General features: G+C 41.5%; 6 protein-coding genes across 6 annotated transcripts; 1 reads left to right on the top strand and 5 right to left on the bottom strand.

The window, feature by feature from the left end:
• Window positions 1-1,155: 1,155 nt before the first annotated feature.
• On the bottom strand, window positions 1,156-2,831 carry LOC139448069 (extracellular tyrosine-protein kinase PKDCC-like). Its single transcript, XM_071229575.1, has one exon. It carries the CDS (start codon window positions 2,511-2,513, stop codon window positions 1,302-1,304), a length of 1,212 nt encoding a protein of 403 aa, XP_071085676.1. The 5' UTR covers window positions 2,514-2,831; the 3' UTR covers window positions 1,156-1,301.
• Window positions 2,832-5,764: 2,933 nt separating this feature from the next.
• LOC139448744 (uncharacterized) lies at window positions 5,765-7,699 on the top strand. Its single transcript, XM_071230283.1, has one exon. It carries the CDS (start codon window positions 5,765-5,767, stop codon window positions 7,697-7,699), a length of 1,935 nt encoding a protein of 644 aa, XP_071086384.1.
• Window positions 7,700-38,875: 31,176 nt separating this feature from the next.
• LOC139448603 (flavin reductase (NADPH)-like) lies at window positions 38,876-51,022 on the bottom strand. The gene is made up of 4 exons (XM_071230166.1): window positions 50,731-51,022; window positions 46,835-47,042; window positions 43,700-43,864; window positions 38,876-39,108 (listed from the first exon to the last, which is right to left on the bottom strand). Exons 1-4 carry the CDS (start codon window positions 50,965-50,967, stop codon window positions 38,969-38,971), a joined length of 750 nt encoding a protein of 249 aa, XP_071086267.1. The 5' UTR covers window positions 50,968-51,022; the 3' UTR covers window positions 38,876-38,968.
• A 4,106-nt stretch (window positions 51,023-55,128) lies between these two features.
• Window positions 55,129-60,271, bottom strand: LOC139447533 (flavin reductase (NADPH)-like). The gene is made up of 4 exons (XM_071228938.1): window positions 59,727-60,271; window positions 57,863-58,064; window positions 57,007-57,171; window positions 55,129-55,986 (listed from the first exon to the last, which is right to left on the bottom strand). The coding sequence occupies exons 1-4, from the start codon at window positions 59,859-59,861 to the stop codon at window positions 55,844-55,846; spliced, it is 645 nt and encodes a 214-aa protein (XP_071085039.1). The 5' UTR covers window positions 59,862-60,271; the 3' UTR covers window positions 55,129-55,843.
• Window positions 60,272-65,204: 4,933 nt separating this feature from the next.
• LOC139447954 (flavin reductase (NADPH)-like) lies at window positions 65,205-71,609 on the bottom strand. Its single transcript, XM_071229457.1, has 4 exons — window positions 71,421-71,609; window positions 69,963-70,164; window positions 67,184-67,345; window positions 65,205-65,749 (listed from the first exon to the last, which is right to left on the bottom strand). Exons 1-4 carry the CDS (start codon window positions 71,565-71,567, stop codon window positions 65,607-65,609), a joined length of 654 nt encoding a protein of 217 aa, XP_071085558.1. The 5' UTR covers window positions 71,568-71,609; the 3' UTR covers window positions 65,205-65,606.
• A 13,997-nt stretch (window positions 71,610-85,606) lies between these two features.
• LOC139448282 (cyclic AMP-inducible protein BP74-like) lies at window positions 85,607-142,076 on the bottom strand. The gene is made up of 3 exons (XM_071229823.1): window positions 141,961-142,076; window positions 106,396-106,478; window positions 85,607-88,222 (listed from the first exon to the last, which is right to left on the bottom strand). The coding sequence occupies exons 2-3, from the start codon at window positions 106,446-106,448 to the stop codon at window positions 86,236-86,238; spliced, it is 2,040 nt and encodes a 679-aa protein (XP_071085924.1). The 5' UTR covers window positions 106,449-106,478; window positions 141,961-142,076; the 3' UTR covers window positions 85,607-86,235.
• Between the last annotated feature and the right edge of the window lie 2,103 nt (window positions 142,077-144,179).

Below are 144,179 nucleotides of genomic sequence, written 5' to 3'. Positions count from 1 at the left end.
GAAGGCGTGGGTGTGGGTGTGGGTGTGGGTGTGGGTGTGGGTGTGGATGTTAGTGTAGGTGTAGGTGTGAATGCGGGTGTGTGTGGATGTGGGTTAGGGTGTAGGGGTATATGTGGGTGTGGGTGTTCATATGGATGTGGATCTAGGTGTTAATGTTGATATGGGTCTGGATGTTGATGTGGGTGTAGGTGGGGGTGTTGATGTTGATATCGGTGTGGATGTTGGTGTGGGTGTGGGTGTGGGTGTGGATGTTGGTGTGGGTGCGGGTGTGGGTGTGGGTGTGGGTGTGGGTGTGGGTGTGGATGTTGGTGTGGGTGTGGATGTTGGTGTGGGTGTGGGTGTGGGTGTGGGTGTGGGTGTTGATGTTGATATCGGTGTGGGTGTGGGTGTGGGTGTGGGTGTGGATGTGGGTGTGGGTGTGGATGTTGGTGTGGGTGTGGGTGTTGATGTTGATATCGGTGTGGGTGTGGGTGTGGGTGTGGGTGTGGGTGTGGATTGGGATGGGGATGTTGACGGGGTAGCATGTTGATGGGATGAAGACAGAATGGGGCTGTTGTCGGCGATGGGGATGGCTTGTTGTATATTATCATATGTGCAAAGAGATTCCCAATTAGACTTTTTACGTCATGATTTCAAAACTTGAAATTTGTTAAATAGCTGCACCTAAAGTCCATGTGTTCATAAACTCACGGCATCATTATTGTGCAATGTTCGTACTGCAGCGGTTGCTGTGTTGCTGTTGAGAGCTTACAACATGGATAAAACCCCGAAGCCATGTGCAGAGTTACTTCCGTTTTTCGAATAGGATACATTGAGTATGGGCCATGTTATAAAACATACAATTTTGTTCACTTTCGTTTCTTTTACCCCAGACATACATGAACACAATAATACAGCTAAGTTCATATCGAAGTAAGCACAACAGAAATAGAGACACTTCTGTTCATTTTCGTTTCAAGGACATAAATATTCAGAGGGGCAAATGAATAGATACAAACCTTTGTTCAAGATTGGAATGACATTAGGGAGAGTTGGAGACATGAAACGCATATGACATACAGACGAGAATGAACATACAAAATATAGAGTCTGTCAGTTCTTGATGTACAGACAGTTTAGATGCGTGTACCTTTAATTTGACAAACGATACACTCATGCTACTCTCTAACGCTCATTATGTAAATAAGGCTTGAAGTTTCGTAAACGTTAAACCATGACCATCGATCCCCTCTACGCCATACTGTACAGGGTTCTCTCTGGTACACACTATATAAATAACAACGAATAGCTAGTTGCTAATCTCACAAATAACTCTTGACATCATGCAATTTTCGCAAAGCAGCGAGAAGTTCACTAGCTGTAATTGCTAAAGAATCTAATTTAGCATTCAGTTGCCCAATTGGAGAAATAAGATTTTCAGGAAACGACACTGGAAAAAGAAGTCTTTTTAAAATCAATTTGTTCATGTTCTTTAAGTTCGTCTTTGCATTGAAGCCTAAACACTGGGCTTCTCGGCATTTTAGACTATAATCACACTCAGAACGGTCTGTCACGTGATCGGAATAGCCACATTGAGGTTCAAGGTTATTCACATCGTCAAGGTCAATCATTTTGATGCTTGAATTAACCAAGAGAAAATGTCCTTCCTTGAAGTCCGGCACCACTAAAGATCCGATAGGGGAGAATTCAAGATATTGGAGTAGCCGGGCCATGTCTGTAGCGTGTCTTAACCTATCTTGCCAAGGAAGAAGTTGTAGGCTGTCCACGACAAACCTGTGTCCAAATTCATAAATTCCGACGACCCCATGCTCCGATATATCCGTGGAATCACTCTCCTCACTCCGGACACAATATCCGAGTAATTTCACCATATTGTTGTGTTCAATCTGTTCCGATAACAGTATCTCCTTCATCAACTTCATCGTGGGATGAACGTAACACGTCGCTTTACGATGGGACGTGTCCTGGTGCTGACGTTTCAGTTCGTCAAGGCAGTTCCTTACGTCATGCAGATGACGGGTCACCATCTTCACCGCAACGTGGAGGCCTTTGTACACGCCGAGAAACGTTTGTTTCGATACACCGTGTCCAATTTTCTTTTTGATTTTCACCTCGTGCATGTTGGAACAGTTGAAAATATACCGTGGACGAATGATGTGGTACTTTCGCCAATCCATCGTATCTCGGTCACTGGAAGACATAATTCGTTGCATATGATGTCTATGGGATTTGTCCGCCTGGTAATCCAGAGCCTGGACATCGGACGGAACTTCAAAATCTAACGCATTCCCATCTTGGACATTTTTCAAATCTTCAAATGCATCATGGGAAGTCAACTTCCGCTTCCGGTCTCCAAAACCCGAGTAATCGTCCGTGAAGCTGTCGAGAGGGCATGTCTTTTCAACAGTTCGATACATCATGAAGGTACAGAACAATATGGGGAAAAGAAAAATACACGTCAGGATCCGACTCTTGCCTCGCATGGAGGCCAGTTTTGCCGCCCAGGTAATCATGGTTGGAGGAGGCTCGATGAATAATAGAAGCCGCTTTGATAATGTGGCAAGGAAAACAGGTTGCAGATGAACACGACTGAAAGCAATTGCCTGACTGGATAACTTTGCGGTTGATGTGATGGAGAAACACTGCAGCGGTGGTAGAAACAGGATGCTTTAACGTGTGAGCAGAATGGACCCGTATGTTAAGTCAGGTTGAAAGTTGTTTTCTTTGGGCAATATGTGTCCTTTAGAACTGAAGTCTTCTGTAGTATAACATCACTATGCAGATTCATGAACACCATTTAACATCATACGAATAAGCAATAGCCGTATGAACAATTACAATACATTCAGGAAGCACTGATCTAAGACAGCTTAGATGAGATATATGACACCATCCTCTTGGAAATTGATTCAGCGACAGCAGGACAGGTTTTGAAATTATATAAATGTATCTCCAATATCTTCACGTTGATGAAGGTGAACTGGTGGTGTACTATGTCTTGTTGTCTGAATTCAGCAGTTGGAAGGAAGCGTCTTCAAAACCAAACAAAACAGCACTCCAATATCATTCAGGGTTGTGGCCCGGTCCTGTGTTACGTATGTCGGGAATACTGTGTACGCCAGAAGTGAACACCAACTCACACAATCAATATTTCTTAAGAAAGAGAAAAATTAAGATGTACCAGCCTTGACGCTGTGGCAAACAAATTGGATGACAAGTCACTTTGTATTAGAGCACATTCAATTACTTTGACCACCGCTGTACAATGCTTTCTCACGTCGTTGTCTTACAGTAAAACACTCGGTCATAGTAGCATCTTCCAGTATCGTGGCAGGGCAGTTTCAGCACTGAAGATCTATAGACAAATGTCAGATGACAAGCCTTTAAACATAATCGTCTTTCATATCTAATGTATAATTTACCTGAATGTGAAGTATAGATTGCGGCAATCAATAAATTTCGTTTTAAAAGAAAATATATTCTTTTGTTCTGGAAATGGAAGAGACTGCCTATTGTCAACAGATGACACAGTTACATTTACTGTAAATAGTATATTTGCTATTTATTTACTAAATAACAGTATATAATTAAATACACAAGATCAATGAGGGAGTTTATTTACAAACCAGGTTCTGTCAACAAAACACTGGGATAGCATATATTTGCACTCAAAATAATTTTGCAAATTGAAGTTAAACTTTAAAGCGCAGTGTTTCGGCTCATGGTTTCATTGTTAAGATAAAAATAAAGAAAAACGACAACCTTCAAACGAGTTGGGAAACAAAAGAAATTAGAGCGTGCATTATTGCTTTACATGGCGTTGGAAGAATGACGTAGGCAATAAAACCAAATAATTGTAATGGGCTTCAAATTGATTTTGGCTGGACATTGGATTTTTTCCGACAATTTCCCTCGATTTTCTAACCTAGTCACGTGGTGTTATGAGCACACTGTCACGTGCTGCCAAAATGACATCTGTCATGTGTGGTCGTTTTCCCAGATCGGCGCTCGTCGATCCCCTGTTCAGTTGAGCCTGCACGGACTGTCGGCATTAGCGTTTGGTCCGGATAAATCAAATCCGAAAATAATTCGCCATTGATCGGTTCAGTGTTGTATAAGCCGGGCACTTGTGTCTCGGTCAATCTGTCTCTTCCGGGCAAGGTATCCGATATGCAGAGAAGTCGAGTGTTGTATTCCTGTGAAGATAAAACATCATTTTAAAATAAAATGTATCCCAGAAGATGATTCTGACGAAAATGATTCAACAGAAACAGTTGAGATAAGCGGCAGTAACATTATAGGAGTTTTACGATTCACCGAACGCTCGGTGCATCGCAGTACTTTTTGGCAACGGTGCCCAACGTCTTGGCATGTGATGTAGTATGAAGATATATGAAAAACACCATTCATTTGACGGTATGTAAAGAGGTCTCAAGCCATGTGTTCGAGGGTTAAATCAAATCTATTATATATTTTGCTCGGTCCTCTATTCTTTCAATGTGGGGGCGTTGGGGTAGCCTATTGGTTAAAGCGTTCGCTCGTCACGCTGAGGACCCGGGTTCGATTCCCTACATGGGCACAATGTATGAAGCCCATTTCTTGGTGTCCCGAACCGTGATATTGCTTGAATATTGCTAAAAGCGGCGTAAAACCACAATCACTCACTCACTTTCAATGTGACGATGGGTTACGTCTGTTATGATGACAGCTGTCTTCATGTACCGTGTGTCGTATATCGTGTTTCGTATCGTGTATCGTATCGTGCATCGTGTGGTATCGTCTTTCGTGATGTGAATCATGTTTCATTTCATGTATCGTATTTCGTGTCTTGTTTCGAATAGTTTATCGTGTTGTGTATCGTCTTTCGTGACGTATATCTTGTATCGTATTTCGTAGCTTGTTTCGTATAGTTTATCGTGTTGTGTTTCGTGACGTATATCGTGTATCATATTTCGCATCTTGTTTTGTATAGTTTATCGTGTTTCATATCGTGTTTCGTGACGTATATTGTGTATCGTATAGTTTATCGTGCTTTGTATCGTGTTTCGTGACGTATATCGTATCTTGATTCGTATAATGTATCTTGTTTTGAATCGTGTTTCGTGACTTACATCGTGTTTCATATCGTGTCACATTCGATACACGGTTGTTGTTTCGTGTATCAAATGCATCTTGTCCCAACAGAGCGAACCGTCACAGCCATTTTGTCTTCGCCATATGAGATTAGAATCAGGAAATATCTCGATGATTTATAAACAAAGATAGCTGCATGTGTGCTAAAGAGAAAACAAGCCATTCAGCCAATATACGAATATCACGTACCCTAATGACACAAAATGCAAAGTGCGATTTTCAAGACATGTCCATTTTCTTGACGATAAACATCATCATTGAGTTGTGATCACGTGGTTACAATCTTACTGAGGATGTGAGGTCAGGTGACTGCGAGAGACTATATTTAGCACCGTGTGCTGCAAATATACATCACAAGAACGAACTGAAGGAAAAACTCCCATGTCATCTGACTGTCGATTCTTAACCGGACTGTAACCACGTGACCAAAAATCAATGATGATGTTTTTTAGAAAATTGACATTCTTGAAAAGCGGACTAATTTTTTTGTCATGCTTATTGGGAGTAATATTCCTGTTAGGCGGAATGGTTTGTTTTCACTATGTAAGTATAAAACACATGCAGGTATCTTCGTTAATTAATCATCGTGATATTTCATGATTCTGTCACTATGTCTACTTCTTCTACCAACATGTCTACTACTTCTGTCACTATGTCTACCACTTCTACCAACACGTTTACTACTTCTACCAACACATCTACCACCTTTACCAACACGTCTCCTACTTCTCACAACACATCTACTTCTTCTGTCACTATGTCTACTATTTCTACCAACACGTCTTCTACTTCAACCAACACATCTACTTCTTCTGTCAATGTGGCTACTATTGCTACCAACACGTCTTCTACTTCTACCAACACGTCTTCTACTTCTACCAACACATCTACTACTTCTACCAACACGTCTTCTACTTCTACCAACACGTCTACTACTTCTACCAACACGTCTACTACTTCTACCAACACGTCTTCTACTTCTACCAACACGTCTACTACTTCTACCAAAACGTCTACTACTTCTACCAACACGTCTTCTACTTCTACCAACACATCTACTTCTTCTGTCACTATGTCTACTATTTCTACCAACACGTCTACTACTTCTACCAACACGTCTTCTACTTCTACCAACACGTCTTCTACTTCTACCAACACATCTACTACTTCTACCAACACGTCTTCTACTTCTACCAACACGTCTACTACTTCTACCAACACGTCTACTACTTCTACCAACACGTCTTCTACTTCTACCAACACGTCTACTACTTCTACCAACACGTCTACTACTTCTACCAACACGTCTTCTACTTCTACCAACACATCTACTTCTTCTGTCACTATGTCTACTATTTCTACCAACACGTCTACTACTTCTACCAACACATCTACTTCTTCTGTCACTGTGGCTACTATTTCTACCAACACGTCTTCTACTTCAACCAACACATCTACTTCTTCTGTCACTGTGGCTACTATTTCTACCAACACGTCTACTACTTCTACCAACACGTCTACTACTTCTACCAACACGTCTACTACTTCTACCAACACGTCTTCTACTTCTACCAACACATCTACTTCTTCTGTCACTATGTCTACTATTTCTACCAACACGTCTACTACTTCTACCAACACGTCTTCTACTTCTACCAACACGTCTTCTACTTCTACCAACACATCTACTACTTCTACCAACACGTCTTCTACTTCTACCAACACGTCTACTACTTCTACCAACACGTCTACTACTTCTACCAACACGTCTTCTACTTCTACCAACACGTCTACTACTTCTACCAACACGTCTACTACTTCTACCAACACGTCTTCTACTTCTACCAACACATCTACTTCTTCTGTCACTGTGGCTACTATTTCTACCAACACGTCTTCTACTTCAACCAACACATCTACTTCTTCTGTCACTGTGGCTACTATTTCTACCAACACGTCTTCTACTTCTACCAACACATCTACTTCTTCTGTCACTATGTCTACTATTTCTACCAACACGTCTTCTACTTCTACCAACACATCTACTACTTTTGTCACTATGTCTACCGCTTCTACCAACACGTCTATTTCTACCAACACGTCTTCTACTTCTACCAACACGTCTTCTACTTCTACCAACACGTCTTCTACTTCTACCAACACATCTACTTCTTCTGTCACTATGTCTACTACTTTTACAAACCCGTCTACTACTTCTACCAACACGTCTACTACTTCTTCAAACCCGTCTACTACTTCTACCAAATACGTCTACTACAGTACTACTGCCGCTATCTCTACCACTCCTGCCACAATAACTGTCACGTCTACCGCCACCCTTCTACCTTTACCGCCGCGTCAACTACTGTCACTACATCTGCTACTTCTGCCTCCACGCCCACCACCACTACACCTCCCATCTGGCCTACCTCTACCGCCATCCACACCCACTCCAACGCTACTTCAACCACTAACACGACCATCACACCACAAAAACCGCTTCATCATCACAATCGCAGACCGGTTACTTCTTGCCTACAATCAAGCCCAAGAAGTGCTCCCCTGACAACCAACAGTCACCTATTCAATGGTGTTCTCTTCCCCAAATCAATGATCCGCTGTTAAAAGGTAATGTGTTTATTTCAGCGTGTCACACTTATACTTTTAATTCCCCAGCAGCTGAAGCCAATTATCCTCACCGGATGTGACACATCTTACACCTCAGTCTTTAAATTGTAATTACTCATAGCTTCAATATTACAACACCGAGCAGCAGAAAATCCAATAGTTTACTGGATCAAAGTATTATTGCAAATAACTTTCTCCTTCAGTTTCATGTTCGATTGAGCAATAAGTACGTGTCGATGGCGCCTCATGGCATGTCCTGTCTCCACGTTACTCACCAGTGTGTTGTATATTAGATTTAGTTGTATTTCAGAACCCGTGGCCACTTGGTAATTTGTCTTTGCCAACGAGGGCTCCTAAATCAAATTTGTTTGAAAAACACGGTAGTAATTTCAGCTGTAGTTTCTCAATCTACGAGAGGCGCTATTCAAATGAACCGACTGCTTATGCATGTAGAACACGGTTATAATTGCATCGTTTCCTTTGAACTGAAACACAGCTGTCAATGTGATGAGTAGTTTCAAAAACCAGCATCTTTTGTTCCTGAGATGCTTATCCCTCTTATCTTCTTGTAAAACTTTTATCCAACTGCCTTATATTGTGTCTAATTAGGGTCGAGCATTGGCTATCGATTTATGCAGAATGTTAAGTGAACTCTTCAAGGCCCTGGTGTAGAGTAGCTGTAGCGTTGTGGAGGTTTCAGGGCTATTTTAAATGTCATATAGTGGCCAGAGTGAGTGAGTGAGTGAGACAGGATTTTAACGTAACATTTATTGTTCAGGAGAGTGATTGAGTATGGTTTTACGCCTCGTTTAGCAATATTCCAGCAATATCACGGCGGGAGGCACCAAAAATGGGCTTCATACATTGTACCCATGTTGGGAGTCGAACCCAGGTCTTCGGTGTGGCAGTGAACGCTTTCACCACTAGGCTACCCCTGCCCCATAGAGTGGCCAGGGGGAGATCTTTACCTGCTTCTTGAAATGTGAAACTTACATGAATGTATACCTTTTGAGTTTTGTCACGAAAACTGTGAATATAGAAAGTAAACATTTTTATGTGTTTGTGTCGATGAGTATTGAGCCAAAAGGTGTTCTTTCTTTAAGTGAGAGCTTCCGTGGTGTAGTGGTTAGAGCATTTGCCAAGAGAGGCGGGAAATGGCGGGTCGCGTCATACCAAAAGACGGCGGACCAGCATTTTAACCGGCTTAAGTCTGGACTAGTACAAGCAGCCAAAAATACACGTGAATGCACATAGCTGTAGACGTGCACTAATGTTAACCGCGACTTACAACACAAATTCACTTCACCTCTTTCTTTTTTTTGTCTAGTTTGTTTGTTGTTCAGTGCCACACTCAGCAATATTCCAGCTATGTGACGGCGGTCTGTAAATACGACAATCCAGTGATTGACATCATAAAGATCGACCCACGCAATTGGGATACGATGACATGCATCAACCAAGTCAGGGAGCCAGACCACCCGATCCCGTTAGTCGCCTCTTACGACAAGCATGGTCGCCTTTTACGTCTAGCATGGGTTGCTGAAGACCTATTCTACCCCGGATCTTCACGGATCACCTCTTTCTTTTAGATTTCGTTTGATGACAATCATATGATTGATCGATTGATTTAGTTTGATTTAACATAAGCTTAAGATTATGAGAATAGCAAATTTACCTTTGAAATTAATATCTGGAGGGATTGCGCCATATTTTAGCGTTAAGCTTTCCAGAAAACACACACAGTTAATCATTCAGAAAACATTGATAACTTAAAAGAAGACATGACACCACACGGGTATGTTATACCCATTGTTTTCCCTGTGACTGTTCAATACGTGCACGTGCTGAGGTTGGACGATTCGATTTAGATGAGAGGGGTGTAATCCTTGATTCCTGGTTTTACATATAGTGCAACGTGTTCATAGACCACGTGATGTAAGTAGGTTGGTGTCCCCTATGCGGTTGATATGGATTCAGCGCTTCCGACTCTAACGTTGTAATCCATATCACCCTTGGGAGTGTCGCTGATGCGCACACAATCAGATGTACCCCTGTACTCACTGACAACTTGCCAACAATCGGATAAATCTCTGACTTGGCGGACGAGCAAGGCTTCGTCGTCATATCGAATGGAAATCTGCATTGTAGGTCGGAAGCAAAGGTTGTGCCGATGTTTTTGTTGTAGTCGGAACGACCTATTCGTGAAGCCTTTTGCTTGAATTTGAATTAACATTTCGTACCAAAGGCTAATTCCCATGTAACCATGATATGTACAGGTCTAGAATTGCATCTGAAGATGCTTATTCCAAGAAGAACGTGCTCCTCATCTTTTTTTTGCGGTACATTTACTGTCCCCCGAATTTCTGGGAGTCGGGTAGCCTAGTGGTTAAAGCGTTGGCTCGTCACGCCGAAGACCCGGGTTCAATTCCCGACATGGGTACAATGTGTGAAGCCCACTTCTGGTGTCCCCCGCCGTGATATTCCTGGAATATTGCTAAAAGCGGCGTAAAACCATACTCACTCACTCGTATTTCTGGACATTAGTTTAAAGACAGTAAAGTTAAATATTGAAGATTAGAAGATGGCATGTAGAATGTTTGGAGACAGATACAAATGCTTGAATGAACACATCAGCGCTATTCTAACATTGACAATAACCCTTTGTTATCAGCGAAAGAAGCGTGTATGATCCGAAAGCTTTATTCGCCTAAATATTTACCGTTCATCGCATGAAAAGCAAGGGCAGCTAAGTATATTTCTAATAGAACCCATATGTTCCCATAAATCTACACGTGTCGTAGAAGGCGACACCCACTCACTTGCCGAAGACAACACCAATCCTTACATAAACAACAATGCAAATATTCATTATCAATGCAAGCGTAACGCATGCGCGTGTTCAAGGACTCAGTGAGTGAGTGAGTGATTATAGTTGAACGCCACGTTCAGCATCATACCAGCAACATCACGGCGGGGATCCCAAAAATGGACTTCACGCATTGTATCCATGTGGGTACTGGTTTTACAACCGTTGGTATGACTGCGGGATGCACTGAGCATGGACCCGATTCCTAACGGAGGACAACGTAAAGAAAAGTCGACCAATATCATCTATTTGGAGCGTGAAACTGGTCGAGGGATTTATTGTTTGTGACACACACACTCCTCTGTAAGAGCCTTTGTTCCACGTATCATCGACTACGAAAACGCAGGCAGCCAACATGCGATTCTTCAAATGCGACTGGTAGCTGTAAATTGACGATTTGGGTACCGTGAGGAATTGCCAGCACAGATAATCAATTTACACCATATATTGTACACCAGTCGCTCTGATCGCTGGAAGTATACTCGCGAATAGACGTCACGACAGACTGTCATGGGGATATATCAGATGCGAGCTCGGTGTGTGAAGCTAAATAAAAACATTGATATTACAATTGGAAAAGCAATACACATGTGCTATTGGTTTAAAAATATTAACTTAGGTTGCGCTTACCACTAGGCTATCCCATCGCCCCTTAGTTACATGAGTATTACACGAGTTTCAGTTTCAGTAAAGTAAGGTCCCGAGTGAAATTACATGGTAAATTACATGGTAAATTATATAATAGTAAATTAAATGGAAAATCACATGGTCAATTATATTGTAAATTACATGGTAAATTATATGGTAAATTGCATGGTAAGTTATATGGTAAATTACAAGGTAAATAACATGGTAAATTATATGGTACATTACATGGTAAATTACATGGTAAATTATACGGTAAATTGCATGGTAAATTACATGGTAAATTACATGTTAAATTATATGGTAAATTGCATGGTAAGTTATATGGTAAATTACAAGGTAAATTACATGGTAAATTATACGGTACATTACATGGTAAATTACATGGTAAATTATATGGTAAATCGGCTTTTTGTTCCACAATTTAAATTCGGAAGGAAGTTAAGAAACTTGATGATTACTTAATGTTGTGAATTCGGGATGGATAATGTGTTCTCGTATTAACAGTTATCCGGATTAGTAAGAGTGCATTGTACATTCGTTTTTCATTCCCCATGTCCTCGTGTCCACACAGGCAGTGAGTAGTGCCATGCATCTGATACTGTTTGATGTATGTTTGTATCAAGGAAGTTTGTTTTGGGTGGAATCAGGTTGTTTTGTTTGACATGCACAGCTGTTGCATGTTCTGGGTATATTTCACGACAACATGTGCTGCATAGTGTCTGCATGAAATACGTGGTTGATGGTGAGGTGAGGTGAAATGGGGTTTAACGTCGCGTCCATGATTATTGCACTTATAAAGCGACATGCATGCACGTGTACTAGTCCGGACTGATGCCGATTTATAGTGCTAGCTCACTGAGATACCATGCCGCAGTTTAACATGAATACCCCACTCAGACACAGTATACTGACTCCGAGCCGACCAGTCCTTGTTTAAGCCCCTTAATGCCGAGTGCCAGACAGGGTAACAACAAGTACCATCTTTTAACGTCTTTTGTTATGACGCGGCCGGGGATGCTTGTACTAGTCCGGACTGATGCTGATTCATAGTGTCAGCCCACGAGGATACCATGCCGAAGTTTACCGTGTCACTTGTTGAACGTTGTGTATAACACTATAACCTTTTAATGTGAAGTTTACAAGCTAAAGATATACCGCTTTTTCAATTGGACGAGAGGTCGGTCACATGATCACGAAACCGACGTTCACAAGTGTATGAAAGACACATTTTGAACACGTTTTTCACGGGATTGTATTTTTGAAATGACGTGAACACTTACGGACTACTTCCACATTCCTGTGGAAACCCCTGGGATTTCCCTAGAACGAGATTTGTGAAGATCCGGGGAAGAAAAGGTCTTCAGCAAACCATGCTTGCCGTAAAAGGCGACTATGCTTGTCGTAAAAGGCGACTAACGGGATCGGGTTGTCAGGGTCGCTGACTTGGTTGATGCATGTCATCGATTCAAAATACGTGGATCGATGCTCATGATGTCAATCACTGGATTGTCTGGTCCAGACTCGATTTATTACAGACCGCCGTCATACAGCTGGAATATTGCTGAGAGCGGCGTTGGTTGTGGCACGGACGTGTAGGTACTCCATTAAGGTTCGTACTCAATGAACTCACACAAAGTGAAAATCTTAATTAAATGGCACAGTATGCGGCCATGTTGACCCGTGTGATATACTTCTGAAAAACATTAAGTATTACCGTATTCGACGTAATAAGCGAATATAATTATTATAATTATTATATAAGTGCCCACGGCAATATTTACTAATATATTGACTAGCTAGTGAACAATCCCAATTAGCACCCCTTCCGACTGATCAATGTACACAAGACTTATTTATTCGTGTATAATACGCATTCGTGTGTTATATGCACCCTTAATTATGGGCAATTAATTTCTGGAAAAAAATATCTGTCGTGTTTAATACGCACAGACTTTTCTTTTGTATCATTTCAGGCTGTTAGCATAAACCACGAAATTTACGATCTTTCAACTCTTTTTTTTTCACCCAAATTATATTCTAATAAGGGCCCCTATTTCTAATTTTAGAGCGCCCTGGGCGCTTATTACGTCGAATACGGTATATCAAAGTAATTGAGATTCAATAAAATGCATCTATTGAAGTATAATGAATATAAGTATGATCACTCTCTCATGTACAGGGGCGTCACGCCGAAGACCCGATTCCTCACGTGGGTACAATGTGTGAAGCCCATTTCTGGTGTGCCCCGCCGTGCAATTGCTTGAATATTGCTAAAAACGGCGTAAAACCATACTTAATCCATACCTGCACTATTTAAATATTTATAAACACACCCAAACAAACACCTAAAAAAACAGACACACACACAAATACATATATGCGTATACACAATGCACATGCATACGGATGCATGCATTTACATGTACGCGCACAGACACAACCAACAACCTAAATACTTACATGCGTACACGCGTGAATCCTAAATGCACCTGCTTAAACCTGCACATCACACATCCTCGCCAAGATGCACGCATGCACATCATCCACCCACTCACGGTTCCACCCCAGCATTACACCCATCAACCCACCCGCCAGTATCCAATCCACAGACGCCCTCCCAAACAGATATACCTGCATAACACCCACCTACTCACCCTCCAATCACATCCCCCACCCAACCCATATTTCTATCCCACTACACCACAACACACCCTATCCATCAACATCACATCAACACTATAAAATCGGCATTATTCCGGACTAGTACAAACAGACAGACAGACAGACAGACACACACACACACACACACACATACACACACGTACACACACACACACACGTACACACGTACACACACACACACACACACGTACACACACACACACACACACACACACACACACACACACACACACACACACACACGTACACACACACACACACACACGCACACCCTTATTACATACATAGAAATTATTTGCGACCAATAATAGAAATTAGAAATTAGAACATCGAAATTATTGTACACACACACACACACACACACACACACACACACACACACTAATACATAGAAATTATTTGCGACCAAATGTACATTGTGAGATAGAAACTGTTCCCTAGCAACACAGCTACAAATGAGCATCATGTCTGTTATTTTAAAATTGACGTTTGCCATTAAAAGGTTTCTCTGCAGGATCAAAGGAAGCAAACAATCAGTGTCCTTCATAAAGGCTGCTGAAGAGTTCAGCCAGAGCACAAGTAAATGTTTCTTGGTGATCCCCATCCATTTGATAACCTCTCCTTAGGCTCAATGGGTTTCACCAGTGGAGACTTTGACCAAACCTTCTCATCCCCTAGCTAGGCCTATGTGCTCCTAAAAATAGAATTCTTGAGGTTCCTATATACTGAAATTTCTTTCATAGACTATATCGTATTAAAACATTTAATATGTAAAGGACACGTTTCTTAAAGAGCGTGCGGTGTGCTGGGAGCTGTGTGTTGTGTGTACAGTCAGGGATTCCAGACATACAGCCTGTCCTCCGTGGGAGCAGCCAAACAACATGTTGGGCCCAAAACACATTATCCCCGTAACATCCAGCATTTAGTTTAAATAGGTAAAACCTGAAAACGGATCATGTTTTCATCATTAACGGGAAACAAAATCTTCATCAATTAAATCCTAGACCCTGATACCCTTCCTCGCTGACCCTATCGTCTAAGTCGCCGCAATTCGCTGTGCAGAGTTGCCTCCCTTAGGAACGACAGAATCCTATTATTGTGGGTTCAAATCCCGGTTCGCAGCGAAAATGTTTCTAGGTTTGTCAGTACAAACCCCGTGCTCTTGGGTTTCAGGAAAGTGATAAATGTCTGACAAATGCATCACTCCGGGCTTTCCTCCCACCTTAAGCTGACACGCCGTGATATGACTGGAATACTGTTCAAAGCGGCGTTAAACCCAACACTCTCACTTACTCCCCGCCCACTTTAAGTGTTGTCTGTGCTCCAGCCCAGCGTCCGTATATCCCCCGCATTCTCCTTTATGAGGTAGGACGGACAATGGAACAGGTTATTAATGTTCTTGAACGGCGTTAAGTCGTTAATTGCTAGAGCGTTCTTAATTATAGAATGTCGAAGACGTCAATATCTGAGATATGGTTAATTAATCTGAATATTTAATGTTGAATGCTCTCAGAAGTTATTAAGTACTAGGAAGTATTGATATTAATTCTAAAATGAATCAGTTACTCTGATTGTCAATGTATATTAGTCTGAGACGTTTGTGAAGATTGTGAATGCCATGTACGTTAATGTCTAAGACGTTAGTGAAGATTGTGAATGCCATTTACGTTAATGTCTAAGACGGTAGTGAAGATTGTGAATGTCATGTACGTTAATGTCTAAGACGGGACAGAAGATTGTGAATGCCATGTACGTTTATGTCTAAGACGTTAGTGAAGATTGTGAATGCCATGTACGTTTATGTCTAAGACGGCAGTGAAGATTGTGAATACCATGTACGTTTATGTCTAAGACGGTAGTGAAGATTGTGAATGCCATGTACGTTAATGTTTAAGACGGTATTGAAGATTGTGAATGCCTTGCACGTTAATGTCTAAGACGTTAGTGAAGATTGTGAATGCCATGTACGTTAATGTCTAAGACGTTAGTGAAGATTGTGAATGCCATGTACGTTTACGTCCAAGACGGTAGTGAAGATTGTGAATGCCATGTACGTTAATGTCTAAGACGGGACTGAAGATTGTGAATGTCATGTACGTTAATGTCTAAGACGGTACTGAAGATTGTGAATGCCAAGTACGTTAATGTCTAAGACGGGACTGAAGATTGTGAATGCCATGTACGTTAATGTCTAAGACGGTACTGAAGATTGTGAATGCCATGTACGTTAATGTCTAAGACGGGACAGAAGATTGTGAATGCCATGTACGTGAACGTCTAAGACGGCAGTGAAGATTGTGAATGCCATGTACGTTAATGCATAAGACGGTGAGTGAGTATGGTTTTACGCCGATTTTAGCAATATTCCAGCAATATCACGGCGGTGGTCACCAGAAATGGGCCTCACACATTGTACCCAGGTCGGGAATCGAACCCGGGTCCTTGGCGTGACGAGCGAACGCTTTAACCACTAGGCTACCCGACCGCCCTCTAAGACGGTAGTGAAGATGGTGAATGACATGTACGCTAAAGTCTAAGACGTTTGTGAAGATTGTGAATATCATGTACGCAACACAATAACTCCTAAATATGTTAACAATGGATGCGAGAACGACAGATACAAAGAATATATTATCTGTGACACTGATGGCTGTATAATCTCAGCCTGACGGCCTGTTTCAGTGCTGGTGTGTTTCCTGATTCTGTAACGGCAGACCACATTGACATACTGTAATAGTGACGACACCGACCTTACTCACCATGATATTGGAACACTACCAGGATAGGAGAAACCATCGGGTCAGTTCCTTCACTTAAAACTTTAGAAACGGCTACAACAGCTGATATCTCTTGTCAGTGCTTCTTGTAAATCTCAACATACGTTTATAAAATTTTCTTGTTTGTTGTTGTTGAATGACGGTGGTCTGTAAATATTCAAGTCTGGACCAGACAATGGAGTGATTGGCATCATGAGCATCGATCTACGCAGTAAGGATACGATGACATGCATCACCCAAGTTAGCGAGCCTGACCACCCGATCCCGTTAGTCGCCTCTTACGACAAGCATAGTCGCCTTTCACGGCAAGCATGGGTTGCTGAAGACCAATTCTGACTCGGATCTTCACGGATAACGTTTTAAAGATACCTGACCTTATGCATGGACAGCTGTCCACTAAATTCAACAACATATTACTCCCTTTAAAAAGGATATATAGTGAAACTACTAAAATCTCTTACCTTTAAATCTAAAGCTGTAAGTCCGAGACCAGGATGACCAAAAGTAGGATCCGTAATCCGAGTCCGATTATGTGAATCCGTGTTTCGTAGATTGACTTTTAGAGAGACCCCCACCTCCGGCACTGTTTCCCGTCCGGCGTTGGTGCATTTACACACGGAAATGATGAAAGAAAGTTGGAGTCATCCCCAGTACTGCCTGGGCCTAATGAAATTTCCTATAACGATTTATTGATCAGCTTTGTCTTCTAAGTCAAGTATTAATCCCCCGACAAAGAAAAAGTCAAACGCAACATGCCCAACTCATTGAAGACTCTTAAGAAACAATTTCGGAGGGTCACACGTCGGTTGATAGTTATAAAGCTTGTTACAGAGTCATCTTGTTCACCTCGGAGCTACAATACCACCTTGTGTCAAATTCTTATGTAAATATCCTAAAGGGAAGAGTATTCATACTTTCAATAAGGACGCTTCCTGGTCGGGAGGAGACTTGAGAAGTGTGCTGTGTACATCTGCCGTTGGCAATCAAGATGGAACTCGCTGTGAAACACCGATCTATAGACTGAGGCTTTAGTAATGTATGACCGATTCCCACAACCGAGCAGGGAAACGCCTCGGGAGAACCCGCGCATGTACACTCTCGCGAGAAGTGTGAGAGAGGGTCACGTGACCAGTAATGCCCAAGTAACGAGGTACTCGCTCTCGTCTCAAACACGAACAGAACACGTCCCGGGGGAGCAGACTTAAATGGAGGCTGGCACTTGATCCTCACAATAATAATCATATCATTCAAGAAGGTGTTGGTCTCTCCAAAAGAAATTGCTTTCGCCTTTTTCAGACAAAGTAGAAAGATGGCGCCAGGGCGGGAGGCGCGGGTCGGGTCCCAGTGGCCGACTCGAGGGGCCGGTTCGAGGATGCAGTCGGGGTCATTTAATTCGAGTTGAGTCCCGTATCTGCCAGCAGTCGATGTTTGGCAGGGAGTCTATTGTGTTATCCACACAGTGCTGGTCGCTGTGAGCATCGGTTAGATATTAAGAGGGGATATCCTAGAAGGATGATTCCTTGACACTAACCAGGTTATAACAGGGGGGAAGGCTGTCAGGGCGTGGATATGAATATGCTAAGTTGTTTTTGTTTTTTTGGTTTGTTTGTTGTTTAACGCCGCACTCGGCAATATTCCAGCTGTATGACGGCGGTCTGTAAAAAATCGAGTCTGGACCAGACAATCCAGTGATTGATATCATGAGCATCAATCCACGCAATTGGGATCGATGACATGCATCAACCAAGTCAGCGAGCCTGACCAACCGATCCCGTTAGTCGCCTCTTACGACAAGCATGGTCACCTTTTACAATTGTTCATAGGTTGCTGAAGATCTATTCTATCCCGGATCTTTTTACGAATGGGGTAGACTGATTGGACATATGGCATTTAAAAATCCACCTACAAACAATATATAAATTAATAACATATTGATTTGTGTCGAACAAAGGCAGAGTCACATGCCCATATTTTGAACGCTTCGTAACGGAACGTACAAATTGTAAAGAGGTCAGTCCTCGGTTGCCAAGGGCTGAAAATGCACAACTGAGCAAAGGGAAGTAACTCGGGTAGAAAAAGCAAACCTGATTAGATACACCTTCCAACGAAAGAAAGAATAATGTTCTCATCGGTTAGTATCGATTTTGTGAAAGCCATCATTAGCTATACGTATACAGAATATCAAGCAGTAGCCAAGCAGTGAAGGGCAGTAGTATTTGATGTAATTGCAAATAGGGATACGTAGCAGACTCGTCAACACAGACTTGGCACTGAGCGGATTAACGGGGGTGACACAATGTCGCCTCGTTTTGCATAAATTGTGTCGAAAAACTCAGGTCTCAAGTTTTGGCGTGTGGTTATGTATTATTCTTTACATTAAGGCGCACGAGGTAAGCAATGTGATGGATGTGGAATAATTGAGTACTGCTATCATTGGTAGAGTTGTGGAGAGTTAGTCTGCATGAAATACAAACAAGGTTATGAACGGCCTGTCCTCATCTGGCCTACACCTCATATCGCCTACACTACTATCAAAACAATGTTTTGGATGAGTGCACATCACACTTGTACCCTTATCCCTTAAGTAAAATGAACTCTTCCAACAAGATAACAAAGAATGTAAATGACTTCACAACTCAAATGTTTTCACAACATCAAATATCATAAATACACATGTATTATCATAGCACTGTACATTTATATCCATCATCTTCATGTTTTACAACATTAGCACTACATCATTACTAGCAAAACTACTGTAATTTGATGACATGTCCAACTGCATCCAGAAACTGGATCACTGATCTTCTGCCAGTAGCAAGCTGCTGCTTCAGTCTCTCGATCAGATATATTAATGTAATGGTGAAATCATGAGATTCTGTTGATTCTCCATTTCGGAATGTACTTTTTTCTCCGACAAAAAACAGGTTATGGTTGATATACAATTCTCTATAAATTTGCATAACTACTTTATTTGCGTCAGGTTTACTTAATATACAATAATTAAAATATCAAAATGCACGCTAAGACTGGCCAGTGAAGGGGGGAGGGGGGGGAGGGGGATAGGGGGGGGAGGGGGGTGGAGGGGGATAGGGGGGGAGGGGGGTGGAGGGGGGGGTGGGGGGGTGGTGGTGGTGGAAATCGCTGTGCAGAGTTGCTTCAGCTGTGCACGGCAGAAACCTAAGATCGTGGGTTCGATTCCCGGTCCGCCATGATTATGTTTCTAGGTTTTTCAGCACGTCCGTTCTCGTGGCGTTTTCTTATGTAGTAAACGTCTAAGACCTGCATCACACAGGGCTTTCTTCCCACATTAAGCTGACACGCCGTGATTTAACTGAAATACTGTTCAAAGCGGCGTTAAACTCCCTCTTTTGTGAAAAAATAGGTATTTCTCTTTCAGGTCAGATGTAGCAGGATCTCATAAAATGGAATATACACACTTTAAAATGTTTTTTTTTCCGAATAGTTTAAACAAACATATATTAGCGCCTCCATATTGGCAAAATAATTGAATGCAGTATGTCATTTGTATAATAATATTACTCACTGTCTTATGTCGAAAAGCTGACTCGAAACCTGTTTAATACATCCATGTAACGTTTAGGGAAGTCTTTTGTTACTTAAATGAGATATAAATACACAAGTACACCCGAATAAATTAACAGAAACTCACAAACACGTGAGCTTACGTACACTAGTATACATTCACAAACACACGTGCACATACGGACACAAACACATTTTCACGGACAAACCTGCATATGTACACTAGCACACACACACACACATTCACACATACGTACACTAGCACACATTCACACACACACATTCACACATACGTACACTAGCACACATTCACACACACACGTGCATACGCACACACACACACATTCACACATACGTCCACTAGCACACATTCACACATACGTTCACTAGCACACATTCACACATACGTTCACTAGCACACATTCACACATACGTACACTAGCACACATTCACACATACGTACACTAGCACACATTCACACATACGTTCACTAGCACACATTCACACATACGTACACTAGCACTCATTCACACATACGTACACTAGCACACATTCACACATACACGTGCATACGCACACTAGCACTCATTCACACATACGTACACTAGCACACATTCACACACACGTGCACACGTACACTAGCACACATTCACACATAAGTGCATACGTACACTAGCACACATTAACACACACGTGCATACGTACACTAGCACACATTAACAAGCACATGTGCACGCGTGCATTTGCACAGATTCACAGGTGAGGTGTGTACTAGTCCGGACTAATGCCGGTTTTATAGTGCTAGCCCACCGAGATACCATAATTCCCCACTCAGACACAGTATACTGACTCCGAGACGACCAGTCCTTGTTTTATCCCCTTAATGCCGAGCGCCAGACATGGTAACAACAAGTACCATATCTTGACGTATTTTGGTATGACGCGGTCTTTGCGGACGCTCAACCACTAGACCGCGGAGGCGGTCACATATTCACAGAGACACGTGCACAAGTACACTTGGACACATTCACAGAAACACGTGCACAAGTACACTAGGACACATTCACAGAGACACGTGCATCAGTACACTAAGACACATTCGGAGAGACACGTGCATAAATACACTAGGACACATTCACAGAGACACGTGCATCAGGACACTGGGACACATTCAGAGACACGTGCATCAGTACACTAGGACACATTCACAGAAAAACGTGAATCAGTACACTAGGACACATTCACAGAGACACGTGCATCAGTACACTAGGGAACATTCACAGAGACACGTGCACAAGTACACTAGGACACATTCACAGAAAAACGTGAATCAGTACACTAGGACACATTCACAGAAACACGTGCATCAGGACACTAGGACACATTCACAGAAACACGTACATCGCATCAGTACACTTGGACACATTCACAGAAACACGTGCATCAGTACACTAGGACACATTCACAGAGACAAGTTCATCAGTACACTAGGACACATTCACAGAAACACGTGCATATGCGTGCATCAGTACACTAGGACACATTCATGGAGACACGTGCATCAGTACACTAAGACACATTCACAGAAACACGTGCATCAGTTCACTAGGACACATTCACAGAGGCACGTGCATCAGTACACTAGGGCACATTCACAGAGACACGTGCATAAATACACTAGGACACATTCACAGAGACACGTTCATCAGTACACTAGGACACATTCACAGAAACACGTGCATCAGTACACTAGGACACATTCACAGAGGCACGTGCATCAGTACACTAGGACACATTCACAGAGACACGTGCATAAATACACTTGGACACATTCACAGAGACACGTTCATCAGTACACTAGGACACATTCACAGAAACAAGTGTCACACATTCACAAACACACGTAGATACGTGCAGCTGCAGATACATACAGACACATGTGCATATGCACACCAGCACACATATGCGGCGAAACGTATTGTCACAAGCGTGTTAGACATAAACTTCAATCATAATGAAATTCAAGAATAACTTCATACTCGTTACATTCTTACGTCAATGACAACCAAAGTAATTAAATCCTTTTAGAATTAATATTAATGACCTTTATTGTACTCCCCCACTTCTATAACACACTGTATATTTAGATTCATTAGTTATATGTGACAAATTGACGTCTGCGACATTCTAAAATTAAGAACGTTCAAGACACTAACGACAAGAACGTCGTTCATGAACATTAATAACGAGTTGCATTGAGAATCAGAGTAACTGATTCATTTTAGAATTATTATCAATTCTTCGTAGTACTTAATAACCGCCTCCGTGTTCTAGTGGTAGAGCGTCCGCCCGGAGAGCGGAAGGTCCGGGGTTCGATCCCCGGCCGCGTCATACCAAAAGACGTTAAAAGATGGTACTTGTTGTTACCCTGTCTGGCCCTTGGCATTAAGGGGCTAAAACAAGGACTGATCGGCTCGGAGTCAGTATACTGTGTCTGAGCAGAGTATTCATGTTAAACTGCGGCATGGTATCTCAGTGAGCTAGCACTATAAATCGGCATCAGTCCGGACTAGTACAAGTAGCCACACAAACACACACGTACATGCACGTCGCTATATAAGTGCAATAATCTTGGACGCGACGTTAAACCCCATTTTTACCTCACCTCACCTAGTACTTAATAATATTTCAGAGCATTCAACATTAAATATTCAATAATCATATCTAAGAGATTGACGTCTTCGACATTTTATAATTAAGAACTCTCAATTCATGAACACTAATAACGTGTTATATTTTACGTTACGAGAATCCGGACGCTAATCCCCAGGCGGACTGCCTTCACTCCGAGGAGAACATAGGGCTGGAGCACAGACAGCATTTGAAGTGACGGGGAGTGAGTGAGTGAGTGAGTGAGTGAGTTGTGTTAAACGCCACTCTAAATAATATTCAACATGCATAACGGCATGCCAGCTGAATGTGGGAGGAAAGCCCGAATGGATGCAGGTCTTGAATATTTCCACTTTAAAGAAAACAAGGAGAAGGTGTATAGTGCTGACAAACCTACAAACTAAATCAGGGCGAATTTGGGATTCGAACTTACCCTAATATCTTTCAGGCACGCGCACGAGACGCAACTTCGCACAGCGAATTTGCTCTGCATAAGACTCCTCGGCCGCACTCTCTCACATTGGTAAGGGGACGTAAAACACTCACTCACTCACTGGCTTTTTCAAACTATGTAAAACATATCTAATATATTATTGAAATGCAAAAAAAGGAACTGACCTCAAACGACCATGTCGCACTTATCAGTCAGACACGGAGAAACTTACCTTATGTAATTGAATTGGAACACTGTTTAATTACCGGGCCAGAAATGCAGCATAATGTTCTTGCGCTTGAGATACTAATTATAGCAATTCCTGGGAGACAAGACCAAAGGCCTCATGTTCCATTGGAGTTAGAACTTGCAAGGAGTAACAGTCCCACGGGCTCTTTTACAAAACCCGTTTAAAACTCATCAATATATTATTGTGTTAGCCACAGACGGACACATTCAGCGCTCAAAACGCGAGGGAGTTGGCCGGGCGAGGATGAGGAGGGTTTAAACGCCACACGCCGTGTGGCGACGTTCACTAAGGATGAGCTTACTGAATTCACGAATACCTTCGGCGAACTCTTGTACTTGCATGAGGACCATCGGCTGACCGATGCAGTAATTGGTTGTACAGATTTTAAAAATAGTCCTTCGGTATTGCCAGTGGGTATTTCAGAATGGTTTGAGTACTACTAATATTTGAGAGAAAGGTGAGGTTTGGAACCGATTGACGAGTTTTCGGTTATTAGCTTGTCAGCTTAATGTGGAGGAGGGTTAAAAGTTTAAAAATTTACTGATTGAAAACGAGTGGTTAACTAAAGTAATTATAAAAGGCACACCGTCAATCGAAACGATCGCCGAATCAGTCGTGGAAGACGCAAGGACTCGATGTGAAAATCTGCGCCCGTTGGCGTGATCTTGGGTTCGAATTCGCCTGATAATGACTTGGGTCTGTCAGCGCCATGTTATTGCTCGTTGGTTTTGCCAACGTTGTACAAAGGCCGACGCTCTGCATGACTCTCCTCCCACATCAGGGGCGGTCGGGTAGCCTAGTGGTTAAAGCGTTCGCTCGTCACGCCGAAGACCCGGGATCGAATCCAGACATGGGTACAATGTGTGAAGCCCATTTTTGGTGTCCTCCGCCGTGATATTGCTGGAATATTGCTAAAAGCGGGGCAAAACCATACTCACTCACTCACTCACTCCTCCCACATCAAGCTGACACGCCGTGCTGGTACTGAAATCCTCACGAAGTCCAGACCACGAACTGTCATTTTAATGAGACCCGTGACGATTCGGGTTAGAATAGGTCTTCAGCAACCCATGCTTGTCGTATGAGGCGACTAACAGGATGGGGTGGTCAGGCTCGCTGAGATTAAATGATAAGTGAACAAAGTGCCCCAAACTGGTTTGTATCAGGTGGTGACCCGTGAAGATCCGGGGTAGAATAGGTCTTTAGCAGCCCACGCTTGCCGTAAAAGGCGACTGTGCTTGTCATAAGAGGCGACTAACGGGATCAGGGGCCACATGCACAAAGCGATCTTAGCGCTAAGGTGATCGTAACTCCCATACTTTAACATAGACTTACAAATGTCTTAGCGCTAAGATCGCTTTGTGCAAGTGGGCCCTGGTGGTTAGGCTCGGTGACTTGGTTGATGCATATCATCGTATCCCAATTGCGTGGATCGATGTTCATGATATTAATCACTGGATTGTCTGGACCAGACTCGATTATTTACAGACCCTCGTCATACAGCTGGAATATGCGGAGTTAAACAACAAACATTTTAATGAAAGCGAACCCAAATCAAATCGAATCATATTTATTTCGGTTTTTAGGCCATCGTGCGGACTAAAAACCGAAAAGTACAATACAGTATATCAGTATCGTGAATACAAGAGAATACCATGCATCAAAGATAAATACCTTGCATTATAGAGCAGTGATAGGTGATAATAATGATTGCCAATATTTTAAGGCTTTCTAAACATATCTGGAACACGTTTCTAATCGTGATTTACATTTACAGTTTAATAGCTTTGAATATTAACATTTGAACCATTTTCAAAGATAGGCAATTACACAACAGGTAATGAATTATACGCTTTACACTGAACCATGAAATGGAATTCATTCTCGATGTATCTGCTGTTGCAAGGTCGACAATTTGCCTCCCACTCCTCCCACATCAAGCTGACACGTTGCCCTGTTACGGAAATCATAAATTGTTGTCTTAATAGATGCGAATAGGTCTGGAGGGGAAAACATACCCACCCACGATAAGCCAGGATATAATAGTATTACCTACAAAACACTCTCGGTCCATGTAAAGCTTCGATTTGAAAGTGACGTCATCTTCTTCATCTTGCAATTAATCTTCATCTTACTTCACACATATAAAGTCTCGGACTCTTGGGCGAGATTTGAATTGATGGCTATTTTTAGCGTTGCGTCATTCGACTCAAACGAATATATGGTAGCAAATGAGTGAATGGAATTTATCAATCGTGTAAGGTAAGGTGAAATGAAACTTGTACCTGGCCGGACTATTGCCGATTTTTTGCGAACACCTGGGGTCATCAGGGATCTTCAGTGATCCCTGCAGATGTCACCGCTAGTTCGCATTTTACGTCCACTGGAATCTGTTTCGTTGGAAAACCGAGTCTGTTTATTCTCTTGCATTGAAGTGTTGCATTATAGTGTTGGTCCACTGAGACGCTAACACCAAAACAGTTCATTATATCCGTCAGTTCGGTATAAGCGTGTTCGTTATAAACGAAGTTTACGTAGAGGGGAATGTTCGAGTAACTCTCCATTCCTAAAATAATAATGGAACAGAGGCCCCGCAGGATATTACAAGGCTATTCCCCTACTTAAAACTCATCCCTACTTTTACACTTTGACAAAAATGTGGAAAAAATGTGTTGTGGAAACTATTTGAAAAACAAAAACCCAAACTCTCTCTTGTCTGTATTTATACTGCGTGAGTCGCCCTTGCGTGACGCACGAGGAATACGTTCTCTGCCGCTGTTGCACGTGCGCCGAGCTCCGTCGCGAGCTGACATTTACAATGCATGGTACACAGCTCTTCATAATTTCGTTGGGTCCTAACCAAGTATTTATCAATCGCTTGCACGTTGATAATACATACTGTCGGGAATAATAGGAAATATAGAGCCCCGAACAAGGATATATATTACCTGGTTTGGTTTAAGAAGGTGTATCTAAGTGCTATAAATATGAACATCGTTGTAGGTAACAAATTATATACATATTAATTTGAGCCTTAAAGCATTATGCAAAATTATGAAAAAAATTAATTTAACACCGTACATTCATATGCCGCCGTAGCTGAGGTTGACAATTACACATTCGAACTCCGCTGGCGACATATGTTTTCGGTTAAAAAAAGGAATTATTTACTTGTCAATAAATGTTGAAAAATAGTTACGTCTATTCCAAGGGGAAATTAAATGTTGGTTCAATATAATGTGTAGTTGACAAACAACTCTCCATTCCTGAAACATAACGGAGCGTTCAAACAATAGAATGACGTCACAGATGTGTTTTAATGTATATTCAATAGTACTGCATACCTTACCTTCAAAGGGAACCCCCCTAAGCTGATATTAACGAGAAGAAATTAACTTGGTAATTCTGGTAAACCTTTGGAGAGAGATGAGTATTTCTCTTTATAAAACTGTTTACTAATAGTTGCAGCTAGTTGTCTGTGCAATGTCTGCTTCAAAATGTCGACGTTTATCATCTCATACGATGACATTTACCTTATGTGTGGACTTGAAGTAATTATATTCTTACGCAGCTTGTAAGATAACGTTTGCCTTTCATCTTTTATTGTGGTTAAAAAACCCAATTCACCATAAACATGTAATAAAATATATATTAATAACTGTGGAGGACGGATAGGAATTAAAGAAACCGAGTGAGTGAGTGAGTGAGTGAGTGAGTGAGTGAGCGGGGCGGAGTGGAGTGGAGTGGAGTGGAGTGGAGTGGAGCGGAGTGGAGCGGATTGAGTGAGTGAGTGAGTGAGTGAGTGGAGTGGAGTGGAGTGGAGTGGAGTGGAGTGGAGTGGGTGGGTGGGTGGGTGAGTGAGTGAGTGAGTGAGAGGGGCGGAGTGGAGTGGAGTGAGTGAGTGAGTGAGTGAGTGAGTGACTGGGGCGGAGTGGTGTGGAGTGAGTGAGTGAGTGGGGCGGAGTGGAGTGGAGTGAGTGAGTGAGTGAGTGAGTGAGTGAGTGAGTGAGTGAGTGGGTGAGTGAGTGAGCGAGCGGCTTTAAGTTACAATAAGAAATGTCACAACACTGATTTATTGACCACAGTTACTTTAGCCATTAAACTCCCTTCTTGGAATTCATCATGAACTCATGATCAGCCCTTTCTTTTTGAACATTGAGGGACCATATCATATTCTGGGGTTTGTTTGGATTTTATCGAAAATATCTTGAAACAAAGAGAAATTGCCTGCCACAAAAATTACATTGTTGTTTTTTTCTTATTCAAGCTCGTAGTTTTAAATAAATATCTGTGTTTGTAGCTGAAATAATATAATCTCGATATAACACCCAAGTGTGTTTAGGTGTGATAGGTGTTTGGTTTGGTGTTAGGTTGGTAGTGTAGCGAGTGTGAGGTTGGTAGTGTAGCGAGTGTGAGGTTGGTGGTGTAGCGAGTGTGAGGTTGGTAGTGTTGCGAGTGTGAGGTTGGTAGTGTTGCGAGTGTGAGGTTGGTAGTGTAGCGAGTGTGAGGTTGGTAGTGTAGCGAGTGTGAGGTTGGTGGTGTAGCGAGTGTGAGGTTGGTAGTGTAGCGAGTGTGAGGTTGGTAGAGTAGCGAGTGTGAGGTTGGTAGTGTAGCGAGTGTGAGGTTGGTGGTGTAGCGAGTGTGAGGTTGGTAGTGCTGCGAGTGTGAGGTTGGTAGTGCTGCGAGTGTGAGGTTGGTAGTGTTGCGAGTGTGAGGTTGGTAGTGTAGCGAGTGTGAGGTTGGTGGTGTAGCGAGTGTGAGGTTGGTAGTGCTGCGAGTGTGAGGTTGGTAGTGCTGCGAGTGTGAGGTTGGTAGTGTTGCGAGTGTGAGGTTGGTAGTGTTGCGAGTGTGAGGTTGGTAGTGTAGCTAGTGTGAGGTTGGTAGTGCTGCTAGTGTGAGGTTGGTAGTGTAGCGAGTGTGAGGTTGGTAGTGTTGCGAGTGTGAGGTTGGTAGTGTTGCGAGTGTGAGGTTGGTAGTGTAGCTAGTGTGAGGTTGGTAGTGTTGCGAGTGTGAGGTTGGTAGTGTAGCTAGTGTGAGGTTGGTAGTGCTGCTAGTGTGAGGTTGGTAGTGCTGCGAGTGTGAGGTTGGTAGTGTTGCGAGTGTGAGGTTGGTAGTGTTGCGAGTGTGAGGTTGGTAGTGTAGCTAGTGTGAGGTTGGTAGTGCTGCTAGTGTGAGGTTGGTAGTGTAGCGAGTGTGAGGATGGGTGTGTGGTTGACGGTGTTGTTGGGAGTTTTGTTGGGTGTCTGTTTGGGTGTGTGGCGGGGTGTGTGAGTGATGGGGTTGGTGTGTGGTGGGGTGGTGGCGTATTTTGTTGGATGGGTGTGTGGGTGTGTGGTGGAGTGTGTGTGTGGTGGTGTGTGTGTGGTGGGGTGGTGGGGTATTTGTTGGATGGGTTTGTGGGTGTGTGGTGGAGTGTGTGTGTGGTGGGGTGTGTGTGGTGGGGTGGTGGGGTATTTTGTTGGGTGTGTGTGTGGTGGGGTGGTGGGGTATTTTGTTGGATGGGTGTGTGGGTGTGTGGTGGAGTGTGTGTGTGGTGGTGTGTGTGTGGTGGGGTGGTGGGGTATTTTGTTGGATGGGTGTGTGGGTGGGTGGTGGAGTGTGTGTGTGGTGGTGTGTGTGTGGTGGGGTGGTGGGGTATTTTGTTGGGTGGGTGTGTGGTGGAGTGTGTGTGGTGGTGTGTGTGTGGTGGGGTATTTTGTTGGGTGTGTGTGTGGTGGAGTGTGTGTGGTGGTGTGTGTGTGGTGGGGTGGTGGGGTATTTTGTTGGGTGGGTGTGTGGTGGAGTGTGTGTGGTGGTGTGTGTGTGGTGGGGTATTTTGTTGGGTGTGTGTGTGGTGGAGTGTGTGTGGTGGTGTGTGTGTGGTGGGGTGGTGGGGTATTTTGTTGGGTGTGTGCGTGGTGGAATGTGTAACTCTCTGTCTCCATTCACGTTCACTTTCGTCGACTACAAAATTTAATATTTATAATTTTTTTGATGTACGTTATTAGGGAGAGATTGGTATGTATGTTTTGAAAATTAGACTATGATTTGTATTTATACCGTAACCGCAGCCGGAAGCCAATTAGTGAGTGGGATTTGGGCCTGACGTTGTTTCTGGTACATAGCGGCATGTCTGCTTCTTGTTGGCGATCAACATAAAATAGCGTGACTTTCAAGAAAGCTACAAGCACAGATAGGGCGATGACAAACTCACGCACTCACGAATATCTCGTGAATACCCCTTTACGAAGGTAAAGTGGGCTGTGGTTGAGTGAATGAGTGAGTTGGTGGGTTTGGGTGAGTAAGTGAGTGGGTGGGTGGGTTTAAGGTGGGTGAATGAGAGAGTGGATAGGTGTGCGAGTGGGTTTGGGATGAGTGAGTGAGTGCGTGGGTGGATTGGTTTTGGGTGAGTGAGTGACTGGCTGGTGAGTTTGGGTGAGTGTGTGAGTGAGTGGATGGGTGTGTTTAGGAGTGAGTGGTTGGGTGAATTGGTGGTTTGGTGGGTGGGTGGGTGGGTTTTGGAGTGCGTGGGTAGGTTTGGGATGAGTGATTAAGTGGTTAGGTGGGTTTAGTAGAGAGTAAGTAGGTGAATGAATGGGTGGATGGGTTTTAGGGTGAGTGAGTGAGTGAGGGAGGGAATGGAAAGACGGGTTTGGGGTGAGTGAGTGAGTGACTGGCTGGGTGTTTGGGGTGAGTGAGTGAGCGAGTGGATGGATGTGTTTTGGAATGGGGAGATTAAGTGAGTGGGTGGTTTGGTAGGTGGGTTTTGGAGAGAGTAAGTGAGTGAGTGAATAGGTGGATGGGTTTGAGGTGAGTGATTTAGTGAGTGAGTGAGTGGGTTTTGGAGTGAGTGAGTGAATGCGTGGCGGGTGAGTTTAGGGTGAGTGAGTGAGCAAGTGGGTGTGTTCGTGGTTAGTAAGTGAGTGCGTGAGTTTCGGACGGGCTCGGGTGAGTGAGTGTCGATGATCAACGGGGTGAGCTTTTTCAATGATGCCCGACCACCTCTCAGGGTAATAATATATTTAGAAAACTATTAACAACTTTAAAACCCGTTCCAAGCGTTAAGCTGTTTAAACGTTACCCTGCACAATTACAACACAGTTGTGTTATCCCATGTCTTGAAGGGATGACACGTGCCTATTGACACGTTGTTTTTGTCACGTTTCAGATTCTACAGCCATTAATGCGTTGCAAACACGCAAAGCGTGTCAACTGCAGCATTAAATGATATAAAATGACGCCAAAATCGATACAGAACAATGGATAAAACAAATAGGACGCACATCGTAGTGTAACACATGCATTAGCGTCGCCTTTCACCAATGTTTCTCTGCATCACTCCACTTCCGTTATGTCACATCTCTGAAACAGAAGTCAAATTAAGAGTCAGAAAAAACAAAGCCCGCCTAATCCCGTGGCGATTGCGTCTCTGGACTCAATTAAAATGTCTGCACCAGAAGTCACTGGATGTATGTTATTGATTGGCTGGTATCAGCAGCAATGGGTCACTTAATTTCCTTGTGAGGTTGTCGGTGTTGATGGACGAGTACGTGTGGCAAAACACAGCAGCCCTGAGGGACCGACCATTTAGTATTAGGGGGGTGGGGGCTGGAATTAATGAAAATAATAAATTGCCCCAGAAAATGCTTGTAAAAATAATTATGTTCCAGACTATAGAATATATAAGAAATTGTCTGCCGCAAAAAGTACATTGAAATCAAGCTGTGATTTTAAAATGAACATTTATTTGTTTGTTTTTTAACGCCGCACTCAGCAATGTTCCTGCTATATGACGGCGGTATATAAATAATCGAGTCTGGACTAGACAACCCAGTGATTGACATCATGAGCATCGATCCACGCAATTGGGATATGATGACATGCATCAACCAAGTCAGCGACCACACGATCCCGTTAGTCGCCTCTTACGACAAGCATAGTCACTTTTTACGGCGTTAGACAACAAACAAACAAACCTATCAGGCCAGAAATATTATTCATGTGCTTCGTGTACCTATACTCAGCTTCAGAGGGAGCAAGTAGTTGGAAGGAAACCTATAAAGTAAACATAACACTGTCTTTGGTTGAAAATACAACTGATACGTTGGATGTTGTCGTCATTCAACCTTAATGAAACGCCTTGATACCGAATCACTATCGGGCAACGGTGTAGCCCAATGGTTAAGGTATTCGCTCGTCTCGCCAAAGATCAAGGTAGATATCCCACATGGGGGCAATGTGTGAAGCGCATGTCTGGTGTCCCCAGCCGTGATATTGTGGAATATTGCTAAACGCGGCGTAAAACCATAGTCACTCACCCATTCCCACCCTCACTCACTGTTGTGCTAGGGGCGGTCGGGTAGCCTTGTGGTTAAAGCGTTCGCCCGTAACGCTGAAGACCCGGGTTCGATTCCCGACATGGGTACAATGTGTGAAGCCCATTTCTGGTATCCCCCGCCGTGATATTGCTGGAATATTGCTAAAAGCGGCGTAAAACCAAACTCACTCACTCACTCAGTGTTGTGCTATATCGTGTATGTGCTGTATCGACGCGAAACAGTTCCCGTATCGATGTCGAGAGTATAAATCGCCAAAACCCTTTCCATAATCAAGGTCGATGGTTTCAAAGACTTAAAAAAGCAACCAGCAGAGGTATTTACCTCCTTCGACAATCCGTGTGATAAAAGACAGCATCAATGTCTTCATGAAATTTGAGATTCGTTTTTTGTAAGCCAGGTGGGGTCATATATCTATTTAAGTGCAAAATCGATTCGTTGTAAAAAATAGTGAAGGAAGCGTCGAAAGATGAAAAAAAAAACACATTTTGTACGACATGGAAGTCTATTTACAATTCCAAAAATTTAATTCCCAAAAAAGTTAAACAATTACAAATCAAGCTCGGACTTTTTTATTACTGTCGAACATGAAAATCACACTAACCCAAAAAATCAGAGTGAGTGTGCGAAGAAGCTCCACACTGTGACTATGTAAACGCTATACAATGTGAACATTCTAACAATTCACCAAAACGGCGAATTGAAAAAAGAGAATTTGAAATTTCATTTTTTCTCATCTCACAGAATATATTTTATGTTCATCTCAAAACTTAGCATTTTAAAAGTCTAAGTGTAACCCAATGTTAGGAAAAAACCCCGTAAAGCAGCAGTAAAAAGAAGCCCAAAAGATGAAGCGACAAGACATCATCTCCACGTCACGCAACCCATAAATGTAACGGTCGTTTAACGAGTGATGACAGGTCGTAAAACCCCACACGAAAAACAGTATTTTGTGTGTCACTTCAACATGGAGCGATAGATCGCCATGGCTTGGATCTCAGCGTATATTGCCTCTTACGAGTGTTTTTTTTATTGATTGATGACTTGCATCTCCAGGTTGTGATGACAGATGGATAATACGCTTCCTTAAAGTCTATATTTCATAAAGAGCAAAGCATTAATAAAACAATATAATACTGTATGGATTATGATTCATAATTTGCTCTACCCGAGCTTAAGATTATAAATACTGCACTAATCTTATGCTTCAGTATTTCCAAAACTGAATCGATTCACCATGTAAATGTCATTACGCATTAATAACACATTAATTTTATCTATTAAATATATAAATGACAAATTAAGTTTTATCATTCAAAGGTTAGGTTTCAAATGATTAGTTTTATGTTCTCCTTATGACATATAATTGGGTAATTATTTTTGCTTTGATATACAAGTTAAAATTATCATGAATAGCTAAGTCTTTTTGTCGTATGAGTAATGACTTCACTTTTATCACATTGCCCAGGCTGTATAGAGCTGATGTGTCATAAACATCGGTTGCCATGGTGATACATGCACAATTGGAGATTTGAAACAAATTCATATCCTGCAAAAAACAAAATCAAAACTATTTTGGTTTTGCATAAATATTTAATGTACAAAACAAAGATACATGTAGGTTCAACATATGGGGTTTTAACACTGAAGAGCTGATGTTTACAATACGGGAACGACATTAAATTTACCCTTACATTGCGGCAACATTAGTGGACAATTGCGTCGTATTACAACGAACATTTATGTCTACAATCTATACAACAATGTTATGTGTGAGTGTGTGATGGGTTTAATGCTAATTTGAGAGAGTGAGTTTGTAACAACGGAAAACCTGACATAATAAGTCATTATATTCACACACACGCACGCACGCACGCACGCACGCACGCACACACACAGGTTGCAGTTTTGCACAAGCTGAACATGGTAATAGCACTGATAATAGCTGACGCTATGGTTTGGGGATCAAAACTGGAAATATTTCATTCCCCATAAAATGGGCGACATGGCAAATGAGAACTCGGAGAAGGCCGAAGGGTGAACAGGGCGCTATATGGCTGGGAAGAAGGTGGATTGGAAAATTAAAAAAGTTTTAAATCTCAAATAATCTATTACCAGAGCCATCCCCTAATCAGGTGATTTCAGTCATTCACAATATGCGGATTACTTGTATCCACGAAAATACTTCGACTTATCCGAGGTTCGACTCAACCGAAAAAAATAACATTTCACGTGTACATTTACCATCTTCTGGAGTCAAGTGAGTTAACTGACCATAAAAGTCCAGTTTCAACCCTTGCCGAACTAGGCTGGTATTATGGAGTTACATTTTGGCTGGGCTAACGAGTCTATGCATAGTCCAATCAAAATCGCGCACCGAAATCGAAATTCGGATTGTAAAATGTCGTGCAGATTTCTGTCGATAGCAGGATTTGCAAAACATGTGCAGCGCCAACTCGTTGTCAACAGATATTTTCCAAGTCTTTTCATGTTTTTAATCAAGGTGCTCACGTGATTTGATGCACTTCGCTATGTAAGACCCGTTTTATCACAATATAGATCTTGATTATCAATCAGATCGTTTTGACTTTGCGCCACCATTTTGTTTGAAACAAATGCAAGTGATACGAGAGGTGGAATCTGATTGGTCCATAGGAGAGGCTTAGAAGGAACATAACTCGTAATAACCACTGGTGGCTTTACGGTCGAGCCGAGGAATTCCAGCCTAGCTCGGCAAGGGTGGAAACTGGACTTTCATAGTCAGTTAACTCCCTTGCCTCGGAAAGATGCCAGTTGGCATGAAGAATGAACAACACGAAACACGAAACACAGACAACCAACGAGGAGATGAAATAAACGTCCAATATTACTTTTATTATTGATAATTTTTCGCAATAATCTGACATGTTACATTTCCGAAGATACTGATGTTTTCAACCTGATTATTTCGATGATGCGTCAATCACTATGACGGTCTTTTGAGTTAGGGATCATGAATATTTTTGGGGATACGTTTATGACATTGTGTGCTCAGTCTTTACTACAAACGTATTCATGATCCCTAACCTGGTTTTTTTCAGTACAAATAAACAGTAAAGGAAACACAAATATCAAATATCAGTTAGTTGCCCTTTATTCGCAATCATGGTCAATAGGCATATCGGGAAATGGTACAAAGATGAGTTTTTCTGAATATGCACACTTCCCATTTTCCCTCTAGCACGTGTCGAGTAATGGCACCTATGCCACGGTTCATACATAAATTCAAAAAGAAAGAGGGGCGGTCGGGTAGGATAGTTGTTAAAGCTTTCGCTCGTCACGCCAAAAGGCCCGGGTTCGATTCCCTACATGGGTGTGGAGATCATTGCTGGTGTCCCAAATCGATATATTGCTAGAATATTGCAAAATGCGGCGTAAAACCATACTCACACATAAGAAACGTTAACTTGGAGCATGCTGGCAACAATGACGTGATATTCAAGAATAACGGGTCCTACATAGAGTGAGTGAGTGAGTTACTTTTACGCCGTTTTGAGCACTATTCAAGAAATATCACGGCGGGGGAGACCAGATATGGGTACATACATTGTTTCCAAGTGGGAACTCGAACCCGGGCCTTCGGCGTGACTAGGCTACCCCACCGCCCCCCCCCCCTCTCCCCCCCCCCCCCCCCCCCCCACACACACACACACAAACACACACACACACATATATCAAAACACCACATAAAAACAGGACAGATATAGTAACCTCAAGTACAGTAAACTACGGTTATAACGAACTCAAAGTGACAACTTATGTTACTTCGTTACAACCGTAGTTCAATATAAGCATACATACAGCATATATACAACAAATGGCCAGGACTAAAAAATAAGTTCTTTATATCAGTCAGTTCGTTATAAGCGCGTTCGTTATAACAGTACTTTACTGTAGTTAGGGACAGTCAGGTATCATTATCAATAAGTTAATACACATCATTTCGACGTAAACAGGTAAGAGAGGTAGATATGAAGTTCAAACAACAGGCAATAAAACGACATGTTGGCAAGACTAGGCTTGGAGACAATACATTGTCGAATCCATATCACACACGACCTGTTCAATGCTTCGGCAAGATGAGGTCTGTAAAGACATGGTGCTAATAATCTGACGACATAAGAAAAGATATGTGCGCCCTAAATGTTGACAAGATTTTGCTTGCACAAATCTAACGATCAAATACATACTTTTGCGTACATTTATACGTATTGCTACTCATAGTACATGAACTTGGGCAAGATAAGTGCGAAGTAGTTGTACAAAATCTAACACTTAAAGACAGTTGATGGGAAATACGTATTACAAAGTCTGGCTTCTCTTGAGACTTGTCTTCACCATTACATACGTTTGCAAATTATAGGAAATTATTATTAAACATAAATTAAAAAAAAGTGGCAAAACTATGTTTTTTTTTAAAAAAGAATATAAAATCTGAATTCAGTAATATTAATATCAAACATATATGTAGGATGCTGTTGGATGAGTCATGTACGTCAAAGTTGACGTTGGTCGCTAATAATAAACACTGCGAGTCCTGAGGGAGTCAGCACGTGCGGCTGTTTCCCTAATTAACACCATTTCAGTAGCAGTAAGCAGGCTAAATTTAAATACTGTGTCTATTCTGATAAGAAATATAATAGAAGACCAGGCTGTCCATTTCCGTTTTTTTTTCCTGTAACTTCTCCCAGATTATCGAGAGTAACATATAACTATATTTAATCATGATGCTCTGGATCTATTATCTGCCATTTTTTCGACTGTACCTTTAACCCCCCCCCCTTTAATTGCTTCCCTCGCACATGTGTAGAGTGTAATATAAATTAAATGGCATTGTGTAATTTGAATCTGTGTCAAAACGAAACTATCTTAGCGAATTGGTCTAGCGTATTTATCCTAAAATAACAGAATAGAATAATAGGGACATAATACATTCGCAGATGTAGGTAAATGCAATGGTTTGTTTGTTGTTTATTTGGTGTTTAACGCCGCACTCAGCACTATTCCAGCTATATGACGGCGGTCTGTATTTAATCGAATCTGGATCAGGCAATCCAGTGATTGACATCATGAGCATCGATCCACGCAATTGGGATATGATGACATGCATCAACCAAGTCAGCCAGCCTGACCACACGATCCCGTTAGTCGCCTCTTACGACAAGCATGGGATGCTGAAGACCAATTCTAACCCTGAATCTCTGAGGGACGGTACATGCAATGAAGGTAGACAAACTACATGTTTTTTGTCCTAAATTAACATTGCAGGAAAGGTCGTAGACACATGCACCACTCACACAATACATAATGCAGCACCACTAGAACGTCATACTGTTCCTGATCATGATTAAAGTCTGCTTGAACCTTTCCAACTCTGAGACTAACAAATTACAGAGTCGATAGATCACCATGAATAAGAACACTAGCCTCCGTATGGGCGAAAAAAAGAGAAGCAAAAGTACAACTTCCAAGTAAATAAATTTCTATGACGTCGGTATCGTTTTTTTAAAACTTTTTTTCTAAAGCAACTACGAGTTAACTGCCTTCTGAGCACTTGCCGGTCCTAACACGTGTAACATTAAACAAAATACTCATCAAATAACAAGCGAATTGTTCAGAAGTTTCTCGCTGATGTTCAACATCAGCATCGGAATCAACGAGAGTGAGCAGGCCTCTTCCCGAGGCAAGCGTGTCCACTAGCCGATATAAAAGCCTAGTTCCTACCCTTGCCACATCAAGGCCACATCTTGGGTCGACCCTGGCGCCCCCTCGCGTAACTCACGAGTTGTGCCCCTTGTAATGAAAACGCGATATCCAATCAGATCGCTGTACTTATCTCGTACAGCTTCATAGAAATGGCGACTACAATAGGCGAGAATCTAGTCGATTAGATTACAAAAACATTCGCAATTTCATCCCTGACACAAAAACATATTTAGCACAGTAAAGTGGGCTTGATGTGGCAAGGATGGAAACAATACTTTGATGTCAAGGCTAGTGGACGCTTTTGCTTCGGGGAGATGAATTTTATGCCGCAGCGAACGGCATGTTGGTTTCTCACAGCGTGTCGGGAGGAAAGCCGAATGTCTCAGACGTTTACCACGAGCACGGGCATGGTTGTGAAAACCTTGAAACATAATCTGGGGGAATCTTGGATTCGAACCTACGAGCACAGATTTCTGCTTCAGCGAACTGCGGCGCCATAGACGAATGGGCCACCCGAGCCCCGGATTCTTTGGCAGCGTAATACTTACAGTAGGGGGATTCGTAGCTATGTATTAGCGACCAGCCGTCTCGGCGCAGCTTTATCTGAGACTAACGAACACAAACGAAAAACGAGCTGCGGATGACGTTTTCAGCAAGATCAAAACAATACAGTTCTTACGCTTTATCCTTAGCGTCTTTGCACTATCCGCTAATGGTTGTTTTTAATAACCTCAAATGGTCTGCAAATATATGTATCTTTAAAGCCACATTTTTCCATTCGGTTGACCTTTTTCGAGATATTTTCGAGTCCGGAAATTGCACATTTTGAAGAAACACGTTATGATCAAGAACACATATCATTATCTCTACTGATCATCAATGTTTACGTTTAGTAACTGTAAACTCTGTTTGGGGACGTTTGGGAAATCGAAATTAAAAAATAATCCGACTTGCCTAATCGATTTTTTTAATATAAAAATGATTAGAAAGAAAAGGTTACATACGTAACCTTACAAATCCTGAGTCAATTAAGACAATATGTCAAACCATTAAAGCCAGCTCAGCTCTAGATTCAACGACACAGGTAGATCGGTGAATCCGATCCGGACATCGATATTGTGCAGGTTAGAAATTACCTGATAAAAAAATATTAATGGAATCATCTTCTTTGTAGCTGTTCAGTACAGACATCTTTCGGAAATCGGGTGTCCGGATTAACGGGGTCCAGATTGACGGGGTTACAGTGTTCCGAGAAAATGAGCGAAGTGTAGGCAGTTAAATGCCAATGGCAACACACTTTCTGTCCCATTCCTGAGTTTCCAAGGTGGACAACATAAACTTGACAACGTCTCTCCTTGGCATACTGAGCGCGACGCCCTTGATATACTGCCCCTTCGTCGCCTTGACCCGCTTACCTGAAAATATAGGATATCATTTATAATATTCTGGTTAATTTGTAGAGAGTGTCAGTACTGTACTAATGTTGTGAATGTTAAGTCTGTGCTGATGTTGTGTTTTCGGACTGTGCTGATGTTGTGTTTTCGGACTGTGCTGATGTTGTGTTTTCGGACTGTGCTGATGTTGTGTTTTCGGACTGTGCTGATGTTGTGTTTTCGGTCTGTGCTGATGTTGTGTTTTCGGACTGTGCTGATGTTGTGTTTTCGGACTGTGCTGATGTTGTGTTTTCGGTCTGTGCTGATGTTGTGTTTTCGGACTGTGCTGATGTTGTGTTTTCGGACTGTGCTGATGTTGTGTTTTCGGACTGTGCTGATGTTGTGTTTTCGGACTGTGCTGATGTTGTGTTTTCGGTCTGTGCTGATGTTGTGTTTTCGGTCTGTGCTGATGTTGTGTTTTCGGACTGTGCTGATGTTGTGTTTTCGGACTGTGCTGATGTTGTGTTTTCGGACTGTGCTGATGTTGTGTTTTCGGTCTGTGCTGATGTTGTGTTTTCGGACTGTGCTGATGTTGTGTTTTCGGACTGTGCTGATGTTGTGTTTTCGGTCTGTGCTGATGTTGTGTTTTCGGACTGTGCTGATGTTGTGTTTTCGGACTCTGCTGATGTTGTGTTTTCGGTCTCTGCTGATGTTGTGTTTTCGGTCTGTGCTGATGTTGTGTTTTCGGTCTGTGCTGATGTTGTGTTTTCGGTCTGTGCTGATGTTGTGTTTTCAGACTCTGCTGATGTTGTGTTTTCGGACTGTGCTGATGTTGTGTTTTCGGACTCTGCTGATGTTGTGTTTTCGGTCTGTGCTGATGTTGTGTTTTCGGACTCTGCTGATGTTGTGTTTTCGGACTTTGCTGATGTTGTGTTTTCGGACTGTACTGATGTTGTGTTTTCGGACTGTGCTGATGTTGTATTTTCGGACTGTGCTGATGTTGTGTTTTCGGACTGTGCTGATGTTGTGTTTTCGGACTGTGCTGATGTTGTGTTTTCGGACTGTGCTGATGTTGTGTTTTCGGTCTGTGCTGATGTTGTGTTTTCGGACTGTGCTGATGTTGTGTTTTCGGACTGTGCTGATGTTGTGTTTTCGGACTGTGCTGATGTTGTGTTTTCGGTCTGTGCTGATGTTGCGTCTTCGGACTGTGCTGATGTTGTGTTTTCAGACTGTGCTGATGTTGTGTTTTCGGTCTGTGCTGATGTTGTGTTTTCGGACTGTGCTGATGTTGTGTTTTCGGACTGTGCTGATGTTGTGTTTTCGGTCTCTGCTGATGTTGTGTTTTCGGTCTGTGCTGATGTTGTGTTTTCGGTCTGTGCTGATGTTGTGTTTTCGGTCTGTGCTGATGTTGTGTTTTCGGACTCTGCTGATGTTGTGTTTTCGGACTGTGCTGATGTTGTGTTTTCGGACTCTGCTGATGTTGTGTTTTCGGTCTGTGCTGATGTTGTGTTTTCGGTCTGTGCTGATGTTGTGTTTTCGGACTCTGCTGATGTTGTGTTTTCGGACTGTGCTGATGTTGTGTTTTCGGACTCTGCTGATGTTGTGTTTTCGGACTGTGCTGATGTTGTGTTTTCGGACTGTACTGATGTTGTGTTTTCGGACTGTGCTGATGTTGTGTTTTCGGACTGTGCTGATGTTGTGTTTTCGGTCCTGAACCAAGAGTGGATCAGTGAGTTGTGTTTAACGCCGCTTTGAATAATATTTCCGTTCTAGTGTGAGCACTGTATCACGGCGTCAGGGTACGATGAAACACTAACCCTGCCAAGTTACTGATGGCCCTCCTGTCGGTAGTGGCCATTCCGTCCCCAAGTGGGTCTCCTCTTCTCAAAAACAAAAAGTGATACGGACCTATTCTACACCGAAATCAGATCCGTGTAGAGAATAGGTCTTCAGCAACCCATGCTTGCTGTAAAAGGCGACTATGCTTGTCGTAAGACGCGACTAACAGGATCGTGTGGTCAGGCTCGCTTGGTTGATGCATGCCATCGTATCCCAATTGCGTATGTCATGATGTCAATCACTGGATTGTCTGGTCCAGGCTCGATTGTTTACAGACAGCCGTCATATAGCTGGAATATCGCAGAGTGCGGCGTTAAACAACAAACAAAAAAACAAAACAAATCTACACTGAAATCCCCCTATGCTTAAAAAAAGTGAACGTTGACGCTCGCGACTCCGGAGTAGCTGCTGCCGTTGCAGGCCCCTGAGACGAAGCTACTGCAATAGACTATGACGTCAGTTACAAATATGCTAATATTAACGAAAGGCAACGTAACGTCCTCGATTGAGAAAATATGATTTATATAATCAATGGTTACAATTATGGAATGACGCCTTAGTAATAACGAACGTGATCAGGGGTCTCATTACGGACTTGTGGTTAATGTAAAATAGTCCCTTTAAATGTAACTAGTCTCGGACTAACGGACAAGCAGTTGTGTCTATCCCGCTTAAGAAAAGCATCGCTTAGAGCTTTCCCGAAGACACGGGGAGCCAAGTCGTCTCAGGCGCCCCAATTCGCTGTGCAGAGTTGCATCCCTTGGGCACGACAGGAACCGATGACCATGGGTCCGAATCCCGGTTCGCCTGATTATGTGTCTAGGTTTGTCAGCACCATGCCCGTGCTTGTGGGTTTCACCAAAGTGGTAAACGTCTGAGACCTGCATCACTTAGGGATTTCCTTCCACATCAAGCTGGCACGCCGTAATATAACTGGGATATTTTTCAAAGCGGTGTTAAAAACCAAATCACTCACTTGGGCCTTACTCTTACCTCACTCATTTATTACCAGGTGATCTGGATTCCGCTTAACAAGACCAAAGTACCATCACATGTATGTTTAATATGACTACCGACCCACGCGTAGGGATTCCTGGTTAGAGTGAGTGAGTGAGTTGGGTTTAACGCCGCTTTTAACAGTAATGACATTCCTAAAGACATACACAAGAATATACATGTCACCACATTTGGGGTAAGAGGGAATATACTCGAGTCTAGTGTTCCCCTACGTACTAGTGGCAGCGATGATCCCCAGCGGGGAAACGATGGTGACACGCGCTTGAAGGAGCTATAGGAAGGGAGATAACCCTGGAAGCTCTACTCTAAACGCAGACCTGGCAAAATCTATGTCAATCTCATGACCAGTGATGGGTTTTGTTTTGTTTTGTTTTGTTTGTTGTTTTACGTCGCACTCAGAAATATTCCAGCTATATGAAGTCGGTCTGTAAATAATCGAGTCTGGACCAGACAGTCCAGTGATCGATATCATGAGCACCGGTCCCATGTAGTCAGGGGAACAGTGACACACAAGTCAGCGCGCCTTACTGCCGTTCTATTTAGTTGCCTCTTACAACAAACCTGACCAGACTTGCTGGGAAGTTATTCTAACCGGGAATCTCTACTTCGTGTGGGGTTTGCTCGTCACGCCAAAGACTCGGGTTCGATTCCCACATGGGTACAATGTGTGAAGCCCATTTTTGGTGTCCAGATATTGCTGGAATATTGCTCAAAGCAGCGTAAAACCAAACTCACTCCCCGAACAGAGGAGTTTGATAATAGACAGTGTGTGCATGTTGGCGATATTAAACACCCATGTGTTTTCTTGTTGGTTTGTTGTTTAACGCCGCACTAAGCAATATTCCAGCTATATGACGGCGGTCTGTAAATAAAAAGGTTTGGACCTGACAATTCAGTCATTGATATCATGAGCATCGATCCATCAAAACATTCAACCAAGTCAGCGAGTCTGACCACCCGATCCCGTAAATCGCCTCTTACGACAAGCATAGTCACCTATTACGGCAAGAATAGGTTGCTGAAGACCTATTCTACCCCGGATCTTTACGGGTCCCCATAATGGGATGTCCTCAGATCTTTGTATGTAGAACCAAAATATGAGGACATCCCATTACGTGTCACATCAGGCCGACCTTTCGTGGACTTTGACCTACCAGTGGAATGATTGACAAGAAGTCGACCTTATCCAATCCAAAGGTAGGTTTATCGTGCTTTACGGCACTCGTCTTAAACTGGCGACTACGTTTCGAAACATATTTTTGCAAATTCTCGATAAAAAAATTAAAACCAAACTAAAGGAATTTTTGGAATGGCTAATATATGGTCTAGATTTATGGTCCAGGTTGTATGGATTCAGTCGTACATCACGTAACTGTCGTTCGGAATACCCCGTGGTTGCATTTTTAGAAAACACATTCAGCCTGTCATTTGCCTGATCTGGTTAGCGACGCACTGATTGGTCGGACGACAGGTCGTTTTGACGTGATGGGATGTCCTTCGATCTTTGTTTAGCGGTTGCGAGAACTAAGATCTGACTTTAATGCGATTGTAAGTATGTAACATCGTATTGCTCTGACCACACTCTTCAAGTGCTGAGACAAAATGAAGCTAGCCGCATCGTGAAATATTTTCGTTCAACCACTTACATCACACTAACATCACACTAACATCACACTAACATTACACATATACGCACAAGTAACCACTTGGGAGGACTTGGGGTCAGAACAGGCCCAAAGTATGAACAACGGTTGTCATGTCACGTTGCTATAGTTACCTGTGGATGGTCCAGTGGAAAGTCCTGGGGCTCTAACAAAGGTGTAGTTGATGTTGCTGCAGTGATGTCGCGCGTAGTCTTCCATGGCAGCCATGTCGGACAGGACGTTCCCGAGGAACAGCGGCCGGGAGAACCATTCTATCACCTTTGGACTGCCGGGGGTATCTGGAATATATCACATATGTTTAGTGAGTGAGTGAGTTGGGTTTAACGCCGCTTTTAACAGTATTCCAGTTATATTGCGTCGTGTCAGCTTAATGTGGGAGGAAAGCCCGAAGTGATGCAGGTCTCAGACGTTTACCACTTCGGTGAAACCCACGAGCTCCGGTATGGTGCTGACAAACCTAGAAACATAATCGGGGCGAACCGGGATTCGAACCCACAATCATAGGTTTCTGGCTTGCCCAAGGTACGCAACTCTGCACAGCGAATCGCGGCGCCTTAGACGACTGGGCCACCCGTGCCCCCGAGTGCAGGGTGAGGGCTCGACCACTTAATAATCCCGAGGAAGTGGGGCTGTGTGTCTCGAGGTTTTCCCGCCATTGCTTCAAGGCAAACAATTGTATTTTCTGAAAGGAGCCGACATATGTTTAACGAGAGAACGGTTATGAGTGTGAGTGAGTATGATTTTACGAGTATGAGTTTGTTTCTTGTGTTTTTCAAATTTCTCTCTAGGTACAAAGCAAGATCTTTGATTGTTGAACGTGTTGTAGAGGACATTAGTTCAATTAATTTTTGACGAGAAGGATGTTTATGGTAATATTGTGGAATAAATGTATTTCTACTTTGCTTATAGTATGAACAGACTAATACTAAATGGTACTATATGATATATGGAAATATATATAATATATGGGGAAATATATGTGAACCATTACGCAACGAATTGACAATCATCTTAGGTATGCCCGTTTGCGCACAGACGGAACCCGGTCGCAAAAATGGCCATGAAAGGGGCACGAGTCGCTATTCGGCTTGTCCCGGAATAACACGAGTTGGTCACGAATGAGTGTAGAGGCTACTCTCGGCTACTCTCGGAGAACAATCGGACAACGAACGGGCTCCAAAATAACAGCGCGGTGAATAACACGGTGCTGATAAGATAGAGCTGTGGACTTCTGTGCCTGTTCCCTGTTGAATTATCGGCAACCCCGTCATTCCTTGGGGAAATTAATTCAGTACACAATATCCACATATCACAAGCAAGAAAGTATTGGCATGGTCACAAAAGATATGATACATGATATACACATGATATAATTATGAATTAGTTAGACGGGGTAATAAAAAGATAATTAACTGATTTTATTTCCGTATAAAAAATATCAGAGATAAGGAATAAAAAATGTATTAGGCGAGTCTTCTGCGAGATTTTCTTAATGAATGAATTTAATGATACTGAAACACACAAATGTAATACTCGCCTGATGTCATTCTAAAAAAATAGTCGATGTTTGAGACGTAATTTCAATCAACTGATTTCCTTTACAAACCCCGAATGAAAGCAGTCTTTGAGTGAACCGCCCTATTTATAATGATATTATAGGGCTAAATGATATTCATGGTTGTCTACAGAAACAGAGACCATCGGTATAAGGTCTCTGACAGAAGCAACCACTAATCTGGTCCTGCACCATGACTGTCATCTTCTCGAGGCGGGCGGTCGGGTAGCCTTGTGGTTAAAGCGTTCGCTCGTCACGCCGAAGACCCGGGTTCGAATCCCGACATGGGTACAATGTGTGAAGCTCATTTCTGGTGTCCCGCGCCGTGATATTGCTGGAATATTGCTAAAAGCGGCGTAAAACCATACTCACTCACTCACTCTTCCCGAGGCAAGGGAGTTAACTGACTATAAAAGTCAAGTTTCCACCCTTGCCGAACTAGGCTGGTATTAAGGAGTTAGATTTTGGCTGGACTAAGGAGTCTATGCGTAGTCCAATCAAAATCGCGCACCGAAATCGAAATCCGGTTCGTAAACTGTCGTGCAGATTTCGGTCGATTGCAGGATTTGCAAAGCATGTGCACTGCCAACTCGTTGTCAGCAGATATTTTCCAAATCTTATCATGTTTGTAATCAAGGTGCTCACGTGATTTGATGCAATGATACGATGTATTATCACAATATAGATCTTGATTATCGATCAGACCGTCCTGATTGGGCACCACCATTTTGTGTGAAGCAAACGCAAGTGATACGAGAGGTGGAATCTGATTTGTCCATAGGAGAGGCTTAGAAGGGACATAACTGGTAATAGCCACTGGTGGCGCTACGATCGAGCCTAGTAATTCCAGCACAGTTCGGCAAGGATGGAAACTGGACTTTTAAAGTCAGTTAACTCTCTTGCCTCGGGAAGATGCATGACTGTGGAATATATTTATTTTATGAAACAAACAAACAAAACAAAACAACCTAGACATGTATACAAAAGCAAATCAGCACCGGGGGAGGCGATTATGTTTTTGATTTTAGAGTCGAGAAAAATATTGTGTAATATAAGATTTCATAGACTAAAGTCTACTAGTCATCGTGGAAGTCGTGATGTCGCAGTCATACAGCTGGAATATTGCCGACGACGGCGTTTATAGTGACCTCACCCTAATGTCTCTTGAAATAAAATAATATCAACACAGGTCGCCAACCTTGGAGTTTTAAACTGTCATCGACTCGGTTGATATTTTACGTGATATCAGAAAACATCTGATGTATCATTCAGAATCATTTCCCCGACATTTTCAGTTTGCACACAGTAATAACCAAGGCCCCGTTCCACAAAGCGACAGTCGTAAGTCTACGTTCAAGTATGGGAGTTACGATAACCTTGGTGCTACGATCGCTTTGCGGCACGGACCCAGTACCCGTTCGTCACCACTCGCCCCTTTCCGTAACCTGAAAGGAGATCGATATTCGGCTTGTCCCGGAATAACACGAGTTGGTCACGAATGCCCAGTACCTTGAGAGTAGAATTACCAGCAGTGGCAGAGTTTAGTGATGTCATTTGATTGTGATGTCATGGCAAACGAAACGCAACTACGGCAATTGTCGCGATATCTCAACCAAGCAGCAGCTGCTGTGGATGCCAGTTTAGGATGATAAAATAACATTCCAGAGAGATAATGAAAGTGTATATTTCTTACATTTTGTGCACCATGAATCTACACAGACGAAGCGGTGTACCCCGGCAGCTGTCATGGCGGCGGCGACAGTTTTCATGGAGTGTGAGTACAGCGTGCACGGTTGGTGGGAGAATAGACTTGCCCGGGCTCCTAGACACGACAGAACAGCCGAAGAACCACGCAGCCGTTTTGCCAAGTCATCAGGTTTGAAGATGTTTACTCTCTCCACCTGGAAAAATAAATACAAAAATATGATCAGATGTAACACCCAATATCTAAAATGCACTAGCTAGCTAGTCAGAATCTTGAAAGATAGAAAGCAAACAGATTGAACCACACAAGGTAGAGCGAGAGAGTGAGTTCAGTTTTATGCCGCTTCGAACAGTATCATAGTCAAATCACGACATTGAAACTATGATTGCTCACGCAGTGACAAATTTAAAAAAAAAATAGGAAAGGTTTTTTAAACATTTCAAAAGTAGACGTTCGTATTTATAAGAAGCTTTTTCCCCAGAAAACTCCAAAACCCAATATATGATTTCAAGACATGTTTGTCATTTTTTTATTTATATATTCGTAGGAAACTGCCATTATAAGACATTGCATTACATTTCTGCGTTTACTCTCGTAAAATTACACACTATTCGAAAAACAATCAAGTGTTGGTATATATGTCTCAAGGATATGAACATCTTTGGTAAATATTCAATTTCGAAATATTCTCCTCTTGTATTGAATATCTCAGTCCAAGTGGGCTATTTTTTAAATCAATCTGTCAAAATGAGCATTTCTCAAATTAGATCATTCTGAAGTCATTTACCTCTGTGCTGATATTCAAAATTGGGGAGAAAATGATTTCTTAATGAAACAAATACCTGCCGATCCTTATTTTACGTTTGTTTGTTTGTTTTTAACGCCACCATCAGCAATATCACAGCAATGTGAGGTTGGCCTGTAAATAATTAAGTCTTGACGAATGACCGGCGAATGACTTCTCAGAGCTACAGATAAGCTACGTATTTGCGTAAAATACCCCTCAAAACTATTCAAAACCCAATTACTTAAAATTAACTTGCGTACAGAAACGCATGCATTAAATGAAAAACTCAACTGTATGAAAACAGCGCGCGTAAATACCCAAATGAAGCTCTTTCAGCATGCGTACAACGGGGCTAATTTCCGAAACACAATTACGAGCTTACGAATTTACTTTACGAGTCAAGACTATATTTAGAACCGCTTTATACATCTAAAACATTATTTCATTTTTTTAAATCTCAAAATGCTTACTCATTTTGGGAAAACCCCAAAAGAGTGCTGAATAGATGAGTGAAAACCAATGAAAAATGTAATAACCCAATTAAAATAGAAACCTTCGAGTAAAAACTCAATTGCTCAAAAAGTTATCTGGAGCTCTGTTTTGAGTATTAGTTCTACCCCTTCATATCGGGGATAGATTAACTTACAGTATATATGAACATTTCGAAGAATTACACAACTTATAACAACAGATATCCTTAATCATGTTGATGTTTCTACGTTGAATCTGTGTATTAAGATGTGGCATGCACATGTCGTACACACCAACAACACACAAATAAACAATGACTTGTCATTAACCGGTAACAACTCAGCGATAGAAATTGGTACTAGTCCTGTAGTCATTGCCAAACTGCCCAATAGTTAAGGTATCAGGAGGACGAGTAGAAAAAGTTGCCATTTTTAAGGGTTTTGCTGTATGCTATCATTAAAATAATAATATTATAAGAACTAGTGGATTGAAAATGTTAGTTTCTACCGCTGCAACTATCAATCGTTATTTGTAAGGGATCCCCCACCTAGCTCTTGTCATCTTCCCAAGGCAAGAGAGTTAACTGACTATAAAAGTCAAGTTTCCACCCTTGCCGAACTAGGCTGGTATTATGGAGTTACATTTTGGCTGGACTAACGAGTCTATGCATAGCCCAATCAAAATCGTGCAATGAAATCGAAATCCGGTTCGTAAACTGAAATGTAGATTTCGGACGATTGCAGTGTTTGCAAAGCATGTGCACCACCAACTCGTTGTCAACAGATATTTTCCAAATCTTTTCAAGTTTTTAATCAAGGTGCTCACGTGATTTGATGAACTTCGCGATGTAAGACCCGTTTTATCACAATAAAAACCTTGACTATCGATCAGATTGTCTTGACTGTCAGCCGCCATTTTGTTTGAAGCAAAAGCAAGTTATATGAGAGGTGGAATCTGATTGGTCAATAGGAGAGGCATAGAAGGGACATAACTGGTAATAGCCACTGGTGGCGCTACGATCGAGCCCAGGAATTTCAGCCTAGTTCGGCAAGGGTGGAAACTGGACTTTTAAAGTTAGTTAACTCCCTTGCCTCGTGAAGATGAGCATTTGTATTTAAAGGATGAAACCCCAAAATAAATTTGTATCAAAAGAATTTTCTTAGCGAGTTAAAAGTATTCTTAGGAAAATTCTAAGAATGTTTTTGAATACCGCCCAAGACTTCATGACCAACGATACACGGAGCTGGCTGCACATACCGCCTGATGCCAGATGCTGGATAACAGAACTCGCATGCGCTAATAACAACGAACCTTTGACCACGTGGTGTAAATGAGGGATATCACTGAACTGACCAGTACCTCCATAGCCATGTATGGTCATGACAATGGACTGAGTTGTGTAGAGGCATTCGTCACCACTCGCAACTTTCCGTAACCTGCAAGAAGACTCGTCCCTCTGTCGATGAATGTTTTGTGCGAAAATACAACAAACCAATCAGAATGGGCGTATGATTTCAACTTCTTCGTCAAAGAATCCCTCGGAAATACTTTTTGACTTTACATATGTCTTACATCTAAAAATATACCCAAGACACAGTTAAATGTGTTCAATCATACTGTATAATTCCGCATGTCCCGATGTGCTTTAATTTGCATCTGAAATATATAAAATATATGGGGAAATATATGTGAACCATCACGCAACGAGTTGAAAATTATTTTTAGATATGCCCGTTTGCGCTCTGACGGAACCCGGTCGCAAAAATGGCCCTGAGATGGGCACGAGTCGCTATTTGGCTTATAATATACCCAAAACACACTTAAATGTGTTCGATCATACTGTATTATTTCACATGTCCCGATGTGCTTTAATTTGCATCTGAAATATATATAATACGCCACCAGCAGAAAAATATTATGTTTCAGAGGATACCCCCCCCCCCCCACCCCACCCCCAACATACACACACATGAAAGAACATCACTTACCAGCTCGTTTACGGTCATTTTATGAAAGCTTCATTCAATAAAGGGACTCGCATTGAATCGGTTGTTAAATGGAATACTTGCATATCATTTATAAAAGGAATCAGCGACGTATCAAAGCAATGCTGTGAGATGAGAGAAACATAATTCTCTCTTTCAGTATGACCAACAGGAATAGTTTATAGGGTCACAAGGGCAGATCTAGCATTTTTAAATAGGGAGGGGTTCAAAATATCAAAATGCTCTAGCAGATATTTTTATTTACTGCCTATAACATACAGTAACTACCTTTGGTTTTCAAAGAAAAAAAAGGTGTGTGGGGTGAGGTGGGGTTGGGGGGTGGGCAGGACCCAGGATCTCCCCTCTGGATCCGCCTTTGGGTCATTTACTTAAAAAAATACACCCTACCACCTTCAATATATATACATGCACTTACCTATTATATATTATCGGCATGAAAGAATGCCTTTTGATTTGAAGACAAATAATCAAGGCCAGGCATAAAACAGAATTTGTTCTTACAAAGTCCATGCAAATCATTCACACAAAGAAATAGATGTTCATCACAGATCAAATCCGTCTTTTTGCTGTGACATTGAAATCGCGACTTCCGCAAGGTCAAGGTGACCTTGCGCACCTACCGTGAGTTTGTCGTTAGCGAGGGCTATCTTGTCCGGGGATCTGGCGAGCGCCTGGACCACGTATCCCTGTAATAACGCTTCCTGTATAAGTTCCAGTCCGGAGGGGCCCGTAGCGCCCAAAATCGATAACCTTCCACCCTCAGTTGATACATGGCTTGACGATTCCCGGACCAGTGGTTTAGCTAGACAGCAATGTTTAATAGCATAAACATGGCGAGTGACTAGTCGTGAAGGCATTGCCTGTGCTGCCTCGTACGCGCATTCACCCAGATCGAAGTGCCGAATGCATTCCCTGGCCGTTACGGGAATGCGGGAAGCCCATTTTGCATAAAGCTAACGGTGATCAATTGCAGCTGCAAATGGTTATTGTTATGGTGCGTGTATGGTGTAAGGGAGGTCACTCTTGTTAGTTCAGCAAAATTCCTTGAGGTTAAATGGGGCGTATCGACGCTTTAAACAGTATTGCAACGTGCATACATTTCTCTCTCTCTCTCTCTCTTCTGACTCTTTCTCTCAGTCTCACTTCTCTCTCTCTCCGTGTCTTTCTCTCTCTCTGTCTCTCTCTCTCTTAGATCGATGCATTTCATGTCAGTCACTAGATTGTCCGGTCCAGACTAGATTATTTTCAATAATGTATAACAATATGTTGACATATAATAGTCATATAAAAGTGGACAACTATGACTTCTAACGAGTAAAGGATGACATTTATGATATATGTATCCATTCTCTGACAACTGAGGGAGAGAGCGTTGGTGTGATGTGTAGGGTGTACTCCGGAAATAGAGTATAAAATAACGGTGAGTTGGTGCGATCTGCCAATCAGTTCACTTCCATCCACCGAATTGATGCAATATTAAATGAAATTTTGCATAAAATTAATAAAATACATTACAAACATAAATCCAGATACATGTATACAATGAAGACCTTGTACAATCAGGTAGGGTAATCATAGGTTGAACTTGCGTAATACAGTACGGATTTGTTAACATCCATTTTCCGGTGTACGTGCTCGCGTTATGTCTTTGCGCTGGGTAACACCTTGTGTGCATGTATTGTGCGCTCCCCATCGCCACACCTTTGTGTTTTTACACGACACAAGGAAATGATCGTGTTCTCCCTGAAGTAAATAAAAGATAAATCATAAAATGCTTCCCGCTCCCTTTTATCAAAAGTTGGATGACAATGTGGTAGTTAATTTACTCCGGCCTAATCTCACACAGAACCTTCACATTTCGGGGAGTAGATGTTGGTCTAACCTTGGTCCCGTTGGACTGAGGTGAGCCGAGTTAATCTGTGCTTTAAACATTATTGCAACGTGCATTCAAGTCTCTCTCTTTCTTGGTTGATGCGACCGCCTCCGTGGTCTAGTGGTAGGGCGTCCGCCCGGAGAGGGGAAGGTCCGGGGTTCGATCCCCGGCCGCGTCATACCAAAAGACGTTAAAAGATGGTACTTGTTGCTCGGCCTTAAGGGGCTAAAACAAGGACTGGTCAGCTTGGAGTCAGTATTCAGTGTCTGATTGGGTAATTTTTGTTAAACTGCGGCATGGTATCTCAGTGAGCTAGCACTAAAAATCGGCATCAGTCCGGACTTGTACAAGCAGACACACAAACACACACACACACACACACACACACACACGTGCATGCACGTCGCCATGTAAGTGCAATAATCTTGGACGTGACGTCTTGGTTGATGTATGTCATCGTATCCAAATTGCGTAGGTCGATGCTCATGATGTCAATCAATGGATTGTCCGGTCCAGACTCGATTATTTACAGACCGCCTTCATATAGCTGGAATGTTGCCGAGTGCGACAAGCCATTTCAATACGTAAGTTAAATTTATGTCAGATTTTGTGAACAAAATTCTCTCTTCCTCTCTGTTTAGTATGGATGTCGCCTTCTTTGTATTCTGAAGCGATTTGATCTGTTTTTATTGCTCTCTCTCTCTCTCTCTCCCTCCCTCCCTCTCTCTCTCTCTCTCTCTCTCGTTGGCATTTATAAAACAGAAGTGGTTGATGTCACAAAGAACAACACGTTTAGTTTATATTTATTCTAACATAAACAGGGAAACGCAGTTTCTAATATCTGTTGAGGACAGAAAATATATGTGATAATAAAAGCATGTTTTAAGTAATATTATTGTATCATCAGAACAAAAATACGCATGTTTTGTGGTGTTTCTGAGGTCGTAAATGAAAACAAAAACAGTAAAACTGTAATTGCACTATTAGTATTCTATATATTTAGTCATTACAGTATGATTTTTTACTACGACTTTGTTAGGTCTGCAAATAACAGCGCTTGCGAAAATATATATCTATAAATCCAAATGTATATATTTCGCATAGCGTGAAATGCGAGTATATATTACCTAACTAATGAGTTGACCTCAGCCTTAACTGCCGGGCAAAAGAAATTATACCCTTGAAACCCGGACTTGACCAAGAAATTACAAACGTTATCAAAACGTCACCAGGCTGAAAGCAGTCGCCCCATGTCGCCCAAAAACCTCACCATTGAAAAATCATTTCATGTTTGTTTCATTTTTAGACACCATCAAATATGGATGTATAGTTTCTTTTGCCCAGTGTATGAAGTAAAGACTTCACCATGAACGTGTTACAATTACACCTCGTCAGTCTGGACACTGTCAATCAGGAACCCCTGTTTTCAGGACAATGAACACATGAACGTCTATATATAAAGTAAAAGAGATACATCAGTTGACTAATGATTCTTTGATCCGGACAACTTCATTTGTAACACAACTGTCCGGATTAAAGGGGTTTCACTAAATATAGATACGGTCAAGTGACACGATCTCCGTGAATCATCTGAGAATGTATCGCGTGTAGCCAGTGTTTGATTCGCATACATTTCACTCATCAGACAAACATCATTATGGATATATGTAATTTGGCCGCGAAAGAGAAAAAATGAGGTAAATGGATAACCACCTGGCAAAAGGGTGTATGTATAAGTCAAGTATAAGTCGAACGCAAGTCGAGCGTAAGTCGAGAATAAGTAGAGTATAAGTCGAGTGGCAGTCGAGTTAAGTCGAGTATAAGTCGCGTGTAAGTCGAGTATAAGTCGCGTGTAAGTCGAGTATAAGTCGCGTGTAAGTCGAGTATAAGTCCAGTGTAAGTCGAATATAAGTCGAGTGTAAGTCGAGAGATCTGTAGTACGAGACAAGTGGAGATCCACAGAAAAACAGTACCGAGAATAGCCCTGTCGGTACGATGAAGTTATACAGTGCTAAACTCAATAAATTATATAAAGGGTCAAACTAAACACCATGTTTCATTATGCCTGATGATCGTACGCAATACCATGGGTGCGTGATACTCAGAGTTGCAAAATGATATAAGGAAAGTGTATCCAAATCTGTATTTATAACCCAGTTATCTCGCACGCACTGAACTTCCCGACCGCCGATATAATGTTCATAGCACGTTATCTCGAATGTCTGGATATTTCGAAGTTCCCGCTAGGTTCGAGATAACGGGGTTAGACAGACTGATTTATATATCTTCTACGTATTGAAAGTTTATCATGTGTGGACGTTAGTTGAAGCTTTCTCATATTTTTTCCACGGATGTAGGCCAAAGTTTCTGATTGAATCAGATCTAATCGTCCCTTCAGTCGACTCCTTTACAGAAAATTGCATCAAGTCATCAAGATACTGTGACATGAAAGTCAACAGTTGGTGATGAAAATACGCCAACATGTTCTGCAGCTCAGATTTCAGACAACATATATCTCGAAGTGTATAAGGCGAGTGAGTGAGTTAAAAACTAACATCATATGGGAACCATCTTGGTCAAGATGTATATATGTATTAGTGAGTAAGTGAGTGGGTTGGGTTTAACGCCGCTTTTAACAGTATTCCAGTTATATCGCGGCGTGTTAGCTTAATGTGGGAGGAAAGCCCGAAGTAATGCAGGTCTCAGACGTTTACCACTTCGGTGAAACCCAGGAGCACGTGTATGGGGCTGACAAACCTAGAAACATAATCGGGGCGATAATAATCATAGGTTTCTGGCGTGCCCAAGGGACGCAACTCTGCACAGCGAATCGCAGGTACCCGTGCACCCAGATATGTATTAAGTGATAATGTAACAGATCACGTGTACCCTGTGTGGAGAAAGTGCGTCAGGATATACACATAAACACATATTTCTCTGAAATGAAGGACAAGAACTAATCATGTTTTTCAGTACAGCTAATATATCCAGCGAACAATGTTGTTTTTTGTATAAGCCAAATGTATAAATTATATAAAAAAAGTTAAAAATGGATACTTGAAGTGTGCGTACCATCTTTTCCTGAAGCGCATGTTAGAAAGTAAAGAGTAGTTTATTTAATCTTTTAACATTGAGTGTTAAGCTAAATGAAGAGCTTAGAGCCATAAGGGTCAATGTCATGTTGAGTCTGTTTTGAGAAAAGTGATGAAAACACATATATTATGCATGTTGAACTTTTTTCTTACCGATAAATTTCTGGACATTAACGCATTCTGACAGCAGAGATATAAATGTTGTTATAAAAAACATTCAAAAAAGGAAATAAACTTACTTTTTTAATTTGTGTAAGGGTGCAAAGGGCCAATGTCTGTATTTTGGCCCTTTTTGACCCTCAGACATTTGCATGGGATTTAACACGTGAGATTGCTAAACTACTACTGAAAGAAATAGTTGAAGTACAATAATAAGGTGTCCAAACTTTCAAAATCTCTCTCAGACAACCAGTCTCAACCACACACAGAAATGAGAGCTAAAAGGGCCAAAACCTAGCAAAGTGACTTTGGCCCTTTATAGAATTTTAAGTAGCTATATTTGAAAAAACGCATCAATGAAAACATACAATATTTTTTTCTACAGGTAGACAAGAACTCATATATGTTATTTATGCAATAATATGCAAAAAGGGCCAAAGTGCATTTTACCCCCTTTTAGCTCTAAGCTCTTCAAATGTAGATATATATCAGTTTTCAGGGATCATTCTGGTGGCATGACTCCGTTTTCCCATAATGCCATATGGTGTCATGCCGTGTTACGTCAGATCCGGATTATGTGGAGATGGAACAAGTTAAGTCACTGTGACGTCACTTGATGCCTACGGCTACATGTTTCTTCTTCCATTCGCCATTGACGACACACGCCAACATGAACTTTGCAATATCACGGCGGGGAATTCTTGACGTGGCATCCGGGACATACTGACCTTCAAATGCCAATGCCTCCTTTCCTGCAATTAGGAGACATATTAAGTAAATATACTGGCCCTTTTCTCCCCATCGTCTGTACCTCATAGGCTTCTATACACTACTTTCCCCCAATCAGTCGTGAATACACCCTCCTATTATTAACCAGCGTATCAGCGAGTGAGTGTGGTTTTATGCCGTTTTTAAGCAATATTTCTGAAATATCACGGTGGACACCAGATATGGTCTTCGCACATTGTTCCCATGTGGCATCTTGCCGAGGAGGTCGGTCGTGTAGCCTAGTGGTTAAAGCGTTCGCTCGTCACGCCGAAGACCCGGGTTCGATTCCCGACATGGGTATAATGTGTGAAACCCATTTCTGGTGTCCCCCGCCTTGATATTGCCGGAATATTGCTAAAAGCGGCGTAAAACCATACTCACTCACTTATCGAGGCAAGGGAGTTAACTGACTATATGAGTTCAGTTTTCCCCCCTTGCCGACCAAGGCTGGAATTATGGAGTTACATTTTGGCTGGACTAACGAGTCTATGCATAGTCAAATCAAAGTCGCGTAATGAGATCGACATCCGGTTCGTAGATTGTTGTGCAGATTTCGGTTGATTGCATGATTTGCAAAACATGTGTACCTTCAACAGAAATTTTCCAAATCTTTTCATGTTTTTTATCAAGGTGCTCATGTGACGTTATGCACATCGCAAAGTAAAACCCGTTTTATTACAATACGGATCTTGATTATCGGTCAGGTCATCTTCGCTGTGCGCCGCCATATTGTTTGAAGCAAATATAAGTGATATGAGAGAGGGAATCTGATTGGTCAGTAGGAGAGACATAGAAGGGAGATAACTCGTAATAGCCACTGGTGGCACTTCGATCGAGACCAGACCTCTTTACGAGTATTGTTAGTAACCGTACGGCCGAGATCAACGGAAATTCACCCCTAGCCATGATACGATCTTGACGTGCATTCGTCTGAACAGAATGGCCCAAATTGTTCTGTACTGGGGATCAGATTCACGAGCAACTTAGGCCATTACGGAACATACCTGACGCTTGGTCGTTTGTGAGTCCCGGCGGCCTGACGACGGTGTAGTCGATGTCGGTGCAGCTCTCCGAGAGGTAGTCTTCCATCTCCGCCATGTTGGGCAAGATGTTCCTCAAAAACAGGGGACGCAGCACCCACCTGATGATCCACGGGAGACCCGGATCGTCTAGAAGCAGAGTCACATGAATCACTTAACATTGCTATGGTGAGATTACCATTTATTATATACTTCAGTGTGAATTAAAAGAAAAGTGATATTTTCATTACAGTGAACATAACACTTGATATTTCACTTGGCGAACATAACACTTTGACGAAATTATGGTCATATAAGAGTAATCTCCCCTTAAATGGTCTCCCTTTATCGCAACTGTTCAGCCTGAACACAAACAGTTGACGTCTTTTTTTCGTCAGTTCCACATTGACAAGGCAAAATAAAGACAGATGGTTATTACTGGAGTTAATATAACTTCTTGCCGTTTGTTAATCTCTCGAAAATGTTTCTGTAAATGTTTCTGTCTGTAAATAATCCAGTGATTGACATCATGAGCATCGATCCACGCCATTGGGATCGATGACATGCATCAACCAAGTCAGCGAGCCTGACCACCCTATCCCGTTAGTCGCCTCTTACGACAGGCATAGTCGTCTTACGACAAGCATGGGTTGCTGAAGACCTACTCTACCCCGGATCTTCACGGGTCGCGCCATAAATGAAGGCTTTAACGTCCAGAAACTTAGGAATATGAATTCGAATGGTCCTGATAACCACCTACGTTCTGATACATAGGTTTCACCAAGGCGTTCTGCGTCGCCTTAGGAGTAAAACCCGAGACACTGACTCCTGCAATACTCACGTTTTGTGCCCCATGCCGACATGCCCACATATCTGCTGACTCCGCCTTTTCTCATGGCGCCTGTGATGGTCTTGATGGTGTCCGTGTACAGCGAACAGGGCACCCAGATGCCCGCCGGGGCGCCCAGACATGATAGTACGGCGTCACTTCCGGTCACGTGGGGCACCAGGTCTTCTTCCTTGGCAAGGTCGACTTTATTAACCTGTTGAACAACGCGATCGGTTAATAACGAAAACATTGTCAATGATGTTATTTTGAATGTCAACATGAAAAAACCCCATTCAATATACTTCTATAGAATGTATATACATTCTGATAATATACAACTCTGATAATTAGAACATAAAGAGACCTGGACAAGTCTCCAGGTATATATATTAGCCAAATTGCCACAAATATGACTTGTAACGAGTCAAAGTATGGCATTTTTAATATATGTATCCATTCTCTAGCAACTAAAGTTCGTTTCAATGCGTCAAAAGCGGTAATCTGACCGTGGTTGCTGTATCTCTTCACACACGATTTCACATAATGAAAACAATATTAAATGAAATTTTGAATAAAATTAATACAATATATTACAAACACAAGTCCAGATATACAATGAACACGTTTTAATAACAAGATAGTATAATAATGGTATTGAATTGCGTATTTCAGTTCGGATTTGCTGACTTGTATTTTCGGTGTTATGTGCTTGCGGTGATCAGCTGATAATGTTTTATGAGATGGGGAAAAACATCTGTCGGTGTAAAACCTGAGCTTATTAAAAATGTAAGTACGTTTTGGGGAGCCATGCGTTAGCGCGCGCTATAACCAAGTTAGCGGTTTATTGAAAGGCACAATAGCGAGGAAACGCTGTACTTGACATTTGCGTTCCGTATCGTGGCGTATCGATAAATGGGCCCACGGAGTGTATGGTACAGAGACAGCAATAGGCCTGCCTTATTGGTCATTTCAAGAGATCGAATATTTTGATAAAGTAATGACCGGTCACATTTGGTTTTAGTGAGCAATGCTATGCAATGCTATGCTATGCTATGCTATGCTATAGGGCTACGAGTCCAAATTAACTACCCGGGGTCCCTCCCCCCCCCCCATTACCCGACCCTACCCGGGTACCCGCTGTAGGTCGTAAGAGATAGGTACAAACTGTCCGATTGGGAAAAGTTTGACCGTATCCCTGGCAAAATTTAGTTACATTCGCGTATAAGACAATCAGGTTATGCATACACTGAAGTTTACTGAAGTTTTATCTTTATGTAAACATACAAAAGTCAGAAGGAATGGGTGCCTAGTCAGAGAGAAATGCACTTGTAGTGTAACCATAGAGTTCTATATAATTTTTGTCATAAAACAACATATCATGTGACTAACGACGGGTCCGGGTAGTCCTGTGGGTATCCGGGTCCTACTCACGCAGTACCCACCCGACCCGAATACCCGAGTTAACCCGTCCCAGCCATACTATGCTATGTCGAGGGCGTTTGGTAGCAGAGGGTTAAGATTTCGGGTTTGATTCGCCACATTCACCAGATTGTATGAAACCCATTTCTGGTGTCCCACACCCCAAAAGTGCTAATGCTAGAATATTGCTAAAAGCGGCGTAAAATCATACTCACTCAATAACTCATTTACGTCAAGATTTTGATTAAACAATTATAAAGATTTGCATTAAACAATTATAAAACCTTTATCATATTATCCCCGTTAAATCCACAATCCACGAACAGCTGAAAGCACACGCCTCGTTTGCCATAAATACAGTCTCCTCAACAGGGACGGGACGTGCTCAATCAGCGAAAATGTACTATGAATAATATCCAACGGAAAGCGCTCCAACTGTATCATATATACTACTTACCGTGAGGTTCTCGTGCTTCAATGACATCTTATCGGGGTTCCTCACTAAAGCTGTGACACAATGTCCCTGCTGTAAACATTCTTCCACCAACTGCTGGCCACTCGGGCCAGTTGAACCGAATATTACAAACTTCATTTTCCGCGAATACTTCTCACTCCGCACACCTCAGAAAATCTACGATTCTGCCTTTATATAAACCCGGAAACCTCAGAGACCGAGTCCCGCTGAAATTATCGCCCTCGTCAACAGTTACCTCCCTTTGAACGATGATTCACGTGGCAATCAGTCTCAGTGGGTGTAGTTTTCAGGCTGGTTACCTCACAACTCATGTGGCAATGTTGACGCACCTGTGCCGCGTTGATATGCTTTAATTCATTTTCAGTGCGTAAAAATCCTGACCGTCGAATAACAGTAGCCTTATCGTCGCCTTGATGGTTACCCAGTTTAGTGATCCAGAACGTACTCTGGTTCTGTTTACCGGTTTGTAGTTACCGTGAGCGCCATGCGTAGAAATTTCCCTTGTGTACGTGCTCAAAGGGAGGGCCGACATACCGATTCGTCATAAACTCCGGCGCAACGTGCAGCCAAGCACAGGTCCAGCCCAGGCTGATGAAATCGCCTTCCGCAATATCGTCACTGATGCGAGTTCGTGTTATATGTCGGTTAAGCTAATACCAGCGTGGCGTATTTACACTGGAGGTGCTCTTTATAACATAATCTGTTGTTTCGTTTATTTTGATCGATTGTGTGCACTTATCAGATACAAGGCTTTGTAACCACGGCCTGTATCAAATCTATCCCAAGGTGTCCATAAATAATTATACTGATTATCAGCGAAAACCGACACGTTTTCAAAGTTGGCGATGTTTCGATTTGAGCAGCGGTAGCGAGGGAATTTTATTTTCGGAATTTAAAATTGATGAATTTGACTTTGGTTTTACGTAATTACACAGGGGAAACATATTTGGTCATACTCTAGATCAAACTGCATTCTTTAACCTAAATAGTTATTAACCTTATATGTATAAAAATTATCACTTTTGTGCTGAATACAGTGCATCAAAATCAACTACTACTACTACTACTACTACTACTACTACTACTACTACTACACCACAGCTACAGCTGCCGCAATCACTGCTACATCTATTTTACTACACCACAGCTACAGCTGCGGCCATCACTTCTACTTCTTATCACCACCACCACAGCTACAGCTGCCATCATCACTGCTACTTCTTATCACCACCACCACAACTACAGCTGCCATCATCACTGCTACTTCTTATCACCATCTGCACAACTACAGCTGCCATCATCACCGCTACTTCTTATCACCACCACCACAACTACAGCTGACACCATCACTGCTACTTCTTATCACCACCACAACTACAGCTGCCATCATCACTGCTACTTCTTATCACCACCACCACAACTACAGCTGCCATCATCACTGCTACTTCTTATCACCACCACCACAACTACAGCTGCCATCATCACTGCTACTTCTTATCACCATCTGCACAACTACAGCTGCCATCATCACCGCTACTTCTTATCACCACCACCACAACTACAGCTGCCATCATCACTGCTACTTCTTATCACCACCACCACAGCTACAGCTGCCATCATCACCGCTACTTCTTATCACCACCACCACAACTACAGCTGCCATCATCACTGCTGCTTCTTATCACCATCTGCACAACTACAGCTGCCATCATCACTGCTACTTCTTATCACCACCACCACAACTACAGCTGCCATCATCACTGCTACTTTTTATCACCACCACCACAGCTACAGCTGCCATCATCGCTGCTACTTCTTATCACCACCACCACAACTACAGCTGCCATCATCACTGCTACTTCTTATCACCACCACCACAGCTACAGCTGCCATCATTACTGCTACTTCTTATCACCACCACCACAGCTACAGCTGCCATAATCACTGCTACTTCTTATCACCACCACCACAACTACAGCTGCCATCATCACTGCTACTTCTTATCACCACCACCACAGCTACAGCTGTCATCATCACCGCTACTTCTTATCACCACCACAACAACAGCTGCCATCATTACTGCAACTTCTTATCACCACAACCACAACTACAGCTGCCATCATCACTGCTACTTCTTATCACCACCACCACAGCTACAGCTGCCATCATCACTGGTACTTCTTATCACCACCACCACAACTACAGCTGCCATCATCACTGCTACTTCTTATCACCACAACTACAGCTGCCATCATCACTGCTACTTCTTATCACCACCACCACTACAGCTGCCATCATCACTGCTACTTCTTATCACCACCACCACAACTACAGCTGCCATCATCACTGCTACTTCTTATCACCACCACCACAGCTACAGCTGCCATCATCACTGCTACTTCTTATCACCACCACCACAACTACAGCTGCCATCATCACTGCTACTTCTTATCACCACCACCACAACTACAGCTGCCATCATCACTGCTACTTCTTATCACCACCACCACAACTACAGCTGCCATCATCACTGCTACTTCTTATCACCACCACCACAGCTACAGCTGCCATCATCACTGCTACTTCTTATCACCACCACCACAACTACAGCTGCCATCATCACTGCTACTTCTTATCACCACAACTACAGCTGCCATCATCACTGCTACTTCTTATCACCACCACCACTACAGCTGCCATCATCACTGCTACTTCTTATCACCACCACCACAACTACAGCTGCCATCATCACTGCTACTTCTTATCACCACCACCACAGCTACAGCTGCCATCATCACTGCTACTTCTTATCACCACCACCACAACTACAGCTGCCATCATCACTGCTACTTCTTATCACCATCTGCACAACTACAGCTGCCATCATCACCGCTACTTCTTATCACCACCACCACAACTACAGCTGCCATCATCACTGCTACTTCTTATCACCACCACCACAACTACAGCTGCCATCATCACTGCTACTTCTTATCACCATCTGCACAACTACAGCTGCCATCATCACCGCTACTTCTTATCACCACCACCACAACTACAGCTGCCATCATCACTGCTACTTCTTATCACCACCACCACAGCTACAGCTGCCATCATCACTGCTACTTCTTATCACCCCCACCACAACTACAGCTGCCATCATCACTGCTACTTCTTATCACCACCACCACAGCTACAGCTGTCATCATCACCGCTACTTCTTATCACCACCACAACCACAGCTGCCATCATTACTGCAACTTCTTATCACCACAACCACAACTACAGCTGCCATCATCACTGCTACTTCTTATCACCACCACCACAGCTACAGCTGCCATCATCACTGGTACTTCTTATCACCACCACCACAACTACAGCTGCCATCATCACTGCTACTTCTTATCACCACCACCACAACTACAGCTGCCATCATCACTGCTACTTCTTATCACCACCACCACAACTACAGCTGCCATCATCACTGCTACTTCTTATCACCACCACCACAGCTACAGCTGCCATCATCACTGCTACTTCTTATCACCACAACTACAGCTGCCATCATCACTGCTACTTCTTATCACCACCACCACAACTACAGCTGCCATCATCACTGCTACTTCTTATCACCACCACCACAACTACAGCTGCCATCATCACTGCTACTTCTTATCACCACCACCACAGCTACAGCTGTCATCATCACTGCTACTTCTTATCACCACCACCACATCTACAGCTGCCATCATCACTGCTACTTCTTATCACCACAACTACAGCTGCCATCATCACTGCTACTTCTTATGACCATCTGCACAACTACAGCTGCCATCATCACTGCTACTTCTTATCACCACAACTACAGCTGCCATCATCACTGGTACTTCTTATCACCACCACCATAACTACAGCTGCCATCATCACTGCTACTTCTTATGACCATCTGCACAACTACAGCTGCCATCATCACTGCTACTTCTTATGACCATCTGCACAACTACAGCTGCCATCATCACTGGTACTTCTTATCACCACCACCACAACTACAGCTGCCATCACTGCTACTTCTTATCACCATCTGCACAACTACAGCTGCCATCATCACTGCTACTTCTTATCACCACCACAACTACAGCTGCCATCATCACTGCTACTTCTTATCACCACCACAACTACAGCTGCCATCATCACTGCTACTTCTTATCACCAGCACCACAACTACAGCTGCCATCATCACTGCTACTTATCTCCACCACCACAACTACAGCTGTCATCATCACTGCTACTTATCTCCACCACCATAACTACAGCTGTCATCATCACTGCTACTTATCACCACCACCACCACAGCTTCAGCTGCCATCAATGCTACTTCTTATCACCACCACCACAGCTACAGCTGCCGCCATCAATGCTACTTCTATTCTACTACCTCGGGTAAACTACTTACGTCTTGTGATGTTCACGTCAAACACTAAACCACAAATGGACATACCTAAACCAGTACACTATTTCACGGGAGCACTTTATTTCAATGGGGGTTATAAAACCATAATACGCCGAGGATAAAAACGCCGGGAGGGACCAGCTGCAATAAGCAGCAACTTTCACCATATACCAACATCAAAGAAAGGACATTGCCTTTTAAATGGGGCTTGACTGCATTTGATTTCACAACCCCAGACTGGTGTGTGACAGGAGTGTGCAGGTGTGTGACAGGAGTGTGCAGGTGTATGACAGGAGTGTGCAGGTGTATGACAGGTGTGTGCCGGCAGTGTGCAGGTGTGTGACAGGAGTGTGCAGGTGTATGACAGGAGTGTGCAGGAGTGTGCAGGTGTATGACAGGAGTGGGCAGGTGTGTGACGGGAGTTTGCAGGAGTCATCTGGTCACTATGTCCTTCTTAAAACACATTTGTTTACTATTCTTTTCACACGTATTACATTGTGTCAGCTGAAGGTTATTGATTTGCTATCCCTAAGGAACATTCGAAGTTCATAAACAAAGCTAATATTAACATGAACGTACATTGAAATTTCAAGATGGTAAGTCGTAATTTCAAGATGCTAAATTGAAATTTCAAGAAACTACGTTGATATTTCATGATACATACGTTGAAAGTTCAAGTTAAAAATCAACTTATTAGCTTGATATTTCAAGATCATTACCTTGAAATTTCAACTTAGTATACATTATAACTTAGCATCTTAAAATTTCAACTTAGTATGTATCTTAAAATTCAACATAACATCTTGAAATTTCAACTTAGTATCTTAATTTTAAGAAAATAGAAAAAACCCAAAAGCCCCTAAAAGGCTTCCGTATGAACATATGGGTCCACCCGGTTAATTCCTACCTACATGGTATACCCGGAAACGATGGGGTAGTGATATTTCATTAGTACAGTATCAACAATACATTGCCTAGCACCTCTGCAAACAGAAATAAAACATGACGGCCAATTTTGAGAAAACTTTTAATGTTCAATTAGGGATACAACTTAATATCGAAAAAGATTGTTTGACGGTCACGACTGCCGCCAGATTGTATTGTGTAATGTGATAGCCACGTGAACTAGTGACACTAGTAAATCCAATATGGATTCCTTCAAGTGCTGTTCGAGAAGACGTGTGTGATTGACGTGAGCCGAATGTCTTGATGGAGTTTGTCTGGTTGTTGAATCAGGGAAACAATAGCTGGAGAACCAGCGTCTGTCCATCACGGTATGCTGGCATCCTTATATCAAACCAGGATGTGGTGTGATAAGTTCACTGGAACCCATTAGTAATCCTTTAATAACTATATGGATTTTATTTTGCAGTCATAGTCGTTTGACCCTTTGAATGTTAGTGGGAATGGGGTCACTTGATTCCGATTGAAACACACTTCTTCATCCACTCGCCGTTGACGACACACCTCATCATGAACCTGACGACATCACGGCGGGGAATCCTTGCCGCTGCATCAGGGACGAACTGGCCATCCACACCTGTTACCTCACGACCTGGAGAGATCATTATATTGTATAGAAAAACATAGGAATGCATTTTAACATTAATAGTATTCCAGAACCTTCAAATCTATGGCAAGAAATGTAACGGGTGTCAAAAAGACCAATTAAGTATTCATGAGTGAGTGAGTGAGTGAGTATGGTTTAACGCCGCTTTTAGCAATATTCCAGCATAATCACGGCGGGGAACACCAGAAATGGGCTTCACACATTGTACCCATGTCGTGAATTGAACCAGGGTCTTCGGCGTGACGAGCGAACGCTTAAACCATTAGGCTACCCGACCGCCCCTTAAGTATTAATGACAATATTCAACTTAGGGGTACTGAGAAATACCATGTTACATGGTGTGGTTTTACGCCGCTTTTTGGTAGTATTTGAGTATTATTACGACGGGGGACACTAGAAATTGGCTTAACAAATTATTTCCATCGGAATCGATTGGAATCGAACCCGGGTCTTCAGCGTGACGAGCGAACACTTGACCAATTAGGCTACCCTACTTCCCCATGCTAACTATTCGTATCTCGATACAATCAGTCACGTCCAGTCCCATGTAGATCATCAAAGGTGGAGCTGAACCGTTACCACTTCGACACCAGGTGTTCGCGAAGGTCAAACACGTTATTTATTTGATAAAAAAAGACATAATACGAACGTTAACATCTCATAAATATTTAAATCTTAGTTGGGGAGAAAAAGACCCCAGTACATCATTTCATGTCGATCCCCTTGAAGATCCGGCTTATAATTGCCCTTCAGCAACCATGCTTGTCGTAAGAGGCGAATAACGTTAGTCGCCTCTTACAAGCATAGTCGCCTTTAACGGCAAGCATAGGTAACCTGGATCTTCACGGGTATACGGCCAGCTGAGACGTTGTCTCCTGGAGGCCAATTCTAAAGTAAGGAATCACATTGAGAGCTGAATATGTGTATGATAACTCAGCTGTACGTCTGTGTGTGTTTCCATCCATCCCGAGTCTTAAGAGGCCTCTATGTCACCCGCTGTCGTATATATGAAGGATATTCAAAAAAGGGAATTAACCTGGCAGTGTCTATTGCTTTGTATTTTATAATATTTTTAAAACCCCTCTTTTACCGTGTCTAAAGTTCCCAACCCCCTTGCATTTCGAATGCACAAAAACGATTACATTGTGATTATATTTTCTTATATGTATATCTTAAACAGACAGCGTCCCAGCCAACTGTTGTATTCTTAACCAAAAGCATGTTTTTATTATTTTCTATTTTTTCAAATTTTCTGCCATCTCCCGAGGAAGCTGAGCAAGAAAATGAGAAATGGGTAGCGTTATAGTTATTAGAGTCAATCAATGTTCAATTAGGGATACAATTTGATATCGATTAGTCGCTTCCTCCTCAATATTTGGAAAACTACAGTTCGGCAATAAGCACAACTGAATTGCCTACCCGTTGACTCATCCTTCGTGAGTTGGGCAGTTCTGACCACGGTGTAGTCGATGTCCCCGCACTCCGCCAGATAATCCTCCATCTGCCCCATGTTGAGGAGGATATTCTTCAGAATCAGGGGACGCAGGATCCACTTGATCACAAACGGCAGACCTGCTTCATCTGCACAGAAGGGGTAATCCTCATCACCATTGATAAAAAGTGAATAGTTACATAGATACTGCATCGGGACTTGTATTTGACATTATGTAAAATACTAAACTAAAGATGGTCATCGGGCCACAGATAAAGGCTGGAAGACTTGTGACGGAAATACGTCAACGGGGGGAATATCTTTTTGGCAGCATCGGCAGCAGCACATATTGATAATATTGATCATATCTCGCAAAACAAACAAATAATGTTGCAAACATTTTAAAGCGCCCTGCATTGTAAACACATAGCCTACACTCAAGCCATTTTCGAAATAACCTCTCGTTGGCTAACTTTAAAGTCGTTTCCGTTTCAAAATGTCCATATGTAGTTTAATTTGATAAAAAGTATTTGCTAAATATGTCGATAGTTGAATTAAAGCAATAATTACGAGCTAATAATGAGGTAAAAGAGTGATAGTCCCCGTGGTAAAATCTCCGTATCGACGATCCGCTGAGAACATTTGAGTCTTGAGGTGTGGTGAGGTGAAATGGGGTTGGTTTAACGTCGCGTCCAAGATTATTGCACTTATATAGCGACGTGCATGTACGTGTGTGTGTTTGTGTGGCTGCTTGTACTAGTCCGAACTGATGCAGTATACTGACTCTGAGCCGACCAGTCCTTGTTTTAGCCCCTTAATGCCGAGGGCCAGACAGGGTAACAACAAGTACCATCTTTAACGTCTTTTGGTATGTCGCGGCCGGGGATCGAACTCCGGACCTTCCGCACTCCGGGCGGACGCTTTACCACTAGACCACGGAGGCGTCTCATTTGAGTCTTGAAACAACATTAGTTCAATTAATGAACACTTTGAATAGACGAAATTTCTATCACTCATTTTGTCACTCAAGTTGCGGACGTATAATAGACGATTTCGGCTGCACATGATAGGTCGGTATGAAATTAACTTTTTCGTACTTTCAACTATTTGTATAATACTTACAAGATGTATGTGAGTGAGTGAGTATGGTTTTACGCCGCTTTTAGCAATTTTCCAGCAATATCATGGCGGAGGACACCAGAAATGGGCTTCACACATTGTACCCATGTCGGGAATCGAACCCGGGTCTTCGGCGTGACGAGCGAACGCTTTAACCACTAGGCTACCCGACCGCCCCCCTACAAGAATGTAATAGATATGTGTTTCAGCATATTACTAAATACGATGTCTAAGTTAAAGCGAGTAGATGAACTTTTTATTAGAAAAACTTAAAACCTTGTAAATATAAACTGTCGGGCAAAAGAAAGTATACTGTTGAAAATGATATTTGACCAAAGAGTGCAATTGTTATCAAAACGTTACTTAGAATAGGTCTTCAGCAACCCATGCTTGTCGTAAAAGGCGACTATGCTTGTCGTAAAAGGCGACTAACGGGATCGGGTGGTCAGGCTCGCTGACTTGGTTTGATGCAGGTCATAGATCCCAATTGCGTGGATCGATGCTCATGATATCAATCACTGGATTGTCTGGTCAAGGCTCGATTATTTACCGACCGCCGTCATATAGCTGGAATATTGCTGAGTGCGGCGTTAAACAACAAACCAAACCAAACCAAACCAAACTTGGCTGAAAACAGTCTGACCACTGCAAACATTATATCCAAAACACGACTATGATACCCGTATAAAATGCATCACCATTGAATAGCTTTTCACTTTTAGTCACCATCAAACATTGGTGTATGCTTTATTTATGCCGCCAGTTTATATATCTTTGTTTGGGACTATATATTTTCTATATTATGTACATTTTATTTCTAAAAGCGCTAAAGATAAGAGTCGTTTCAAAGAGCACGCTGCGAAATTATTAAAAGCCTTGTACCATGTATTATAGAGATCAACAAGCGACGGAAATAGAGGCACGTGCAACACGCAAAAATCAAGATCACAAAGATTCCGATATATTTTTCCAAATATTTCACAAAAGAATGTTTAGCAGGGACATATCCTCGTAACCCTCTATTCCTTTAAAACAATGGGCTGAGTTCCATCGGCTTCAAGGAATGGCGAGTTTCTCGGACATTCCTCTCTTCATATTGTACAAAGCACTGCTACACCCAACTGACTCACGGAGTAACACACGTGCATATTATGTACCCTCAATTGCTGAGGGGGCACGGGGGGCCCAGTCGTCTAGGGCGCCGCGATTCGCTGTGCAGAGTTGCGTCCCTTGGGCACGCCAGAAACCTATGATTGTTTGTTCGAATCCCGGTTCGCCCCGATTATGTTTCTAGGTTTGTCAGCACCATACCCGTGCTCGTGGGTTTCACCGAAGTGGCAAACGTCTGAGACCTGCATCACTTCGGGCTTTCCTCACACATTAAGCTGACACGCCGTGATATAACTGGAATACTGTTAAAAGCGGCGTTAAACCCAACTCACTCACTCGATTGCTGAGCGGGCACGGGCAGAGTTGCGTCCCTTGGGCAGTATGTTAAATCCGTCAGTTCGTTTTATGTGTGATCGTTATAAACGTAGTTTACTGAAAATAAATTGGCCTTAGGTTTTTACTAAAAATATATGCTCGTGGCACATTCTGTAATTCCTGACAAATTGTGATTACTTTAGTTTTGCTCCTCACGCATACATTTAGTTCCCCAGGACGCCATTGCCACGAATCTGCTGACGCCAGCCGTCCTCATGGCGCCCGTGATGACCTTGACAGTGTCCGTGTAGAGCGTGACGGTGGACCAGATTGACTGCCTGGACCCCAAACACGACATGACGGCGTCACATCCCGTCAGCGGGGATACCAGCTCCTCCTGGGTCTGTATGTCCGACTTCACGACCTGAAATACACGTTTAAGGTGAGACCGAAAAGAAGCATTTGTTTGTTTGCATTGTCACATGACCTTCCATAAAACACGATATTGCCCTGCATGATTAAGCCAATGGACTCGAAGGAGAGAACTATTTTCAGCGAATCAGAGAGAGCGTAAGGCAAGGCTTGTCGTGCATCATATCCTGTGACTTCCCGTAACATCTGATTCAATTATTTTTGAATTCGAAATAGTCTTGTTTTTCAAATTGTGTAATTATACAATTACTGACCACAATTCGGGCAATTTCATATTTTATGGACCAAAGAAACTGATATTGACCGAGTCCAGTGGCCTCGTGAATGGTCATATATTGATAATTATCATATAAAGCAAAGATTTCCGCCATAGTCATTGTCCTAGAAGCGGTTGAGTGTGTATGTGGCTTTCTGGGTAGCATCGAATGTGTATATGTGAAATATTTCAGACTCTCCATGTTTGTTCACTTATTGTCTCTCGTAACAATATGTTCACACAAACAGACATGTTGTTGTGTGTTCACAAAAAGAACTGCTTGTGTATTGTAATTGGTTCATCCGAATTTCATGTATCGCTATCCCTTGTATGAATATTCACGTATTACAATCATACGGTTAGGCGAATGTGAGAATTGCGCGTGAGAGGGTGCATGTTGTAAAACTGCACAGTCAGCAATATTTCCGCCACATCGTCAGTCGAGTCTAGACCAGGCAATCTATGACGGAAGTCATGCGATTCACAGTCAGCAACAGTGATACGCAATCAGTCCTGTCGTCGAGTCTGATCACCTGATCATATTTAACAAGCGGGGGTCATGGAGGCCGGAATCCCCGTGGGGTCAGAGCGATTGGGAGCAATAAGTATAAAAAGTATTAATTACCATATTCAGCAAAATATATGATTAAGTACTTTGATACTCACATATATTGCTGCACTCAGCTATATGACGGCGGTCTGTAAAAAATCGAGTCTGGACCAGACAATCCAGTGATTGACATAATCGATCCAGGCAATTGGGATATGATGACACGCATCAACCAAGTCAGCGAGCCTGACCACCCGATCCCTTTAGTCGCTTCTTACGACAATCAAGGTCGTCTTTTACTGCAAGTATGGGTTGTTGACGACCTATGGTACTCCGGATCTTCACGGGTCCCAGCATAGTTTGTTGGGGACATATTTCAGTCTTTCAACCCCGAGTCTCACGGGTCGGTGAATGGCAGATATGTCGGTACACTTGTACTCACCGTGAGGTTCTCATGTTTGATCGTTAGTTTGTCTGGGTTCCTGGCCAGTGCCACAACGCTGTGTCCACTCCCTAGACACTCCTCCACTAGCAGAGTGCCGCTTGGACCCGTGGCACCAAATATTGCAATTTTCATGATTTTAGACATCTGCGGACATACCCGTCTGAGGACTCAAGCCACCTCGTCCAATGTGCGTGACTAGATATTCACTACTTAATGCCAGTTGTCTCCCTTTGATTGATATAGACTACGTAGCTCGTTGGTGAAAGTCTTTCAGTTAATGTTCTGTGTGTTCAACGGGTCCAGGTCAATATGAGTGTCGGTGGAATGTACTCAAAGATAACAAGACGTCTAGCGAAGATAATATGTAACATGTTGCGTGAGAGAATGAGTGAGTTGGTTTTATCGTTGCTTTGGAAAATAAGTCAGTTACATAGCGTCGAGTCAGGTTTTATGGGTTTCACACATTGTACCCATATCGGGAATCGAACCCGGGTCTTCGGCGTGACGAGCGAACGCTTTAACCACTAGGCTACCCGACCGCCCCTCCCACCCGTAATGAAGACTTCAGAGTATAATTGATATCTGAACACGTTTACTTAAATTTAAAAAGCATTGCATATAAAATATGAATTTAAAAATATGTATATTCAGGTCAGATATAAAATGCAAAAACGTTATATAGTGGAGTCTTCCTGTTGGTAAATACTGCTTAAGCAGCATCTGGACGAATTTAGTTCAGATAAAGAAATGAAATTATCATTTAACTAATTTTAAAGCATTTATCCATGACATAAGCCTAAGACATAAAAATGTACGTTTATCTCATACCCAAATTTGCGTAAGTTTGCAAATAGGTGCCTCTTGTCAGTCAAAAACATTCTTTGCAGCTCGTGCTTGCGCTGTTCCTCCTACCGCTGTGCCCCCCTCAGTTCAAGATATTAACTTGTACACATAACAACATTATAGTTTCTTAAACAATTTTTTTCCTGTGATGAGAATAAAACTGAACAGCAGATATTGTTGGGTGCAGTATATTCACATATGCACGATTTTTAGCTATTTTGCAATTCATCGTTCTCACTTGGCGCCAAACTCGGTTGATATATCCCCTATTAAGGTGAGGTGAAATGGGGTTTACATTCGTCTTCATGTTCATTGCATATATATATATTATGTATGTGTGTGCGTGCGTGCGTGGGTGCGTGCGTGCGTGCGTGCGTGTGTGTGTACTTGTCCAGACTAATGCCAGTTTTATATTGCTAGCCCACAGATCATACCGCAGTTTAACATGAACACCCCACTCAGACACAGTATACTGACTCTAAAAACAAGTACCTACTTTTAACGTCGTTTGGTAAGATGGAGCCGGGGATCGAACCACCGACATTCAACTCTCCGGCCGACTCTCCATCCACTAAACCAAGGAGACGATCTTAGTTTGTAAAAAATAAACACTCGTGGTGAACCTTCTATATATTGTCCAGGGGCCATCTTTTATCACACGTACTTTCTTTTAATTATGAAGCCAAAGGCTGCCTTATTTGACTACAAGAAGAAACGCAGAATTGTTTCTGTATAAACCTGCAGGCCAAAAACATCAGTTAAAATTGAACGTTTAAATGTCATGTTTTGGCAACTGAATACTTTATACCTTGTTTGTTTTTGAAAAGAACAAGTCACGTTAAAAAAGGGCATTTTGTAAGGGTATAGTATACAAAGGATGTGAAGTAGCGCGATCTGATCTGATTTATTCATTTATTTATAACGGAAAAGGAATAGTACTTTGTATGATGTAAAACATTAGACAATCCGTCACGTGCAAAACACAACGAAACACTTGTCAATATAGTCTTGTTTCTTTCAAGAAAAAAGTCTCTTTTAAGTCTTTATTTTTATGTGATTTAAGAGTCCGTCTCCAAGCCCCCAGAGAATAAATTAAAAAAGGATTCCAATTCAAGTCAAGAATGACCTGGCAAGTCTAGATTGCCACTGCTCGGAAATTATGGATTGTTTTGGGTACCAGTTAGATTTTATCATTTTTATTTTGTAGATTTATATTTTTAAATAAGAAAACTTTATTTCTGGGACTAGATGTCAGACTATCAGATGAGTACTCTGGCAATGATCTTGGGATGTTGGTGTATCGTGCGTTTATTGTAGGTGGAGTTGTCTCCCTTACATCACTAGCCGCTAAGTGCGGCGGTTTTCGCTGTCAATTTGATACTTGGCATGTCAAGGAAGCGGCCAATCGGCTCTCTGTCTGTATTCTCTCATTTGATCGCTGTCTCTCTTCTGACTCTTTCTCTCAGTCTCACCTCTCTGTCTTTCTGTCTTTCTCTGTGTCTGTCTGTCTGTCTGTCTGTCTCTCTCTCTCTCTCTCCATAAACCGCCTTTTTCTTCATGCCGATAGCATGCGTTCTACACAACGTTATGTGAGTGAGTGAGTAAGGTTTAACGCCGCTTTTAACAATATTCCTGTAATATCACGGGGACACCGGAAATGGGCTTCACCCATTGTACCCAAGTCGGGAATCAAACCCGGGTCTTCGGCGTGACGAGCGAACGCTTTAACCACTAGGCTACCCGGTTGTAAGAGAAAAGGCCGTCGTTTCAACAATTGAACAAACAGCGACATGTCGGCGACAAACTTTTCTGATATTTTGTTTCCCCTCACACGCTAAGTTACATTTTCTTCAAACTGGACACAAGGCTCCACCACTTGAAGGATCTCCAGACCGTATTCTAGCCCTAGGCGTTGTGCTGTCGCGTGTGAAAATGACTCATCGCGGTGTGTAGTTTCGGTAATTATTAATTTTTAATATACATCAAAATGCACGGGCTGGCATATAAAAACAGGATATTACACGAGCTTCAGCTTAATATCAAGATTAAAGCCCGTGAAGATCCGGGGTAGAATAGGTCTTCAGCAACCCATGCTTGCCGTAAAAGGCGACTATGCTTGTCGTAAGAGGCGACTAACGGGATCGGGTGGTCAGGCTCGCTGTCTTGGTTGATGCATGTCATCGATCCCAATCGCGTCGATCGATGCTCATGTTGTCAATCACTGGATTGTCTGGTCCAGACTCGATTATTTGCGGACCGCCCTCATAAAGCTGGAATATTGCTGGGTGCGGCGTTAAACAACAAACCAACCAACCAACCGAGTGAAAATTAATTTAAGAGGAACAAATATATCCCATCAAAATGGAACGACTGTCATGTTTTATTTATTTCAACAGATGTCATTTGAAGACGAATCAAGAAAAACAGTTTCTGAAACGTTTATAATATTATCAGCGTGAAAAGTCAAGGTTATGTTTTTTTACCAAACACGGAAGAAGTCACCTGTCGACCATTAAAAGTAAACGAGAAAATTACATGTCGTTGGCAAAATGAAAGGTCGTATTTCTGTTTTCACAATGCATAACGCTTTATGTTATTTAGAAAAACGCAAATGTGACAATATTAATTGATCGTAATCTGACGCGTTTGAACACGTACCCTGTCCGAGCACAAATGTGCATCCGCAGCAGAAAACGAGTTCCAGTTTGGCTTCAAACGTTCCATTTTGGGGTCACTCAGTGCATCTTCAGTGTTGACACAGAGAGGGCAAATGAAAACAGTGTTAGAAGCACGAAACTGGCCAGTACACACGACACACTACCACTGTCAGATCTTTCAATTAGTAATATATCAATACGGATTATTTATTCATCTTTCTTTATCCCAGTCGAAATTATTAAACGCGCTCAAATTTCTGATGCTGCTATCCTTGCCAATGACGTCATACATGATTCATTACGAGTCCAGTTACACGATCCCATTTTCCCTACTACTAGTTGACATTTCTTTAACGCCCTCACGCGGTTGACACCCAGTACCATCAACCCTCACAGATGACGGAGCCCACACGCAACAATCTCCCCCTCAATCCCAACCGGTGATTACCGACCCGGTTTTCCTAATCCCGTTATACGACTGATTAGTCCCGAAACACAGCCCGGAAAACGACTTACCGCTCATTAAATCACACTGCTGGCGACGTCCGTCCCCTCCAACACTGCATGGTTGGCTCTTGTGTTGTAATCGATCTGGCTTTCGTGTCACCATGTGTCGATGTGTTCTAGATGTACAAGTCTATATATTGGAACACAGCATTGATCGAGGCGGGATATATGTTGCTTCTTTACGGGAATGCAGTCATGAATTTTGAGTTTGCTTTGTATTGGTGTTAGAATAAACTTTTAGAAAAGAACATGTTGATCGATACAAGCGTCTTGCTTCTGTCAGTTTAAAGAGAATGTATTTCTAATGTCGCTCTGTGATTTTGTTTTTGTCTTTGAATATGATTGTAAACTGCTGTCCGTTCTAGTTTGTGGCAAGTTTGATATCATACTCAATCAAGACACCGGCGTGGAATGCACTTATGGCTTGCTCTGTCATAATAACAAACAATATCCTGTTTTTTTCCATAATTGTTGATACAAAATAAGTAGGTGAGGTGAAATGGGGTTTAACGTCGCGTCCGAGATTATTGCACTTATATAGCGACGTGCATGTACCTGTGTGTGTTTGTGTGGCTGCTTGTACTAGTCCGGATGCCGATTTATAGTGCTAGCCCACTGAGATACCATGCCGCAGTTTAACATGAATACCCCTTATACACAGTATACTGACTCCGAGCCGACCACTCCTTGTTTTAGCCCCTTAATGCCGAGCGCCAGACAGGATAACAACAAGTACCATCTTTTAACATCTTTTGGTAGGACGAACCCCGGACCTTCCGCTCTCCGGGAGGACGCTCTACCACTAGACCACGGAGGCGGTATGCAAATTAAGTAAGTCAATACTACTACTACTACTACAACTACTACTACTACTACTACTAGTAGTGCCTGATGGGGGCACAGAACCCATCCAAGATGATCTTGGACGTACCAACTGACGTCCACACTTCTTGAGTGTGCGAAAGCAACAGGATGGCCTGACATACCACGTATAAATGGTAAATTACTGAAGCAACATCGGGACAAAGCCAGCCAATGTGTGCATACCTGACAGAGCAGAATATTCGCGACCAGCTCCGGAGACTGAAATTGTATATGCGCCGTGAGTCTGGTGAGCTACTGCCAACGCTCGTCAGACGCCTTTGCATGAACGTCTAGTTCCAACAGCAGCAGACCAGAAATTGCAAATGGACGTTTGCCTTGTTGACCTGATGACCCACTCATAGGCTCACAAAAGGAAATTTCTGATGTTGGCCTCGAAGATTTTGAGTTGTCCCCCTCTTCCGACCCCTCTGCTGTCGATGATCTTTCTGACGATCCCTTGTATATTTTGTTTATGTATTTTATAAACAAATCTGTGATTTACCGATTGAGAAACGGAGGCCAATAGAACAAATTAACCAATCATTTCCACAGAATCAACTTAATAAATTAAATGACATTATTTCTGTCACTCTCAATGCGGACTGTTCATTGCATGACAGTGTATGCTGCTGCTCGAACACTGGAGGAACTCTATACAGTTTCCAAAGAAAATGAACCAAAGGAAAAACCGGTTTCAAATTAAATTGAATGAAACAAGTAAAGATGTTTCCCGGATAGAACTTTGTTTAAAGTTGCGTTCTTCAGGACAATCTATGTCAAAACGCCAGAGATCAGTTTGGAAAAAATAAAAATACAAAACACAAGACAACAAAGGAGAAAATTCTCAATCAAATCCTTGATTCTCTGAAGGCAAAGTTATAGGTTTGGACAGAAAGAAAAAGAAAGTGGGATAAGAAAAATAATTTCATAAACAAAATAAATTGTTTAGATCAAAGGAAAAACAATTTTACAGGCAATTAAATGCAACGAATGAGAGTGATGAGTTGGTTGGTTGGTTGGTTTGTTGTTAAACGCCGCACTCAGCAATATTCCCGCTATATGACGGCGGTCTGTAAATAATCGAGTCTGGACCTGACAATCCAGTGATTTACATCATGAACATCGATCCACGCAATTGGGATCGATAACATGCATCAACCAAGTCAGCGAGCCTGACCACCCTATCCCGATAATCGCCTTTTACGACAAGCATAGTCGCCTTTAACGGCAAGCATGGGTTACTGAAGACCTATTCTACCCCGGATCTTCATCCACGCAATTTGGACCCATGACATGTGTAAACCAAGTCAGCGAGCCTGACCACCCTATCCCGATAGTCGCCTTTTACGACAAGCACAGTCGCCTTTTACGGCGAGCATGGGTTGCTGAAGACCTATTCTACCCCGGATCTTCACGGGTCGAGAGTGATGAGAAAAGACCCGCTATGGATTCCAGTGAAAGGTTTTGGAAACAGTTCTGGTCTATACGCGGCAACTGTAACCTCGAGGGACCATGGGAACTGGATTACAATAATAGTGTACATGAATAAATAAGGTCATCATTGGTGTGTTTCAGTACACCTGATTGCCTTAAAAATGTCATTAAAAAGTCCAAATCTGATACGGCGTCAGGGCCTGAAGGTATTCGAAACCGGTACTGGAAACTGTTCCCTTGTGTCCCAACGCCATTACTTCACTGTTTTAATTCTCTTGTGGATACAGGGGATGTTCCCGCCTTGGTTCTGCAATGGGCGAATAATACTTCTCCCAAAGAAAGGTGATCTGACTGACCCTAAAACGTCCGCCCAATTACTTGTTTGAACACACAGTACAAACTATCTACAGGGTGTCTTACAGATCTTGTGTCATCGTACTGCGCTTCCAATGACATTATCTACATGGAGCAGAAAGGAGCAGAAAGGGATGTTGGGGTTGTAAGGATCAATTGCTGGTTAAGAAAATGATCCTTGAAGAGGCTAAAACTTACCACTGTAACCTCTCAATGTGTTAGATAGACTACAGAAAAGCTTATGATTCTGTACCTCAGAAATGGATTTTGAAGTCACTTGAATGTATTGACCTGCCCGAGCGACTACTTATTTTACTCAAGTCTCTAATGAATTCCTGGTCAACTCAACTTGAGATGTATTCGCAAGGGCAGGTGGTGACTTCGGAACCCATTTCTATTAGAAGAGGAATATTTCAGGTCGATTCTTTCAGTCCTTTTCTGTTTGTCATAAGCTAGCGTTCGCTCGTCACGCCGAAGACCCGGGTTCGATTCCCGACGTGGGTACAATGTGTGAAGCCCATTTCTGGTGTTCCCCGCCGTGATACTGCTGGAAAATTGCTAAAAGCGGCGTAAAACCATACTCACTCACTCACTCTGTCATTACATCCTTTCAGCTTTTTGCTTAGCAAAGAGGAAGGTTAATTATCCTGGACCTCCTCAGCACAGATCCCCAACACCCCTTTTACTCACCTCCTTTATATGGATGAACTTGAACTTATTGCCAATGGAGGATCCACACTCAAAAAACTCGATTCTCCTTGTCGAGTCCTTTTCTAATGTTATTGGCATTTTGCGTCCTTTGGACTCGATAAATGCAACATTCTTCATCTGAAACGTGGCAAGGTAGAAGAGAGAGGATCAGTCAGTTCACTTGGAGGAGGAGTTATTGACCATCTCGTGGAGGGTCAGGCCTATACGTACTGAGGGATGCAGATTAGGGACAAACTGCAGATTGTACATATCAAGGAAACACTTCGGACAGGGTACAAATGTAGACTTAGGGAAATCTGGAGTTCAGAGCTGAACGCTCGCAATAAAGTAAAAGCCACAAATACTTATGCTGTACCCGTCCTTTCGTATTCTTTAGGTGTTGTTGATTGGACGAAACAAGAAATTCAGGGTATTGACACCCTCACACGAAGAATCATGAAGATCAATTACCACCCTCGCTCTTCCCTCAATCGCTTATATCTACCAATCATTATGGGAGGACGTGGTTTGATTAACGTTGGGGCTCTTCATAATAAAATTGTTTTGTGCACATTGCACGCATTTATTTGTCTGATGATCCTCTTGTGAAGCATGTCAAGGCTCATGATGAAAACAAGGCATGCCACATTTTTCTAAAATGAGCCAAGGATGTGGGACATAATCTCAATGTCGGTGCTGATTTTGTTGATGGTTCTGTACTGCTGGACGGTACAGAAATGAGTGTCAACCAAGCGAAATGACATATCAAGTCGTCAAATACTCAGTTTTTAAAGGAGAGGCTATCTGAACGACCACTGCATCGAGTTTATGTGCAGTGTGTTGAGAAGATCAGCAATCCTTCGGCAGTCCTTCGCTTGGATGAAGTCGTCTGGCCTGAAAAGTGAAACAGAATGCTTTCTGTTTGCTGCTCAGGACCAGTCACTTCCCACTCGAAACCGTCAATGTGTGATTTTGCATCAGAATATAAATATGAAATGTAGATTATGTAATGAATTTAATGAGACTGTCCAACACATTGTCAGTGGATGCCCAGCTTTGGCACAGACACAGTATCTTAAACGACATGATGGTGTAGCTCGATCATTTTTTTACCGTCTTCGCCATGCTTGTGGTTTTCACACAGAGGTCCACCCATGGTACGACCCGGAATATGTAGAGGGCGTCATTGAAAATGATAAATACAAAATTCTTTGGAATAGGCCCATTTACAGCCTCAGATGTATCCAGGCCAACAAACCTGATCTTGTCCTTTTTGATAAATCCAATGAAATCATTTATATCATTGAAATAAAGTTCTGTACCCTTTGACACTATGTGATTGACAAGATTCAGGAAAAACATGGCAAATATGCGGACCTCGCTTTCGAAATGTCACGCTTGCATCCAAAGTACCAAGTTGTCCGACTCCCCACCTTCCTCAGTGCCTTAGGTTTGGCATCTCCCAATCTGTTGACTGACATTGGGAGAGTAACCGGGTTTGCTACCAGGAAAACAGCCCTTCTGACAATCTGGGTAATGCAGAAGGCTGCAGTGTTGGGGAGTCTTCACATTCTCCGAAAAGTTCTGGGTGGGTTTGACTACCAGACGTGTAGAGGGGCCAAGGGCCCTGAGCTGATGATGAGCCTAACCAGCCTGACTGTGCCAGGATCACCCAAACCCTCTTTGTTGCATTTTTAATTTTAATCTGTAAATAATAATAATAATAATAATAATAATAATAATAATAAATGTTTTTTATTAAAATAATACGACTACTTCCAAAAATAACAAAAAAGCCTGATAATAATAATTTATTATTAATTGGTGGATATACGACACTGTGTCCTTGTTTAAGGAGGCATGGCAAGAAGTAGTAGTAGAGGATGACGTCATTGTAACTATATCTCCTAACTGTATGAATATAAGGGCAAACACCATATTTTAGAAACAAACATCATATATTTGTTATATCAGAAATCAACATCATTTACAAACTGTTAAAGGATGTTATACTTTCATATGACCGGCAGTTTATGCATGTTGTATTGTCGTAGTGGCAGTCGGCAACAATGTACGTTCAGTGGGTGTGTTGGAGAGGTACCCGTGACGTCGCTGCAGCCGTAACGACATCCTTAGTTGTTATGATGCTTGTCATACCGTGAGATGTGATTAACTCCACTTGGACGTGCATATATGTCATTCCGTGCCAGCTTAATGTGAGTGGAGATATTAGTATGGTTTCCCTCTTGATGGACGAGTTTTTCCTGTGTTGTTGTCAAGCTGGCGCTAATGGTAGATGAGGCACTCAGTGCAAAGTTATCCAATTGTTTTGTTGAGTAACTGTGAAAACGTCCTTCGTGTTTGCTAAATGTTGAAAACCGTAATGTGTTATCAACAGAAACATAATTTCGGAGTTTTATTTTTTTAAGCTTTCAATGGGTGGATTTATTCCATGTAACGTCACAAGAGTATTGGGTTAGGATCAAGTCATATATTGATGTAGCGTTGTAAGTGTACCTATAGGGTTAGGATCAAGTCATATATTGATGTAGCGTTAGAAGAGTATTGGGTTAGGATCAAGTCATATATTGATGTAGCGTTAGAAGAGTATAGGGTTAGGATCAAGTCATATATTGATGTAGCGTTAGAAGAGTATTGCGTTAGGATCAAGTCATATTTTGATGTAGCTTTGGGAGGGTATTGGGTTAGGATCAAGTCTTATATTGATGTAGCGTTAGAAGAGTATAGGGTTAGGAACAAGTCATATATTGATGTATAGTTGGAAGAGTATTGCGTTAGGATCAAGTCAAATATTGATGTAGCGTTAGAAGAGTATAGGGTTAGGATCAAGTCATATATTAATGTAACGTTCGAAGAGTACTGGGTTAGGATCAAGTCATATATTGATGTAGCGTTAGAAGAGTATTGGGTTAGTATCAAGTCATATATTGATGTAGCGTTAGAAGAGTATTGGGTTAGGATCAAGTCATATATTGATGGAGCGTTAGAAGAATATAGGGTTAGGATCAAGTCATATATTGATGTAGCGTTAGAAGAGTATTGCGTTAGGATCAAGTCATATATTGATGTAGCGTTGGAAGAGTATTCCGTTAGGATCAAGTCATATATTGATGTAGCGTTGGAAGAGTATAGGGTTAGGATCAAGTCATATATTGATGTAGCGTTGTAAGTGTACTTATAGGGTTAGGATCAAGTCATATATTGATGTAGCGTTAGAAGAGTATTGGGTTAGGAACAAGTCATATATTGATGTGATATACAGTGTTAAAGCCCAAGGGATTTAAAAAATCAATTCGACATTCAATAAGTTTGAGGCCTGAATCATGTCAGGCTTGCCTCTCAGATGGGGCTGAAATGCCGTGATATACGCAATATTTTGAAAGCAGCTTAAAATCCAAATCCCTCACTCCCCAAAAATTCAAAACAAACTACTCACCCAGTCCCTCACTGACTCAATGGCTCACTCATATTCACTCACTCACCCACCAATTGCATGCAAATACCTCCCACCCACCCACTCCCCCACTCAACCTGCCTTTCATAGACGTGTATGTCACGTGTTGGACAAAGTACGTACAATACAGGCCTCGCTCTTGCTTCATGATCGTGGTTCGAATCCCAGATTTGCAAAGATTCTTTTTTTGTCACCACCATTTCATAATATATGTAAACATCTCACACTTTCAGACTTCAGTCTTTCTACTAACATAAAGGATCCCTGAGGATCCCATGCTCTGCCGTAAAAGGCGACTATGCTTGTCGTAAGAGGCGACTTACGGGATCGGGTGGTCAGTGTGTGAGTGAGTGAGTTTGGTTTAACGTCACTTTTAACAGTATTCCCGTTATATCACGGCGTGTCAGCTTAATGTGGGAGGAAAGCCCGAAGTGATGCAGGTCTCAGACGTTTACCACTTCGGTGAAACCCACGAGCACGGGTATTGTGCTGACAAACCTAGAAACATAACTCGGGCGAACTCGGGTCGTCAGGCTCGCTGACTTGGTTGATGCATGTCGTTCTATTCAAATTGCGTGGATCGATGCTCATAATGTCAGTCACTGGATTATTTGGTCCAGACATTATTTACAGACCGCCGTCATATAGCTGGATTATTGCTGAGTGCGGCGTTAAACAAGAAACACACAAAACAGTGACATAGAGCTGAGACGCCATGATATAGGTGAAACGCTTTTTAAAACTCACTGGTGTAATGTAATGTCTGAGGCACTGAAAAAGCCTCCCGATGTCTTGAAATTCTACCGGTTTGACAAATTAGGTTGCACACGTTCCCTCGAATTACTTGACGCCATTGTAGCGCAAATAACATTATCACTTTTTCGATACTTATAATAAAGTAACCTGAAAGAAATTCCCCTTTTAAGGATCGTTGATTTTCTTTTGCGCGCTTCACAACAACTGAAAGAGCGAAATAGAACAGGAAGTGAAATCGTTAATGAATAAGCGCAAGTAAAGATGTTTGTCTGCGTATATATTCCTACGTGGGTTTATTTCTTTATCATTACTACTACTACCACTACTACTACTACTACTACTACTACTACTACTACTACTACTACTACTACTACTACTACTACTTCTACTACTCCTGCTATAGTTATTATTATTATCATTATCATTATTATCATAATTATTTACAGATTAAAATTAAAAATGCAGCAAAGAGGGTTTGGGTGATCCTGGCACAGTCAGACTTGTTAGGCTCATCATCAGCTCAGGGCCCTTTCCCCCTCTACACGCAGCCCAGACGGCGAATGGGATTTCTCCTAGGAAGCGCTGCCTAGTCCAACCTACCCAGAACTTTTTCGGGGAATGTGAACACTCCCCATCACTGCAGCCTTCTGCATTACCCAGATTGTCAGAAGGGCTGTATTCCTGGTACTCCAAACCCGGGTACTCTCCCAATGTCAGTCAACAGATTGGGAGGTACCAAACCTAAGGCACGGAGAACAGTGGGGAGTCGGACAACTTGGTACATGGGATGCAAGTGTGACATTTCGAAAGCGAGGTCCGCATATTCGCCATGTTTTTCCTCAATCTTGTCAATCACATTACTGTCAAAAGGGACAGAAAATTCAATAATATAAATGATTTCATTGGATTTATCAAAAAGGACAAGATCAGGTTTGTTGGCCTGGATACATCTGAGGCTGTAAATGGGCCTATTCCAAAGAATTTTGTATTTATCATTTTCCATGACGCCCTCTACATATTCCGGGTCGTACCATGGGTGGACCTCTGTGTGAAAACCACAAGCATGGCGAAGACGGTAATAAAATGATCGAGCCACTCCATCATGTCGCTTAAGATAATGTGTTTGTGCCAAAGCTGGGCATCCACTGACAATGTGTTGGACAGTCTCATTAAATACGTTACATAATCTACATTAAATATTCACATTTTGATGCCAAATCACACATTGACGGTTTAGAGTTGGAAATATTTGGCGAGTGAGTTGGGTTTAACTTTTAGGTTTCTGGCGTGCCCAAGGGACGCAACTCTGCACAGAGACGTGCGACGCCGAAGACGACTGGGCCACCGTGCCCTGCAAAATTATTTACATAATGTATATATCATGTTATTGCGATGAGTGAGTGCGTGGGGGGGATAACCAAATATTTAACAATGTTCCAGTTTTATCACGGCGTGTCAGGTTTATAAGGGAGGCAAGTGATGCGTGTCTCAAACCTTTGCTACTTTGGTGAAACTATTGCGCTGACACACCGAGAAACATGATCAGTTCGAACCTTGGATTCAAACTCACTATCATAAGTTTCTAGCACGCTTGATAAACGCACCTCACGATATCGATTTTTCTGCGCCGTAGTCGTCTGGGTTATCCGTGTAATGATGATGACGTAGTTGATGACGTCACAATCTATAACCTGTGACGTCACGTTGCCACTGTACGTTTTTCAATACAGAACTCACAATGGTTATTCCTGAAGTGTGTATGAATAACAGGTATATACACTTGTAGTTTCTTCATAGATGTAGTTCACTCATCTGGAAAATCCATGTTCTAATAGGTCTCCGGGCCAGTATATCATTCTTGCCGTAAGAGCTAGCTAAAATTAGGATCTGAAGGTCGGGCTCTGTGGCTTGACTGATTGTGTGTCATAGTACCAGGCTAAGTTGATCGTCTAGTCTATCTGGCCTGTATTACACGCCGCCGTAATAAAATATTATTAAAATATTGCTGGCTGTGGCCTCAAAGAATATTCACGCAATCCTCAAAATCACTCAAAATTCAAATATGCATATTTTCTTAAACTTGTTTCGTAAACCCTATTTGGCACAAAATTGGCTTGTTTGTTGTTTTACGCCGCACTCAGCAATATTCCAGCTATATGACGGCGGTCTGTAAATAATCGAGTCTGGACCAGACAATCCAGTGATTGATATCATGAGCATCGATCCAAGCAATTGTGATCGACGACATGCATCAACCAAGTCAGCTAGCCTGACCACCCGATCCCGTTAGTCGCCTTTTACGACAAGCATAGTCGCCTTTTACGGCAAGCATTGGTTGCTGATGACTATTCTATCCCGGAATCTTCACGGCACAAAACACACATACATAAACACACATACGCACGCACTCACACACGCACGCACGCATACATACAGACACAACCACGCACACAAAGACACATTCACGTATCACACTGCAAGCAGCCCGCGCGCAACGTGGGTGGTGACACCGGGTGTCAAGTATACACACGCAGTCAGATCACAGGTCACCCTTTTATTGTCATCTTCTACCGGAGCATGTACAAGAACTCAGTCAATCAAGATAAACATAAAAATAACCTCTTTATTGTCTAGTTTCAGTACAATCCGAGATCCTACCCGCTTAGCAGTGTTGCAAGAAAATAAGAGCAGTGATCACATGAATTAGCATTTAATACGTATATTGTTTCTGTACTAACTATTTTTGATGATATATGTCAACAACAAAGAAGAAATAGTCGTGTAACATTGAACAGAAGAATCCTGCTTATTTAATGGACATAAAACTTTATACAATCTTAAATCTTTGATTTATTTTGACAAAAACGTAAATATCGGTTAGAATCGTCAGCGTTTATCGATCGATATGGTTGTATCGGTGCATCGGGTCTAATGCATGAACTATGCCAGAAAAATAAATTCAATATACTGTTTCTCTATAATGATGTAGGGCAGTTTATGGTGCAATCAATATATAACATACTGATATGAAGTGACAAATCCACGTCCACCAAGCAGTTAAAATGTGCATATTCGTATATTCAATAAATCGTTCGCCATCTCGTGAACCTGGATATCTATACTTATTCACAATCCTAGTGAAAATATATCACATTCTTCGCTCAGTAATAGTCCATCCGATACAATGTCAAGTCTTAACATGGGCTCATACTCAAATGACGTCACGATGACGTCACTTCCGGATCAAGTTTGTTGCTATGCTGTCCATCATCCGCCTGTTGACGATGTGGGAGGGATAGGGAACAAGGAGGCGTCTGTACACTGGGCCAGCGGTCCGTTTTCTTAGAAGGTCACTGGCAATTGAATCTATGTATCGCTTTTCAAAGGCTGCCCAGTCAAGAGCTGATGGCCCGCCAGAGTGATAGGGGGAATAAGCCTCCAGGGACCGTCTCAATCTCTGGGCGGAGACAGGGGCGTCACGCTTGTGGAGGGCGTGGGGCATGTCCGATGCATCTCGTTTGAGAAGATCCCCAGCAATTGAATCCAAATGGCGTTTCTTGAACAGATCTCCAGCGATAGAATCGAGGTTGCGTTTCTTGAATAGATCCCCAGCGATAGAATCGAGGTTGCGTTTCTTGAACAGATCTCCAGCGATAGAATCGAGGTTGCGTTTCTTGAATAGATCCCCAGCGATGGAATCGAGGTTGCGTTTCTTGAACAGATCCCCAGCGATAGAATCGAGGTTGCGTTTCTTGAACAGATCTCCAGCAATGGAATCGAGACTGCGTTTCTTGAACAGATCTCCGGCTATGGAATCCAGACTGCGTTTCTTCAGTAGGTCACCCGCTATGGAATCAAGATTGCGCTTGATAAACTCTCCCGCAATTGAATCGAGACTTCTCTTTTTGAAAAGATCCCCTGCGATTGAATCAAGATGCCTTTTCTTGATCAAATCACTTGCGATTGAATCCATATGCCACTTCTTAATGAGATCTCCTGCGATTGAATCAAGATGGCGTTTGTCGCCGGAGTCACGTTTCAGTAAGTCCCCTGCGATGGATTCGAGATAGCGTTTGCTGGGCAGATGATCTCCTTGAGATCTCTTGAGCAAATCACCAGCGATAGATTCCAGGTATCGCTTACTTTGTGTGTCCTTCACGGCCGATCTCTTGAGAAGATCACCGGCAATGGACTCGAGATATCGCTTTTCTTCTGGGTAGGTGTCTCCATGTGACCTTTTCAAGAGGTCTCCAGCAATTGATTCAAGATATCGCTTTTGTTCGTCATGCTTATCTTTCGCTCTTTTCAATAAATCCCCAGCAATTGACTCAAGATACCGCTTGTGATAGCCCCTTTCCATATCAGCTCTTTTGAGTAAATCCCCTGCAACTGATTCCAGGTAGCGCTTGCGTTCACCCTTTGTCCCTTCCGACCTCTTCAGCAGGTCACCAGCGATTGACTCTAAATATCTCTTCACCTTGTGGTCGCCCCTTGACCTCTTCAGCAAATCCCCTGCAATCGATTCAAGGTAGCGTTTGTGGGGTTCGTCATCCATCTCCGATCTCTTCAACAGGTCCCCCGCAATTGACTCCAGGTAACGCTTATGGGCCTGTAGCTCCAGCTGTGACCGTTTCAGTAAGTCCCCTGCAATAGACTCAAGGTACCTCTTTTCTTCGTTGCGTCCAGAATCTTCTCGTTTCAGAAGATCTCCGGCGATGGACTCGAGATAACGTTTCTTGTCCTCCTTTTCCGAATCAGCCCTCTTCAATAGGTCACCAGCGATCGACTCAAGGTAACGTTTTTCGGTGCCAACTGAGTCAGACCTCTTTAAGAGATCACCCGCTATGGATTCAAGGTACCGTTTCTCCATCTTCTCGCCGTCTCTCTTCAAAAGATCCCCGGCAATGGATTCAAGATAGCGTTTGTCAGGGGTTGCGTGAGATTCAACCTGGGTTCCGTCAGATCGTTTGATAAGGTCACTTGCAATAGAATCAATGTGACGTTTGCTTGGAATCTCCTCGGGAGTTGATTGGCGGGCATCCAGGAGGGTTTGAATGACCTCGGGGTCATCCAGAATCTGTAGTAACATCTTCCGGGTCAACTGGGTCATCAAGGAATCCCATTTAGGGTTCAACATCGCTTTCTGAAGCTGGGGATGTTTAGAAGCGATAATGACTTCAGAGGCCGGCTTTGTTTCATCGATACCCTCTTGTGCTGATCTGGAAAGGGAAAATCATAAAATTAATTGAGATGTCATCACTTGTTTTTGCTGTGTATTTAACGTCGCCTAAAACAGAATTTCAGTTAAATCAGCTGACACGCCGTGATATAACTGGAATAATGTTAAAAGCGGCGTTAAACACAACTCACTCACTCTCTCACTCTTTTCACTACATGTTAGAGGTCACCACGCTGCAGTATAGTAATATATACTATTCCAATTTTGATGGGGACATCTTTATGTTTCCATGATGCATAGAACGGATATACATAACAAGTGAAGTGTACGTTTAGATAGATGTGACATATCGTATTTTCCCTTAAATTAAATCCCTTCATTAAACTTACAGTTAAGGCGAAACATTGAGTTAGTCAAGAATCATTCCAATTCCAAAATGTCTGAAAAATGTTCAGAGTGAGTGAGTGAGTGAGTTGGGTTTAACGCCGCTTTTAACAGTATTCCAGTTATATCACGGCGTGTCAGCTTAATGTGGGAGGAAAGCCCGAAGTGATGCAGGTCTCAGACGTTTACCACTTCGGTGAAACCCACGAGCACGGGTATGGTGCTGACAAACCTAGAAACATAATCGGGGCGAACCGGGATTCGAACCCACAATCATAGGTTTCTGGCGTGCCCAAGGGACGCAACTCTGCACAGCGAATCGCGGCGCCTTAGACGACTGGGCCACCCGTGCCCCCGAAAAATGTTCAGATCTTTTACCCTGCCAGAAGTAGGTAAGGTGCCACCAGGCCTTTGGGAAACCGGATTTCAATGTCTCTGCGGTGAGACTTTGCTGGTATCCCCAAATTAAAAAAATCCAAAAGGGGTGGGTTAGACTGTCCTAAAACAAATATACCCAATACAGCCAACGCAAGTCTATAATAGTGGGCAAGGCTAGGTTACTACAGTTTCAGGAATAAAGGGAGTCCTTGAGCGTCTTTTAATTATATTTTATAAAGATAATTTAACAACTGTTTTTTCCGTAAGATGTGATCATTTCAGATACAAGATGTAGTTTAGGTTGTGGTGGACTCGAGGTCTGTTAGTCATGCGTCGGCATAATGACATCAAAGCTCTATTGCAGCTTTGTCTTCAGTCTCATCGATATCAACGTAGAACAGTCCATCCATGAAGCAACGTGGGACTAGCTGACAGAAAAATACCTGCTTCTTGCTATGAGTATCCTAGAGTCTATTCACTCAAATATGCTTCACTGGCTCAGCTGCTCCAATAACGTTGTCACCTGTTCGCGGTGTTTACGATTATATTATTTATTAATATCTTGCGTGTTATGAGAGATTTCGTGTGGATGTGACTGATTGTATAGATTAATATTCTAGTCGTCACTTTTTAATGAGTCCCAGTTACCATGTCAGCACGGTCTGATATATACTGTGAAACTTTGTTAACCGGACAGTATCGTACTCACGGAATTCGTCCGGATTAACACATGTCCGGATTAAAGAAATACGCGATGCCAGTAAATATGAAATGTCAACTCAAGTGAATAATAAGAATAAACAGATTCCATTGGGCGAAAACAGCGGTGAAATGTATATGAAAGGGTAACACCAGCTGTTCGTTGTCGACATGAAAACGTTCCAAAAACAACTCGTAACGATATACTATAGTTCATTGGTGGGATGACCGCTGGCTTTTGTGAAGGGTGTTGAATCACGTACGTAACTAACAACCATTGTATACGCTAAGCAAAACTTCATTATATTTTAGGGGGCACGGGAGGCCCCGTCGTCTGAGGCGCCGCGATTCGCTGTGCTGAGTTGCGTCCCTTGGGCACGCCAGAAACCTATGATTGTTGGTTCGAATCCCGGTTCGCCCCAATTATGTTTCTAGGTTTGTCAGCACCATACCCGTGCTCGTGGGTTTCACCGAAGTGGTAAACGTCTGAGACCTGCATCACTTCGGGCTTTCCTCCCACGTTAAGCTGACATGTCGTGATATAACTTGAATATTGTTAAAAGCAGACCCTGCACTCATTTGGGGTGAGTGAATAGTTTAACGTCGCTTTGAACAGTATTTCAGTTCTATCACGGCGTGTCAGCTTGGAACGATGGACGTGATGGAGGTCTCAGACGTTTACCACTTTGATGTGAAGAATATCTGTTGATATATTGACGGAATCTAGTGAGAATAGTTTGATTTTCACCCTGGAATAACGTTGTATGACGCCAATGCACTCTTCCTAGAAGTAATGCCGAAAATGAAGGCGTGTAACAAAAAAACCACTAATCACCTGACAACAATGTAACACGCAAACCAATGTCATGGTGCTCAGATGAACGCACCACAAATTAATGCTGACAGTACATCCGATTACTGCCTCTAAGCTTTCACTCAGCCACGTTAATTATATTAGTCTTAAGGAAACACCCTTTTATCTTTACATAACTATTTAATTTGGTTTGGTCCTAAAAACGCCAAAGCATTTGTCACCCTGTTACAATCACTGCTGTTAACTTTGATTGTGGTGTTTTCAGTCTGTAAGGTGATTACCCAAGAGAGCAATACAGTTAGACGGTAAGGAGATTCATTACGACGTTTGCTCTGACGTGTTAAAATAATACAAACTTGCCTCTTTAATGTTGAAAATGGCCACAATAGCTGTAGGGTAATCATTTTGGCAAGAAACCAAAATCTTCGCGATTTTGCGTATTTGTTTTTTTTTATATACCTTACTGTATTATGTTTTAGGTTATATCATCGTTTCTCCATATTGCTTGTGTTATGATCTTAGGCTTTCCACCGTGATTGAACAATAGACAGACGAACTCCCATGAACACCCCAGAAGTATTCGTTTTTTAATCCAACTTGGACGTTATAATACTTCGGTTGCACACTTTTGAGTGAGTGAGTATGGTTTTACGCCACTTTTAGCAATATTCCAGCAATATCATGGCGGGGGACACCAGAAATGGGCTTCACACATTGTACCCATCTCGGGAATCGAACCCGAGTCTTAGGCGTGACGAGCGAACGCTTTAACCACTAGGCTACCCGACCGCCCCTACACTGTTTACATGGCCCCTGAATACACAGAAAAATATGAATGACCTGAGCAAGTTCAGCCATCTCTATATAGTTACACGCCCACTTTGCAAATTCTAATATTTCAGTACAACATGTATTTTATTATCCGGTATGAAATTTACTTTCCTTTTGACAATGTCTTTACCGGAGCATTGGCTACCTTTGTCTGTTACAATCATATTCGTAAATTTTCAATGGCCAAAATATCCAGTGTCACAATGTTATTTTGATAGGTACATGAATAATTTGTTAGTCAATTACTTTTATACATTTTTTCTTTTCTTGGTGTAATATACAAATGGATGTTACACGAACGTCGTTTTTTGAAAGCCAGGTCTAGTTATAGCTGAAATGAACGGATGTCGTAGTCAGGAGAGACATTTCTTTAACGTAAACTAACTACAATCTATATACGTCTTTGTGTAAACGAACGCACTTGTACATTTAAATTATCATCCAACATAGCCGTGCAAGAAACAACATCAATCAATACATCACATTTCTGTTATCTGTATACAATGCTGTGTGCAACTGACAATCTACATTTTTCCATATTTTTTAAAACAGACGCATCTTGCCAAAAATAATTTAAATACTCGGGATTATATTGATCGAAGTACCCATATCCTGACGCGCATTCAGATCGCTTGTGCCGTTTCGACGCATGGCGGTCTTCGAGAAGGGGACGAGCCTTGTTTTAGTTTACGGAAACATACGAGTGGTGACGAATGTAATGATAATGTGGTGATCGGCGATGTCCGGAAGGGTAGACGAGGCTATCCGAGTGCGGAGACCCGTGCCAAAGAGAGGAGGGGACCCATGCAGCTCCCAGCCAAAACAGTGGACTGGGATTAAACGTGGCCAACAGTCGAGGTCAAACAAGCAAAGTAAGTACAAGTGCTATTCTACATTCAACGCGGTGTCAGCTGTTGCTACTCTTACAGCTGGTGTATGGGTAGTGGTGGCAGCAGTTTATACTACAATGGCGCTGTGAACTAAACTCGGACTTCGTAGAAAATGTCCGACACGAAATCCCAGGCATCGCATTGGTGTTGTTGATTGGAGGAAACAAGAAAATCAGGGTATAGACACCCTCCGGCGAAGAATCCTGTCAGAGAGTAGATCCCATCACCCTCACTCTTCCCCCTATCGCTTATATTTACCAATTATAATGGGAGGGCAGGGTTTGATTAACGTGCAGGCTCTTTATGATAGAATTGTATTGCACTTTTGCACACATTTATTTGTCTGATGATCCTCTTGTGAAGCTTTAAGAATCATGATGAAAACAAGGCATGTCACAGTTTTCTGAAACAAACAAAGGATATGTGATACCTTTGCAATGTCATTGTTTGATGTTGTTGATGGTTCTGTACTACTGGGCGGTACAGAAATGAGTGTTAACCAAACGAAGTGACATTAATTTATCAAATCGGACCAGACTCCGGCTATGCGAACGACCACTGCATCGAGTTTAGGTGCAGTGTGTTGAGAAGCTCAGCAACCCAGCAGAGTCCTTATCTTGGGTGAAGTCCGTCTGGCATGAAAAGTGAAACAGAATGCTTTCTGTTTGCTGCTCAGGACCAGTCACTTCCCACTAAAGTTGTGTCCCTTTTGACAGTAATGTGATTGACAAGATTCAGGAAAAACATGGCAAATGTGCAGACCTCGTTTTCGAAATGTCACGCCGCTTGCACCCCAAGTACCAAGTTGTCCGACTCCCAATTGTTCTCGGTGCCTAAGGTTTGGTACCTCTCAATCTGTTCACTGACATTGGGAGAGTACCCGGGTTTGCTACCAGGAATACAGCCCTTCTGACAATCTGGGTAATGCAGAAGGTTGCAGTGGTGGGGAGTCTTAACTTTCTCCGACAAGTTCTGGGTGGGTTCGACAAGGCAGCGCTTCCTGGGAGAAGTCCCATTCGCTGTCATGGCTGCGTGTAGAGAGGGCAAGGGCCCTGAGCTGACGATGAGCCTAACCAGCCTGACTGTGCCAGGATCACCCAAACCCTCTTAAAAATAAAAAAATAAAATAAAAAGTATAAATATAAATATAAAGTATCAAAGTATTCAGGAAAGGAATGTTGTTTTATACCGCAGTCAGCAGCTGTTCGAACTTCATCACGTCGGCCTGTACGTCAGTCTTTGAAGGACAAGCCATTGGGAAACAATTGGCGAAACGACTCGAACCTATATCTTAAGTAAAACAGTGTGTAAAGGCATTACGATCAAGATGTTAAAGCATAGTTCCTGCTTGTCCAAAGGTCACTTGGATGTTTTCACTGTTACGTATTTGAGTTAGCCTTGGTCAGGTAGGGACATCGCTAATAGAAACAGTGTATCTGTAGACGCAGCCTAACCTTCTTATTGCCATCCTATCTATCACGCAATAATGTGATTCGATTGATGACCATCCTCGCTTTAGCTAAGCCAATTTAGCATTTTTCAATGACACGTGGGTCGTCCCTTGTGTTTGGAAACTCCCCGCTGCACTTCCGATGCGGAGGGAAGCCAATTGTAAAGCAAGCCGTAAGTGTGTTTCTAAAATCTGTGTCAATTAAACACCGTTTCTCATAAAAGCTTTCGCAAGGACAAGGTCCCCTGTTTGGCATAATATTGATTGAACTATTGAGGGAAAAAGTCTAAAAGGATAATTTGCTGTTCGCCGCCCTACATATATGTAGACCCAGTGGGATTCCTTGTCAAGACAGAAGGCCAGGGCGAGTACTTTCAGGAAGGAGGTTGAACGGCTCTTAGCGTAACTTTTTCACAATGCCACAAAAACCTGAAAATACAAACTCAAAAATGCTTCATCGGATATACAGTTTTCTAAACTATGCCACTCCTGGGTGTACTTTACGACACGAGATTGCATTAGGTCAGTCAATAAAAAAAACCCTTTTTTAATCCTGGCTGAGGAGGGATGAGGAATATGTTTTTTTGTTACATTCAGGGCAGGACATGCTTTCCCTTTCAGAGAACACCTGGTGTCTTCACTGATTTTCAGAAATCCATTCATATAATGTTGACCGCTATTTTTCCTTTTACGCCCAATGGAATATGTTTCGTCGGATAATGAAGACTGGTGTTTTTCTGGCCTCGGCTTGATAGTTATATGACACATATTAAACAAAGACTTATCTTGTACATTTAATAGGTGAAATAATATATATATTTTAAATTAGTACGTACAGATATTCTCTGGTGATAATGTTTTATATTTAGTGGGCTACAAATCCATTTCAAAAATACATGACAAAAAAAATAATTTTAATATTCCCACAACAAACCGCAGAATCAAGTAGTTCGTGTACGTCATGGAATGTACGTGAGAGAAAACGTAGCCACATACGTACGAATATAGGGGTGGTCGGGTAGCCTAGTGGTTAAAGCGTTCGCTCGTCACTCCGAAGACCCGGGTTCGATTCCCGACATGGGTACAATGTGTGAAACCCATTTGTGGTGTCCCCCGCCGTGATATTGGTAGAATATTTGCTAAAAGCGGCGCCAAACCTCACTCACTCACTCACTCACGTACGAACATAATTAGAAGTGTACGCACGTGACAAGCCCGATGGTCACAAAACATTAGGTAGCGGGTACATAATAAATTTATTTTGTTGGTCGCATTTAAACAATGTTCCAGCAACATCATCAGAAGTCCTTCCTGTATAACCGAGATTAAGAGCGCAAAACAGCATGTGTTCACAAAGAGCCCTAAACCGCATTATAATAAAGCGCCTTGAACAGCACGTGTTACGACATAGCGTTCAACAACCATTGTTCAACACTCTGTTACTCTTCCGCTGCGACTGAAAGTCCAACACATATCTTGATGATGATGGTGCTCATTTTGGAACGTTTGCCAAAATGTTCGGAAAAGACCGTCCCCGAATATGGGCTCCATACTAAACTCTTCGATATGACTGTATATGGTGCGGTAGGGATGCCCGATGATGATAATGTTGCCTGAGGACCAGGTTCGATTCTCATCATGGGTGCTTTTAGTGAGTGAGTATGGTTTTACGCCGCTTTAGCAATATTCCAGCAATATCACGGTGGGGGAAACAAGGAATAGGCTTCACACATTGAACTCATGTCGTGAATCGAACCCGGGTCTTTGGCGTGATGAGCGAACGGTTTGACCACTAGGCTATCCGACCGCCCCAATATGGGTGATATAAGGGAAACCATTGTATTCCACGCCGTGGCACAGCTGAAAAAATGCTAAAAGGACGTAGAACCCACCTCGCATTCACACTTTATATATATTTCTACCCAAATGGCCTTGTTGCTTTTGATCGCCCAGATCACCGGTTACTTGAAGTTTTCAGAAGGTCCATTTTGACACGAACCAATCCCTCAAAGGTCATAATGTCCAATTCGAAACTCTTTCCATTAATATTATCTCTTCATCAAACCTTATCAGATCAATATGCTACACTCTAAAAATTTCAAGGATATCTATTGTTCTATACATTGCCGGAAATCTCACATCGACCGACACGTCAATCACAGCCAACACAGGAAATGTACATGAAACGTCATTTAATGAGAATAAAAACCACCGTACAATGCTCAAAGTATACCTGAATTCGAACATATGGTCTGGTTGATAGCACATTATGTCCTCCGTTCCTGAGGACTATTTAAAAGAGCTGGAAGAGCCCTAGCATTCAAGTGAGCTGCAAAATAGCACCTTTTACCAATATCACCCACAACGTCGTTGGCATAATGCAACGACGACGGGGGCTACATATGCCCCTTTTCCGAATCTGGCCATGATCAATGATGCATTCCATCAGCGTCTATACTGTAAAGCAATAGAAAATAGAAAAATACGAAGTAGGCCACCGATTCCTTCTCCATATTCTCGAAAGGCCAGGCATCGCTCTGTTAATGAGAGCGTTATGCTTGCTTCATTAGTAGTTTCTCCATTCTCCCAGACTCTTAAGGACACATTAGGGCGTTGCATTTCAACATGGGTACCGTTGCTTGTCAATTCTTAATTGTCACATATTGATAGGGCCACTTTTTCGTGACGGCGTATTGTAGATGCGGACTTCTTGAAAATCTACATTCATACACAAGAGTGTCGCGCGGTCGTGTTGAACTTAACAAGGTACTATGCCAATCTGTGTGATCCTAAAAAGCGCTTGCCCTAGAAAAAAACATTTCGTAATTGAGTGAACGTTCTGCGCTATATATTTCTGCAGGGTCATGTATGAAGTTGCACTTGCTAACCATAAGGACGATCGAATCGTTTAGAAAGGGGGTATTGACCATCAGTTGGTCACTTGTATGTGAAATATATGTAATGATTCCCTAATGACTAAAAGGAATCAATTATCGGAAATAACAGAACTTACATGCTTACATCGTGGACCTTGAAGACTAAAGAACCAAATAAAAAAATCGTTAATCCAGACAATACCGTTTTCACTGAATTTGAAATTACATTACTTGATTAACGAAGCGTAGTGATATCCTGAGAAGGTAGGCCTTTCAAACAGGCTCGGACTAAAGAAGTACATACATTTTGGATATAACTCTTTGTTCGTTTTTATTATTGTTTGCCTATGTTATATGCATATTTTATCAGCACATCCGATATGTGCGTCTATGTTAAAAATGAAACTATGTATATACGTGTACTTATATACACTATTTGCACAATTATTAACCGTGACAGAACGCACCGGCTTCTCCCGAGAGTCCACCAACCGGACATTGATTGCTATACACTTAAAGGATGCTTTGGGTAAAATTCATAAATTTGGAAACGTACGGTCCATTTTTTGTCATATTTATGTTAAGCTCATATAAAAAAATGCTGTATATTTAATGAGAAATCTGTCCGTTTAATGTAACATTCATATTTTATTGAGACAGTATAAGATTTGTCCAACCTGTCAATGTGCAAAAGCTTTGTCTTATTTATTGTATTCTTGGTAAGGTGGCCTTTATACCGAATATAAAATAGGTACGCAAAGAACAATGAAGAAAGAAGCGTGATTTATTTCACGATAAAATAGTGTTTACGTCCCTGATTGTTTATTGTCTCTTCAATGTTTTATTGTACGATAAACAACGATCACTCATCCTATAATTCTTAAATAAACTAGACCGCCTCCGTGGTCTAATGGTAGAGCGTCCGCCCGGAGAGCTGACTTGGTTGATGCATGTCATCGTATCCCAATTGCGTGGATCGATGCTCATGATGTCAATCACTGGATTGTTTGGTCCAGACTCGATTATTAACAGACCGCCGTCATATAGCTGAACTATTGCTGAGTGCGGCGTTGAACAACAAACAAGCAATATATGTGAGTATCAAAGTACTTTATCATAATTTTCTGGCTGAATATGGTAGTTTATACTTATATGATTATTGCTCCTAATTCCGACCCTAAGGACCCCATGCTTCTTAAATATGATCGACCGCCTCCGTGTTCTAATGGTAGAGCGTCCGCCCGGAGAGCGGAAAGTCCGGTGTTCGATCCCCAGCCGCGTTGTACCAAAAGACGTTAAAAGATGGTACTTGTTGTTACCCAGTCTGGCGCTCGGCATTAAGGGACTAAAACAAGGACTGGTCGGCTCGGAGTCAGCATACTGTGTCTGAGTGGGGTATTCATGTTAAACTGCGGCATGGTATCTCAGTGAGCTAGCACTATAAATCGGCATCAGTCCTGACTAGTACAAGCAGCCACACAAACACACACACGTACATGCACGTCGCTATATAAGTGCAATAATCTTGGCCTCGACGTTAAACCCCATTTCACCTCACATCACCTCACCTTAAACATGATCAGGTGACATGAAAGATTACGTGTCACTATTGCTCATTGTGGATCGCATGATTTTAGCTAAAGATTTTCTGGTCCAGGCTCGACTTTATTGTAATCCTTGGGCACGTTGGACACTCTTGTTATGTGCCCCTCCGGGAGTATAGGGATAGTGTCGGCACTATCGAGACATATGTGAGACCATTATCAAGAAGAACAAACACATGTGTACACATGGATAATGTCACCTTGAGAATAACATATGTCCATCCTGCACGCACGTGCATGTTCCTCAACAATCAAAAACTTCATTCCAGATCAATGGACGTTCATTTAACTTCAAACGCCGTTGCATCTCAGACCACCCAAAGGATATGGAATTACTGTGAAAAACCACTACAAACGGGTTGCATAACTTGAACACGCAAGCCTCGGTATCCTTGAGTCTCTTAAAGCAAAAGTAACTTTTTCGAGAGTAAATTAATCATATGTGTCTTGAGGAGCATCTGTACGCAAAGACCTTAAATGTGTCATCATTGACGACAACGAGAATTAAATAAGACAACGACATCTGGACGGTTAGAAAATAGGGACATTAAACAGTAGGTAGCATCACTAAAATAACGTTACTTCTAATCAGCTTGTTGTATATGGACATTGACTCACAGACGAGATCAGGGCCTTTCTTCGCCAACCTCGGACATGTTTACATGATACCGCTGAATGGGAGAGAGTATCTGATCATAAGGTGCTTCTAGCACTTCTGGACTGAGTACATCTGTCGTAAAACTGCAGGTGTACACTTAACGATTCATTAATTCAACAATAGCTCGACTGACTAAGGATCTTACACTTCTTGGACGATTGGAGAATAAGGGAATTTGGTTGTATTGGTTTAGCTTGACTGGACATGTTTGGGATGTAGTTTATTATGCTGGAAAAGGCCTAACATAAAATTATGTTCATAAATTGGTAACAACAGCTCGACGGAGAAAAGGATGGTAACATTTCGTTGATAGGTAAAAACAAGTTCGGGGAGTCTGTGAGTGAGGGAATGTGATCGTACTGGTTCAGCAGTGCTGGGCTTGTTGTGGAAGAACGTAGAACAAGTTCGGGGAGTCAGTGAGTGAGGGAATGTGATCGTACTGGTTCAGCAGTGCTTGACATGTTGGGGAAGAAGGTAGAAGAACAAGTTTGGGGAGTCAGAGAGTGTGGGAATGTGATCGTACTGGTTCAGCAGTGCTGGGCTTGTTGGGGAAGAACGTAGAACAAGTTCGGGGAGTCAGTGAGTGAGGGAATGTGATCGTACTGGTTCAGCACTGCTGGACATGTTGGGGAAGAACGTAGAACAAGTTCGGGTAGTCAGTGAGTGAGGGAATGTGATCGTTCTGGTTCAGCACTGCTTGACATGTTGGGGAAGAACGTAAAGTGAAGTCCGATGATTGAATGAGTCATGGATAAGGGAGGCTGGGTGTATTATTTTTACTGCGCCATTCAATGTTGATAAATGAGGGAAACACTTTTAAAACAAATGAGGTACTTAAGAAAGGGTTTATACGAGATTGCTAATTTGGTAACTTTTTCTCTGACATGTTACCAACACGCGAATGATCGATGGTGTTTTTTATGCAGCTTTTTCGGAACAACTTAATCTTCATCACGACAGTGCAGTCAGACGTATTTTTAAATTGTTTTTCTACGATGGTCAATTCAGTAACGCTTTTTACTACAAAGTACAACATATGTGCTTTACAATGACAGAATCTGGTTGTATAAAAACCTCCATATTTATAGTACCTGACTAAAATAAATGAAATGAGTAATATGAAAATAATTTCTCCAACCATGTAGATGATAAATGCTCTAACTTCGGTTCCATGTCACAATGATGAAGTTCGCCTCTTCAGTCTACTGTACATATTATGACCAAATTATCAACAAACAGGTTTTGAGCTTTTACGGCTATGCCATTTGTAACCATTAAACTGCATACGATGCTGATTCTCTGTCTCTGTGATATTAACAGATAAAACATTATAAAATGTCTCATTACAATAAACTACGGTTATAACGAACTCGAAGGGACCATTAATTTTAGTTCGTAATAACCGTAGTTCGTTATAAGCATATGTACAGCATAGATACAACAAATGGTCGGGACTAAGAAATAAGTTTGTTCTATCGGTCAGTTCGTTATAAGCGTGTTCGTTATAACCGTAGTTTACTGTATATCCTAGACGTAATATTGCATAATTAAGCAACGTGCAATGCATCAATAACTGGCAGTTATGTTGCCCATCCCTACCGTCGTATTAGTAAAATAAATCTTGCATTTTCGAAACCAGATTTGTAATTCCCAAATGAAACTAAGTTCAATTGGCTTGTATTTCTCAATTATGATATTGAATTAATTCTAAGCAGACAAGGCATATCAGCAGATTTCTGTTTTTCAATTGAATTGATGATCGCAACTTCATAAACCATACACTCAAATGAAATTGACATTTTCAAAGCATTTCAAAGTTAATTTCAAAACTAGCAATTACAATTTATTCGACGATAACCATGTTAGGTATTTTCGGTTCCGCAACATGTTCAATTTAATCTTCTCTAACCAATGCCTGTCAGCTGTCAACGTCAGTTTGAAATGAACAATGTCGAAATCGACATGTTAATCTGAATATTATCACCATTCACGAAAGCTATCATCACGAGTGTTTACATGCTATTAACAACAGCACCTCATCAATCCCTTTGGGAATCAAGTACATGATTAAATGACTACAATAACTGCATATTGCTAATATGTGGACAATCTCATTATACAGAAATGGGCGATTACGGTTGCCGTCAGAGACGTAGAACAACGTTGGTTATCACGTGGTTGTTGCGGTGATGTCACGGGGCATGATGGCGAATATGACAAATGAGGTTACCTATCCAATCAACCTCCAAGAGTAAAGTGCAAGCGTAATATTAAAGGACATGTCACAACAAGCATAATTGATAGTTCATCAAAACCAGAAACCATATTAGTTTCCTGGTCGATCTAATAACCACGCAATGTTCATTAGCAAAGAAATTGTAATCAGCTTGATTAATTTCATAAGATGAGAGTATTCCAATTTGTCAAATTGATAATATATCATCCCTTAAGAAACTCCTTAAAATATGAATAATGATGACCATTTGTACCGTCTTTGGTAAACGCATGCAATGATTTGGAAGCAAAATGGATGTTTGTTTGTTGTTTAACGCCACACAACAATATTCAAGGTATATCACGGCGGTCTGTAAATATTCGAACCTGGTCCAGACGATCCAGTGGTTGATATTATGAGCAACGGTTTACACCGTCGGGTACGAAATTATTATTTGATACCTAACTACACTATTCTGTCAGTCAAAGCTAATTTAAAAGTAGGAATGATAATAGCATTGTGTTTCCAACACCATTACATGCCCAGTAAAGACACGGGGCAGAACACACTTTCATTACAGAGAGTTAAAGAGACAATTTAAAAATTAAATAGCTGAAACCTCAAGAGGTAAGTCTGACAATCAACAATTCATTGTTGTAACTTACGTTTCTAATTACACTGAGTAGCTCAACGTGTCTAATGTGTTTGCTGTCTGTTTCAAATGACTGTCTTGTTTATGCAGGAAGCTTCACAACCCTATTTGACATAATTACATTACAGTCTCACGAGAGCAACATTTTCTCTACCGATTGTGCCAGAACAAAAGGTCTACATTTCTAATGCGTCATGTTTGGCTTTTTGAAACCTTTCTTTGTTGTCAGTCACAGTGTCGAATCAAAAGACAGATAACAAAACAACCTTTGATGATGATGTCAAACTGTTCACAGCAACGTCGATGAGGTTCATACAATATGGCATTGCTGTTGTTCTGTGATACTGCATTTATTCACTTAACACGAAATCTTTCATTTAAACTTTCCAAGCTATCAAACCTCAAATGACATTTTCAAATAAAAATACTCCATTTCGAAAATTTAAGAAAATATTAACACTCGCATCATATGACTATAATCGAAATCCCAAACTAAACTATCAAACGCATTTTGAAACAACCATTAAGGTGTATCCAGTTCATTTCACATTTGCAAATATTCTTTAACTGGTTAGAGTTACTGGTCACTCCGTACATAGAATATTTAGAATAAGAATTTCCTGTTCCATTAAAGGCTGAAAAGAGAGCAACTGCCTTTTTTATGTATGGTTATGATGATTATATAATTTACAATGTGATGGCACATCTGTCACAAGAGAAGTGCCCCGCCGGTACCCTTGTTAGCAAAGCTCCAGCACACAGTGTGGCGTAAGAAGCCGCTCAATTGAATCGCGTACTTGGTTCTTGCATGTCATTGTACCCAAAGGAGTAGATCGTTTTTTCTTCTTTCAAATGGGGCGGTCGGGTAGCCTAGTGGTTAAAGCGTTCGCTTGTCACGCCGAAGACCCGGGTTCTATTCCCGACATGGGTACAATGTGTGATACCCATTTGTGGTGTCCCCCGCCGTGATATTGCTGGAATATTGCTAAAAGCGGCGTAAAAACATACTCACTCACTCTTCTTTCAAACAACGACCATTTACCGGCCTCTCGTGTTATAGTTTATTTTAGAATATTGCGGCTTAAAACAATAACTTAAACAAAAAAGAGATATTGCATTTATTGCAACATATAAAGTGCATTTTTAGTGTCCAAGTTGGCATGTTGCTGCAATGTTGCCTATGGTGATATAAACCTCACCCAATCACCCAATCACCAATCCCAACAGGGAATTTATTCCCTGCAATATTTACATATATACCTATCTTTCTTTAACTACATTAGTCACCTCGTGAGTGAGTGAGTGAGTGAGTATGGTTTACGCCACTTTTAGCAATATTCCAGCAATATCACGGCGGGGGACACCAGAAATGGGCTTCACACATTGTACCCATTTCGGGACTCGAACCCGGGTCTTCGGCGTGACGAGCGAACGCTTTAACCACTAGGCTACCCGACCGCCCCAGTCACCTCGTGAGACGTATATCAGACATGTAACCTTGCATTAAAGTTTTATTTGAATAATATAATCGTCGATGTTTTCATTCGCGTACAATTCATAAAAAAGCACCACGAAACGTTTCTTTAAGGAAATAAATCTAATTTCGATTTCCGAAAATAGCTCCTGATAAAAACTATCTTTCATTTGCGTGTTAAATGGAACTATGCCAAATCGCTGACTTCATTAGAGGAAAGAATAAAATCCGACTGAACACTAATTTGTTTAGACAATGGATAAGAGGGGCGCAAGAAAATCGGAAGTGTTAGCATGTCCATTGACATAACACGCATATATGATGTAGTAGGATCATACTTATTGATATGACACATAGTGGTATTTCCCTTACATTCTAAGAACAATATGTTCTTTCCTCAAAACAGATTATTTTTTGTCGTTGTGTTAGTACCTGGTTAAATGATGAATACCAAGCACGTCATACAGTGCCACATTATATGATACACATCAAATGTGTTATGATAGACATCAACAACAGATTTTATTATTAGAGGCTTGTTAAACCGTTAACGTTTGATAAGGGTACGTCTGTCTTGTTGATAAACGTTATGTCTAAATCATTGCTAATATCTAAACATTATGAGAATGAATTCTGGCAATGTTGTTTTAATATTAAGTATTTCGCATGTTGAAAATAATATCATGTACCGCTTCCTAATTGTGTCATGTACACATTTCCTTTCATAATTTCCTTATATCTCTGTCACGTATTGAAAATGTATTACTTTAGAAAAATCAATAAAAGATAATAATTCAGATAAAAAACCAAAAGGATATTTTTTTGTATAACATATATCATGTAATTACATAACGTCAAAGCCTGATAATAACCAGTCTTGATTATCCTCCGAAACAGATTCCATTGGACGTAATGGGCAAAATAGCTGTGAAAATTATATCAATGGATGACTTTAAATCAGTGATGACACCAGGTGTTCACAAAAAGGGTAAGCATGTCTGGCTTTAACGGTAGCACCCGCCACTTCACAATTTGCATAAAAAAGTAAGTGTTTGTTTGTTTGTTGCCTGACGCCCCAAGCCTGCCACGCGAGGCTTAAAAACTCGATTTTATGTTAAGTCAAATATACATTAACATTAAGGAAAAACTACTTTGCTCCATACTAAATGTTAAGTAGTCCGTCATAAAAAAATCCCTTTGATGCCAATGCAAATAATTATGCCATAGATGTGTGGTAACAACTCACATTTGTCATTGAAAAGACACTTCAAAACCCTTGAACACGCACATGCCGCATGGCTAAGTATTATAACGCTTACTTATCTTTCTGATTCCTTATTTCGCCATTTTTCACAGAGAATGGGGGAAATGAGGGTGCGTATGCAGTGCACTGAAAGATGTGCTACAATTTGTAGGATACTTTGAAAATCTTGGAGAAACCCTGAACCATTTCCTTGAAGCCTAAATGGAAATGAGACCTCTGAATGGTGAGGCGCGAGGATTCTAAGTGGCACCGGGTCGACATTGTGTGGGCTCTTCATGCTTAGAAAGTAGGGACCTTCATCCATTATTGGGCTTTAATGTGTTCTTGGCAGGATGATGTAAATGCAGGAAAAGTAATACTCAGTCTGCAGACCTCTGAATAAGACACCCAAATGTATGGAGGAATTAACGGATATACGTAATAACATGATTGTAATATCTCAGACAATGATGCTGTGAGCTTCTGGAATCTCGCATCCAATTTCGAAAAGAATTAGTTGGCGTTGAGCGAGTCCAGATAATTCTGTCTTTTAATTTGTTGGTTAATAATTTAAAATTAAAGTATTAATATATAAGCACCGCATTGGTATGTCATTTAAGTATCGTGTTCATATCTTCTTTTCTAAAATTGCTAGGTAATGTCACAGCAAACATGTCATCCACTTTCATTGTGGAACTGAATGCCTAAAAAGTACTGCGAAGTATATTAACTTCATTTTAACGGAAATCCTACATCCTCTTGACTACAGATTGTACACGAAATGTGGAAAAGGATATTTTGTGACAATTTGACGAAATCCATACTGTCCGAATATTCGGACACATTTCTTTTCATCGGCTGCTGAGTAACACATTGGTGTGGACATCTCATGATACCTGCTTCCACAGCATATAATGCAATGACGCCTGAAGATGATTATATTTCATCATGTTTCCTGATAAGTAAATTAATGATCCAGCTCACGCATGGCAACGTCAGCTTTGAACTTACGAAATAAATTCGAATAAAAGTATCATAAACCACCACTATGGATCATTTCCTTATGAACATTGATATAACACAGATATGTCTCAAAAGTTACAAGCAGGATTGTTTAAATAATAGTTCGTTGATGGATGTTGTAATATATTGCTTTACAAAAGTTCAGAAGTGCTTAACAAACAGTATTTGAAGTAAGTTGAATAACGGTATTGATCCAGAATGAACAAGAATCAGCGTTTCTTTAACTGTCACATGCAGAAATCAATCTTGACAATCAAACAAATCAAACAAGACGGTGGTTTGTGCCACAAGTAAATAAACTTTTTAACTTTACACTCGGAACAAATGTTTAAACGCCTCTAATTTCCAAAAGAAGAAGTGTGGTCTTGGTGAACGTTTCAATGTGAACGTTTCCGTGTAATAAAATATATATTTAGATATTATATTATTAGTTGAGACTATCATTCCAAATGTATTTTCTATCTGTTCCAACATAGACAAACATGTAGTATCCAATACATAAGTCAGTACGCGTTTGTTGTTTTACGCCGCACTCAGCAATATTCCAGCTATATGGCAGTGGCCATTAAATAATCAATTCTTGACCAGAAAATCGAGTGGTTGATATTATGAGCAACGTTCTACGCCGACATAATTCACAAGTAATGATGTCTGGATATCATGATATTTACGTCACACAAACAATCCAAATGCCACTAACGTTGGATCAGTAATAACTGTTTAATGTAATGTGTTCCATAACCTCATCACTAAACTATTGTCAGCAAGTGAAGTTATTTTAAAATTATATATTTATTTTGTTCCGTTATTCCTTCTCGTGTGTATTTTAACGCCGCTTTAAACTTTATTTCAGTGATACCGCCCCAGGTCAGCTTGATGTGCAAAGAAAGCCAGAAGTGATGCAGGTCTTAAACGTTGACTTAAGCCACCTTCATAACATATCCAGTATGAATTGTTACTTATTAAACGAGACAAAACGATATAATGTAAATACAAAAGTAAATATAAAGTAATTTACTCACCCATATCGACAAGCCAGCAGAAACAGTAACTGCAGGGAACACCGGCAGTTCATCTTTATCTGCCGAAGGTTGCACCGCCACTCCTGAAACGGTTGAAAACTGAATGAAAGATTCTAGGTATTTGTAGGGTCGAGCACACCTGAAGGCCTGTGTGGTAGAGCGAGCCATTCTAGAGATCCAATTAGGCCAATCGCATTGCAGCTCCGGTATCGATCAGCTGATCGAATGTGTGAAGGAGCGCTGATGATTGACAGACAGACACGTAGCAGTAGAATTAGTTTTCTGGTCTTGTTAAACATGTCGACGGCAGTGAGAGCAGCCTATTCGGCTTATAAACACAAGAGTTGATGGGACCTCTATTCTTGTCATTTCCTTCATGAAAAGTCCAAAGTGGACTGGATACTTTTGTGAAATAGTTCTCGTAATAAAAACATGGATAGATTGTTTTTTCTTTAAAAGTCAACAAATGAGGATAATAAGTTGTTGCTTTTTATAATAAACCTGGAAGACGACAATGGAAGCACGTAGACCATTGGAATTGGCTTTTAATGACGTGTGGTAGCAGGCATATTGTGCCCAGTGGAGAAAAGAGACTAGGTCTTTCTCAGTCTGTGAGAAAATGCTGTTATGTCTGCAAGAGCAAACATGCACATGTTGGTAGAAGGATGTAGAATAATAATGGCAATATTACAAGTGCATGGATGGTGATTTGACAGAAGGGGCCAGTGTGGGTAACCCTAGACAACTGACTCAGTCAGATGTATGTATGCATTGCCGCGGCAATCTTTGGAGGATAAGATAGACACATTGAGTGATAGGTGAATGACAAGATACATGTGTGGATAGATTGCTAGATGGACAGATGGATGGTGGATAGATGTCAGATGGATGCGTAGGTATATGGGTGAAAGGATGGCTGTTTGCATGGAAGGTCGGATGTATGAGTGGACGTTCCCCATCATAGTATGTGCTGACAATTTAATTTCCATCCTCACCGTCATTGCAACAAAAGACGTTGTTCTCTAATTTTTATCAACAGCTAGATGTACGTCTTATGCCATTCCGCTTCCACCTGCCCATGGCTTCATTCTCCTGCTGCTGGATTTCTAATTATAACGAGGGCACGGGTGGCCCAGTCGTCGAAGGTGCCGCAATTCGCTGTGCAGAGTTGCGTCCCTTGGGCACGCCAGAAACCTATGATTGTGGGTTCGAATCCCGGTTCCCCCCGATTGTGTTTCTAGGTTTGTCAGCACCATACCCGTGCTCGTGGGTTTCACCGAAGTGGTAAACGTCTGAGACCTGCATCACTTCGGGCTTTCCTCCCACATTAAGCTGACACGCTGCGATATAACTGGAATACTGTTAAAAGCGGCTTTAAACCCAACTCAATCAATCTAATAATAACAGTGTAACTACTGGTGTCTGATGCCAGAACTACTACTACTACTACTACTACTACTACTACTACTACTACTTCTACTACTACTGTTGCTGCTGCAGCTGCTACTACTACTGCTGCCACTACTACTGCTGCCACTACAACTTCTAATCCTACTAGTACCACTACGACCACTGCTACTACCACTACCAGCACTGATAAAACTACCACCATCACCACCGCATCCACCACAACCACAACCACCACCACTACTACTACTACTACTATTACTACTACTACTATTACAAATACTACTGGTGCAACGTCTACTACTACTACTGATGCAACTGTTATAACAGCTCAGTACTACTATAACCAAATGTGACCAACGTTCCCAACGATAACTATGGATATAACCATGTTGACCACTTTTGACCACTTGTGTATTCATAACTGTGAATAGTTGGATACAAACAAGTGCTTTGATTTCCCACAAGAAAGTTATCAAAGAGAAGCCGATAATTAATAACGTCCTTAAAACAATGTTTGACGTCCTGTGTCAAGTTTTTCATAAAAGGACATATTGCTTGTTTTACACTGTATGGTCGAATAATTAATTCACGAACGCATACTACTTCACACGACCAAGATAATATTTACAGACTGACGGGAAGACGTTCTTCAGAGGACTCCTTAGCTTCAAAGCTGGATGATCTGTACCGTTTGCATGATGTGCGCCTAGTGTTCCCGTGTCCGTTAAATGTACATAGCTATGTAACAGCAATTTCATCTCGAAATATGTATGGCTCAATCGTTCATTAAACTGGGAACGCCGAAACTTGATCGAACATTGAAATTGGACCGTTATGCAAAGCACTTCTTGGACGTATTAGCTGAAAAACTGATGAAGCCGTTAGCATCTTTGTGATTCCATGGAGGAATAGGCCTTAGGTTCCAAATCACTCACTCACACCCTCATCCCAAACCCACACTCAATCACACCCTGGAATAGGTATTCGTTTGTTTGTTTCACTCACTGTCTCTGCGTCCGCAATAGGCAAGATCACAAGTGAAAATAAGCCCAAACTGAATGACAATATGTCAAAAGTGAGTTAGTGAGTTGGTTTTAACGCCGCTTTTAACAGTATTCCAGTTATATCACGGCGTGTCAGCTTAAGGTGGGAGGAAAGCCCGAAGTGATACAGGTCTCAGACGTTTACCACTTCGGTGAAACCCACGAGCACGGGTATGGTGCTGACAAACCGGGATTCGAACCCACAATCATAGGTTTCTGGCGTGTCCAAGGGACGCAACTCTGCACAGCGAATCGCGGTGCCTTAGACGACTGGGCCAACCGTGGCCCCTGATGTCAAAAGAAATACGAATAAATGTTGCATTACAGTGACGGCATGAGGTGTTCGCGAGACAGGATGCCATGACCCGTTGGGCTGCGACGATTAATCGGAGAACTGATGCATCGCGATACTTGGCACGATCATCGTATCGTGACATACAAAACGAAAACACTGATCAGAAGAAAATATACATCGACTTCGACTGCTTATAAGAAGAAAAGGAAACATGTACATATTTAATTTTTTTTCATCATTTCATGTTCCATCATTTATGGTACAATAAGCCAAAATAAATTTCATTTGAATGAATGAATCAATAAAAAGCAATGAAACACATATTGGGTTTTAACTGTCACTTTACGTTCTTGCAAAATGGGCCTGCGTTGTGCCAATCAGTGCCATCCAAAGACTCAAAGAGAAAAATGCTAAGTTTTTCAGCAGAACAGAACTCTTTCTGTTCTGCTGAAAAACTTAGCATTTTTCTCCCATCTTTTTATGAACTGTAATGATTGGGGATTCAACCGCTTGCTTTTATACCCTCTGTGCTATCATCGAAAACGCTGTTTAAAACGAAATAAACAAACGATGTTTTTTCTCCAAATGTAACTTCTAACAGTCATTGATGTTGGTTATGTTTGAACAATCGTTTTCAGACTGATTTACTTTCCTTTGGCCAAGGTATGAAAACCTATTCAACAATCTAACAGTATATACTTTCTTTTGATAGGCAGTTTATGTGCAAATATGTATAGAGGCGAAAGGCATGATAAACTGTGTGAATATGAACTGTTTCATACTATTTCCTGAAGGTGTTAACAAGTGTGCTCTCAACACGGTTACTTTAATAAAATTGGTTCCTTTGGGATTCCGGGTAGAAAAAAATCTCAAGAAACACATGCTGGTCGTAAGAGGCCATTTAATGGATTAGACAGTCAGACACGGTGATTTGTTTGATTGCGTGTCATCGTCAACTATGGGATCGTTGCTCATGATATCAATCAATGAGTTGATTGGTCCAGACTTGATTAGTAACAGGCCGCGGCCATGTAGCTGGAACATTGCTGAGTGAGGCGTAAAACAACAAACACAAACGCACGCCAATTGATTATAAATGTTCCGTAGCATGTAACACTTCCCACCACTGATATCCATATCGTTTCGTGAAAAAGAATGTCGTTACAGCGCTACTGACATGTCGTACCGGTAAGAGGTGAGGTGAGGTTGGGTGAGGTTGGGTGAGGTGAGGTGAGGTGAGGTGGGGTTTAATGTCGCTTGAAAGATCATTGCACTATACAGCATAGATACGCGATAAATCGCAAAGAACAATTAAGAACAAAGCATGGTTTATTTCACGATAACACATTGTTTGATTGTGGGAATATGCGGGAAACACCAAACTTAGTAAACCTGTTCGTACAATTGTCTTGTCCGACATTTCCGAGGTCGGATTCTTCTCAGGGAGTCATCATTATCAAAATTCGGGTAAATATTGTTAAAGCTTGTACATTTCATCATCATCATCACCCTTAAAGAGGATGTAAATAATGTTGACATCTCATGTAAGAAATAAACGACTCGTGGTCGTTGTCTATCGTACAATAAAACACTGCAGGGAGATTAAAACACTCGGGGCTGCACCCCGCATGGTTTATTCTCCCTGCAGTGTTTTATTGTACCGTTAAGACCCTTTACTTGTGAAGGACTTGTCACTATGTAACTACATGTACACCTCCAAATATAGTGCTGGCTCTTTTGAAGATAATATTATGATAAAAAAAAAAAAATTGAAAACTTATATAGAAAGATGTTTTCGCACGGTCAACTTCGCCGGCCTTCAAATGAGACAGGACGCAAGTATGATAATGAAGATATTCTGTTTAATTGACACATCAAAGTCCAAGGTGTGACAACAATCCAATCAATGTCTAGGTAACATCACGCAGCCTCGTTTAGAGAGTTCGCAGCTCAAGGCTTAACTTTTCCAATTTATAATAACTCAATTTGGTAATTGGAATTGACGAGGAAGCAGTATTGGTGGACAATTACCTCTGTAATGCCGAGGAAGGTATAATGTCAATCTAAAATTGTCCTTAATCAGTAGGATGAAGCAAATGAATTTTAATGATAGCATCACCGTGATGATTAGAACTCCATACCTAATGGAGGGATCATTTCAAGGTTGTTGCCGATGTGGTTCATCTGGAATGTGTCTATATTAGGCTAGAACATGGTACAATGATCCATACACCGCACCCCTGTTAATGCGAACGGTTAATGTTGGGAACGTCTGTATAATCGAAGGGATTATATATATAAATTAGTCGGGAAATGGGGTAATCGAGATTTCATTTGGAAAGGTACACCGATTGAAGGTTTGATACGTTCAGTGCGAAACGTCAAGGTTGTAACAGATAGAAATAATTACTATTGTAGTCATCCTTTCAGACAAGCCTGTGGTTCTCGGGTCAGGGTTGGGCTTTGGTAACGGTAGACTAACTTCTAGTCTCTGAAATAAACATATGTTACAGAAAAAAACAGTTGTGAAATGATAGTTATAAAATATAATAAAAAGGAGCCGAGAGACCTTCATTTTCTGACACTGCAGTAATCTAGACTTGCCAGAAATTATAGACTTACATGGGCGTGTAACGCACAGAGATTAGATCCTCTAAATGTTGAAAATGAAAATGGTGTTAGGAGTGTAAGCACGAGAGTTTTGCTCTCTAGATTACAAGCGGAAGGGACATGTGTCTTGTTAAAAAGATCAAGCAAAAAATCAGAAGACGTCAGCGAATCATATCAAGTGTGCTGTGACACCATATGTTCGCAAACGAGTAGACGTGTGTAATTCTCAATTTTTACAGACGGGTTACTTATTGTGACAGTACCGTTTACAAAATTAATGTGAATATCAATACACACAACATTTGGACTATTTCATTAAGCTATGCCACTGGCAAATGTACCTCCCTATCCTATCTGCAAAACAAATGGTGAATATATTTTCACTGTTAACCCTTTGTCTTCGGTTGTACAAGGCATAGCTTTGTAGTTGTTGGCGATAACTTCACCAGAGGGTGTTTTAGATGACAGAGAACATTGTGCAAATATGATAATTATTACATCTAATGGTGCAGGTCAAATAAGAAATTGCATCGGACATATATGTTGTCACTGCTGCGTCAAAACCTTTAACACGCATACAATGTGATATGAAGTTACGTGCGCGTTATCTAAAATGTTCCACGTGTAACATTCATAAGTACGTGTCTGAATAATCATCAACATATTTTCCACACATGCCAACAATCTCTAATCATGGAATTTAAATGATAACTAGATAACATCGCTGCATTGGTCAGTGATAACGACCAAATTAACATGACGCCAGACACACATCGCCTCAATGCCCCTGTATCTCGACGTGAAACTTAATTGAACGCAATTACTTATCAATATCCTGGTGATTCTTGAACTAAAACAGTCTGTACGGCGTGGCTGAGTACAAGAGTCCAGTAATCATTTGCTTCGACCTTCTTCCACCTGGCTTTGTGGGGCTTTGTGAGGGGATGTCGCGCTGACCATATTAAATATCACTGTCGGCCAGCCAAGGGATTATATTCTCCTCATTGTTAGCAGCTAGCATCTGTTATTTATCAGACAATTGATGGACGGAGCAGCACCAGCTTGTGGTGACACTCCGGACAGCGTCCACCGAGCAGCAAAGTGACCATGTCAAAGCTAATTACAGTAAACTACGGTTATAACGAACTCAAAGGGACTACTAATTTTAGTTCGTTATAACCGTAATTCGTTATAAGCATATATACAGCATAACTACAGCAAACAGTCGGGACTAAAAAGTTAGTTCGTTATATCCGTCAGTTCGTTATAAGCGTGTTCGTTATAACCATAGTTTACTGTATATACTTGTGTAATTGTGATGTAACCTGGCTTGGTGTTGTGGATGTGTTCAAGAACACGCAAAAGGTTCATTCACAAATCCAAAAAATACATTTTTCACCTTCCGCATAATATTTTCAGTTGCACATATTGATTGCAATTGCAATGGTAAATGCCATCCACAGTGTTGAACCGGTAATCTGTCTGGGGAATACACGTTCATGTTGATTGGCTACTAGCTGAAGGTGATGTCATCCTTTTGATGACTTTAAAGTCGTTTTTTATGACGTTGTTAGGATCACAATAGATTAATGTTTTATTATATTATCTGAAACCCCTCCGTTGACTTTGTTTACTTTTAAAATAATATCATTGGTAACATATGGAAAACACTACGCACACCGCCATGTTTCAGTGAAACCGATTCCATTGGGCATAAGAATGAAAACCACACGAATGGAGCACTGAAAATCAGTGATGACACCAGGTGTTCACGATGAGATGTTTATATTTTATAAAACATGTCATTGTATGGCAATGCTTGTTATAAATTTACGAGTATTTTACTTTTATCACGTATTTTGTGCACCATTAATAAATAAATTCATCACTGTCCACTATAACTATTTTAGCACTTGCAGTGCTTTTAAGAACATTAGTGTCTAATAGGCCCACGCTGGCCGAGCGATGTATATCTTTTAATATATTTTACCTCCTGTATAAATTGATGTAATTTTATGTATACACCGCTGGACACTTAAATAAACTATTTTTCTTCTTCTTCTTCTTCTGTTACGAATATACAAAATCTTTCTAAAAAATTAACTGCAATACATAACGTAAAATGAACACATAATACATAATAATATAAAAAAAATTCCCAGTAAATCATATGGTAGGTAGCGATAAACATAATCAATACGTACATGTTTGTGTACATACGAGACAAAGTGTGTAGATTGTGTAACAGAGTCGTCATTGAACGATATTCTTTCCACAGCTGCTCGACTACACGTAAAAGGAGAGTGTTATCGACGGATATATTTTGCATTTGCAAAGTCCTTCAATACTGTGTGTTTTCAGATACAGGGATATTGTTTAGCATTTTGCGCTCTGTCATTTTAACAATTGTAAACTCAATATTAAGGAATAACATTGCAAGCAGGAATCGCAATGCAAGCGCTGTGTTTCAAATGAAGTGTAGGATTATCGGTTAACGTCCGTAAATTGGAACAACACGTTCCAGAGTGAGTGAGTGAGATGTCTTTAACGCCGCTTTTAACAGTATTCCAGTCATATCACGGCGTGTCAGCTTAATGTGGGAATAAAGCCCGAAGTGATGCAGGTCTCAGACGTTTACCACTTCGGTAATACCCACGAGCACGGGTATGGTGCTGACAAACCTAGAAACATAATCGGGGCGAACCGGGTTTCGAACCCACAGTCATAGATTTCTGGCGTGCCCAAGGAACGCAACTCAGCACAGCGAAATGCGGCGCCTTAGACGACAGGGCCACCCGTGCTCCCTAACACTTTCCAGAACCTACTGACTAATATCGGTAAACGCAGTGCTCGGTGGCACCACCGGGTTTCCAAATTTGACGCATCAGTGACAAAAATGATGTCCTATGCAATCACCTATTTTGACTTGTACCATATGTTCCCGTGTTTGTTCAGGCGAACGTCTGACTTGACTTTACATGTGTCTGTGACGGTGCCACCGGCGGAGCAGTGTACGTTCACCTTTTCGCGAACACCTGGTGCCATCACTATTTGATAGTGATTCATAAACACATGCTCATGATATTGTCGGATTGGCACAAACGAGATTTCTGTAGAATATGGTAAGGGTTTTGTGGCTTTTAATAAAATACGAACGCGACAAAAACTGTATCATTAGCATGTGTTTATGAATCAATATCAAACAGCGATGACACCAGGTGTTCGTGAAAGGAAGCCATCGATGTAACGTGACTCGTGACTTCGTAGGACATGCTTACCCTTTTCGCGAACACCTTGTGTCATCACTGATTTTCAGTGATCCATTTATCCATGGTATCCATGGTAGGAATCGTACAACCGAAGAAATCGATTTCCTTAAACAATTGCTTTTATTTACATTCTTGTCCATGGGATCAACTGTGTTTATCCTCACAAGCAATAAAAACTGTGATTTCTTATTAATCCTTTCGTATTTTTGAACAAACACATTTATCCAGAGATGTACCATATTTACACATTTATCCATAAATGTAGTATACTTACACATTTATCCATAAATGTACCATACGTACACATTTATCCATAGATGTACCATATTTACACATTTATCCATAGATGTACCATATTTACACATTTATCCATAAATGTACCATACTTACACATTTATCCATAGATGTACCATACTTACACATTTATCCATAGATGTACCATACTTACACATTTATCCATAAATGTACCATATTTACACATTTATCCATAAATGTACCATATTTACACATTTATCCATACATGTACCATATTTACACATTTATCCATATTTACATATGTTGGTTGGTTGGTTTGTTGTTTAACGCCGCACTCGGCCAAGTCGGCAAGACTGACCACCCGATCCCCTTAGTCGCCTCTTACGACAAGCATAGTCGCGTTTTATTTGCACATGCAGCCATATACTCTTCGTGAGTTGTTCTGAATTTGTTCATGTTCATCACGATCTTGTATCATGTAGATCAACACATCAGAACTTATGGAATACAGTTATGAAAAAAGAATCGAAATTTTGTCGAATGTGAGGTTTATAATAAAAGGCAGCATGAGCTTTGTGCAAGTTGCGGTAACTGTTTATCTGTGAAAGTTCACCTTTGATATTTACTTCAGATCATCCCTTGACGACAGATATTCCGTGTGGAACAATTTAATGCGATTGTCTGAAAGATTTGGTAAGGTAATTAAGCACAGAGGCTAGATTTGGCTAGCAAAGAACCAACAGACCAACCTTATTGTGTGACTATTAATTACGATGTGTAGCAATGATACTCGTTGAGTGTCTGCAAGATAAAGATATATAGAGATAGGTAGACACATTTAGTATTGTATTGTCAGATATGACGCCTTGGTTTCAAGCAAGTACGTTGACTTGCAATAGGTCTAGCTGAGTGTCTGCAGCATAATGATAAATGGAGTGTACATGTATATTGTATTGGCAATGTGGGGATCTGATGAGATGGCGGTCTTTATAGAGGTCGAGGGTTAAGGTTCTACTCCACCAGATCAGAACCAGTTGGGACAGTGCAGTTTTCATAGCCTTCAGTGCAGATCGAGTGATATCTGCAGGCTGTGATTGGAGGATATTGTGTAAGATTTTTATGTCTTTTAAATTTACATCCATCCAGTTATTAAAACTTACCATGTTTTTCTATATTTAGTACTGTCTTTTTCAACATGATGACTTATGCTGAATGTGACCACAGCTTTTTCTAAGTAGGTGATATTTGGAGCGGAACAGGGGATGGTGTGTTTAGCTTCCTGTACGCGGAAAAGGAGCTAGCTAAGCTAGTCATTTTTTTGTTTTTATTGCTGCTCTCAGGCCAAACTGTGCACACACGTACAGGTAATAGCTGTTGAATGCTTATGGGAAAACATTTGGTTGTGTGTAACCTTAAATTCGAAACATGCATTTTGCAGCCAACTTTACTGATATCGGGTAAAACAACCTCTGTTAGCCAGACATGTACGAATTCTTCAAGGCATCTTCTGATGGGTCGACCAATGTCAACTTGACTCATGTTGTTCCACTCATCAGTGAGAGCAGCACCGAGTTCTTTGAGTGTGGTGGGTGAATTTTGACGTTGACGTACACGTCTGCCAATGACGTCCCAGACTAGCTCAAAGGGGGAAATGTCAGGACTGAGTGCTGCCCATGGCATGGCATGGATGTTTTGCTGTTGGAGGATTGAAAGATTATCATCTTGAAAGATGAAACGTTGCCAAATGGCACCAAGAATGGTGCGATGATGTTGTCCTAATAGTATTGACCTGTGACTCTTCCATGGACAATAAGGAGCGCAGTTCGGCCAGTCATAGTGATACCACCCCATAGCGTCGCATGATCAATGCTGTTGCCTTCTTAATTATCAAATGCGTTTGATAAAATGTCTTTGAACGGTTGGTTCCGAGAAAACAATATGCTTCTGCTCTCAACCGAGTCTGACTGACAATAGTAAATCAGGCATTACACCCATTGCACGTGCTTTCCGAGGTCACGTGCTTGATGGATATAAGAATGTTGCATTTGGGAGCTTGATTTCTTCGGAAATGTTGTTGCCACATGTTTCACTTACTGTCATTGCCAGTTTTACCAAGGACAAAATATCCCCCACTTGTTTTACATAGAATATGTATTTTGGTGTCCTGAATAATCGACCGCATCATTGGTCTAGTGGATAGTGGTAGGTGGTTCCATCCCAGCCGCGTCATACCAAAAGACGTTAAAGGATAGTATTTGTAGTGACCCTGCCTGACACTCGAAATTAGGGGGATTTAACAGCTGGTCAGCACAGAGTCAGTATACTCTGTCTGAGTTGGGTATCCATTAAACTGCGGTATGGTACCTCAGTGGGCATCCACTATAAAACCGGACTAGCGGAGGCAGACAAACACACAGACAGACAGACACACACACACACAGAGGCGCATGGACGTTGCTATATAAGTGCAATAACGTTGAAGCCCATTTCATCTGACCTGACCTGAACACAGGATCCCCACATTAGGCAGATGTGTTCTCTGTCATTAACAACCTCCGGCTGACCAACAGCTGATGAACCGCATCCAGTGTAGCGATACACACTGATTTTCCAATACAGTTTATCTACAATCCGTTCCGTATCTGGATGTCCTCTACACATCCATTACACTAATTTCTTTTATATTTCTAAAGTAAACATGAAAAGGAATGATAATTCGATTATCCTTATGGCTATCAACAGACTCATCGCAGTCCTCGTTATTATCTACTTTACCTATACAAAGAAGGGGTCAATATATTTATCTAAATCTGAAAATGATAGCTGCAGTCCCCCCGAGGGTGGCTTTAGACCAGCATAAGGCACACTACTGCGTCTCATTTCCAGAGCACGCTTCTTGATAATTGCTTTCAAATCAACACAACCTCATTAGCCAGGAGAGGATGCAAATTGCAGCTGTGGGGGCTGGTCGCTTGTTGAACAGGTCAGCTAAATGGATACTAGTTTGGAAGGAAGTTGATGATACTGTTTCCAAGGTGTGACATTCTAATTCGACTACAGGAACTGAAATATACATATATTAATCAGCTCTAATACGCACACCTTGGCGTGTGCATGTGTTGATTAAGACAAATTGCCTTTTAAATAAGATCTATTTGACTGTGTGCCATATCCTTAAACGCAATGTACGTGAAGGATATTTGATATTTTTAATGATGACGTTTTTTTGAGGAATTGCGTGATCAACAGAGATTCAGAACATTGCAAATGGCAAAGGTAATGGCTATCATATAGGAAGGCAGAGTGAACACAGTGTGCGTATGTGTACATGACAGTGTATGTATGTCTCTGTACGTGTGCTTGTGAGTGTATGGGAGTGTCGAGAGTTTCCCTTCCATGTCTGTACACAAAAGACACTCTCGAAATGGAACTTGATGATCCTTTTCTGTGCTTGCCATTCTCTATGATCCTCACTCAAAATCGCCAAACAGATTGTTATCATATATATCCAATCAAATATTGTAAATGATTTAATGGGCATATAACAGACCGGTTATTTTTTTTATTATCCCTTCTTAATATTTCATTTTTATAATAATTTGGAACAGGATTACATGGATGAGAAACAAACTCTTTTCATGAACATCTGGATTCAATCAGAACGTTAATAGGCAGCTGTATAGTTAAGAGGTTATAGCGTTCGTTCACCACGCTGAAGACTCTACGATTCCCCACCTTGGACCAATGGTCCAGATCTGTTCATGGTATTTGCCATCGTGATATGACTGAATATTGCTAAACGGGAAAAGAGTGTAAGCCTTCAACGAGTGAGCCTTTGTAAGCTATTAGATCGCGATTCATAATAAAAAAACATGTTCATGATATAGTGGGAATCATGGCAGAGATTTCTTATGAATATGGAATGGTTTTGTAGCTTTCATTTTCACGATAATAAGTCAGTTTATTTTCTCGTAGCTTCACAATTGGCTGAGCAGGTGTCACCTTGAACAGAATGCTGATAAACAGATTACACATTCTATAAGAATACTCTTTCATAACATGAAAGTCAGACATGTTTACGTTAACTTATAATACAGTTTCCAGCCTGATGAACGTGTATTTATTAACTGTTTATGCACCACAATTGTTAGCAGTCGGACCGTCATTTGAAGTTGATTACACGGGGGTGTTGAGTATATGTTTTACATATCTGCTAGATGAGTTAATGGAGGCTGCCGTGTGACACTGCCAATATAATATGTATTTGTGTGTGTGTGTGTGCGTGTATGTGGTATGGTGTGTGGTGGGTGTGGGGTGGGTGTGTGGGTGTCTACGTGTCTGTGTTAGATTGCGTGCATGACTTTATAAGTAATTTGGCATGTGCGTGTGCGTGTGCGTGCGTGCGTGCGTGCGTGTTCATAACCCAATCTTAACTTTAAACATTGTGTCAGTATATGTCTTAATTTACCTTATCCAGATCATGATGTTATAATTAGCTTTTATGTCTAAGTGTCTCGTAGGCCATATCTGGTCGGATGTTATATTTAATTGTTTGTGTACGTGTTTCAGTAAGAAGTGTATATAACATGTGACACTAAAATAAACACTATTCTCTCTCTCTCTCTCTCTCTCTCTCTCTCTCTCTCTCTCTCTCTCTCTCTCTCTCTCTCTCTCTTACATTGATAAAGGGCACAGCAGTCGCAAGCCTCATTAGAGCTTTCGAAAGGTTTTATAGTCGACATGTGAAGATATTTCCAAACTTGACACGTCAGTGACAAAAATGATGTCCGAAGCAATTCTCTATTTTGACTTGTACCATAGTTTCCCATGTTTTCTTCGGTGAACAGTTGATTTGCCTTTACATGTGTTTGTGACGGTTGACACCGGTAGGCTCCACGAAGACGTGGCATCATCACTATTTGATAGTGATTCTTAAGCACATGATTATGATTCAATCGACCCCGATTTTAGTAAACTTTTGTATGAGTATGGAAATGGTTTATCGTATATCGTCAGTCTCGAGTCATGCAACATATATTCAATGATTTTGAATAAATATAACTCAAGTGCATTTTCCAACAAAGTAGATGCACTACTTTAAACAATTGTGTAAACAATTATTAACAATGAATATACAAATTATATTTGCTGGTGAGTACCGCTTTCTTGTCCTGAGCAGATCAATGTCATAGTGAATGAATCGTGAAAGAATTTTCTTTTAAGTTTTTATTTGTTTTTTTTCTTGTTAGAGGTATATGGGTATGAAGTCCCCCCAACGCATAATTTTATTTTCACTTTCATCATGCAACACCCTTTGAACCTTTTGTGGAATACAAAATCTTGAAAAAGGTATTACCGTAGCACATTACTTCTCATCTTCCTTTTCATAATCATGACGGGTGTCAAGGGCAATGTTTTGTTTGTTGTTGTGTAACGTCACACTCACATATTCCAACTATATGACGGTTGTCGTCATGGGCAATGAAAATGTCTGACATACTGTATGAATGTTTAACGTCACGCTGCAAGTTCATGATATTGCATGATATTAGTATTCTGTGTTCATTAACTGCGGACGTCATCACAGTATGGTCTAAATCATCAACTTCGGCATATATTCGGTGTCGGAGAAACTAAATATTTTAAACATTGACAATGGTCACAAATGCAATCTTACCCAGGTGAAATCACAGGGATGTCACACACTAATTATAAATATCAGCATTAGCCTATCAATACATGATGACAATAGCTCAAGAAAACAGGATTCCCTTAACCCTCTTATAGATTTGATATATTGTCAATATAGCCAAATATCATTCTGTTATTACAAATTGATAAACGCTTAAGACAAAACAGATTATAATGATGTTTTGTCTACCAATTGTAAAAACTTCAATATTAAACTGTTTCGTCGACTTAAAAAAGCAAATAAATAATTTTGACATAATATGCCTCCGGGTGCATAACCTCTTGCTATAATCAATATACCTTCAAATTTTTCACGAATAATACATAATTCAGTAATAAGAAACCTTGCAAAGAATTCAAAGTTTAGAAGCCACGTGGGCTTACACTGATTAAATGCCACTTCTCTCTTGTTTCTAGTTTGAGATTTAGACATGACGACTTCACAAACATGCAATCAGCTAACGAAAATAAGCTCTAAAAAGCAGGTTTCTGTTTACGATTAGCCTCCTTAGTAATTGATTTGATTCGGCCAAGTTGTTGCTAAAGTCGTTGAAACGCCTAAATGTACTGACGTCGAAGTTGCCCAATATACGTAAGAGTTCACTCAATGCACCGCGCGCCATCGATTTAACTTCACAGCGTGGAGTGCTGCAAGGTGGTAGTTTACCTTTCACTCCTTCCTTGTAATTAGTTTGGGAATTGCGAGACAGAGAATCTCTTTACGTGCACCATGCCCAGCGAAGCACAGGGGATCGGCTACTTTGCTGTGTTGTTCATCCTGCTTGAGGGACATGGATCTGTGGAGGGTCTGGATGTGCACGACATTACGCTAGCTATTGAAAACAATTCAGTGCCTAAGACTCTGGCTGAATGCGTTTTACGACGTGGCTCAAAGACTTCCAGTGACGATCATTGTAAAGCGATCATTGTATATCTTTGCATCCTTCTTCTGGTTCATTCCTTGTGATTGTTTGGGGGCGGAATCCGTCTTGACCTACATGAACAAGTCGTGAACATGGACACTTTGTTGTTTGACTTTTAACTATAAGGCACAGGAAACTAGTTATACACTCATTGGTGGAGGATGGAAATATGTCAATAGGAACAATTTACAATTAACTGTCAAATCAACGTATGATTGATGGCTTTGAAACTCCTATCAGTGAAGGTACGTTTATCATCCAGGATGAATGACGATTCACAGCGTCCTTGGGAAGTTTGGCCTTTGGTTTGCTTCATGTTCCAGGATATAAGGTTACAGTTTTTACCACGAACCCATATAAGGAAGCCTGGAGCACTGAGCCACTTTAACGTTTGCTTCAACATTACAAAGACAAATTGTACCATTCAAAGGGCTGTCTTACACAACACATTCACTCTCTTAGGAAAACACCTTGGAGAATTCTATTTTTGACATTTCTTTGTAATAGCTGTATTTGTAAATACAAGACGACAATGCCTGAGAATAACCAGTCTGATTATCTGACGAAACAGATTCCATCGGGCGTAAAATGGCAAAATTGTGTGAAAATTATATGAATGGATCACTTGAAACCAGCTATAACAACAGGTGTTACCAATGTGTTTGACAAAGCGTTTGATTAACTATTTGTAACCACTATAACTAGCTGTTCTTGTTTGTTATTAATAAATACTGTTTTATACTTGTCAGATATCAGTTTTAATGACTAACGTCAATGATTATCGCTTGTTACCAAGCATATTTTTCAACCATAATCAATTTTAATGTTAAACATGAATGTAATAGCTAAGGTCCACAGCGTCTGGCTTATAGCATCAGCGACGTCAGTTGGAGACGGCATCAAGGATGCTACGATGTTCGCCATCAGGGACGGCAACCTACTCCTTCAGGCACGGCTACACCATCGGCAGTGGAATTCACTGTGCCTTGAACACGGCTTCTCACATCGACTAAGTCTGGTTTTATTACAGGTGTTGACATATACGACAATGGATGTGTCTAATAGTATTGATTCCAACTCAGGTGGGACAAGCTCTTTAATGGACTAATTAACCTGCTTCCAGAGAACAACACTGGGATATTGTTTACTGTCACGAGTCGGCAGCTTGACTCAAGGGAGTTTAGCTCCAGTCCTACACTGAAACACATTGTACATATGTGGTGTCTCCTTAGGCAAGTGACTTTGTTCACATGTGCCACTGCTCACCAGCAGTGAATGGGCGACCAGTGGGATTAGATGATTATGTGACTGTTAACCTTCTAGGGCCCCACGGGCAGCTTAGGTTGTATACTCCCCGGGGAGCTGAGTTTGAAATTCGAGTGCACAGTGATCCATTGACCCGGGTGATAATATGCGCCTTTAGCAGGCTCTACGGTGTGGATGTGGCGCATTATATATATCAAGCAGGCCACTTACATTCCATTACCCTAAAAGCTGTAACAATCACGATTAAATTGTGTCACTGCACACGCAACCCCGCCCCCTACACACACACACACACACACACACACACACACACACACACACACACACACACACACACACACTAAATGTGAGTACAAAACTGTATTTATTGTTCCGGACACGACCCTGTGACCAGGAGACGAAGCTGGAGCTGAGTATCGCCTGGTATCTTGCGATACGATTCGTATCACGATACGGACTGACGATACTACTGGTATCACGATACACCACATTAATTAGTAAGAAATTATGAAATCACTAAGATATAGCTTTAAAACGTCTTTCTTTAAACATTTATTTATTGTTATGTGAAAAACTGTTACAAATAAAGCCGCAAGGATAAAACAGTTTTAAATGAAGGGATGGTTATTAAATTTAACACTTAGTCGGAGAGTCCCGAGCCACAACGTCCTCGTGTTCGGTCATGCCTACAGGTGGCGCTATGCTACTTCCGCCATTACGGGAGGTAACTCTTTAAGTTCCTGTTCTATTTATAGCGTATAGCGATCTCACAAACTGACGATTCAAGCATCGTGTGTACTTAAATATCGATGATATCGTAGGTATCGGTGACAAGTTACAGCCCAACACGAGGCATACACTTCCTAGCGGGTATATTAATATTGTGACGTTTGATTGATTAATGTTATTCCCGTCACGGTGATTAGGCCGAGTAGCATGACGACAGTGTGTAACGTCGCCCACTCAGAAATAGCAGGAGAAGGCTTCAGGAATTAAGGAGTCGCCGTTGATGCCATCTAAGAGTATTAACTGCTCATTTCGTTTTCATCAGTGATAAGTAAAAGAAGAACGAATGCACCAGACATACATCATCGGCGTTAAGAAATACACGTGTCAACGAAAAAACTAGAGCACCTTAAGGGACATGCTTTGAAGAAGCATATTTACAGAGGAGTCAGTGTCCCGACAAGAGTCTTATGTTGTCAGACGGCGGTACCCCACCCAAGAAGGATTTGAATATATCCCGTTGATGTTTCGATTGTTTCTTTTTTCACTTGAGTGGCTGGTTCCGTGTCAAAATGGATGTACCGGGGTTACGTGCTGGTTTTGACTTGCGTAACGGTGGTGGTCTCATGAGATTTATACAGCATTTTGTATGAATGGAAATACAGCCCGAACGCGGCCTTTAAAGAACTGGGAGGGGTCACAGTTGTAACAATCAATACAAACACGTCCATCTCACGTGTTGCAGGCTGATCTTCACCACATGGGAAATACGACCAAGGCAACCATTTTCAAACTTTACGATCATGACAACACTCTGTAAAACTACCTTGAATTGAATAAAATACCGTATCTGCAGAATATGGAATATCATTATAATATCATATGATATAACAGGTTATTAGTTTTGACATTATTTTGATAGCTTACAATATGATATTACTGACATGCCAGCTTTATTAAAGATTACCTGGATCACTTAATTTGCATAACAAGAATGTCTAATATGTTACGTACTTAGCCTGTGATTAATTTGATTGTGATTAAAGAACGTCCGAAAAGAGAGATTGGGAAATGCTTCAGGTTTTAAGAAGGTGAACTTCAGACGTGTTAGGAATAAGAGGTTATTTCAAGACTTCTTTTTGTGTTTTTGATAGCTTTTGAATCTGAAATTCAGCGAATATGGATGATATTTTATCAGTCTTCTGACTGACTTTGCATGTTAACAGATAGCCTTAAGGAGACTTTCCCAGAACATTCAAAATGCCATACATATGTATGCTATAATTGTAAAGTTATGGAAAACGAAACAATGTTTAAGAAGCATGTCAGAGCAAGTAAAACTTTCCATTACGTTATTTAAATGAAAACGCGTTGGTGTTTGTTATGCTAATGTAATTCAATAAGTAGAAGAAGGAAAGTGTTGGACTCGACAGTCAATATACGGACACCCATTTGTGACACCGTATTATTTTCTAAACCGAACACTCAATGTACAATATTCCATTCTGAGTAATTTTCGTTCCAGATAACGAAAAGTGTCACTCAGCCCCAAGGATGTTTCTGTCTCCGCAGCGAAAAAATTCCCAGACAATTATCTATCGTAACAAACAATTTCCCTCCATTGACTGTTGAGGCATTCCCACGGGACAAACTCTCACGTTCAGTTTAGCAAATCCAGTTCAATTTCCATGTGCAACGAATCAAACATGAATGTGGAAGCTTTTGTGTTGCAATCCTTCCTACCAGCTTCCCGAACCTGCACGACTGACGCCGTCCCCCACAGGGTACTTTATGGGTTTGGTTCGTTCACACTTTAGTAGGTTCGTGTTCGCTTCAGTGATGGAATAGTCCAGTAGATCTGATGGGAAGCTTGGGATATTAACAGATGCATACCCGGTACTTGAGTTCAACAACAGCCCCAGGAAATGCATGTTAGCTTTAACTGGAAACTTTAGTGTTCTTCATTAACAGGGGTAGGACATGTAGGACATTTCTGCAGGATTTTGTTGAGTTTTTACATTTTGAAGTATTGATCGTATGAGTGAGTTGGGCTTAACGTTGCATTGAACAGTGTTTCAGTTACATGACAACGTGGCAGCTTGATGTGGAAGACAGACGAACGAAGTGATACAGGTCTCAGATATTTTCCACTTTGGTAGGGGCGGTCGGGTAGCCAAGTGGTTAACGCCTAAGACTCGGGTTCGATTCCCGACATGGGTACAATGTGTGAAGCCCATTTCTGGTGTTCCCCGTCGTGATATTGCTGGAATATTGCTAAAAGCGGCGTAAAACCATACTCACTCACTCACTCCACTTTGGTAAAACCGTCGAGAACGGGCATTGTGCTGACAAAACTAGAAACACGTTCAGGGCGAATTTCGGATTCCAACCCACCATTATAGGATGCTGACAAGGACAAACCGAGGATCATAATCAGGGCGAATGTTGGAGATCTGTATATGATCTGTTGAATGAGCGAATGAGTTGGGTTTAACGCCGCTTTGAACAGTATTTTTGTCCCATCACGGCGTGTCAGCTTGATGTGGGAGGAAAACCCGAAGTGATGGAGGTCTTAGACGTTTACCATTTTGGTGATACCCACGAGAACGGGGATGGTTCTGACGAACCGAAAGACATTATCGGGGCGACCCGGAATTCGAACCCACGATCATAGGTTTCTGGTGTGCCCAAGGGACGCAACTCTCCACAGCAAATTGCGGCGCCTTAGGTCACTGGGCCACCTCTTGTCCCTGATCTGCTGTAATATTGCTGAGTGCGGAGTTAAAAAAGAAACTATTGCATATAAACTTTATTTTGGACAATAAAACACCATAACTTCAGTTAACTTGATAGCAAAGTATTGTACCAACATAATTCACAATGGCACTATATGGTGGCGTTACCTCACCCGTCTCGAACTACCGACAAATCGAAATAATGTCGATCGTCACGAACAATTAACCAGGTTTATTCGGTTTTATCTTTAAACATTTAAATTAAATGGTCTTCAGCTGAAGAAGTAGACCACTTTTCTCACAACAAAACATTTAGCATATTTCTTTTCGTTAGTTGTTTATACTAATTAATAATTGATACAAGGACGTTGACGTTCGTAGACGTAACCATCGATTGTTAAAAGCTTTTCGCTTTCATAGCAAATTTGATTTTTGTTTGTTCGTTTGTTGTGTAACGCCCCACTAAACAATATTCCATCTATATGACGGCGATCTGTAAATAATCGCGTCTGGACCTGACAATCCTGTGATTGATATCATGAGCATCAATTTACGGAACTGGAATACGATGACATGCATCAACCAAGACAGCAAGTCTGACCACCCGATTCCGTTAGTCGCCTTTAACGGCAACAGTTTAACGGTTGCTGAAGACCTATTCTACCCCGGATCTTCACGGGACTAGCGAAGTTGATGATTAAAGAACATCCCCCTTCAACATCAGTTCATTGTTATAAAATATAAGATAGATACGCTATAAATCACCAAAAAAACAATGAAGAACGAAGCGTGATTTATTTCACGATAAAACATTGTTCTATCATGACGGTATTTCTGGAGATTCGAACATGCGCTCGCAACTCGATGACGTCGTAAATTGGACGACGTTATTTTTGAGAATGAAGTGTCTAGTGAGTTGTTCACTACAGATGTAGCTGGGCAACGCAGATAAACGCAGTGGCCGAACGATCGCGCCTAAAGTGGAAGAGATGAACATCGGTTTTTGGTCCGATGCAAATACTAGTAGTCGATGCAGTTCCCTATTTTGACGTGTTCAACATGTTCCCGTGTTTTTGCAGGAAAACAATTGACTTGCCCTGCACGTATTTGTGACGAATGCCACCGATGGGGCAGGGTACGCTAACCATTTCGCGAACACCTGGTGTCATCAATGTTTGATAGTCATTCATAAACTCATGCTCATGAAATGGTCGAACCCGCACAATCGATTCTGCTTTGGGATTTCTCAAGAATGGCGGAACTATACCATAAGCATGTGGTTATGAATCCCTTTTAAATAGTGATGACACCACCAAAAAAGCCATCAATTTAATGTGACTCGTGACGTCGTAGGTCATGCTTACCCTTTTCGCGAACACCTGGTGTTATCACTGATTTTCAGTGATCCATTTATATTATTGTCAAGGCTATTTTGATTGGAATCTGTTTCGTGGGCTAGTCGAAACTGGTTATTTTCTGGCCTTTATATCTAATACCTGACCCTGGATTTCCTGCTTGCCCACGACGCCAGTTACTGTTGTCCAAGGACATGTGGACAGAAAACCCCGTGGTGTTTTGAATAGCACGTTAGTATAAGCTTCGTTTGAGGATTAATCAGACCTTGAAATGAGCACTCGGTGACTATCTATAAGGCAACGTAAAAAATATATTGTAAATGCCACTAATATACCCAACATCTGTACAATCGAGAGTAGTTACCGTTATTCGTGAATAAAGAACCTTATTTCGGTGACGAATAATTTGTTTTCCACTTTTAAGATATTGAAAAAAGGAAATATGAATTTATGAACAATAAGCGGTCATGTGTTATAAATACGCATCTCCTACACGTTTGTGCAACTGTTATCATGTGCCGTTTTGGAGGATGTCTAGTATCCTTATGTCACCATTGAAAAACAACGAGCCGAATTCCAATTTATCTCATATTTTCTGGTTCATTGTCGTGGCGTTGACACATATGTTTAATGGGAATCAGAAAAAAGTATCTCTTCTCTCTTCTCTTGTACTGTATACAATCGTGAAGAAATAATCAAACACGAATCAAGCATAACATCAGTTGTCTCAAGTGAATTATTTACCGCTAAGAATTTGGAGCACATGAAAATGAATGTAACTGTAAATTTAGAAAATCCGATAATGAAACTGACGAACAAGTTTCTGATGTCGCATCATTTGATCTGGAAGCAGCATCACTGCAAGAGGATGCAGTTTATGAGAAAGATCATCTTTCTTGATTCCAATCAGAACATAGTTTTAGTTGCTCAAACCCTCCGCAAGGAAGTTTCTCGAAATGACAATTGGCAAACGTTAAAAAAATGTTCCAAGAATAATTGCATTGGCCAAACATTATCACGGAAATGGTGTTAATATTTTCCATGGCTTCGTCTCTGTTGCCGAGGGCGAAACATGTTGATTGTCTCTATCCATGTCATTCTCATTTACCGCTAATGTCTGATATTATTCTCTTTTTGTCGAGGCTGCATTTACCGACGAAATGGCAAAAAATGTTGTTATAATGTCATCATGAGGTGGGATGTTAAATGTAAAATGCCTCATTTGCATACTAATATGGCTAGACAATGGTGAATGTCGTGTTAATTTTTTACGTCGTATTAATTCTTTATATTTCCAGCGGGATAATGGACGTTTATAAGAATATGAAAGACATATTTTGAAGTTCCATTTTTAGGAAATGATGTATATACTGAGGGAAGAGAATTTATGGATGTCAACTTCTTTATTATGAGAAACACAACGTTTCGGAGTATATGGTTACTTCTTCATCAGGTGAGTATATGGTGCTGAGGAGTAAGCATATACTCCGAAATGTTGTGTTCCTCATAATAAAGAAGTTGACATCCATAAATTTTCTTTCTTACGTGTATCACTTCTAAATGTCTTTCATAGACTTGATCTTAATACTGGTGATCTAGCTGCAGCTACTTCCACATTCCTGGGGAAATCCCTGGGAATTTCCTTGCGAATGATAAATACACACCCGTTCTTTATCATCATTTAGGAACATTCTTTGACTGCATGTATGTGAGAGATTACTCTCGCTACAACACAACCGAGTGACCAAAAGGAAGGAATGCACGCTAAATATATTGACTTTTGATCTTGACTGATTGTTACAGTACACAGCATCCTGCAGTTAACTTCAGCACATATTCGACAAATCTTTAAAATTACTTTGAAATGATGGTAATACACAAAAGATGTCTAACACTAAGCGTCACACATTCAGGGTGAGTACTTCTACCTCGTCTCATTGCCCCGTGAAGATCCGGGGTAGAATAGGTCTTCAGAAACAGATGCTTGCCGTAAAAGGCGACTATGCTTGTCGTAAAAGGCGAGTAACGGGATCGGGTGGTCAGGCTCGCTGACTTGGTTGATGCATGTCATCGATCCCAATTGCGTGGATCGATGCTCATGATATCAATCACTGGATTGTTTGGTCCAAACTCGATTATTTACAGACCGCCGTCATATAGCTGGAATATTGCTGAGTGCGGCGTTAAACAACAAACAAAGTAACCTACCCACCCTTGTTGATCTGGTTCTTTATGCATACCAGTCAGAATGTCTGCTCGGGTTTGCACAGTCACTCAAAATAATGGAATGTGGCCAATACGTTTTGTATGGAAGATCTGATATCGCTCAATATTTGTCGAACAGACATTCCCTTCCATTGATTGAACTAGAAATAAAGGAGACCTGTGAATCAGCATCGTCTGTTTCTGGTGTCTACATATCACAACTGTAGAAGTACAATCGAACATGCTCTTTCTACGAAGATTTCAAAGAGCGTCATAGGAGTCTTGCTCAAACGTTGTTTGATCAAGGTTACAACATTTTAGACAGGTGGATAACATTTCCAAATTTAATGCATCAGTGACCAAAACGATGTCCGATGCAATTCTCTATATTGACTTGTACCATATGTTTGTTCAGGTGAAATTAACCTGCCTTTGCATGTGTTTTTGATGAGCGCCACCGAAGAGGCAGGATACATCCCCTTTTTGAGAACACTTGTATCATCAATATTGGACAATAACTTTATGAATATAATGCTTATGACATACTCGGAATCCTACAATCATGGGTTCTGCTTTTAGCAGGAATGTCTTGTGAGTTTGGAAAGTTTTTTTTCGCTGAGAACGGTACCACTTTAGTGCCTCTTTAGTAAACACACGCTCTAAGACGGGTCATTGTCAAAATGAAAGTAGATGCGTAAGTGTACCCTTCCAATTATGGACCTTGTCTTGTTAAAAGTATATGGTGATTACAATTGTGAAACTTTGCTGGATATCTCACAATTTACTCTTGTGCCCTATGGTTAAACCAGACTGATGATTGTGCGACAGCGGAAATAAGAGGTTAATGTTAATAAATCTCCCATTGCCTTTCTTTAGATCTGTAATAAGCCGCCTGAAAAAAGATATTTCACATTAAAAGAGTTTTCAGCAGAAGTAACACATATTAATCAGCACGTGTCAAAGCGCATATTTGGATGAGTTGTTCCGATACACAAAGCTGAACAACTCCATGATACGTCAAAGGTAATGCTGGTGTTTGATGTGATGCCAATTGCTTGCTGATCACATATCATGTTGACGTTAGAACCGATCCTTGTGTTTGAAAGAAGTTAGATGCAGGTTCAAGCTGCGTAAATGAAATACCGTGAAATATCGTAAAGCTGAGAACTGTTGCTAATTCTCTGTGTAAGTATATCATTAGAGCTTTCCTTTTCAAAGGAATAAAATTACCTGGTATTAACACGTGCCAAAGCCATTAATGCCATCATTAACGCCTTATATCATCCCGGATCGAAATACAAAGGTATAAGGCTTATTTGCAGGAGCGTGCCTTGTAGATTTCTATGCTTAAGCACATTGATTATGTATTGACAGCAATAAAACCGTTTTTTATTGCTCACACATGGTATACTTGTCACCTGGCACACACATATAACTGTAATGTATTACTGCTGGACGAAATGTATTACAGTTGGAGGCAGAGTAAGGGAGGGGGTAAAGTGGTTCTTGGCGTGTGGTGGGACATTTAACTATTTCCGAAAGTGATTAAAGCTGTGTTCATTGCAGCCTAAGAGCAAATGTGCCAATTTAAAATGATGGCAATCACTATTTTCGCGTAGAGTGGTTTCACCTATCGATCAGGGGAGAGCACTCGACATACAGTGTCAACTAAAGCAACGTTTTGCGTTCAAATGGTGGTTGTGATACAAAACGGTGTCAGTGAGAATTTGTATTGGCAAAGTTCCAGATATGTTAATTGTAGGTACTTGGAGGAAAGGCGACAAAGTTTGTCGTAAACGGCGACTATGCTTGTTGTAAGAGTCGAGTAACGGGATCGGGTGGTCAGGCTCGCTGACTTGGTTGATGCACGTCATCATATTCCAATTGCGTGGATTGATGCTCATGATGTCAATCACTGGATTGTCTGGTCCAGACTCGATTATTTACAGACCGCCGTCATAGAGCTGAGTGCGGCGTTAAACAACAAACAAACCAACCAACCCACCCTTGTTGATCTTAATGCATACCAGTCAGAATGTCTGCTCGGGTTTGCACACTCAAAATAATGGAATGTGGCCAAAACGTTTTGTATGGAAGATCTGATATCGCTCTATAATTGTCGAACAGACATTCACTTCAGACTCGATTATTTACAGACCGCGTGTTTCATGTCGATACCGATCATCGTTACATCATTACACTCAATGTTATTTATGCTTGTATCCCTGTCACACACAGCGTTACAAATATAGGTGAATTCACGAATCAGAGTGGACATATGATGACACCTGTCCTACTGATGACGCCTACGCGTTTGACGGTTGACATAAGTTTACAGTGGGTCCTAAAGTGACAAGGAAATAACCATCTCCTATGTAATTTGAGATTGACGATATTCTCAAAGCGTTTCTCAGTGCACTTGTTCGTTTCCTTGAACCGTCGGTTGTGAGAAGTAGTTCCAGCAAGAGGTCGGTAATTGTTCACAAACTACATATGAGGTGAAATGGGGTTCAACGTCGCGTTCAAGATTATTGCACTTACATCGCGACGTGCATGCACGTATGTTTGTGTGTGGCTGATTGTACTAATGATGAGATACCATGCCGCAGTTTAACATGAATACCCCACTCAGACACAGTATACTCCGACCACTCCTGAAGACCAGTAATGACGATCGCCAGGCAGGGTAACAAAAAGTACCACCTTTTGACGTCTTTTGGTATGACGCGGCCGGGGATCGAAACCCCGACCTTCCGCCACACTGCAATTAAAGGAGATGGTAACACTGAATTCATTTCCACATTAATATGTAAAGAGCATTTAATATGAAGTCATAGCATGGTAGTCACTGTAGTGCCAAAAGTAATGATATATGTTAGTTTACGGTACATAGGATGGGAAAAGATAAAAATTCTCTGGACAATACTGCTAGTATTTGACAGGTGATGGTAAATAGGATGGGATTGATACCACATTTCTCTTGATAATTGTGTAAGTAAGGTGGTGGTAAATAGGATGTGATTAAGACCACTTTTCTCTTGATAGTGCTGCCTGTTAGATGACTGTTAATAGGATGGGATTCAGACCACATTTCTCTTGATAGTGTTGCCTGTTAGATGACGGTAAATAGGAATGGATTTAGACCACCTTTCTCTTGATAGAGCTGTAAGTAAGATGGTTGTAAATAGGATGTGATTAAGACCACTTTTCTCTCGATAGTGCTGCCTGTGAGACGATGGTTATTAGGATGGGATTAAGACCATATTTCTCTTGATAGAGCTGCCTGTAAGATAACTGTTAATAGGATGTGATTTAGACCACATTTCTCTTGATAGAGCTGCTTGTAAGATGACTGTTAATAGGATGTGATTTAGACCGCATTTCTCTTGATAGAGCTGTAAGTAAGGTGGTAGTAAATAGGATGGGATTTAGACCACATTTCTCTTGATAGTGTTGCCTGTAAGATGACTGTTAATAGGATGGAATTTAGACCACATTTATCGTGATAATGCTGTCTGTTAGATGACGGTTAATAGGATGGGATTTAGACCACATTTCTCTTGATAGAGCTGCCTGTAAGATGACTGTTAATAGGATGGGATTTAGAACACATTTCTCTTGATAGTGTTGCCTGTAAGATGACTGTTAATAGGATGGAATTTAGACCACATTTATCGTGATAATGCTGTCTGTTAGATGACGGTAAATAGGATGTGATTTAGACCACATTTCTCTCGATAATGCTGCCTGTTAGATGACGGTTAATAGGATGTGATTTAGACCACATTTCTCTTGATAGTGTTGCCTGTAAGATGACTGTTAATAGGATGGAATTTAGACCACATTTATCGTGATAATGCTGTCTGTTAGATGACGGTAAATAGGATGGGATTTAGACCACATTTCTCTCGATAATGCTGCCTGTTAGATGACGGTTAATAGGATGTGATTTAGACCACATTTCTCTTGATAAAGCTGTAAGTAAGGTGGTAGTAAATAGGATGGGATTTAGACCACATTTCTCTTGATAGTGTTGCCTGTAAGATGACTGTTAATAGGATGGAATTTAGACCACATTTATCGTGATAATGCTGTCTGTTAGATGACGGTTAATAGGATGGGATTTTGACCACATTTCTCTTGATAAAGCTGTAAGTAAGGTGGTAGTAAATAGGATGTGATTTAGACCACATTTCTCTTGATAGTGTTGCCTGTTAGATGACGGTAAATAGGATGTGATTTAGACCACATTTCTCTCGATAATGCTGCCTGTTAGATGACGGTCAACAGGATATGCCTAAGACCACATTTCTCTTGATAATGCTACATGTTAGGAGATGGTAAATAGGATGGAATTAAGACCACATTTATCGGGATAATGCTGGCTGTTAGGTGATGGTAAATAGGATGGGATTAAGACCACATTTCTCTTGATAATGCTGGCTGTTAAGTAATGGTAAAAGGTTTTGGATTACAAAGTTAACACATTTCTCGTGATCACAGGGATTTAAGTTTGTAGCAATTACTTTCAATACCTGTACAAGATACATGTATGTGAGTAGAAGCGTGCATGTAAACAGGTGTCACCGATGTGTGAGACCCCAGCCATCCATTTCTTATGACTGTTGGGCAGGATTTCATTTGGGCTTTTTGAAGGTCTGAAAGGGCCATTTATCTGAATTGAGACATCCAGCTGCGATAGCGTGTAAAACATCGCAGAGAATCATCAAACGAGGGAAGCGGGAGTCATGGAAATGACCTCTCAAAATTAGAGGATCTCTTTTGTCAAGGCCACGGTCAGATCTCTGAGAAAATAGTGCTACAGAATATGGTACATTGCGTTTAAAAATGCTACTCACACAGATTTAAAGTTTTCGATTTTTTCCATTAAGTGGTAGTTCCTATCAGCTGTGTCGTTATCAATGTAATCTCGTACAAAGACATTTGCTACTTAACAAAAACATCATTTTCGGATGCTAACGAAGGCTTTGGGTTTCATCTATTCAATTTATACTCTCGGCGAAGAAGCTTTCGCAAGGAAAAATCGATTAATCGAGAAAAAAGAACGTTACTGCAAAAATTCAGAGGTGACACAAATCCTTCAATTGACGAAAATATGGGTCATATGAGGTACTAGGATGTAACAGAAAGTGAAATACTTTGAAGATTTGTCTTGCTTATTGAGTTTAAAAGAACCGAACCGGTTTTGCAATCTACAAACTGTAAAGTCGTTCCGTCAAAATTATTTCTATCAAAACCAAATCGGAAATATGCATAAATGTTTAATTACTTTACCTCATGATTGTATCGCATATTGCGGATACTCCACACACTCCTTTTCGGACCGACCACCTTGTATTCAAGGGGCCTTGAACAGCTGCAGGCAAATTGCTTGGGTCACGACTTCAATGCGTTCAATTTTTTTAAATTTTTTGGGGGGGAGGGGGACCCACAAAACAATCATTTCATGACATTCAGTGAACACTTGTAAATTCTCAGCAAAGCTTATTTTGTCAACATATTTTTTTCCTTAAGAATGCCAGGCGTTGTTTTGACTATACAATTGCCGGCTTCATAGCTTTTAACCTTCAGTTTCAAGCAGTTACGCTTCTGTGTGAAAGAAACAGCGTTAAACGAGTGTTGTTTGAAAATGTTGCTTTATATCTGTTTGGGTTATACTACGCAACATTTAACTTGTTTGATAGGCATTACTTAAAAGTTGGCGGATGACAAGATAGACACAATTTTTATGGATAACAACTTCTTTAATACGCAACATTTACTAAGGACCAGTATTAGTGAGTGAGTTGTGTTTAACGCCGCTTTTAACAGTATTTCAGTTATATCACGGCGTGTCAGCTAAATGTGGGAGGAAAGCCCGAAGTGATGCAGGTCTCAGACGTTTACCACTTCGGTGAAACCCACGAGCATGGGTATGGTGCACATCCTTTAAGCACGACGGAAGATACAGATGCACACGGATCGTTCTGTAGTATTTTTTGACTTGTGAAACAGAGAGTAGATAAGTAAGGACCGTAGCTGTCAGCAAACGTCACGGCGGGGGAGGTTAGGTGAGGTGAGGTGAAATGGGGTTTAACGTTGCGTCCAAGATTATTGCACTTATATAGCAACGTGCATGTACGTGTGTGTGTTTCTGTGGCTGCTTGTACTAGTCCGGACTGATGCTGATTTATAGTGCTAGCTCACTGAGATACCATGCCGCAGTTTAACATAAATTCCCAACTCAGACACATTATACTGACTCCGAGCCGACCAGTCCTTGTTTTAGCCCCTTAATGCCGAGCGCCAGGCAGGGTAACAACAAGTACCATCTTTTAACGTCTTTTGGTATGACGCAGCCGGGGATCGAACCCGGGACCTTCCCCTCTCCGGGCGGACGCCACGCCGGGGGAAACGAATGGTCTCCTCGAATACGCCAAAAGGACGAATAAGCACTTGATCCCTCTGTAACTCAGAGTAGAATAAGTGAGTTGGGTTTAACGCCACACTTAAAGCTATTTCAGTTATGCCACGGCCTGTTCCACTTTTTAAAGTCCCCGAGCATGGTGCTGACAAATTACATATCACAATCAGAGTGAATTGTTGATTCGAACCAACGATCATCAGACTCCGACGCGTCTAAGGGACGCAACTCTGTAGAGCGAAAGTCAGTGCCTTAGAAGTCATAGAAAACTTCCAGAAGAATTGTCACTTAAAGACAACGCTTAAGTGATACAGGGGCAATTCGGTGTACAGAGTTGCGTCCCATGGGCACGCCAGAAACCTGCAATCGCGGGCTCGATTACCGATTCTCCCCGATAATGTTTCTAGGTTGGTCAGCACCATGCAACGTCTTAGACCTGCATCACTTCGGGCTTTCCTCCCACATCAAGCTGACACACAGCGATATGACTGGAATATTGTTCAAAGCGGGGTTAAACCCAAAACACTCACTCAGTGATATTACATCTTTTGTAAAACAAGTGAAGGAACCAAATGCGTATCGTGTGTTTTATCACAACCTTCCCTTGAGATCTCCAACACAATTGTACTGTCACCTTATGACATGTAAAGGTCATTTGACTATTTGACCTCGATGTAAGCTAATTGGACGCATGTTGATAGGTGGGTGAAATTAAATGGCCCCGAGGTAACATTTGATACTGAACACGGACGTAAGGAACCAACTGCCTTTGTTAAAGAATCTAGACGCCTTGATTTTTCAAATGTCATACAAATTACTATGATAACTGCTGCCCCACATTTGAAGAACCCTAGCATCCCGACTAACATGTGGTTCACTGAGTCTTAGAGTTCGGCAGAGTGGGGTTCTTGTACTGCTTGATGTGACATGGCAATTGTACTTTGGCATACCTCGTGGTGTTGTTTGTTAATTAGCTTGCGACAATTCTTTTCAAAACCCAATTCAAGAACTGTGCATATATCAAATTATTAAATGCTGGAGACAATTGAAAACATCTCGGATTATTCTTTGTTAGAGTCTTTGAATGAGGGATTGTGAGTGGATGAGGTTTTACGCCGCGTTTAGCAATATTCCAGCAATATCACGGCGGGGACACAAGATATGACACATTGTACCGATGTGGAGTGAGTGAGTGAGGGCTTACTCTGCTTTTATCAATATTCCAGTAATATCACGACAGGGACACACGATATCACACATTGCACCGATGTGAAGTGAGTGAGTGAATGAGTGAGACCTTACACCGCTTTTATCAATATTCCAGTAATATCACGACAAAGGACTCAAGATATGACACATTGTACCGATGTGGAGTGAGTGAGTGAGGCCTTACTCCGCTTTTTTCAATATTCCAGTAATATCACGACAGGGACGCAAGATACGACACATTGTACCGATGTGGAGTGAGTGAGTGAGGCCTTACGCCGCTTTTATCAATATTCCAGCAATATCACGACAGGAACGCAAGATATCATACATTGTGCCCATGTGGAGTTCGAGTGAGTGAGTGAGTGAGGGCGTGAGTGCGTGAGTGAGTGAGTGCGTGAGGCCTTACGCCGCCTTTATCAATATTCCAGCACTATCACGACAGGGACACAAGATATCACACATTGTGCCCATGTGGGGTGTGAGACTGTTCTACAGCACAACACTAATGCGTTTTCTTAAAAATAATATCGTGTATGAATTCTAATATTTTTTAAATCTGAATGGTTTTGTTGAACCATATTACTGTATGCATCACTCAAATATATATTTTATTTTTAAGTGACTCTGGGGCTAATAAACCCGAAGTTATTCTAATATATGTGCCGCCGATAAAACAAAACTGTACATGTTTTAGGACATTCAGTAAATCATCTTAAACGATATCGCGAATTATGAAGTTTTCACTGTTAATTAGAAGTTCTGGAAAAAAGGCAGTTAAACTATGTAAATCTGAAGCCGCAAACGGTTGTATGTGAAATTATGTAATACCATGCTACAAATTCACGTCTAGGTCCGAAATGAGCTTTGTCCCGTAATGTGATTTGTTTGTTTGTTGTTTAACGCTGCACTCAGCAATATTCCAGCTATATGATGGTGGTCTGTAAGTAATCGAGTCTGGACCGGACAACATAGCAACTGAGATCATGAACATAGATCCACGCGGTTGGGATCGATGACATGCCTCAACCAAGTCAGCGAGCCTGACCACCCGATCCCGTTAATCACCTTCCACGACAAGCAGTCGCCTTTTATGGCAAGCATGGGTTGCTGAAGACCTATTCTGACCCGGATCTTCACGGGTTTCAATAAGAATGAAGTAGTAAAGTATAAAGTAGTATAATAATTAATTGTATTACCATTTATGAAAAGACATGTCTGTTCAATTTTTATGCGAAAATGTTTATGTTATGAGATATCTGGGACTCGTATGTAGGGTAGTAAAAACAGTGACAACTATTTCCCTGGAACTAGTCCTGGAACGAGGGCGTACAACTCGAATAAGTGACCATAATAAACAACAGCGGTGATAAGACTGCTTCTTTGACATAAATTAACATCGTTATAAACAGATGAGGGGTACACTGAGTTCAAGCAGTGTATTTGCCCATGGACAAATAATGCATTTGAAAGAGAATGGCTCAGAACGAAACAGGAATTACATGTTTGCACTACGTGGCTGTGTAGGACCCAAATCCCGTAAACCAGTACAAGTCTGGGCAACGCCCTATCGAAAGTCCATGCTTTTTACGAAACATTTGAAACACGCCCTGACTCATAACGTTGGGCTTACTCGTACAGCTCTGATTGATGACTACATGGGCAAATTATCCCTCAGGAATATCGACCTTGTAATGCTCTGTGTACAGGGTTCGATCTGAGATTAAAAAAACCATGGCTTTCCTATATCATGGACAATTAGGTGTAACGGCTTTCATCCTGGAGTAAGACGTCGCTTCCTGGCCTGTGATGAAATTAATTGTATTGGTACAGTTAAATCTCTGTGTTCCGGACGACCCTTATTCCGTGTCATTGCGGTTAAGTGCAAACGTCAACGCCAGAGAATAATCAGTCTCGATTATTTGCCGTAAAAGGCAAAATAGTAATACAAATTATTTAGATCACTGAACAAAAACCGGTGATGACACCAGGTGTTCGCGAAAAGCGATGTCCTGCTCTACCGATAGCGCTGCAACCATACAATTGTCATAAAAATTGAAAGTGTTGGATGCTGAACGCCGCACCAAGCATCACCCCTGCCATACGACGGCAGCATGCAAAGAATCAAGTTGTTGGTTGGTTGGTTTGTTGTTTAACGCCGCAATATTCCAGCTATATGACGGCGGTCTGTAAGTAATCGAGTCTGGACCAGACAATCCAGCGATTGACATTATGAACATCGACGCAATTGGGATCGATGACATGCATCAACCAAGTCAGCGAGCCTGTCCACCCGATCCCGTTAGTCCCCTCTTACGACAAACTTAGTCGCCTTTTACTGTAAAGAATCAAGTCGGGACCAGACAATCCAGTGATCAGTATCATGAACAATGATTCCGACTCGATTACCTGCCGAAACAGATCCCATTGGATTCCAAGGCAAAATAGCAGTGAAAAATATATGAACGGATCACTGAATGTCAGTGTTGACACCAGGTGTTCGCGAAAAGGGTAAGCATGTCCTGCCGGACCGGTCGCACCCACCACTAACACAATATGCATACAAAAGATTTTGTTTATTGCCCGACGCAGCAGTCAGCTATATAAACAAAGTATACACTCACGCTTTTTGCTTGTTTATTGTTTACCGCCGCACGCAGCAATATTCCAGCTATATATGATGGCGGTCTGTAAATAATCGAGTGTGGACCAGACAATCCAGTGATTGACAACATGAGCGTCGATCCACGCAATTGGGATCGATGACATGCATCAACCAAGTCAGCGAGCCTGACCACCCGATCCCGTTAGTCGCATCTTACGACAAGCATAGTCGCCCTTACACTCACGTGATGGATCAGAAACTCTACTTTAATAAAATAAAAACGATACGTTAATAATGAATTACGTCTGCAAACCAAAGAATCTATCAATAATACTGACAAATCGAAGAATGCTGTTCCCTTTTTATATCGCTGTATAACGGGGCTCATATAAGGCTGCTTAAGAAGGTAACATTTGTCACTACGATTTGACAGTTTAATGCCGGTGTCAATTTCCCTCGAGATGAACTTAATGACTGCTATTGAAGGGTATGTTACCTTACCCGTGAATAGGCCTTCAGCAACCCATGCTTGTCGTAAAAGGCGACTAACGGGATCGGGTGGTCAGGCTCTCTGACTTGGTTGATGCATGTCATCGATCCCAATTGCTTGGATCGATGCTCTTGACATCAATCACTGGATTGTCTGGTCCAGACTCGATTATTTAAAGACCGCAGTCATATAGCTGGAATATTGCTGAGTGCGGCGTTAAACAACACACCAACCAACCAACCAACCTTACCAGGGATTAACAATATTAGAGATTGTCAAACAATATACATATTAGTGGTGTTTGCATATCAAGTAAAAATATCAAGAGCACATGTTGTGGAATGGGGCCAGGTCGTTTTTCTACTTGAGAATATATTCAATTTGTTCTCTACCATGCCAAAGCTCAGAAATGTTGGCGATGCGGTTATCGTGGTTTATGATATCTCAAGGCTAATATATAGCAAATAGCATGGTCTTGTCATATCCCAGGGAATAATCGCATGTCTACTTGCATACATTATAAATGAGCAGCCAAATGAAGTCAGACAATAATTAGATTTGCGGTCACATCAATAGCAACTTCCAAGAGTTCAAGTGGAAAGTTTCTACATGGAAATTAATCTCAATCGCTTGTCACTGAGCATATATTCCCATGAACTTTGTAAACTCAAGAAATTACGAAAACATCCTTCACGAATCCCCCTCCCTCCTCGTCTGTAACTAAGTATTACTAAGCAATAATATTTGAAATTGATTTGATAGAGTTGCTAGGAACTTAATAAATTAGCAGAGGAATATCAACTTATAAGGAAGGAGTTATATTTTCGTTGAAGAATATCAGCTGGTGAAGTAACTTTCCATAATTATACTGTCAAACATTTAACACCAGCGACATAATACAAAACTCAGAGTAGTGTTAGGCTTCACATTGTTCATAGAAATTCACATTGTACATGATTCAAAATATAAAATAATTCCATGTTAGTATCACATTGTAGCAACTTGTAACGTGAATGGATCAGAGCCTTATCAATAAATCAATCAATCAACCACTCACCTATATCACCACTGGCGGCGATGACTATAGGCTGCGAGGATATCAAGACTCGGATCTGCCTTAATCGATTTCAGTAACCGTTATCAGGAAGCAGGATGTCTTGTATTCGTCTCCGTTCGCTCAGTCATTAATGCTGTAAGAGACGTCCATCACCTCGACGTCATTCATGAGCTCTCGTATGTCTTGTCACGTGTATTGTCTCCAGCCAATCAGGCGAGACACTGATTCCGGAGGGAATGTTTGCTTTCATCCGATTGGCTGCGCTCTGACGTTAGATAACAAGGTCGTTAACGTCATTTTTTTAAAGGGAAGCAATCTATTAAATGCGTTTTGTTGAGAAGGTTGTGGTGCTCCGATCTGCTCCATGTACCTGTGATAAAGACACTGTTATGTTTCTAAGGCGATACCATCAGGAAACTCAACAAATGACAACTAGAAGCGTGAAAGAAATCCCCTAGGAAAACACAAATATTGTTTTTTCTTCGAACATGAATTCATGTCAATATCATCATGCAATGAAATGTTTTTTATCTGACTGCCTGTGTTGATACAGGCATTTAATTACTTTTTCATATCAATAAGATAGTGTACAAACGACGATGAATTTATAATGAAATGAAAAATCATGAAGTTATCTGTAAACCGAGGTTCCTTTATATTTATGTCCTTGGTATTTAAGACCAAACCATGCCCCATTGTCACATAATAGCAGCCCCTATCAGAATTTGAAAAATGAACGGATTTGACAAGTGTTTCCCAGAAGGGTAGATGACTGATCAAACAATGATTAAAGCCAGTATTTTGATTCGTTTTCATTTTTGTCTGAACGTTAAGCATTAATATGTTTTGCATTTCATCATTTGTTTTGTCTTTCAGGGACTACTTGTGAAAACAGAAACTTATTAGACGTTTTAGTTGACTATGGAAAAAGAGACAATGAACACAGTTTTTACATATGTGGTCTCTAATTGTTTGTTTGTTTGTTGTTTTACGCCGCAGTCAGCAATATTCGGGTTAATGACGGCGGTCTGTAAATAATCGTGTCTGGAACAGGCAATCTAGTGATTGACATTATGAGCATCTATCCACGGAACTGAGATACGATGACATGCATCAACCAAGTCAGCGAGCCTGACCACCCGATCCCGTTATTCGCCTCTTACGACAAGCATAGTCGCCTTTTGCGGCAAGCATGGGTTGCTGAAGACCTATTCTACCCCGAATCTTCACGGGTCGGTCTCTATTTGTAACGGCTACAGCTCTCGAGTTTGTGAACTTTTTGTTTAACGCCGCACTATTCCAGCCCAATGAAAGCAGCCTGAAAGAACCGAGTCCGGACCAGACAATCCAATGACCGATATTATGAACGATCCACGACGTTGGGGTACGTTGACACACCATCAACCATGTCACCGAGCCTGATAACCCAATTCACTCAGTTGCCTCGTATGACAAGCATAGGTGGCCAGACCCGTGAAGATTCCGGGGTAGAATAGGTCTTCAGCAACCCATGCTTGCCGTAAAAGGTGACTATGCTTGTCGTAGAAGGCGACTAACGGGATCGGGTGGTCAGGCTCGCTGACTTGGTTCATGCATGTCATCGATCCAACTTGCGTGGATCGATGCTTACGATGTCAAGCACCGGAGTGTCTGGTCCAGACTCGATTATTTATAGACCGCCGTCATATAGCTGTAATATTGCTGAGTGCGGCGTTAATCAACAAACAAACAAACAAAGCATAGGTGGCCAGGGTTCAATTCCAACACTGATTCCCCTTGACTTCCCAATTTAGAAACCTATCACCAACAATGGGACGCTGAGTTTGAAAACGTTTTGGGCTATTTTGACCACCTTGTCATGAGCAAACAAAGCGGGATCGTCTAGTGGCGAGGACGTTTGCTCGTCGCGCCAAAGACCCGGGCTCGATAGCCCACATGGGTACAATGTGTGAAGCCAATTTCTGGTGTCCCCCACTGTGAAATTGCTGGATGGATAATGCTAAACGCGGCGTAAAACCTTACTTACTTTTCAGTCATGGTCAATGTACAATTAATGCATCAAATGTGATATGAAACTTACATGCTTGTCGCTTAGTGACTTTTTTCTTGTAATCGCAATGTGTGTTTGTGGAATTGACAGTTTAACATCTAAAACCTCCTGGGCTCATTTACATAACTTGCAATATCCCTTTAGACGATGTTACGGGCAAAATATTTCC

Source organism: Haliotis cracherodii, unplaced genomic scaffold (assembly GCF_022045235.1).
Source record: "Haliotis cracherodii isolate W230 unplaced genomic scaffold, xgHalCrac1.p SCAF_7, whole genome shotgun sequence".
Lineage (NCBI taxonomy): Eukaryota > Metazoa > Mollusca > Gastropoda > Lepetellida > Haliotidae > Haliotis > Haliotis cracherodii.
This window is presented reverse-complemented; position numbering and strand designations above follow the sequence as displayed.

Bases quoted from the DNA above. Each gene is read 5' to 3' on its own strand.
- LOC139448282 (XM_071229823.1), bottom strand. From the start codon at position 106,448: ATGAACTGCCGGTGTTCCCTGCAGTTACTGTTTCTGCTGGCTTGTCGA. The intron at 88,223-106,395 runs GTGAGTAAATTA...TTCCCTTTCCAG, and splicing joins CTGCTGGCTTGTCGATATGG to ATCAGCACAAGAGGGTATCG.
- LOC139448744 (XM_071230283.1), top strand. From the start codon at position 5,765: ATGTCTACTACTTCTGTCACTATGTCTACCACTTCTACCAACACGTTT.
- LOC139447533 (XM_071228938.1), bottom strand. From the start codon at position 59,861: ATGAAGTTTGTAATATTCGGTTCAACTGGCCCGAGTGGCCAGCAGTTG. The intron at 58,065-59,726 runs GTAAGTAGTATA...GTTGTTCAACAG, and splicing joins TGAAGCACGAGAACCTCACG to GTTAATAAAGTCGACCTTGC. The intron at 55,987-57,006 runs GTATGTTCCGTA...TCCTAATTGCAG, and splicing joins CACAAACGACCAAGCGTCAG to GAAAGGAGGCATTGGCATTT.
- LOC139447954 (XM_071229457.1), bottom strand. From the start codon at position 71,567: ATGTCTAAAATCATGAAAATTGCAATATTTGGTGCCACGGGTCCAAGC. The intron at 67,346-69,962 runs GTATGCGTGAGG...CCTTCTGTGCAG, and splicing joins GGCGTCCTGGGGAACTAAAT to ATGAAGCAGGTCTGCCGTTT. The intron at 65,750-67,183 runs GTAGGCAATTCA...TGATCTCTCCAG, and splicing joins CACGAAGGATGAGTCAACGG to GTCGTGAGGTAACAGGTGTG.
- LOC139448603 (XM_071230166.1), bottom strand. From the start codon at position 50,967: ATGCCTTCACGACTAGTCACTCGCCATGTTTATGCTATTAAACATTGC. The intron at 47,043-50,730 runs GTAGGTGCGCAA...TTATTTTTCCAG, and splicing joins TCGCTAACGACAAACTCACG to GTGGAGAGAGTAAACATCTT. The intron at 39,109-43,699 runs GTAACTATAGCA...CTATATTTTCAG, and splicing joins TTCCACTGGACCATCCACAG to GTAAGCGGGTCAAGGCGACG.
- LOC139448069 (XM_071229575.1), bottom strand. From the start codon at position 2,513: ATGATTACCTGGGCGGCAAAACTGGCCTCCATGCGAGGCAAGAGTCGG.